We start from the raw sequence: 144,179 nt of genomic DNA, 5'->3' as shown, positions 1-144,179 counted from the left end.
GGAATCCAATTCCCTGGGGGCTGCCCATAGTTACACAATCACCACAGTACTCCACAGCTTAAATAGTGGGCAGCAGGTTAAGCAGGCCCATCAAAGCAATAGTCTGAAGACTGAACAGGCTTTGATGAGGGTTCGCACCCAAACGTAATGAGGCCCTGTAATCAGTGGAGAGTTGACCCATGCCGGTCTCTAGCACTGACCTTCCCTGTTACAGCTCTTTAACTTTTAAAGTAGACACAGGACTGCCAGCCGAGCTGAGTGTGTGTGACAGCATTAGCTAATCAGCCAGTAAGTAATCTATTATGATTAGACCCTGTCTCATATGTTTATGGCAGTAAAATGAGGTGAGCAATGCATCCTCGGACGATTCGCAAACTGCTAAATTGAGCTAGTTTATACTGTAATATAAGGGTCATTCTATAAAATGTCTGGCATTTGTTTTTCCAGGCGTGTCAACCTCGTTACCATAATATTTTTTTTTTTTCACAAAACACAACGCACTTATGAAAAGAACTGAACCCAGCATTTGAAATACTCTCCACACTATGTTTGAAGTCCATTATTATAATTTTTTTTTCAAAATTTAAAATAAAAAAAATTAATAAATTAACAATAAATGACAATAGAAATAATGAAGAAATAATGAAGAATTAGAAAAATAAAAAATATGGACTTAACTGAACCCAGCATTTGAAATACTTTTCACGCTACAGCTCTATCTATCATTTCAACCAGATGATCCAACAGTAGCTGCACGGCATGGATGAAAGAACAACCTCAACCTTTATCAAATTCTGTGGCGCAGATGGTAGAGCACAAAACTGTTGTTTTGGGGGAAGCTGTGGCCTAATGGTGAGAGATTTGGACTTGTAACCCGAAGGTCGCAGGTTCGAGTCTCGGTGCTGGCAGGAGGGTAGTTGTAGGTGGGAGGGAGTGAATGAACAACGCTCTCTCTTCCACCCTCAATACCCATGGCTGAAGTGCCCTTGAGCAAGGCACTGAACCCCCAGTTGCTCCCCGGGGCGTGGCTGAAGTGCCCTTGAGCAAGGCCGGGTGTGTGTTCATGGTGTGTTCACTTCTCACTGCTGTGTGTGTGCACTTGGATGGGTTAAATGCAGAGCACCAATTCCGAGTATGGGTTACCATACTTGGCAAATGTCACGACTTTCACTTTTTTTTTTTTTTCAAAGACTGAGCTTCTTGTCTTCCCTGCCACTCCAAATCTACAACATGATTTCACCATCCAGCTAGGTTCTTCAACAATTACCCCATCAACTTTGGTCAGAAATCTTGGTGTAATCTTTGATGACCAGCTGACCTTCAAAGACCACACTGCAAAGAATGCTCGATCTTACAGGTTTGCATTGGACAACATCAGAAAGCTCAGGCCCTATCTAACAGAGCATGCTACACAACTTCTTGTCCAGGCCCTTGTCATTTCTAGACTGGACTACTGCAATGCTCTTCTGGCAGGACTTCCATCAAGCACAATCAAACCTCTACAAATGATTCAGAATGCAGCGGCACGACTGGTCTTCAATGAGCCCGAAAGAGCCCATGATACACCTCTCTTTATCTCCTTGCACTGGCTACCGGTTACAGCTCAAAATTACTTTCCAGAACATTCTCGTTCACCATTCCTGGCTGGTGGAATGATATTCCCACCCCTATCCGGAATGCTGAATCCCTGACAGTTTTCAAGCGACAGCTGAAAACTTATCTCTTTCAATGCTACTTGACTTCATCCTAAATTAAATTAAATAAAAAAAACATTGTCTTTCTCTTTATTTATTCCTTCCCTTTTCTAGCTTGTAATTATTTGAACAAATGCCTGAAACTTGTTATGACAAGCACTTCCTGTGTCTGTTTGCCTCTTCAAGACGAATCGCTTTATGTATTTCCCCAATTGTAAGTCGCTTTGGATAACGTGTCTGCAAAACGACTAAATGTAAATGTAAAAGAGTGTATTAATATATTTTCTCCAAAACTGAATAGAAATTAATAAAAGAAAAATAAATTACAATAGAAATAATAAAAAATAAAATAATTAAATAAAATGTGGACTCAAACTGTATTTGGAATACTCTTCACGCTATGAATGAAGTGCATTACTACCATATTTTTTTCCAAAACTAAAACTATAAAATAAAATAAAGATAAATTACAATAGAAATAATTAAAAATGAAATTAAAAACATATGGACAGAACTGAACCCAGCATTTAAAATACTCTTCACGCTATGATATAAAGTCTATTAATATAACATTTTTTCCAAAATAAAAAAAAGGAATAAAGGAAAAATAACGACAATAGAAATAATGAAAAACAAAATAATAAAATACAATAAAATAAAATAAAATGTGGAGAGTGGACAGAACTGAACTCAGTATTTGAAATACTCTCCACATTATGTATGAATCCAAAATTAAAATATAAAATAATAAATTATAAAAATAAATAAAATTTAAAAATAAACATCATATATATATATATATATATAAAAAAATCTAATACTGAACCCAGCATTTGAAAACTCTCTCTTTTCTTTTCAATGTCTTCTGCTCACCAATCCAAGATGGGAGACAAAAAGCTCTCTGAGAATTATGCGCCTGTCAAACTCTATGGGGAACTCTGAGGGAGACGATTGGCAGAGCTCTAATGAATGCTGATTAGAGCATCTCAGTCAGTTGTTAAAACAACCTGCCAAAGTTACCATGGTGTATCTCTGTGTCAACTTTCTGGCTCCCACAATCCTTTCCACAAACCATTGTGAGTCATCAAAAGGCAGTGTAGCACTCGAATGCCAATGACCACACGAGGAAGGGGGGTCCAGACAAATGAACTATTTCATAAGACCCTTAGAGGAGGTAGTGAGCAGCGAGGGGTCTAAATGTGTATGGGGCCTCTGGATGAGGTACAGGGATGGAGGCTTGGACTGGATTTTATGCATGGTATTCTTTTTAAAAAAAATTAACAGGTGACCAGTACTAGTACAACTGTGGTATATTAAAGTATGACAAGTTATATCAGGTAGAAAACAACAAACTTTCAAAATATTGAAAGCAAAAATCAAGTTTTTTAATTAAAAGGACAGAAAGAAGCCAGTTCATTTTTATTTTAAAAAGTCTCTAGAAAATGATGCATAATTATTTGTTCAACTACACATTTAATCAAGAATAAAAATCATTACAATCACTTACAAAGAAAAAAAAAACAGATTTTAAAGTGCCTTTAAATTAGTTCAGTTTTCACAACTAAATCTAATAAAATTAAAAACTGTCAAGAACCAAGTATTGTTTCACCCCAAAATGAAAAGCAAAAAAAATTATAAATTGCATAAAGAAAAATTAAGTATTTAAATAGTCTATAGTGTTAAATTTTAATTATATTAATGCAGCATTACTTTTTAGTACAGGTTTAACTGCAATACAGTAAAAAATTATAATAAATTTCATAATTAAGAATAATGGCAATTACTGAAAGAAAAATATTATGATTTTGGGAATTTCTGTGGGGAAATGTTCATGCTTAAATGGTCATAAATATAAAGTAACAGTGCAAAAAAATACTAAATAAATAAAGTTCATGGTCTTAAATTAGGCTTCATTTTCTTATATATAAATGAGAATTTTAAATAGTTTTTTTCTCCTTTTGGTTTTAGGGGTGAAGTGAGATATGTTTTCCTGAGATTTCACTCTAGTATTATTATTCTTTAAATATAAGGTTCCCTGATTTCTTTTAAATCAAATAAAGTTTAAAATCATCTTTTTAGAGAGTTGATCAAGTTTGAAGTTAGTAATTCAAGTATATACTCTAGAACTGTAAGAGCTTACTCTATATGCCTGCTTTTGCAATACATTGGGTGTAGGTTTATTGATCCAAAAAGTGCACAGCACACACCTGAATTGTTTTGCCCATAAACCCTCACATGTGAGGCTGAAGTTGTAGCTCACCATAAAATGGGTTAAAATACTTGTCAAAGTCTTTGCTCTGTGGCTGCTCGAACATAAGAGCAAGTTCATGCAAGCTGTGGGGCTGAATGTCATCAATATCAAAAAGCTTCAGTCATAATGTATTCCAGCTTCCAGTCTGATTTTTTTTTGTTCCAGGGTTTGCTTCTGTGAGATTTAAATAGAACTGCCAAATATCCTTTTAAGGAAAAAAGAAAGAAAGAGAAAAAAGTGATTATTAGAAGAGAGATGCACATAAAACACATGTAATTAGAACTGACATTCAGAAAACAGGAATTGCACAACGGTGGTGAAGTTAATTAAGACAGACATTTAGTTTCAAACGACTCAAAATATTAGAATTTAAAGATGCATTTGAACACAAAACAATAATAATTGTAAGAAGAATGTGCTTAAAAGTAATTAACTCAGTGATTACTCAAATAAAATGTAATCAAATTAAAAAAAAAGTAATTGTGGGCAGAACTGAACTCAACATTTGAAATATTATCTTCCAGGCTGTCAATAAAATTAAAATTGTAAGGGGCATGTGCTAAAAGTAAATAAATCAGTGCTTGAACTTTCTAGTTGGTGCACACTTACCAGTAATCCATAATTCAAAATAAAATAAAAATAAATACCTAGCATTTGATATACTCTCCAGGCTATGTGTCAAGATCATTACCATATTGTTTCCAAAATAAAATTAAAAGTAATAACAAAACACAGTAATAATAATAATAATAATAATATAAATAATAATAATAATAATAATAATAATAAAATAAAATCCATAAAAAGTTAAAGCTGATAATTCTTTTGGGTCTTAATGGAAAAGTCGATATACATACTTTTGGTTTTAAAATTTCTCAATGGCAGTGTAAAACAACACACTTTTTACCTTTTCAAAAACAGATCCGTTTACAGAAAACCATTTCAGTGCATGTCCCTTTAAATGCTAATGAGCTCGGCTCACCCTGCCCCTCTCTTCCGTATAGGGTGATGAGCCCCCTTAGAGATTCTAAACTTTAGCCGCATTTAGCTACGGAACTTGCTAACTAGCACATTATTAGGAAAGGCGATTTGCAAAGATTCATAAAAAAAAAAAAAAAAAAACTTAGTCACTTTTCTTCTGTAGGTGAAGCTGGATCATGAATGATTTGCACAAACATAAACTCATTTAAGTAGATTGGGGGTGCATTTCCTTCAAAAGCAAAATAAATTCACTGAGTCTTCAAGCGGCTCTCAGATGTCGGCTGTAAATGACGACTGCTATGTCATTATTACATCCAACAACAAAACACCTCAATCGCTTAGGAGAAATCCTTTTCTACACCTGCTCTGGCATTGAAACAATGACTTTTGACAGCTCACTCAGGGCGGGTCTATGTTTTAAAACGGCCATGTCAGTCAATAGTCGTGGGATTGTAACGGTGGGATGTGCAGAACTACATCACTCTGCCAAGAATCTCAGAACAGCCTGATCTGAGAAAGGGATCATTATTATTTGGGATTAAAAAAAAAATTATAGGGTGGATGTGTACACAAACTGCCAGTACACATTTATGTTAAAAATGTTGCATCTGATGGCCCCTTTAAACTTGCTAGTTGGTTGGTGGACACTTACCAGTAAACCATAATTCTCGGGGTGGTACAAATACGCACGGACGCCAGGATTGTTCGAATATGGCTCCAAGACTTTTGATAGGTGTAACAGCAGGTGTGACAAATATAGAGTTCACAGGTTTCCCTTGAATAAAAGTATGAATGGGACATTAATTAGTAGGTTCAATGTTCTGTAACCATAGAAGAATTGCTATCTGATTTACCTACTACAATCTGAGCAACAAACTGTTTGTCAGAGCAAGTGGTTTCAAAGACTGCATCCCACAATGCAATGCATTCACCACTTCCATGTTCACAAATGAACCAAAATTATGTCAGTAATGAATTTTATCCATATTTTTCTTGAATCATGTTTCGTTTATGTGTGTGTACTGTGTATATTTATTTTGTATATATAAATACACACACACACACACACATCCATGTATATGTATATGTATATATATATACAGTACAGGTCAAAAGTCTGGAAACATTACTATTTTTAATGTTTTTTGAAAGAAGTCTCTTCTGCTCATCAAGCCTGCATTTATTTGATCAAAAAATACAGAAAAAACAAAAGTAAATATTGTGAAATATTATTACAACTTAAAATAATAGTTTTTTTCTATTTGAATATACTTAAAAAAAAATATTTATTCCTGTGATGCAAAGCTGAAATTTTCAGCATCATTACTCCAGCCTTCAGTGTCACATGTAACATCCAGTCCTATCACATGATCATTTAGAAATCATTCTAATATTCTGATTTATTATGAGTGTTGTGAAACAGTTCTGCTGTCTAATATATTTGATGAAATAAAAGGTTAAAAAGAACTGCATTTATTTATTTAAAAAAAAAAAAAAAATTCTAATAATAATATATTCTAAAAATATATTTTCTTTACTATCACTTTTTTTTTATCAATTTAACACATCCTTGCTGAATAAAAGTATTGATTTTATTTAAAAAAAAAAGAAATAAAAAAAATTACTGACCCCGAATTACTGACCAGTAGTGTATATTGTTATTACAAAATATTTATATTTTAAAAACATAGCTTCTTTTTTTTTTCTTTTTTTTTTTTTTTTACTTTTTATTCATCAAAGTATCCTAAAAAAGTATCACATGTTCTGAAAAAATATTAAGCAGCAGAACTGTTTCCAACTTTGATAATGAATCATCATATTAGAATGATTTCTAAAGGATCATGTGATAATGATCCTAAAAATTCAGCTTTGCATCACAGAAATAAATGATAATTTAAAGTATAATAAATTTAAAAACACAATTATTTTAAATTGTAATAATATATCACAATATTACATTTTTTTTTCTGTATTTTTGATCAAATAAATGAAGGCTTGATGAGCAGAAGAAACTTCTTTCAAAAAACATTAAAAAATAGTAATGTTTCCAAACTTTACTGTACTGTGTATGTATATATATATATATATATATATCTATATATATATATAGGAAAAATGTATTAGATAAATTATATACAAGTATAAACATATACCATTCAATTTTTTTTTTGATGTATGACATGTGGGTATTTATATACACACATTATAAATATATACACAGTAAACACACATAATGTAAACATAAACAGTTATTTTTTGAACGGCATTAATTTGTTTTGCAGCCCTAGTTCTGAGGTAAATTCTATTACCTTGTTGATCCAGCAGAACCATTATGCTGTCTCGATGAGTGTGACCATAGAACTGACCCTGAACGACATCACTGTAGTTGCGAAATATTTTGACCAGTTGTTCATTGTAGCTTTTCCCGGACGGGCTGTTGTATTTATAGCATAGGGTAGGGTAACCCGATGGGGACCGTGAGCAATTACATAGACCTCAGAGGAAAAGATGACAGTGAAATTAAGGTCAGGCTGTCACTTACATGGGCATACCAATATGCAAATGTGTTAATTTACAGTCTTTGTAATGAAATGGCCCTGCATGATCAGTGCAGCGGGTTCTTTCTAAAATTAAAATGGCCTCGTAAAAGCAAACAGAATATACTCACCTTCTCCACTTTTGTCTTGACAGCTCAAGTGTTTCCTGCAGGGCCACTGGAACTGCCCAGCAGGGTCAGTCATATTTACTGTCCACTTGATTAGGACTGTAGTACAAGTTGTGTGTTGAGACTCACCAGAACGGAGGCCAGGTTTGATCACAAGAGAGTAAAAGCCACCTTCACGCAAAGAGTGAAATACAAAGAGCATTAGCTTACTATATGGTCACAGCTAAAGTCCACTGTTAAGTGTGCATACCACAGTCACAAAGAGAAAAAAGAAGCAGGCTAATATTAATGAAAAATATTTGTGGGGAAAACATATGTAATTTTTTAGTTTTAGATTTAAATGATTACATTTTATATATATATTTTATATACTTATATGTTTCAGTATAGTTTTTGTATATTTATTTTTTCTCTGAAAAAAACAGTAGCTAGATGAACAAATGTTTTGCATTGCAGAACAAGTATTTTAGCATGGCTGTACTGAATAATCAGCATGTTCACACATGTAGTGGAACATCTTCCTTATCAGTTACCTTTTTGCAAAGTAGCTACAGCTTTCTGGGTTCACAACCACGGAGACCAGAGTTTGGCTACAGCAATCGGTAAATCGCATTTTGCAGATGTTGGCAACTGATCCTAAGAAGTTTTAAAGCAGGATTAAAAAATAAATAAATAAAAATAAATAAAATAAATAAAAAGATTCAACAGCATAAAAAAAATTGTGCATTTTCAGAATACTAGTTTTAACATTTCAGCAAAAGACAGAGCAAGAAGTTTCAAAAATGGGCATCCCATAAAAATATTAATCAGCAAAAAACAAAAAAATTTTTTTAATAATATATAATAGTAAAATATTTTGAGCACAAAAATCAGCACATTACAATGAAGGATCATGTGACACTGGAAGACTGGAGTAATGGCTACTGAAAATTCAGCTTTACTGTCACAGGAATAAATTAAATTTTAAAAAATATATTCAAATAAAAAGCAGTTTTTTAAATTGTAAAAATGTTTCAAAATATTACTAATCTTTACTGTTTTTTGATCAAATAAATGCAGCCACTCAGTGCCACAGATAAAGTGTGAATGTTTTTGAAATGTTTTTCATCATATAATTGTTTTTTTTCTTGTTTTGCGTTTTAATTTTACAACAAAAAAAAAAAATCTAAATAAATGATTTAACCAAATATTGATGATTTTATATATATATATATATCTATATATATATATATATATATATATATATATATATATATATATATATATATATATATATATATATATATAAAAACATGTTTTTTTTTTTCCAGTGTATACACAGCCGTATGCAAATTTTCCATTCAAACCAACCCAAAACATTGGGACTTTATTTGACCCCAGAACTGTGTCTTGTGATTGAATTCCTAGAACAAAAATTGTAGTTGCCCTTGGGATTGAAATACCTGTGGCCAGTAGTCGTGGTTGCCCAGGGCAGGATAAACTGGCAGCTGTGGGAAGAACTGACGTATGGTGGTGAGTCATATTGGCAATAACATCAATCACTACATCAGTGGACAGTTCTTCTTTTGGGACGTGAGGAAGGGCTGTCTCTGCAACGAGGGGCATAACATTTAAAGAATAAAGTTAATAGAAATATTAAAGAACAAAACCATGATGTGTTCATTGGCCCCCAAATACAGTTATCTCCCATTTTAATCTAAATTTAATGACCCAAGTAAAATCACAGAACAGCTGCAAGCCAGTTAATGAGACTGCTTTATACCCTGTCCATATAATGAACTCAGGCTGCAGGTCTGCTTGTTTCATGTAACTGAATGCTGAGAGAATGAGCCGGTACGGGGAATCACACAGGAAATCACCAAAAACTCCTGGGTCCAATGCAGGAATACCCTTGGAGGAAAAACAGACTTTGCTGTGGTCTTCTGTGATGGTGGTAGGTTGGATCCAAGTGCAGGTCTGAGATATGCCAGAATTTAGCTGCAATTTAAGATGCTTGTGTTACATTCATTTAACAAATATGTAAAATACTCTGCTTATACTGTACACTGATATGTCAGATATTGTGTCTCATTCAGGAACTGTGGATATATTTGACTGCAAACCAGGTACATGCTAAAGCATGTCATGCTTTCAAAGTGCACTGAATTTAAAATGACCTTTTTTTAATTAATCTTTAGATTGACTTCCTCATGGCATTTTTTTTTACTGTCCAGCATAAAAAAAAGCCACAAAACAGCATTATTCATAGCAACATTGGAAACCAGAAATCTTGTTTACTGTAATTGCTCATAAAATTGTGAAACATTGTGGAATATTTAGTGAAGGGTAATGAATACTTATGCAATGTACTTATTTCATATTTGTTTATATTTTTTGTTGTAAGTTGTTGACAATTATGTTTTTGCTTTGTCAATATGTTGTATGGAGTGTAGATTGATGTAAAAAAAAAAAAAAATATGTAAAAAAAAAAAGCAGTTTAACATAAGGCAGAAACATTACAAAAAAAAAACGTGAAAAAAATGAAGAGGTATGACATACTTTCGCAAGGCACTGTATATATAGGCTATACATATTCAGGTAAATATTACAATCTATCAATACTTGTACTTTGATGTTAAGAGATGGAAAGTTCCGCAAAACTCTACTGGTCACGACGAAACTTGCGACATTTGATTTTGGGAAACGGACCCCTTATCAACAAAAACAACAACAACAGGCCCGTAAGATGGACCACTGTAAATATATACAAATCTGACTCAATAAGAGAAACGACAAGGAATGTCTGTTAAAACATCAAAAAAAAAAAAAAACCAGCAAATGCACACGCATGCAAAGTGGTTGTGTGCGCCACAGAGCAAACTTATACATAAAGCCAACTTCAGGGGGACATGAAGTACCTGATGCGGTCTCTGAACACTTACGTGCGCTCTGCAGGTGTTTGAAGGCATTATTAACCGGCGCAGCAGAAACCTGGTAGGTCCCAAACATGACCAAGAAAACATAATAAAACAAGTAAAGCCATTCCCGCGAGTGTCTGTAATTGTTTAGCCGTGCTTGTTGTAAACCAAAACAGGAACAAGAAAAAACAACCGGCACTCACGTTGACGCTTTGTTTGCGCAACCTTCTGCAGTCATGCGCACTTATTGGACATCATACATATCTGAAGCCTGTTCATTGTGACATCATCGACACACCTTTGCTCTATACATAAATATAGCCCAGAAACATATAATTTAAATTACAAAAACAACTGGCTGGCCCCTCAACCTCAACAATCTTACTATAGAGAATAGCCTATTTTAATTTTTAAACAAGGAACACACAAGCCATCGTTTTTTTGTCTGGTTGTTTTATTACAAATGAATCGTAGTGACTTAAAAGTAGGCTACTTCCAAAATGGATCAAAAAACATTTGTAGTCCATGCTTTTATAGATCTGGAGGAATGAAGTGCAAAGTTTTTCTTTCTGTAAAGCATCAAAGCACACATCGTTATGTTGCTGCCTGGAGAAGGACAAATCCTCATGTTCCCAAAACTTATGCTTTTTCATAGTTCCGCACAGCCACCACGTCCTCCAAAGTCAGTTTCTAAAATAAAATTGAAATCAGCAAGTAATTAAAGTCATCAAGTACAACCACCATATGAACAGTGAAGAGGTTTTTTTTTTTGTAAACTACTGTAAAGAACCTTACAATCACCATCATCCCATCTTTGATCTCCCGGACATGGGTGGTCTCTCTTTCCATCCCACTTCTGCACATGAACAAGCTGGTCTCCATCCATCACCACAGTGGACTGGTAAAAAGAACACATCACTATGCATTCATTTCAGACAGAAAGCTTCAGATAGAACACGTCTCCTCTGAAATGGGAATGTGGTAACACTTCCCATTAATTCATGTTATGAAACATTTTTTCCAAACCCACTTTACAGTGTCGGTCATCTACGGTGGTCTCATCAAACTCCTCTCCCAGTTTGAATGAGATCTCAGTGTTATTGAAAGTACTCTGTGTTTTTTAGGCCCACTTTGTCTCCCTCTTTCGAGATGATGTGCGTCGGTTTAGTCACATTTTCCAACTTGTGTCTTGCTGCAAACCCCAACACCTTAGAAAAAATAAAATCAGATCCATTGAATTTCATGCAATGTTCACTAAAACTTTAATACCCTTGGGATGTGTCTGTAATTCAAATAAAAATACATGCCGAAAATAATAAACTGTATTAATAATTATTATTACTGATGTTATAAAACTTACCTAGAGCTTTCATATACTCATCAAAGTTGTCACTGCTGACCAGTTTCCATGTGCCCACAGAAAGCATCTACCATTTTTTTAATTAAGCTTTTTCTGATCAATAAACTAATAATAAACTTTATATTAAAGCGCTGTAGAAACCCAGCTGTATTTGTTTTCTCTTAAATAGTTTTTTCAGCTCCAAGACAATGATTAAACAGAGTGGGAGGAGTCAGCTTTCCCATTGGCTGTTAGTCAAAAACTGAAACATTTGATTTACTGCTGAGCTTGTAAAAAGTTTTTCATAAACTGTAATAAAACCAATTTGCGTTCCATTCTAACAAATGTTTTGTTTAGTTTCATTTAAAAGCAATGCTTTGTCTAGTTTCAAAACGTTACACCAAAAAAAAAAAAAAAAAAAAAAAAAATTCGTTACGTAAACAATTACTACATAAATTAATAGAACATATTTTGTGTTTGTAATAATATTTTTTTTGGTTTGTTTGTTTGTTTTTTTCCTAATTAATAAAATCTACTGGAATATTGTGATTTTTGTGCCCTTATATTATAAAAGATATCTTTGGTGTCCTCTGCGGGTTACATAAATAACCACCACTGGTCCACAGTTCAAAAAATTAAAACTACAGAAACTAAGCACAGGATTTATTGTAGTTTTTAAACATAGCATAATGGCATTTTACATGTAGGCTTACAACAACAAAATGACAAGATTTATGGCCAGGTAAAAAAATGAAATCAAATATGAAATCTAATTTTCTGATGGAAGCATGATGAAAAAGATGAAAGAGAGGAAGAACAACAAGTCTCCACAATCGTTTTTTTTTTTTTTTCAACTGCCATCGACACCAGCAAAGAAATATCTGAGACAAGCACTTAAGATGACATCCGAATGGACATGACCACGGATGTTTGCAGATACATCAGACAGCTAAACAATCCAATTTCAGCTCACGCAGGGCAAACACTGACAGCAGTTACGCACAAAACAAAAGGCTTTTAAACAAAACTAGCAAATATAATGTACAATTCTGTATTTACAAGAAGAAAATATCATATTACATGTTATTCAGCACTGTTTCTTATTCTCTGGCTAGAATGTTAACAATGCATATCTTTACAATACAAAACACAGAAGATGTGGTGTTTTACAAGGACAGACAAATATCGTAAGATAAAAAACTTTACTTACATCACCAAATGAATGTATTTACTTTTTTTGTGCAAAAAAAAAAAGAGACATTTTTGCCACTACGTCAGAAGGAAACATTCAGAGGAAAAAATGCTATTATGGAAAGTCTAAAACAAAATGTTCCTTTTTAAAATGGGAAAGCAGGTCAATCTGTTTTCATAAGACACACAAAACAGCTGGTTGTTAGGAAAATCATGGACAGCGGGGTCTTTGGGAAAAAAAAAAAGTCAAATTTGACAAAGTCCATCGAGGTATGAAAAGAACAATCGTTGGTATTTGAAAAAAACAATATTTCAGATGATTTCCTGTAATAGGAATGAGCTGTTTCCTGCTGGCCCTCGTCCGAATGCCAATCATAGGTGCTCTCGTGTTGCATAGCACAGATGTGTAAAACAGTTGTATGGTCAATGGGACAAGAGTAGAGGAGGGAGGGGTCAGGTTCATGGGTGAGTCTCTCATGGAGGGTCAGAGTCACTGCCGAGTTATGAGCCCCTCGTTCTTTGCCCCCTCTGTGGTTTCTTTAGGTGGGGTCGGACGAGGGATGAGCTCTCTCCGCCCTGTTCGCCATCATCTGTGTTGATGCCAAAAATATATTAAATGAATTAGTTCTTTAGCAGATATGTTCATCCAAAGCAATTCAAACCCAAGCAAAAATAATCAAACGAGCAGCATTAGCAGCACCACATTAGGCACATTAGTTAAATTTTTTTTTTTTTTTTGAAAGAAAATCGCACCAAGGAAAGTGGATGTTGATTTATTCTGTCAAGCCACAAAAAGAAAAAACAGGGGAAAAAAATATCATGGTTTATAGAATGGATGTAATAAATTTAGCTCAAGGGGTTTTAAAACTTTTTGATGACTGAGAATATTTCAGTGTTCTATTATTGGCTCTGTGATATAAAAGCACTTTTAGGAACAAATCTGAAGAGAGAAACACAAAATGTTGACTGTAAAAATAAAATAATTCTCATGATTTCTGATCAGTCTTTTTTAAGAGGAATAATGCCAAAAATTCTTTAGATTTTTACTTTTTTTATTTATTTACACTGCAGACCCCCTAGCAGTAGGACTTTATTATAGTTTTTATGGTGATTATTCATTATTTTTGGACCTTCACAGTATTAATCACCATCCAATTTTATTTCATATGAGAGGAAGATTTCACTCTTTGAAGGTGGCCCAAAAAAAAATCATTGTATTTTTTATTTATTTAATATTTTTGTGTACCTAAACAAGGACAATTCCATTTTGTAGGGCAATTATAAGAAAGGCCACTAGATGGCAGAAGAGGGTAGTTTATGATTTCAACAGGCCCACGTTACCGAATATTGCTTTCATGACAAAGACATTATGGAAAGATATAAAGGGTAAGTAAATGATTGTGACACGGATTTTCATTTTTGGGGTGAAAACTATCCCTTTAAGACACTAGCACAGAAAACAGTATTGTGTTTATTATGATTTTAAAACAGGAAAAAATAATATGTATGATGTGGAAAGGCAGCGCAGATTCAGCACTGCTGAGAAATCTCCAGCATCATCACAAATCACTCATGGAACATCATTTGCAGGAATCACATGCGATGCTTTTGAGGCTTAAGGGTAACAGAGCAGATCAAAAGTGTTTGACTGCAGGCAGTTATTGATGCACAGGAAGGTTCAGTCATGATCTGATCTCAAAAGAAAGCATTTTAAATTCATATTTATCAGAAGTGATATGTGTTTGAATCAAGGTCATTGCCTATGGGTTTAAATCGCTGATATCACTCTTTCTGAAGTTTTTTAGTTTAAAATTGATGATACACTGGACACATGTATCAAAAGTGTCTTTGAAAATCACAGGTTTTCACAAACTATCACAGAAAACCAGACTAAAGAATGGCTTTCTGACAGCATCTGGTGGCAGTCTAACTTCCAGCCGAACCCCTGATGACAGCTCGATCACACAAAAGCACTTAAGCGTTGAAGAAAGTGTATATGTGATGAGAGAGTGCTCTTTTCTCCATAGAAAAGAACCTTTTAGAGAGAGGTGCTTTTGTCAGTCACGCTTAGTCTCAACACAGGGCCGTGTTTAGATTCTGCCAACATCATGGCCCATTTTAGACATCAGAGGTCCACTGCATAGATTAAATTAGCCTTGTTACTTATGCACTGAACTAGTTTTATAAGCTCTGTTTAGTGCGTAATTCCCTTGCATAAGTTTGCAGGTTAATTACACTGGCAGTATTTCACTCAGGTTAATGTCCTTTTATGTATACTTTTAATTCAATTTTTTATTTATTTTCCTTTGTTTTATTATGTATTGCTTATTATTTGCTTATAATGCATTTTCATATTATTTTGCTTATGTATGCTTAAATAATTTTAAGATAGATATTCATTTTTCTCTCTTTATTATGCATTTGTAAAGCACCTTTTAGTTTTTTTAAAATTACGTCGTATTTGAAATGTGTGACTATAAAATAAAACTTGCCTTGCCCGCAATCACCAAAAAAGTCTATTATAGTATTATCCTATTTACATTCTACATAATGTTCCAAGATTCAGTCCATTATGCTCCACTCGGGACAGCACTGTTATTTGATCAAAAGCAGTAAAAGCAGTAATATTGTGAAATATTTATGAACTATTGAACTGTAAACGTTTCTATTTGAATATAAACAGCTGAAAATATATTTTTGTGGAGAACTGTGATATAATTTTTTGTATAACAACAAAATCTTTTGTAACATTATAAATGTCGTTAACAACTATCACACTTTGATCAGTTTTAATGCACACTTGCGGCATTGAAAGTATTAATTTCTGCTGCTGATATCAAGTGTAATCATATCCTTGTGAGCTACTAGTGCTTGTTTTCTTTTTCTTTTTTTTATTAATTTGCATTTATTTCACTATTTTTTCCAATGTTTTGCGCTAGTCATGATGCTGATCTCACAAGCACATTACTTTTTGATTATTAGCATGTTACATTGAGTCCTAATGGACATCAAACCCAAACCCAGCTGAACAAAAGACAACATACAGTACCTCCTACTGAAAGCTCAGCTAGTTTTATAAGGTAGGTCAGGGCAGCTCCAGGACCAGCTGTGGAACCTAGAATATCTGGCAATTGCGCATTTCCGCCGGCCAGTCCTGCCCGTGGCTTCAAAGTCAGAGAAACAGGTTCCACATCAGTCATCTCTGTGGTTCTGATCCTCTTCGGTGGACATCTGAGGGTTAACAGTTCTTTAGCAATTCTGCACACAGGATACAATACTGTAGTAATGTTAGTAGAGCCTCAAAAAAAATTATTCAATTTAAATAAACTCCAAGATTCAGTTTGTAGAATTTTAGATGTTGGTTTGTTTTACACAAGCAAACATATGATTGATAGATATGGTGGGGTTAGGTTTTGGTTTCCTTATCAAATTCTGTTGTGATTAATAAAAACAGAATACCCAAACCAGCTGGGTCACAACTAGAGTTTACATTTTCTCAAAGAAAAATGGGTGCTGCTTGCCAGTGCAGGAGGCGGTTCTGGGTAGAACTTTGAATATTGGTTTTGTTCTGGCCACAAAATATTGTGCTTACTTAAAAATATTGAGTAAGGGGTAAACCATTCAAAATTTAAAAGGATAGTTTGACCAAAAATGAAAATTCTGTCATTAATACTCACGCCTCATGTCGTTCCAAACATGTAAGACCTTCGCTCATCTTCGAAACGCAAAAATTATGATGTTTTTTGATAAAATCCAAGAGCTTTTTTTTGACCCTGTATCCACCTTTTTTCTCAACGCAGAAGTAAGCCTCATGGGTGAGACTTCCTGATGATTAACCGTTTTAGGTAAAATAACGATGAGAATAACAACGTGCAGTAAATAGGTAAAACTGTTTTGCATTACAAACCAGTGCGTTCATAATTAAGATTATACATTAAAATAATATAAGACACACCAATTTTCAATATCAAGCAGTAAAACGAACGGTTTTATACAGCTAAAAATAGCTGGACGCAGATGAGACCGGAAGCCAGACCCCTAGAATTTACAAATGGCCGCACCCATTTTTACGACAAGAAAAAGGTGGATAGACAGCAATGTTTGAAATGTAAGGCCCCAGAAGTGTAGTAAGGACATCGCTAAAATAGTCTGCCATTGTTTGCAAGCAGAAGGAAATGTTGAATAAAGTATTCACAAAAAAATATTCTCATAGCTTCATAAAAATTAAACTGATGTCACATGACTATTTTTAACGATGTGCTTACTACATCTTCTGTGCCTTGAATGTGGTAGTTGCGTTGCTTTCTATGTAGGGTCCAGAAAGCTCTCAGATTTCATCCCCCCCAAATCAAAAAAAAAAAAAATATCTTAAGTTGTGGTGTCCGAACATGATCAAAGGTCTTACAGGTTTTGGAACGACACGAGGGTGAGTAGTTAATGACAGAATTTAAATTTTTGGGTGGACTATCCCTTTAATTCGTAGATATGATTAGGTTAGTTTCAGTTTTATTTTCAAATTCTGTGGTGATTTAGTATTGCACAGAATAACATAACCAGCTCGATCACCACTAGAATTTTACACCTATAATGAAAAATGAAAGTGTTGCTTGCCATGCAAAACCGATGATTAGCTGTCCTCTATCATTGTTAATCACACAGGTCAAGAATACAAAAATAGTAGCAGCGTCAAAATAAGCGGAGCTTTTTCTCTACTGCATCTCTAATGAGACTGTCCTCCTCTCCAGGGAGTGACTGACACTCCTTATCTCCCCACAAACTGCTCACCCTGCTTACCTTCAGCCGCCATGTCCACATCCCTCATAATTTCCTCATGCATTGTCACTAAATGGCCTATTAGGGGGATTGTGTTTCATATTTACCTCTCTCTACGGCCTCATTCAGTCGAACAACACTATGCAAGGCAGGCAGAGTGGCTTTGAGGAATTTTGGCTAGCGTCCCTTCTGGGATGTACACTTTGTCAAGGCGGATTGCAAATAAACATTCAGTGTGCTGGGCAGTACACAAGACCAGAATTTCCAAACCGCTAGGGGCAATGCCTCCTTAAATCAGCAGAAAATGCTTGATTTAGCCTTTAGTTAAGGTGATTCTTTAGTCTGATCGTCACTTCGAATCAGATGAATCAGACTGTACACATTAGCACATCAGGGGGAAAATTTACTACTGGAAAGAGCAGATGGGAATGTGGGAACAGGACTGTATTGATAAACTGCACCGTCAGCCTAACCAAAAAACGCCACTTTTATTCTGTATCCAATTAAAATTTAAAAACAGATGGCTTTGCTATCAGATGTAAATATATGATTTTAAAAAAAAACAAGCAACGATAATATCTGGGTCAGTTAGTCCCATATCTTGATTCTATTCTATCGGCAAACATCCTAATAACTGATTTACATATACTAATACTTTATAAATTTAAAATAATTTCACTGCAGCTGACAGTGTTTTTCCTTTCTCAGAAAAATCCAATATCCTGCCCGGCTGAAACCATTATTACACAAAATTAGATGGCACCCCCTGCAGCTTATCATATAAAATTTCCAATCGATATTCATGCACGTGTGCTTCACCGGTGCTCAAATTTAATCAGAATCAAAACATCACTTTTGCTCCCATGAGAGCTTATTTAGTTGGATTCAAGCTTGGCGTTTTCTTTACATATTCAATCTGACCAGCAGGGAGGGCATATGCATTGCATCCATCAAAACTGAGTTTCACATTTAACAGGCTACTAAAAAATTGCTTTTTGTTTTAGATGCAAAGGCATTCTAAAGTCATGTACTAACAAAGCTTTTTTTGTACCCTTAAAAAGTGTAATGCCAGTTCAAATTCCCCCTCATCTGTTACTTCAAGTGAAATGCGTCCTTTCAAAATAAACAAAATAAATTGAAAATTAATCAATATTATTTAATAATATTGCAAATTATAGTATTAATTATTCATTTTTTATAATTTTATGTGATTTTGTCATTTTCATTCATTTTAGTTTTTTTTATTATGATTTTTATTTTATTTAGCTGTAATTTTATTTCATTTAGTTTGTCATTTTAGTACTTATTTCAGGTTAGTTGTCAAGGCAGTATTTCTCATTTTCATTCAAGTTTTTTACATTTAAGTGTTTCGTTTAGTATTTATATTTTAATTTTATTTCATCTTAATTTCATTTTTTAATCATACAGATGACAAAACTGAATTAAATTAAATAATTTTAGGTAGTAAAAACAACTGGTGGCAGACATCACAAATTCGTGTTTAAATTTTGTCAGTCAACGCTTAGCCATCATGTCCCTTTTTCCGGTGGGGGGAATAAAATGGATTAATCAAAATGTCAAAGCTGTTCTTGCATGTTAATCATTCACACATCATGGTTCCACTGTGATTTTCCTTGATATATTATTTAAAAAATATGCATCAGGTCAGGATTGGAACCTGAGGAAACTTGCACATTTAAATAAAAAAGCTCTAGACAAAACACATCTCACACTTCTGCACAGAACTTTATGATGTTTTAAAGCTGTTTTTCTCCTTTAGTCATGTCTTTTCCTTGCCCAAGGGCACCATGTGTGCCAGAAACTGCACTAGTGCCCTCTCAAAAATGAATATGTGCATGACGCCCCTGCATGCTGCCATCATAAAATAAATGTAACATCATCAAAAACTGTAATCTTTTTAGATTTTTCATATTTTCATCTGCCTCATTCTTATTCCACCCTCTTTTCTCTTTAAACCTGAACACAGCTTTTAAAAACAGGGGCTGACACTAGAATAATGGTCTATTTCTTATGTTACTCTTACAAAATGGAGCTATCGGTTTAAAATTTACAGTTACACGAAAAATAAAGAATGACTTTTTGAAATGGTAAATGTTTCCTGTGCTTTTGGTTGTCAGTAGTGGTAAAAGCCTTGGCCAGAGGTTTAGTAGATGAAGAACAAATTGTTGCTAAAAAATGAGACAGACTTGAATGACTTCAGTGCGTATTGTTTGGTCGGCGCTTGATGCAGAGAGGTATGTGGGACACCAAATCATCAGAGACATCTGCTGCAACTGCATCAGCCAATGTTACTAGACTACTGAAGCACCGACTTACAGAGTGTGAAAGTAATAAATGATCATTTGTACTAAATTAAAAGAAATCAATTAAAACTGATGTCAGCATGAAAATTCAAAATGACCATATGCTTCCATTAGATCAGAGTGTTTTATTCATCTTATCCAGGATACAAAATTTTAAAGATTTACTCAAGAAGCAAAATTGCATGATTGCACATGAAGACTTACCATTTTCCATATAATATATTTCTACTTTATTCGGCTTATTCTATAAGGCAAAACGTATTATGTAATGCGATTTATTCTTAAAACAAGGAAAAAAAACAACTACTTAATACATAAGCTCATATAAAAAAGTAATAAATATATACAAAATACATTTAGTACTCTTGAGTAATTTATGTTGTTTTAGGGATGTTCCAGATACATTGGCAGCACAAGAAGAAAACAAACAACATTTTTTTTTTGGTTGATGTGGTTACCCACCACCCCTTTTATTTTTTTCCCCTTCCAATAACAACCCGTGCTCATTCCAAATAAATCTATCACGTAAACACAAGAAAAACAAACATACTTGAAATATATATAAAACTATACAAAATGTATTATGGACTTACTGTATTATAAAAATGGAGTTGAGAAAAGTAAATTAATTCATGCTGTTTTAAGAATGTCCAGATTTTTTTCCTATACTGGAAAACCAGCCAAACAATTAAGAAATGTTATTCCGAAGGGGAGTAAAAAATATTATTATTATTATTTTTTGGCTGATGTCACCAAACCTTCCTTATACTTCCCATCGCTATCCCTCCAATAATTTTTCTCATTCCATTAAATCTTGTATATGTCTCAAATCATTTTTTTGATAAAAACAATCTACCATGTGAAAATTGTGCTTCATTCAGAAAGTATGTAAGAATGCATTTTTAAATACCATCTTAACATCAGCTTCAAGCATTTAAAACAAATCATGCAACAATAAGAGCTTTTATGTTTTAAGAGCAGTATGGCTGGCAGTAGATGCACAAATGCAAATATGCAAAAAAAAAAAAAAAAAAAAAAGATTTCCTGTTCAATTACGACATAACTGAACGAAACAGAATGGTGTCCCATCATGAGGGGCAAATATTCACAGCTGAATTAGAGATATTAAATCAATCCAAACACCCATTGGGTGCTGTTGATTTTTCAGACAGAGCGTTTCCATTATCTTATTTATAGAACTCACCTTGTTGTCGCCTGTGGACACTTAAGTCTGCTCTGCCTCACTCAATCCCGGATCCAGACGCCAGTAAAATCGATGCATACTGTGACTTATAATGACATAAAGTACAAAGGCTCCTCACACTGTGAGCACAATGCTCAGTGATAGACGCTAATTTACTCGTCGTGTCTGGGCCTGGAACGGACACTCTCGCACCAGGGACTCCAACAGTCAATGTAAATTGATCTGGTTCCACGCCAAATGATGCCCATATGGCTGGACCAGCCACTGCCTGAACCTAGGGACCAACCAAAAGATAACATCTCAGCATGCTGTTGATGGGTTTTTGGGCATGAATATCATGTTCATTTTTTCAGTTTTTTTGGTTGACAACAGTTTTTTTTGACAATATGTCCTCCTAAATTTACCGTCAATATACTGTCTTGTCTTTTTAGAGGAGGGGGGTCATTTTACTTTGACTTACAATGGTATTATATTAAGTTCCACAAAATGATGAAACTGTAATCTACAAACCAACCTTAATCATTTTTTTTTAAATGTTATGTAAAACATGTAAACATTTTGCTAAAATAAAACATGAGTTGTTATCAACATAAAATACGCCTGGCAAACTGAAAAACAAGAACACTACAAACCTGATATTGAACTAACATTAATGAGTAAACGTAACCCTCATTAATTTGTTCATGCTTTCGGAGATTTGATTTTATTTTTTTGTTTTGTTTTGTTTTGTTTTTAGAGACCATTTAGAATATTGTGTAACATGTAGTCGCATTAGTACAAAGGCTCAATTCAAAATCAAGTTGCGGTTATGTTGTGCAAATTTGTTGAGTTTTGTTGTGAGGCAAAAACATAGTTTCCACATGCAGCATTAAGCTTATGTGTGCAAGTTGTGTCACAAAGTTACCGACACTGAACCAACAAAAGCTGCTTTGTGATTGAATGTGACTTCTGTTTACGTAGTGTGCTTCCATACTGTAATAATTGCTACGCACTATTGTCAATGGATCCTTTTATGTGTGTGTAACTTTTGTTAAAAATATTTGCTAATGTGGACCAGTGTGACCATTGTATTACTGAAACGTTGCCAGCAAAATACCTGTAGTTAGGTCCACTGCCTATTGTTTATTAATGAAGTCACTCGCACACACAGAAATCCACTTTTAAAGCAGATTTCGATGAATACATGATGACCACCTGAACCCTATTGTGAGAATGGGGGGGGGGCACATTTCCTCATTCTGATGTGCGGTGCGTTCATTTAGTTCAAGATATATGTTGCATTCAGTTCATATCACCTGCCCACCATGCAAGGTATAATATTATGGTTATGGTGTTGGGATAGCACTCTTTCCACTCAAGCAGGTTCAATCGCCAACATTTCAAAAATAAATGAATCGTTTTTTGCAGATAAACCTCGATGCTAACTCTTCTTCTGCAAAAAAGGCAACCTGAAAGAATTTTCTTCACTTTAGCTTAAAGCCTGCTCTGCTATCAGGAAACATGTCTCTCAGCTGAGAGAGTAAGACCACTTAGCAACCAGCCGACCAGAATGATCAACAAGGGCGGCAGCTTGCTCTGAGTGCTTTAGCCCACTCGTCGGATGACCGCAACAGAGATTTGCGCCAAAGCTGCGCAGCTGCTACCACACACACCTGTGTCCATGGTCTCTATAGGGCATTGAACCATGTTTTTAACCAGGTAGTTGAGTCCCCCAGAGATGTTCTGTGTCTGGGTCAAACAAAAAATCCCAAACCCAATTTGTTTAGTCATGTACTGCAAAATACCAGCACGCACAAATGCTTGTATTACAGCATGTACCCCAGATGTGAAGTTCAGGCACAAAAATGTGCTAAATATAACAGGAAACTTTAAATGTCAGAAACAAACAAGGTTTATCCCGTCTTAATCCATGTCCAGCCCAAGTACAGCTTTAAAACAGCCCTAACAGAAGGGCTGAGGTTTTTTTTGTTTTTTCCATTTACTAACTACTTTCCTTTCTGCACACTTACAGCTAATTTTCTGCCTTTGATATCAAGTCTGTGCTTCAATTCCAAAAATATAATGACATTCCCTCTCATGGACAACAACCTCAAAGAGCATGAATGAAATGCAAAAAACGTGACTGAAATAAAAAGCAAAAATGTTAAACGTGCAGTCAAGTTAAATCTCCTTGTATTATTAGGCCTATTTTTAGCATGCATTTATATGGATAAGGTGGGCTGTTTTTTTACAAACATGAAACATGAGGGATTATACATATAAAAAAATGATAGATTTTTTTTTTACAGGAATAATTTACTTGTAAATTAAACACTTCCATTACTTTCTATCTCCTGTGGAACACGAAAGGTGAATTTGATAATCCTGGCACTATAAATTACAAAAAAAAGCATCATAAATATCATAAAAGTAGTCGATGTGACTCATGCACTATTTTCCCACACTTGTACAATCACACATAGCTTGTGTGTCTGACATTTTAAAAGATTATTCCACTGAAATTCTTAGGCATTTCATGAGAGAATTGACCGTCTCCGTTTAGGAACTCTTCATGAAGTCCTTTTTTAATCATTTCAATAAATCAATCTGATCCCTTCTCAAAGCCAAAATACCAGTCCATAACCATAACAAGCTTCCTCTTGGTAATAAAGTCCATCTCCAACATCAAAAATCCAACCACATATTTGTTTAGAACTGATTTGGACTTGTAAATGTTGTTTGCAAATCTGTGCATATTTTCTATCCTGCTTCAGACAGACAGCTTTTTTTTTTCTTTCACTTGGGAAGGCAATGCTAATGCATATAATATGATGTATTGTAGTTGTGTGGATAATTTGTGGATTATTGTGATGTATGTATCAGCTGTTTGGACTCTATTCTGATGGCACCCATTCACTGTAGAGGATCCATGGTGGTGAGCAAGTGATGTAATGCTAAATTTCTTTCGCCAAATCTGTTCTGAAGAAGAAACAACTCATCTACATCTTGGTTGCCCTGAGGCATGAGAGTAATGAGAATAGATCTTCAGCAAATTTCAATTTTTGTGAAAAACTATTCCTTTAATTTTGAGCAAACGAATCCTGTAACCAAACAGACTCTCGTTGTATTATTATACTTTATTCAAGCATGAATAAATCACAGCATTATCATAAATCAAGAGCACTCAATGGCAAATAAGTATTCAACATCTTTACTAATGAAGCACCACTTTAATTACTATGATGCTCATCAACAAGTTCAATTTAGTTCATATTTAACGAGGGTGCTCTATAACAAAGAACAATTACGAATCTACATCAATAATTAAAATTGGACAGATTAACACCTCGAATATAAACACATATATTTATTAGACCAAATTACCCCAGGGCCGTTGTCCCGGCAACAGAACAACGAGTGGGAAAACAGAAGCTGGATTTTTTCCAAAATAAATCTCCGCCTCTGAGGGACCAAGGACAGAGCCTGATCTCATCTTACACGCTCAGCTTCTGATTTGGCCTTTGAACGGTCTTGCAACAAAGAAACCCAACCTGGTAGAGCATGGACTTGACAAGAAGCAAAAGTAGCTCTCAGTGCCATTGTTTGTGCGGTGACGGCAAAGCGGAAAATAGAGCTAGCTTGGTTTGTGAATTGGCTCACACTAGGTTATGTAATAAAAGCATTGCTTTGACGGCTCATGAGGACTGAACAAAACTGAGTCAAGAGGAGCAGTTTGAGCAGGAGAGACGTCATGCATGTTATGCGCAGATCTCCCAGCACCTAACATTAAAGGTCTTTGTCTATTTACCGTCCACTCATCTGTTCAGCCTGGCTAATGATGCTAATGGGCACAGTATCTGCCAATCAATACTAGTGAAGAACAATGTGGCAGATGACCTACAACAGCATGGGCTTGTGCGATCAGCACTTGTCTTGATTTGATGGTTCTGCATCGTGCGGAGGTGTTTTATTTTAGTGCATTTTTTTCCATTTCTGGGAGTTTTATTGTCAAGGTCAAGCGATGGGAGGACAGCTAGCAATTTATCAAGCACAGTGACCTGCATAGATCTAGGAAGGAGGACTGTTAACATTTGCATTAGGAACACAATGCTTACTTATAAGTCATCAAAGTTGTAACAATCTACAGTAAAATGTTATGTATTAACAAAAATCCCTTGGGAACAACCATGGTTCTGTGTTTCTGCTTCACACTCAAAAATATTTAGGTCTGAATGCAAAGATTTATGTATCTGAATTGCACATAAAATTTTCCATCCAGTATAAATACACAGTTTTAATATAAACTAATAAAACTTAATGTGGGTGTATATTTTGTCATCTCAGATATCTGCACATTTCAACTTACGTCTTATGAACCAGTATTTTTTCCAAATGCATTAATCCAAATTACTTAGAATCAGCATAGATATGTTAATTGTGGAAAAATATTACATTTAGTCCATGAAAAATTATGTTTAAAATATGGCTAGCTGTGATACAGACGCACAGAAATATTCAATTAGTCTGCAGCACCCAGATTTTATGCACATTCAAATATGACATTTCAAAACGAGTCACACCAGGTTGGACACCCATGATGCTGAGTTGTGTCTGGTAACTGATCATGACATGCATATTTGGGCATTTAAATGCACACCAAAATAAAATTTTATTGCTATGGTGGAATAACAATTAAATTTTGGTTTAAAATTGATTTCATTAGAGACATGCATTTCGTTTTAAGGTGCCTTATCATGGCTTTTCATGTTTGGAGAGCTTGACATTAGCCATCAAGGGACAATTCAAACAATGTAATTTTTATTACAAAAGGTAAACAAAAATAAATCAAAGCCGTGACATGCATTAACATTTACTGTATAATACTCTAGTAATGGAAAACTGTGTCGGTAAATTTTGTTGGTTTCCACAGTGTCTGCAGCCACACAAAAAAATCCACGCTGGGGATTATATTAAGATTGTGTCGACATTTACATTAAATGCTTTTAGTAAATGTTTAGATTCAAAAAGAATCTTAACAGAGCATTCAAAGGTAATTATGGTTATTATGCATTCCTGGGGAGATAAACCCATGACCTGCTGTTGCTAGCAGCATCATTTTGGGCTATCGGAACGCAATCACTTTTATTTTCACTAGCATTTGTCTGACAAGGTGACAGACAAAAGTGTGGCTAAATACTTTTTTTTTTTTTTAGCTTTTTGTCTTTATTCTGTAATAGGAAATTGGAGTGTAGAGGAGAGCATGGGAGAGTGAGATCAGGGACATGACCTGACTCAAACCCAGGGTCCCCTGAGCCAAGAGCTCTTACATCTCTTTGACCATTGTCACAGTGCTGATAAAATACCAGTTTGATTTGACACACAGCCTTAACTACAAGCATTTTCTTTGCTTCCCATACGCCATTTTATTTTGTTGATTATGCATGATTCTACGACCCATTTTTGTAAGAATCACTTTCCTAGATGGTTAAAGTTACTGCGATGCGCTAGACTACAAAAAAATGTGCACATCCCATAATGAGAATGTTATAATAAAGCTGAAATGCTCAAAAGCTCTTAAATCCAAAAGAACGTTATCAATAAATGTCAAACCACTTTGAGACAACTGAAAATCCTACAATTTATCCTGAGTAAGGAATAAGCAAGCATGAACCAGCATTCCATCTATTAATACTCGCATTTACTGTATGCTACCATTCAAAAGTTTTTAGGGTTGGTAAGATTTTTTTTTAATGTCTTCTGTGAAAGAAGTCATACAGTATATTTGATCTAAAATACATTAATATTGTGAAATATTATTAAAATTCAAATTATCATTCTTAATATATAATTCATTTGTTATATTTAAAATGTAATTTATTCCTGCATTGGCAAAGCTGAACCATTCGTAATATGCTGAATTGGTCCTTAAGAAACATTTATTACTTTTATTTTTCAGTGTTAAAAATGAGGTGTGCAGCTCTTTTTTGTGGAAACAATAATTTTTGATGAATAAGAAGAACATTTTTATGAACTATAAATCTTTTGTAACATTATAAATGCCTTTACTGTCCCTTTTGATAAATGTAATGCATCCTTGCTTAATATTGGTTAATATTGGTTATAATAATATATATATATATATACATGGGGTAACCAGGTCCATGGTTTCAGTTCACAGACCTGGGGTCAAATTATATGGATGAAGCCTTCTTTATCACAGGTCCCAGGAGGAGGTTTGTGGTTGCCCTACTCCCAATGAAAGTTCCTGGTCATAACCATCACTCATACAACCTACTACCGCTAATAGTACATTGATTTAGGGCATTTTTTTGTTGTGTCAAACCCAGGATAAATCCAAGCAACCTCGGAACCACCCGATCCTTAAAAAAGCTGCCTGACCTCCGAACGAGCTTACTGCAGGACTGTCATGACTGTGCGTTTCCCGTTCTCAGGAGGCTTACATTGACACAGATAAGGTGGATGAGCAGTGAACAGGTCTGCAACACCACGGTCACTACAGAGACCTCACTATCCTTTTCCACCTTGATGATAAATGCCACATTCTGTAAGTTTCACACACTCCTGGTCTTCACTAGAGCTGGAAGGGCGGATGATGGTATATGGGTATTTCATGCCTGTACGACACACAGACTGTTTATCTTTTCAGTGCATGTTTATGGGGTTTCAAGCTCCAGAATTTTCATTATTAACGCTCAAAAGTGATCAAATACTAAAATGTTGACGCTGTAATCCAAACCTTCTGATGGTCAAATGCACAGCTTTATGTGAGGAAAACACCAAAATGTCAATTCTTTTAAGTTGCATCATCAGTGCTTTTTACTTGTTAGACCTTGACATTTCCTGACATTCACTTTTGAATTGTATTGGGAATATGAGTCACAAATATTACTTTTTGTAATTTTACTTTTATTGTTTTGATTTTTTTATGCAGTGATGCAATTAATGAATAATAAAAAACATAGTTTGTTTAATATTACACTACTGTTCAAAAGTTTGTGGGTTCAGCAATGTTTTTTTGTTGGTGGGGGGGGGGGGGGGGGATTTGGGGTGAATTAACAACTTTCATTCAGCAAGGGATGTTGCTCAAAAGTGGCAGTACAAAATTACATTTTAAATAATGCTGTTCTTTTGAACTTTCCAATTTCATCACACGAACCGGAAAAAAAACACTGATTATTTTCAATGAAAACCATTTTAAAGATTTACTAACCCCAAACATTTGAACAGTAGCAGATATTTTTTAATTCCAAGCCAAAAATAAATATATTTTTGATTGTATAATAATCTGCAGAAATGACTCCCACTTCACCAAAAGCTTTTGGTCATACCGCCCACCCGTAAGTTTCTTCTTACTGAATGACCAATATGTGACCGTGCAACATAAATGGACCTATTGAGATTAAGCTCTATGATTCTTGATGGGTTTAGGTCAAGACCTCATAACTTCATGGGGTGTGTTGTAAGGAATAAATCCTCCTGAACTGCACCTTCACTTGTCATCCCATAAACTGTCATGCAGCTGTGAAAAATATCAACACTCTGTGAAAAATAACATCTTTGAAAGCACATGATGTAATTCCTGTTTGCTGAACAGGATCTCATGATCTTTCTAAATAAATCTGAAAGCCTGAAAACTATTTCCTCTATTTGAGTTGTTCTCGGGTCGGGGATGTCCTCTTTTGAGTGATTCTAAGTAAAGGCCTCAATCACACTGTTTTGACATTGGCTCTGATTGTGCAGTTTCCATAAACTATATGATAAAGCGTTTGAACAGCTATTTCCCTGTGCAGATTCTAAGATCTCAGGTGAAAAGACATGGCAAGCCTCTGTTCCAAAAATCTGAGAGCTGCTATGCTCTACATAAAGTAGCTCCACCTTTTCAGGCAGTATCCTAAATGTCGCATGGAGCTGCTTCAATGCTTGCGCATAATAGAATTTTGCCAAACCAAGATGTTTTGATACAGCAGCATGATGTTTACTAAATCTCTTTTGTAACAGCTTACAATGCTTTAAAAATGTTTTCTCGATAGAGGCAGCTCCACTAGGTTTTAAAAACTATTGTGAATCTGCCTATGGACCAACTGAATATCTTCCCATCTTTGGACCATACCAGGGAAGTGACCCTAAAAAAAAGTACACATGAATTCACACACTGTGAAAATAACTCGGGTTTTGGAGCTTGCTGGTTGTCGTGAATAATTAACATGTTAGATTTTACACTGAATATCTGAATATTTATTAAAAAAGCCGGGTTCAAAAAAACACAATTAATTCATCATATACAACAGCAGGGGACATTTTTTTTAGACCACTCCTTATTACTTAACAGATTTATAAACACACATCTGAAAACTAATTGCTTACTTGGACTTCCTCGTATGACATGTACCTAATATTTGGCTGTTGGAGAGAGCTTTTAGATACATGAATCCACTAAACCCCTTTTGTATTTACAGGTATATAATATTCTCACAAAGTATTTCAAAGAATACCATAGGGTACTACACATGGTAATTCCTTGGTGATAATTTGTGGATGCCTCTCCCTGTGTGCATTCAGCACGCTGTGTCTTTTTGGTTAGGAAATATCATGCAGTACAAATCTGATGGACAGATCAGCAGATGACAGAGTTTAAGCTTTAACAACTTACAAACAATAAGAAACACAGGTTTTATTTAAATTGATTTGTAGCCTAAAAAACAAAAATATCTGAATCATCTAATGCGGTCTGTTTGAGAGAATTCTTTTGTAAAATTAGTCCATGTTATTAAAACGTGTGCTGTCCGAACTGAGCTTCAGGCTGATTCACTAGAGCAATAATTTCATGAACGTGTGAAAACGATTCATTAAAGGTATCGACTCAAAAAAGTGATTCATTTCTTAAATCCGGCATAAATAAATACACACGTGGGACTATAAAACACAGCGACTTTTGATATAAGATTAACTTCTGTCATCGCTAGCGTAATGAAAAAGCTGCATGGACTGTAAAACACTTCTCACAGAACCGAAAACTCTCACTAATGAGAAATGTATCTAGTTGCACATTTTTTTTTTACCTTCGTTTAAATTGTGTTGTGGATCGGCTTCTTCTCTGTAGGTGACATGGGAACTATGGTAGATATATGGTTATGTCGAGTATCACCAATCAAATCACCAAACCTGAACGGAAACACAGAACCGAATTAAGTCTTATTATTGTTAATTAAAATGTTGCATGTCTACAAATCTAATAGTGAAAAACAAAGGCAGTGAAGAAGAATGATTCATTCAAAATAACGCCACTGCTAGTGATGCATAGAAACAGTTAAACACCACTCTGGCAGGCCAGCTCACAACTAGCTAAGGGATGGTTTAAGTTTGCACTATCAACAGGGTTATTTCAAGCAAACATTTCTACAGAAGGAATCAAAGAGGATTTAATACCATTAATGCTTGAAGGAACTACCATCACACTACAACTATCAAAACAGCTCCAGCTGTGTCAGATAACAATGGCTCTGAGCTTTCCCCTTGTCACACATTTTTTATCTGCTGGCCTGTTATTCCACCTCAGACCTTTGAAAATGAGCGTTGGACTGCCAGCATCTCTACATCTCAAATGCATCGAATTACCTTCCATGTGATGTGGTTTTATTTTCACTTGTTTGAATAGTCCAAACACCTACACCGCCACATTGTGCATGGTGAACAAAGCTAATTAGCACTGCATTACAGCGACGTCTCCAGGTCATACCCATAGATATCAAAGCTGTTTACTGCATCACACATCACATGTATGGGCCAAAAAATAAACACAAGCCAAGTGCACATCCAATCATCTACAGGGGATCAGAAACAAACTTAGCAGCAGCAAATTGAAGATGAACTGTAGGTTTGCCGGACAACAAGGGTTTTAATCTCCACCTATTTATAGCAATGCCAGCCGCTTGAGGGCAAAGCCCATTTGTGTGGGGTAGAAGAAACAAAGCACAGATTAAACATGTGATTCATCTTCTCACGTTTGAAAAAGCAGACTTTAGTTTCCTGCACAGTGCATCCCCAGGGAATGATGTTCCCCATTGGCTATCTGCCTCCCCAAACAAAGATCATCTCAATGACGCAACACTGATGTGGCGCACCGGACGCTGCTGAAATACCAAAGAAAGGCAAAGTGGCATCAGTCAGACCTGACATTTTCCAAATCTATGTTTGGACTGACGATACAGAGCATCAAGCATTATATAAACAATATAAATCAATATAAAGCCATATTGGCTTATTATTTGCAACCAAATTAGTTGGCTCATCTGTAAAATTGTATCAGATATATCAGAAAGGGCAATGAGTTTTCCAATGTATTTCAATAAGGACTGATTGCATTGTTGATTGATGTGATTAGTGGTATTCCCAAGACAAAGAATTGCTATTAGTATTCCTCATACATTTCATTCAGCAACTATTTGTGTTTACAAACATGAATGGTATCTCAAAATGCACAGCTTGTGTGCTATTACTTTGATATGTGATCTAAAAATTTACATTATTCAACCAGGCAGACCGATAAAATGATCCAGAAATCATCATAGGAAGGATCTAGGAACCAGATCATAGAGATGGTGTGGCTCTTTTGTTTTAAAACTGTCTGAGACAGTTAGCAAACACACCACCTAGAAAGACCTAACAACCACGTCCAAACCACATAACAAGACTGTGGATTAGCATTATTGCAAAACCCAGACTACTAGCACCACTATAATTTTTTCTATACAAAAAGGTTTAAATCTAGTTGTACAAACAGTGCAGTACTTGTAAAGCATTAGAACAGATTCTCACAGGGGATGTTGCACTGTGATAAAAAAAATCTGTTTGTTCTTTGATTTTCTTTTGCAGAACAATTTTCATGCATGCATCTCGAGGGTTTGCTATAACCTCTTTGAACCAAACCATTTTCGCTGACTCCAACTTGTGCAATGTTTCCTACTGTATATGGGGTAACAAACCACAAGACAATAAGAGCAATAAAGTAAATGGGCTCTCTTTCTTTCAAAGAACATCTAAGCAAATCTGCATGGGAGACATTTTGCGAAAAGCGGCCTTCAATAAAATTAAATCAATTAGGGTCATTTATCTAAAGCTTTATTTAGCAAATCAATATATAATGCTACACTTAAATGCTCCTGCATTAAATTAGTCCATGCTAGCTATTTTTTAAAATGATTTTATCAGTCAGAGAGTTAAGAGGGCTCTCTGCTGTTACTTGGCACAAATTTTAATGCCAACTACTCCTATCCAGTACAAAAAACACTTTGAAAGATTTATGACAGGCTGTATAGAAAAACGGCATAAAAAGAGAGGACAGGCAAACTAACACTGATCAATAGCAATGCAGCCATAAGCAACTGAAGCCACAGAAGCTTGACCTTCATCTATAAAACCCCTAAAAGTGTTTCCGTTAGAGGGGAAACACTATCAAATATCCTCATGACTATACGCACATTTATGCTTATCAATATGCTACTGATATTTTAAATAATAGCCACATACAAATTATTAAGGTTGGGAACAGAGAACTGACTAATGCTTATATATATTGTTTATGTGTATGTTTATATATAGAATTATCCAAAGTGACTTACAAATGAGGACAATCGAAGCGATCAAAAATCAACAAAAGAGCAATGATATGCAAAGTGCTATAACAAGTCTCAGTTAGCTTAAACACTGTACACGTACCAAGGTTTTTTATGAAATTATATAATAAATAAAAAGAAAACAGATAGAATAGAAAAAGAATAGAGCAAGCTAGTGTTAACGGCCGTTTTTTTCTTTTTTGCCTTTGTTAATTGAATAATAGATAAAAAGAAAACAAATAGATAGAATACAAAAAGATTAGAAAAGCTAGTGTTTGTGTGTGTGTGTGTAAAAGTATTTACTGTATAAATATAGGCTATAATGACTAAGGGTCTAATTAGCCATAATTATTAATGACTAATAATGGGTTTTTTTTTTTTTTTTTTTTTTTAATGAATCAACGCAACGAGTGTAGTCAGTATGACTCTTATGAGCCATTTTTTTTCTTTTTTTTCTAATAAAAGTGTAGTACGATTTGCGAACAATTATTCTTATGAAAGGCTTTGTGTGTGAGTTTTTGTCAGTATTAATGCAGTGTAATCAACATGGTTTGTTTTGTTTAAATATATCAAACACATTTACTGGGCTGCATTTATGACACCTATAATAGACTGAAAAGTCTGCATAAAATCTTTTTGAATTATTTTAAATGTATTTTTAAAATTAATTTTGGTAATAAAATTTGCATTTCCTCAAGTCAGTGACGGATCAAATAAGTGATCTTATCTTAATCTTGAGATTAAGTAATCAAGTCCTATTATAATTATAATGGCATACGCCATTATATTCATTTTCCTATTTATTTATAATAGCATAGTGAAGTAAGGGGTAGGGATTTTTATTTATATAGCACATTTCGTACACAATGGTAATTCAAAGTGCTTTACATAAAAGAAGGTAAAATAATCATGAAGAAAAATAATAACAAAATTAAACAAGCAATTTTAAAAACATAAAACAAGCAATTTTAAAACATTGGAAATGATTTAAAATTGACTTATTTAAAATGAATTTAAAACAGTTAAAAATAGAAAATGATTTTACATAGAATATAGTGTGTATTTAAAATAGTTAAAAATAGAAAATGATTTTACATAGAATAAAATAGCAATAATTGCAGAATTATTGATGAGTTTTGAGTCTAGATTTAAATGTGGCTAATGTTTAAGCAACATCTGATCTCTTCTAGAAGCTGATTCCAACTGCGGGCGGCATAGTAACTAAAAGGCGGACTCCCCTTGTTTTGTGTGACCCTTGGTATTTCTAACTGACTCGATCCTAACGATCTGAGTGGTCTGTTAGGTTTATATTCCAGTGAACATATCTGCAATATATTTTGGTCCTAGGTCATTGAGTGATTTATAAACAAGTAAACGTACTTTAAAATCAATCCTAAACGTAACTGGAAGCCAGTGTAAGGGACCTGAGGACTGGGGTGTGATATGCTCAGATTTTCTGGTTCTAGTCAGAATCCTGGCTGCAGCGTTCTGGATGAGCTGCAGCTGTCTAATGGTCTTTTTGGGAAGGCCGGTGAGGAGACCATTACAGTAGTCCACCCTGCTGGTGATAAAGGCATGAACAAGTTTCTCTAAGTCTTGAATGGAACAACAAAACATCTAATTCTTGCAATGTTTTTTAGATGATAGTATGCTGATTTAGTTACTGCTTTGACATGACTACTGAAACTAAGGTCTGTCTCCAGAATCACACCAAGATTCCTGACTTGATTTTTAGTTGTTTGTCCCCTTGAGTCAAGGTATGCATTCACCTTGAAAACTTAATCTTTGTTTCCAAATGCAATAACTTTGGTTTTTTCCTTGTTTAACTGAAGAAAGTTCTGGCACATCCAACTATTAATTTCATCAATACATTGGCAGAGGGAGTCAATGGGGCTGTAGTCATTTGGAGATAAGGCTAGGTAAATCTGGGTATCATCAGCATAGCTGTGATAGGGCAATTTGGTTCTTTCTCATTATCTGACTTAGTGGGAGCATATACAGGCTAAACAAGAGCGGTGCCAGAATTGAGCCTTGTGGGACTCCGCATGTCATGGACGTCAACTTAGACTTATGCTCTCCTAGACTCACATAATAACCTCTCCCTTCTAAGTATGAACTGAACCATCTGAGTACCATACCAGAAAGCCGACCCATTTTTCCAGTCTCTCTAGTAGTATGCTATGATCGACAGTGTCAAACGCAGCACTGAGATCTAATAACAAAATGGTGATTCCCAGCAACAGCAATCATTCTGGTGACATAAATGACAACAAATCGCTGTCAGAATGGGAAAAGGGCTTAACACAAGCATCAAAGGGTTTATAAAACTCTCAGTATGCTGTACTTGGCCAAACATGAAATATCAGATGCAAGACAGGCCTTTTAAAACGGCATTGATTGTATTTAAAACAACACTTCTCCATGCACCTAAAGTCTAGGCTTATGACACACATAGTGTGCCATGCATGAAGACACTGTGCTTTCATAAATAATTCACATCTGCGAGGGTTCCAGTGTAAGATCGATAAGAGCTCCTTGTGAATGTGACTCCTTACTCTCCCGTCAACTGGCAATTTATCCAGTGCAAACACACAGACACAAGGCTTTATCTGACAGAAAGTGAGAGTTTTTAAAGCTTCACAACATGCAACAATCTTCTTTTTTTTACTTGACATAAGGTACAAACAGCTCAGAGCAGACAATAAAATAAGCTGCTGTCTGGTGCAAGACATTTTAACAGTCAAACTGAAAGCCAGGATACCTTGGTCTCTAGATTGCCGTGTGGTTTTTTAGGTCTAATATGATGATGTGCTTAAATCCGGCGATTTAAGATAAGAGATAACAGTAAGACCTCTGGCCTTTTATAACCCTTCGATGCCAGACTTTATACAAGCCCTGATACAGTATATTGTAGAGTCTAGGATTAGGCCTTATCGCGAGAACACTGTGTGGTCTTTAACTCCTAACTGAAAGATAAACACCACATGATGCACCCCATATGGTGAGCTGCATAAAAGCCAGTGTTGTTAGCAATGTGCACCCTCTGCAAACTACCGCTAGTGTCACCTCTAGAAAACAAACTATTCAGAGTTATAATAAAGGGTACTTCAAAAAAAAATCTTCATATAGGTCTAAATGTAAATTCTTTATTTGACCAACAAGTCAGCTTGTAATTTACTGTGAAAAACCTGATTTGACATGTCCAGAATTATGTGACACTTCAAAATTTATATATAACTCATCTTTTTGACCACTAGATGGCCACAAAATACAAAAAGATTTGTTTAATTTGAAGTTGTTAATTTAATTTTTTTGTGCCACTAGCAGGTATCTAGCTAATTTGCAAAAAACAATGATTGTTCTCAAACAATCCATCTTTGCTTGGATAAATGAAGTCCAAAAAGGCTACACAAAACATCTGTAGTTGTTTAAGTATTACATATACAGTAAATGTCGGAAAAACTGTGCAGTAGTTCTACTTCAAGTTGCATTGGGCAAACAAAAAACTTACTGTTAAGTTATAACTATCAATGACTGTTTGCGTTGAGTGCTGCAATGCTTTTTATTGTTCGTTAACGGGAGAATATTTATGTAATGCATGGACCAATTGGTGGAATGAATGGAGAGTTGAGCTCTCTTGGGGTCTCGCCAGTAAAACACTAGAACAGAAGCTGTCATGCTTTCACTAGAGCCTTGATGATACTCTGAGGGAGGCTGAAAACAGAATGAATATCAGCAGTTTAAAGAGAGAGAGAGAGAGCGAGAGCGGATAGCGAGAGAGAGTTTTTTGGGGTGGGGGGGGGGGGGGGGGGAGAGGGGTATAGTGTGAGGTTTATGTTGTGTAGAATATTGTGTGGTTTATGTTATGTCACAGATTGTGTGATGTAGTCGGTTTAAATTATTTTTTTTTTTTATGTGGCTTGTTTAGAAGGATAGAAAGGACTTTGGGTTACAAATAAGCACCTGAAAACCCAGTGCTTTGTCGTAATAACATGTTTCAATTTACTCATTACAGTAATCTGTTTAGAATGTGTGTCACTTTAAAATGTATTGACTATAATCCTCCTCAAACTTTGAGGCAAATGTTTTGAAATGACAAACAAAATGCAGTTATATTAATTATAAGGAAGCTTATTTTTCACAAGGGGTTAAAAAAGAAAAACGGTAACTGTGACTTTTTATCTTACAATTCAGTATTTTTTCACATGGTTTATAATTTGCAATTCTAAAAAAAATAAAATTGTGGGACTGTGAGATAAACGCTTCGCACTTTACCTTTTTTTATCCGTGGTGGAAACAAAAAATAGAATTGTTAGATATAAAGTCAGAATTCAGATAAATTTTTTTTTTCAGAATTGTGTATGGGTTTTATGTTTTGTGTTGTGTGAAATTGAGTTTGTGTGAATTGAAGTTAATTTTGTGTTTTAAATTGGTTATTTTGTGGAAATGAGTTTGGATGTATTTACAATAATGAGGTTTTCAAACATAGAGCAACAATTTGACTTTATGGCCAGACTCAACATATTGATGGCCTAAAATGCTTTTCAATTAATCCAAATATGCCGCAGAAACATTATTCTAATGTTAAACATTACATCAAAGAATCTTGGAGCTGCATTTTTACAGCTATTGCATAACGACTCAGTTTTATCACTTGGGATTTATATAATTAAAACTATTTCTGGCTTATGATTTTCTAACTGCAGCATTTCGTTAAAAACCACAAACTCTGCATGTTAAAATAGCCTAAAGAAAATAAAACAACAAGTCTGCTTTTTTTGTCTAATTGCCGGTCTTGTGTCATATGTGTGAAAGAAGACGAGCAAGTGTGAACATGCAGCACCAGCGGTAATGGAGAAAATAAACTGTGCCAAACGATACTGTCTAGTCCCATGAGCACAATTAACTTTATGAACAGGCAGACACCACTGCAAAGTTTCTGTTATCATCAACAAGGCCAATTAAAAATAGATTCTCCATGGGCGGCACTCAGCAGGGCGCTCTGTACCACAGCACACCGTTCACACACCTCTTTGTGACCGAGACACATTCTCCCATTGAGATTAATAGATGCACAAGGGCCGCTACTATATCACAACAGTTTATCTTGAATTTCGATGTATGCTCTATAAAGAAGTGTCTATCTGCAGTTAGAAATCTAGAAAACAAAAGATAGCCTTAATATTTTATCATGCATGTTAGTATTATTATCAGTAAGTGTGCTGATAATAAAATCACAGCTTTTGAAAACTAGATCCTGCCCTCTATCAGTAAATCTTGTGAGGGTCATTGAGCTGTTCTGGGAAAAAAGATGGGACGTATCAATGTGTAATTTCATGTGTGATTTAACCCTGCTGGAGGCTCATCCATTATCACACCACAGCAAAATGACAATCTTTTGTTACCAGTAACACCAATGTAGTTTACAAAAATAGATGCATCCATAACAACGGACAAACCGAAGGCTGTAAATGCAGGACTCATTATAATAAGATAGGACATGGGGCCCCTTGAGGTAATGCCTCTAGATGAGAAGATAATGAAACTGCTGTGTCTCCTAGCAACTTTCACCACCTTTAACTTAGTATGTGCAATTAAATGATCACAAATGTAACAGTATCTGTTCTGCTCATCCTACCCAGGGAATGGCAAATTAATTAAAAATGGGGGGGGGGGGGGTTAACTTTTTACAAAACATTTTTAATTATTATTTTTTATTATAGTATATTATTATTATTCTTTTTAAATGTAGTCTATTTGTGTGGAACTAATTACTTTGAAAAGGAAGTGTGCTGCTTAGCCTACTGTAACATTACATTAGATTTTTTATGTGCATTATTTTACAACCATGAAGCAGCATTACTGGAGACATGAATAATTTACGTACAAATTCATAAAGTGCAACTGCAATAAATCCCTGTTGGAAAATCCATTTTAAGCTGTTTTGAAAACTGGTTTCCAGCTGGTCTAAGCTGGTCATTAGCTGGCTGACAAGCTATCATGTTCTAAAAACCAATTTGATTGACTTAACCCAGTATGAAAAACCCCCAACTGGTAGCCGGTTTGTTGGTGCATAAGTCTAATCTGGTGCATGGAACCACCTAATGACCACCTTGGACGCAGTTAGAAGCCAGCTATAATAGAAACGATTTTTAATTTTACTAGATCAAATCCAAGGTCATAGTAATTTCAGACGATTATAGGCTACACCACGAAATAAATAATGAAGACAAATAATTAAAAGTACTACAGTTCAGTTCTAGCATAATCTTATATCTAAACCTCGTTGTAAAGAATGCAACGCCTCTTCTCAACATGTAAACCAGCCACATGCAATAATCATTCATATTCAATACGTGAACTTTAAATAAAAACAAGGAATTTCTGTTTATATAGTTCATTTCTTCATGTGTCAGACGCGTAGGGAATATTGCATGCTCAAAGTGCACAATGAACTGGCAGATGACACTCGAATAGGCACAATAGATTTTCCCTACGACAACTGGGATTTGGTTAAACTACCATTCCATACTCATTCGAAGCACGTGGTTCATTCATTTAGTTATTGTGCTGTCGTTTAAGCGGCATGTAAATGAACGGACAGCTGTAATGCATCAGTGATGCATCTGGGCATCTAGCAGCAGCGCACATAGAGAAGTTCAAAGCGCGCAGTGATGCTCTCCACAGACGCGTCTGACACATCTCTAACCTTCAGTATTTCTTGAGACAGTCTGCAGACAGAGCTTTTACTCACTCCGAACATGAAGCAACTCCTCGAAGCCAGAGTTATCCGGGAGAACACTCCGAATCAGTACCAACACAGGCTATCCGCGAGGGGGAACTCGCGTAGTGAGACCATCTTCGTCGTGATTCTCCTTCTCTCTGTCTCTCTGACACTGAGTCCAGCCAGCGCGAGCCAGCCTCACTACCCTCGCGCGCCGCTGACATCACACGAGAGCGGCACAGCCAAACGCAACCCGTCATAGTTATACTTTAGACACAGAAAAGTCTTTATTTATAGTTGCACTTTAGACACAGAAAAAGTAATGTCTTATTTCTTTATTCCCGTGTTTGTGTGTGTGTATGATATATTATATATAAAATTTTAAATATGTAACATATGTGCAAAAAATATAACCTCATATATTATATTAATTATATTATATAAAATTATATGTCTCTTGTATATATATATATATATATATTATCTATATCTATATATATAATATATCTATATATATATATATATATAGAATTGTATGTGCAAAATTTTATATAATAAACGTCTTCTTTAAGCTAAAATAATGATTCATCTTTTAAGTTAAGTCGTTTCGCTTCTAATTTTGTTTTATATATTATGGGAATAATATAATAATAATTGTGATTTTTTTATTATATAATTTCATATTAATATATATGTTTTTTATAATATACCATAATATAATATAATAATATAATATACCATAATATTCCCATAAACAAATTAAATGCCTTCAATGTATATATTATACATTTATCATTTTGCAGCCATTGCAATATAATATAATATAATATAAATAATATAATATAATATAATATAATATAATATAATATATATAATATAATATAAATATAATATACTATAATAATTATGTATATATTCCCGTTGCATATGTCAAATTGGTCTTTCTATAATCAAAGTTGACACCTCATGTTCTATTTTTACCGGATAACTCACCGTGACCCACCGCCCTCCGGGTCCACTGTAATCTGTTTTTACAACTACCTTAGACACCTTATGCAAACCACAATCCTCCCTTTAACAAAACAAAACTGTAACCCCCTGAACTGGCTGAGGATAATTACTTCTGTACAACCTACTCCACTTGACCACACAGCAGCCCCTTCATCCCATTTGTCAATTCCAAAAATAAAATGAACTCTGGTGGCCCCCAAGGGCATGTGTTTAATTATGAAATAAAAGAGGATGTCTGTAGACCAAAAGAGTATTGATCTAAAAGAGTGACTAAAAGAGATTTTTTTTCCTGAAAAATTTATGAAGAACGTGATTTTAACTATGAAAGAGGCAACCCAGCTCTCTTGAGGAAAGGCAAGATGGTGCAGGAACCAGCGGGAGAAATTGCAGATACCAAAATGAATAAACTGTTTGTTAATTTGAATATTAAAGCAATAGGAATGAATCACATGTCCTATTGCTGTTGCATAATTTGTTGGTTTGTGTTTCGAAAATTACCTGTTATCAGATAAACTGTACAAGATGAAACCAAAAAGCCTTCAAGTCAACGGTTGTTTAAACCAAATGATTAGATTCATGGATTAAAACTGGTAGTAGATAGTTTAAACTATCCCTGGATTCTGATGTGATGCTCACAGTGACTTGATAGAATTAGAATACAGTGTCCTAATCGTCTCTGCGATCCATTAATATAATTAGCATTGTTTAGTTGGAATACAGAAAGACATGAAAACTTTGTACATAAGGAATCTTAACTTTAAAATGGGAAACGTTTCTAGAGTTCACAGTTGCCATTTGTCACTTCCCCTGGTTTGGAGACATTCTGAACCAAGTGTTATCACAGACCGGTGGCCCTTCATAAGACTTTCTGTGCCAATTTACAGCTCTTATGGAAAAGTATCACTTCTGTTTTTCCTCATCTCACAAATAAACCTAGAGATAGAAGTCATTTTTTAAATTGGCTGTGGAACTGGAAAATATAAATTTGTTTAATCCTCACAAAGAACTAGCTACGGAAAGAGGCGAAACTTGCAAGATTAAGACTTCATGTTAAGAAACAGCATCTCGGTGGATGAATATTACTGCCATTTTAAGATGATATGCTGCTTCTAAAAATAGTGCATGCAAATCCGACATTCACATCAGACTTTTGACCGATAACATTTCCCGGAGCGACTTTCTCAGAACACAGAATATTCTAGTGCTCCACTTTATTTAATCATATGCCTCAGTGCCAATTAGTACCTGGACTTAGCAACAGCTTGACTTCCATGATGGCACATCTGTCTACATTAAAACTGACTCCAGATTTTCTTGGTTTCTATTTCATTACTGCATAATTTTTCATGCATTAATTATGTAGACATCTGATTTCACACTAATGTGAATATAAATGCTCTGTCTTTTCTCCCACGTGTGTACAATAGCTGCTCACTTTTCTGAACACCTTGTTGTTGGGGTTTATTGTATGATGATGGCTCATTTTCATCATCATCATCACTCTCTAATGTAAAATTACTGTAAATTTGTAAAACATTGCAATAAACAGATGTTACAAAAATAACAATTTATTTTGTTTAAGAATGTAGATTTTTTTTAATTAGCACTTACTTGGAATGGTAATTGTTTGTTACTTAAACTTTTATTCTGTATTTAGAAAGATTCTATTCTATTCTATTCATTCTATTCTACTTATGTAATCCTGTTTCTGTGGAGATTTCTGTGGAAACTATATATATATATATATATATATATATATATATATATATATATATAGATATATATATATATATCATATATATATATATAAACGTGGCACAATAAAAAAAAACAAAAAAAACATGGACATCAATCCTAGATTATTAAGCAGCCTACAAATATATATATATATATATATATATATATATATCTATATATATATATATATATATAGAAGAAAGAAAGAAACAATTAATATGGAGCAAGGAACAATACTGAACCCTGTAAATATAAAGCTGGAACACTTTCAATTCTTATGGGGCCATAAAAACCAGATTTGTGAAAGGAGCTGTTCAGTTTGTTGTCCTTAAAACTTTGAAAAGAATTAGCATATTTGAGCGTTTATGAAAGGATAACTGTGCTAACAATTTAAAACAAAAATATGCAACAGGGCTGATATACCTACAAATTGGCGTCAAACATCAACAAACATCAACAAAAAACATTTTTTTTTTTTAGATTGAGACTTAAAAAGTAAAACATTTTTTGACTTTTTCAGAGCGCCTTCTTTGTAACTTGTCTGCGTAAAAAGCCCGACGTTTTAGTTTGAAATGTTGAATGTGGCAGTAACCTGTGGTTTCCGGCTTCATCCAGACGGCGGAGCTACATTGTAAAACACACAGCGTCCATTTTCAAACCCGTCCGCAGAGCCATCGCCACATCACCGCTGAACATGGGGGCCGTACTTGGGCTTTGTTCCATGGCCAGGGTTGGGTAAGATTACATATTAATATACTGATGAAATATAAATAGAATCGTATAGATGTGCGAAGGAAAATAACTATTTGGTTTTTAGCGAGTTTATCTTGTGATGATGACATCTTCATCGGGGAAAAAACGAAAGAGAAAACGGTGTCTGGCCCTTCACGATGATCTTCATTCATAAAACCCACTGAATCTTTTTAATATTGACAAAGAATGACACACCACGGAATATTAAGTAATTGCATCACGTTGTGGTTTGATTTAAATCAGCTTGTTTTGCTTTTCTAGATGTACAAATTTCATGTTGGGTTGGTTCCCATGCTGTGATGAAGCACAAAATGTTTTTATATTAATAACGTTACATAGGCAATTGTGTTGTTATATTTTGCATAGTTTTTATCACCAAATGACAATATTACTACCTTTTACTCGTAATTGCAGCCAATAACCTTACTCGTAGATAAACCAGTATTTTATCGGCAATTGTGATCATGACAGCAACTCCATTGTGTGATGTTTTTGGGGGGTTTAAAATGGGACACACAATAGATGATCTTCTACCATAACACGAGGTTTTCAAAGAAGGTCACATGTTTGTTAGGATTTCAAGTGTTGCGACATCAAAAACACCGATTAGATGCAGTTCACGACACAAAACCCACACACAGGAGAGGATGATGAGGATAACAACTGGGCCCTGAGGCTATGTAGCAGGGATTACTTTTCAATAACACTTAGTTAAAAAAAAAATTATATAATAATCTAGTATATATATATATATATCAGATATTTATACTAATCTATATAATAATAGAAGCTATGCCATCACGAAAAAAAAAAAAATCAGCTTTGCCATCACTGGAATAAATTACATTTTAAAATATTAATATTACATATCTAAAATATTTATTATATTAAATGTATTAAAAAAGAAAACTATTATTTCAAATTTTTTTAAATAATGTTTGAGAATACTACTGTTTTTTACTGTATATTTTTGAACAAATAAGTGTAGCCCTGTTGAGCTTGTTATATAAGAGACTTGACAAAATAAATAAATAAATGAAAATCTTAATGTTCATAAGGACTCCCATATTTAGTAGTGTGAATATTTTTAAAAGATGTTTAACCAGACCTTTATTTTAGGAGGGATTTAATGTCCTCTTTAATCACATTCTATCTAAACTCTTTTGTTACGTAAAGGCCAGACAAATTTAGCCACAAGCCTAGTGTTTTTCACCCGGAGTACAAATGAAGTATGAGGCCTCTTTAATTAGACTGTTTTTTAAACACTGATGTGAGCTCACTTTGAAGTCATGTTTATGCGTCACCTTCGTCCTGCTCATTTTGAAGAATTAAGCTGTTTTATGTCTAGGGATGATAAATCAGCATCATATTGGTAATTGAAAAACTGAGATGTTTCAATTGCACTTTTCAAAAGCATTAATTGCCCATGCTTTCATATGGTACATTATGCTGTTGTAATGGCAAAATTAACTTATATATAATATTCTGCTTCTATTTGTTACAGATGGTGTCATTTATTAATTAATAGCCAAAAAAAAAACCAACGAAAAAAAAAGTCATAATGATTTTATAATTATCAGTCACAATATCTTGCACAATGCTTGCCTAATTATAAACTCATCTGGTGCTTAATATATTATATTGGTGGGGTACTATCTGACAGGTTTGACAGAAATATGCATGCTGAGATAAAAAGAAAACTACGACAGCACCCTAGGGTCTGAAAAAACAAAAAAAACAAAAATCTTGTGATCTGAAGATGGAGCGGTGTGTGGCTGAAGTTCACTAAATATCTGAAATTTGCTTACATCAGATTTAATGTAATTTTTTTTTATCTTTGCAGATTCCTTGCCTTTGTGGCAGTGCTCCCTGGCCTGCTGTGCAGATGCTGCCCGAGTGGAAACAACTCCACAGTCACTCGGCGATGATCTATGCCTTCTTTATGCTGCTGGGTGTGGCCATCGCCTGCATCAGCTGCTCATGCCGGCGGCATGGAGGGGCATCTGAAGAAGGTGACCCAGCATTCCCTGAGCGTTTCATTTAAATTAAAGTTTTGCATTTATTTTATAGGGTTGCAGCTGAAGCAATCTGATCCTTTATTCTTAACGTCACTGCAGATTCCAGGCTTTTGTGAAGGAGGAATGGGGTCGTCCATCCCGGGAGTCCAAGGTCATGTGAACTGCGATGTGCTGGTGGGCTATAAGGCTGTGTATCGTGTGTGCTTTGGAATGGCTATGTTTTTCCTGCTCTTCTCTCTCATCATGGTAAAGGTCAAGAGCAGCCAGGACCCAAGAGCTGCTGTGCATAACGGGTATGTATGCGTTGGTGTGACCTAATGCTTCAAGTCTTGACCTGTAACTCTAAGGTTGAAGATTGGAATCCTTAAGAGCAAGACTAAAATAATTTCAGAAATGTCTCGTTGAGCTTCCTCTAAATATAATATCTTCTACAGGTTTTGGTTTTTCGAAATTTTGCGGCTGCCACTGCTATTACAGTTGGAGCTTTCTTCATTCCTGAAGGCCCTTTTACTACTGGTAAAGTTTTATTTTATTACCTTAAATATGAAATATGCATGCAAATATGCATAACAACTATCATTAAAAAATAACTGTTGAATGTGAAACATAGTTTTACATTAAGTATACATTATACAGTGGAATTTATCATAAAAGATAGCAAAAACAGCACAGTGTTTAGTCAGCTTAAGTGATGAGAGAGTGAGATTAGGCAGACTTGAGTTGTTTCTCAGATTTATTTGTGAGGATCTAATGATGAGCTTCTGTTGGGTCTCTTCCAGTCTGGTTTTACATAGGCATGGCTGCAGCGTTCTGTTTCATCCTCATCCAGCTGGTGCTCTTGATCGACTTTGCTCATTCTTGGAACGAGTCCTGGGTGGAGAAAATGGAGGAGGGGAAACTCTCGCTGCTGGTATGCAGGTATGCAGTAAGAGAACTTGATTTGTTCAGTCCCACATAAGAATCAAAAAAACTTTTTCCAACAAGCAGCAGTGCAGCACAACAACAAATATAAATGTATAATCGACTAGTAGACTTCAATGCTCTGCCATGACGCTTTAAGCTTGACATCAACTATTCGCCATTCCTATAGAGGGCGCAACAGGATAAGAAATCTTTGAAGGACTTCCACATTTACGCTCCATTTCCAAACAGTTAAAATGATAAATAAATGCATACTCTGACACAAGACATGTGTGATTATATTACTGGATGCTCGAAATTGGGGATAATGCATGTCTTAAACAGCTTATTGTACAGGTAAGTTAATCGGCGTTCTAATCTAATGCACTGCTGGACTGTAACGCACACACATAGGCTACAGACAGTAGCTCGTACATCACGTGCAAATCGTGCGTGCACAGAATCATTCAGCGCAGAAATGTATTGTCAACACTATTCTGTGATTTCTCAGTAAAATGAAGAGTTGAAGCATATATTTCTTAATAACTAAATCCCACAGCTTCACTACTAGTAGAGTAGAATGAATTCACACACGCAATCGCTCTCACTAATGCATTCATATAAATGCAATTTTTACTGTGCTGCTTTATCTTTATCTGATTTAGAACGAGCAGAAATCTGTGGGAAATATAAGGCCCAAAGACAAAATAACTGATAAAAATGAGCTGTTATAGGAGCTATAGCCATGTGAGCAGCACTGTGTCATGTGCCATAGCTGTGCACGAGGTGAGCTCCGGACTTATTGGTTCATTAATGATGTCATCAGTGACTAGTTGATTTCGACTTTAGAAAAATTGTTCAGAAGTCGTTCAAACCCTAACTACTGTTCAAAAGTTTGAACAATTTTTTTTTATATATATATTTTTGAAAGAAGTCTCTCATGCTAAGCAAGGCTTTTTTTTTTTTGCTTAAAAATATAGTAAAAACAGGAAAATTGTGAAATATTATTCCAATTTAAGTTTTCTAGCATAATATATTTTAAAATGTCATTGATTCTTATTATCAATGTTGAAAACCATGTTGCTGCTTAAAATTTTTGTGGAAACTTAAATGTACATTTTTGTATGGATTGTTTATTTTTTTTATTTTTTTATTATTATTTTTTTTTTTTGATGAAAAGGAAATTTAAAGAAACAGAAAGTTTATGTCACTTTTGATTTTTTGAATTGGTTGCATCCTTACTCGATAGAAGTTTCTTTCGAAGAAAATCTTGCCAATGGTAGTTAGTAGTGCATATCTTCAACATAAATAATGTCATAAATAGAACACATTATTTTTATATTTTACAGTGTATGCAGTCATGAAGACTGATTGTATTGTTCTAATGTAATTTATTTTTTCTCCCATCCAATAGCTCTTCTGTCTGCCACAGCCATCAACTACGCTCTGTCGCTGATGTCTCTGGTCTTGTTCTACGTGTATTACACTCACTCTGATGGCTGCACTGAGAACAAAGTCTTCATCAGCATCAACATGCTGCTGTGCGTTGGTGTATCTGTCATGTCCATCTTGCCTAAAATCCAGGTAATAAATACAAAAAGTCTGTTTGTTTGACTAGTATTGAAACTGTGATCATCTCCTATACTTCAGTATTGCTTTAAATTTTGGATATGTGTCATATCAGGTGAGCATCAAGTTGTCTAATAATAATTTCTTTATGTCCATTTTTCTTTCCGCTGCTTCTCCAGGAGTCCCAGCCCAGATCTGGTCTCTTGCAGTCTTCCATTGTTACTCTGTACACCATGTATCTGACCTGGTCTGCCCATGACCAATGAGCCTGGTAAGGACTGTGAGAGATTTGTTTACAGGAACATTCTGCTTTTCATGATATCGGTCTAAAATAATGATATTCTTGCCCTTCAAGACCGCAGATGCAACCCTAGCTTGCTTGGCATTATTGGCCTCAACAGCACCACCCCTGCTGGTCAGGACCGTGTTGTTCAGTGGTGGGATGCCCAGGGTATTGTGGGCTTGATCTTGTTCCTGATGTGTGTGCTGTACTCCAGGTAAGAGAGTTTGCATGTGTTAAAATATAGGGTCTGTTTTAGAAGCTATTTTTCAACACAGCAGTCAAATTTGGCTTTTTATTTCCTCAGCATCCGGAACTCCAGCAATGCCCAAGTGAACAAACTGACCCTCACCAGCGACGAGTCTGCTTTGATTGAGGATGGTCCCGCTCCAGACAACTTTGAAATGGGTGATGGCTGCCAAACGTGCCGTTGACAATGAGAAGGATGGAGTCACCTACAGCTACTCTTTCTTCCACTTCATGCTTTTCTTGGCTTCCCTGTATATCATGATGACACTGACAAACTGGTACAGGTATGTGCCCATGTGACGATGTATTTATCAGTTTCATTTCATAATATATTAGTGATCATATTTTAGTTTGATTAGGCCAATTTTGTAAGCAGCTCAAGAGCTTATTTTCAGAAATTCAAAAGGCATTTTTCTGGTTTACAAAAAGTGCATTAATATGCATAAAATTCTGTACATAAATGTATATATACTGAATTGCCAATACACCCTTAAAAATAAAGGTTCTTATGGGCATCAATGGTTCCATAAAGAACCTTTACCATCCATGGAACCTTTTCATTCCACAAAAGGTTCTTTAGGTGAATAGAAATAGAAATTTACCACCAAGCGTGTGTGTGTGTCTTTTTTTTGTTTTAATATATTTAATTATTATTCATTTTAGATCTTTATAGTCTTTTAATAATAACTGTCCTTTCCTAACTTTTATAAATGTATGACTTTTATAGATGAATATAAGCATGTATATATATTAGTGCTGTCAAACAATTAACCGCAATTAATCCCATCCAAAATAAAAGCTTTGTTTTAGATAATGTGTACACTGTGTCTATTTATTATGTATAAAAAAAAACAAATGCATGCATGTAAATATTTAAGAAAAATGTTTATATATTAAATATATTTATATATAATATAAATGTTTATACAAGTAAATTAATTTTCAAAATACATATTGTATGTGTGTGTATTTATATATACATAATAAATATAGACAGTACACATTATGTAAACAAAAATGTTATTTTGGATGCTTTTATTAGCGATTAATCGTTTGACAACACTAATATATATTCATATATTCAGCAAGGATACATTAAAGTGTATCTGGGGAGATATTTTTAATGTTATAAAAAAAAATTATATTTCAAATAAATGCTGTTCTTTTGGACCTTTCTATTCACCAAAGAATCCAGAAAAAAAAAAAAAACATTTCAACCAGCACAAGCATTTTTAATATTTATTCTAAGAAATGGTGCTGCCCCCAAACTTTTTAACGGTGATGTATGTATATTTTAACAATAATTTTTATTAATTCTTTTTTCACAAAAGTCTTAAATCTGCTCTTAATAAAAACAATATACAAATATAGTATATACAATATCATCTAGCATTTTGTTGTCATTTAAATGTTTTATGGTCAACAAGGTAAAACAGATTTATCCTTAAACTCTGAATGAATTTTTTTTTTCTTGTCAATTTTATAGCCCTGACTCCAGCTATGAGACTCATGACCAGCAAGTGGCCCTCTGTGTGGGTGAAGATCACCTCCAGCTGGATCTGCATCTCTCTGTATGTGTGGACCCTGGTGCGCTCCACTGGTCCTCATCCACCGTTGACTTCGACTGAGAGGACGGGACTATCCACATGTATAGGGATAGGAGGGTCTAAATGTAAAATACTTGTGAGTGTTTTGTTTGTTCAGCTGACCTACAATGTCTACATGTTAACCTTGCATGCTTTTATGTAGTGTTTTTGTTCATATATGAGCTGAAATAAATGAAGAACATGGCTTGGGTTTCCTGTAATGTGAAGTTAATATTTCCTTCAAGAATTTGTTCTTCAAAATTAAGGATAATATAACCTTGATTAATAACCTCTGTATGTTTAATAAATAAATAAAACGTATTTTAAGTTATTTGTGGAGAGTAGTTGAAAATGCAGGTCATGTTCAGTTCCCAACTAAATCGTGCCATCCATAGTTTCCTATAGAAAGCACATATACAGTAGTGAATAAGCATGTGGAAAATTTACAGGGCAACTTAATTCATAGGAGATTTTGTCATGCTTTTCGCCCCTTGATGATTTGCACCATGAACATGACTAATTTTGACTTAACAGTGCTAAGCCTTTTGCAACTTGCACATGTTAGTTGTTTTTGCGCACTATTTATTTTATGCTTGTAGCCAATGTGTGTGTTTGAACAATGTTTTTGCACTGATTATATTATCCTTTGCTGATAAAACCTTAATAGATGACTTGTTTTGCTTTAACATTTATTGTAGCCTATTAAAGGCACACCGGTGGATTTCTTGATGGCAGTTCTCACTTTTTTTTGTGTGTCCGTGTTATTTTTTGCCCTTTGACAAGTGCATTGTCAATCACCAAATATCTCATCTTATTAAAGGTTAAAAACCCAGATTATGTTTTTTTTTTTAAAGTGAAAGTGGACATGACCTTCAGCCAAGTATGGTGACCCATACTCAGAATTCGTGCTCTGCATTTAACCCATCCGAAGTGCACACACACAGAGCAGTGAACACACACACACACTGTGAACACACACCCGGAGCAGTGGGCAGCCACAGAGCAGTGAACACACACACACACTGTGAACACACACGTTTGATGCCTTGCTCAAGGGCACCTAAGTCATGGTATTGAAGGTGGAGTGGAGAGAACTGTACATGCACTCCCCCCACCCACAATTCCTGCCGGCCCGAGACTCGAACTCACAACCCCTTCGATTGGGAGTCCGACTCTCTAACCATTAGGCCACGACTTCCCCATTGGAGTTCTCATTGGAGTGTCAAAATATTACCAGTTATTGGTACAGATTTCAGGATTTTCAATCATGATTACGGTTCAGGTTTCCGATATCGATTTACCTGAAAATATTCCGGTATATGTATTTTTCTAAATGGAAAAACAACAAAAACTAATACTGTAAATTAAACCTTGAACCCTCTCGGTACATTTTTGGTAGATTTTTTACATACAGTAGTCAACATTTGAAGTGGATCAAAAAAAAGTTCATCAAAGTTGTCCAAAGATGAACGCATTTTGGTTTTAGGATTTAGGACAACTTAGATGAAAGGTTTTGATCCACTTCAAATGTTACTATGTTTATAGGCCTACAGTTCTAATTATCTTCTCAATTTAGTCGTTAGAATATAAATAGATAGTATAGTATAGTAGTGAATGTGCCTCTTTTACTTTTTCGTTTGTGACATAGTCACAACATAAACTGATTTACTGACGTCCTTCCACGGTTCAAAAACAGATATTTTATAGTTTTAGTTGTACGTATTTAAAAGTGGAAGAGATTATCCATTCATGTGGACTCGCAATCCTTTCTCACTACAACCCAGAAGCTACAAATCTGTATTTATTTCTTTAAATTTCATGATGAAATTGTCAGAATAATTTCTTAAGTAATTTTTCAAACTAACAAGCGCGTATAGACTATATGCATGATTGCTTTGCGTTTGGTCTCAGCCAGCTCTGTTACATCCGATGCAGTTCTGGAAGCCATTTTCGCTATTGGTGATAACTGTGTGAAAAATGGTTAGGGAGGATGACACATATTACACTCGCTGTTTACAAGAGCTTCCCCGGATTACCGTGGATGACGTTAATCGTATCGCGAGGCAATCAGCTGTTACACCCAACAGTAAGAAAGAGAAGGGACTTCAAAGTATTGTATGCAAAAAACTATTTGGTAAGTTTTACTTACGAATCAGGGACTACGACGGAAAATGAGATTTAATTTAAAAAGTGTTTTTTTTTTTTCTTTTTTTGGTTTGTTATTCAAATCATAAATAAAACTTTTCAACCGCCAGCCCTATTTCGAAAACCAAAAAAAACCCCCACCAGAATCAACGTTTAGATTCCTTTAATGCTACTGCAAAGCTTTGTATAATAATGAAAAGCTCACGGTAACAAGAATCACTGTGTATTGTCCAACATTATAGAACTAACCATCTTCACGTCTATTTACAGTGACTTTAGGACATCAGGCAGGCACTTCTATACCATATACATAAATGATCGTTGTAACATTTTCTATATGGCTCAATAATAAAATGGGGAAAACACGTGCGTCACGAAAACAGCTGCAATGTAAACCAAGGCACAAGCAACATAACAGCAGCCTAATCTCCCTTGGTAGAGATTGTGGAAAAGGACACTAGCTAGTGGAAACAGTAACCTAGAAGTATCTGTGAAAGGGAAGGAAATGTCATGGACAGACGGTACCAAAAAAAAATTCTGGCAAATAAAGGTCATCATTTTGATGAATATTTACAAAAAAATGAAAAGGTCTGTTTTCTAGGCTGATTAGCTTTCAGATATCAAGCTGTGGCGTGTCAGAGTTCAGTTCGCACAGGTAGAAGAGCGTGGTCTCGCTCGCCTCCGCCTCTGTGAGGGGCTCCAGACGGATCAGAGAGCTGCGAGGCGTCTCCATCTCCAGGGCCTTGTCCAGCAGGTCTGTGGGTGTTTCAGGGCTCTGGGGCAGGATAGGCTGGCTCAGGTTTTCAGTTGGAGAATCTGGTGGGGCCAGAGGGGTGCATCCATCCAGGAAGGCCAGCAGAGGGCAGGTTGTATACATACTGGATCAGCTGCTTATCTGAATTGATGTAACCAACATGCTAGTAAACAAAGCACAGGTGAGGGCACACAAATGACACGCGATTTATAAACGAACATGCAACAATTACCTGTGTTGTCAGGCTCAGGATTCCCTTTGTTGATGCTATCCTTTGTTTCCGAGACCGCTTCCTGCCAACAGCAAAAAAAAAAAAAAAAAAACAGCTTTATATCAAAATATGAAAATGCAGAATAAAATTAAACAAGTCATCATGGTGAATTATAGCAGCTGAGCGATGCATCATTGGAAATTATTTTAAAACTTTTCACCAAAAAAAAAAAAAAAAAAAAAAAAAAAAGGGAAGTAAACCATATTATGGGCTCATGGAATCTCCAAACAAACCTGTATGATATCTGGGTCAATGCTGAACTGTTTTCCATACAGCATGGCCTGGAAGTCTTCCAGACTGCAGTCAATGCTGGTCCAGATAGTCCATCAGCTCAACTCTGCAGTGATTTCATTTACAATGAAATGTTCATTAAATATTCTTAAAGCAGAAATGTGTAATTTTTGCACGACTACAAGACTCACCAATAAAAAGATAAATCACAATAAATAAAAAATCAAAGAGAAATGCAAAGCCTGAATTTTGTTGAATCAGTTATTTAGTAGAATGGAAGCCTATTTCAACCCACATGAAAAAAAACACAAAAAAAAACTCACTTTTGACAGACTTCATAAAAGTGAGATACTACGTGTGGTAAAAAAAGGTCACAATTGATAGAGAGAAAAAGTCAGAATTATGTGACAAAAATGATTTGAGATGTCATAAGTTAGGAGATAAAATCAATTATGAAAAAAATATAGAATCTTTTTTTTTAAAACACTGAAAATTAATTAGATTAAAAATCTAAATTATGAGATTATGAGATAAAATCAAAATTATGGATTATGATTTACCCAAAACATTTTTTTCTCTTATGTGGTAGAAAACTGGCTTTCATAAGTTCTCAGAGTTTTTGAATAATTATTGTTTACTCAATAGTAAAGGAAACTTTTTTTTTCTCTCTTGGCAAGTGAGAAGCTCAATAGGATTGATATTAAATCTCAACAGCCGTGTATTTGTATATTGGCAACACTGGCCTACTTACTTGGACCAAGAAGGTTTATGTATTTTGTGAAATGGCTCCATTTTCGCTGGAGAATGGAGTCCATCAGCTTGACTGGATCCTCTGAACCGTTAGAGCTGAGGGTTTGTTCAACTGCAGGGCGCTTTGATGAAAATGTCAGAGATGAATTTGGGTACTGCTTCTTGTTGAGTGGTTGATTTTGTTCCAGTTTCGTTTGTGCTGTCGTTTCTTATAGTCGGGCTGCTTTCACAAGCAACTTTCCACAATTTCAGCATCTCTGTAAGAAATCAAGAAAAACACAGATCTCATTTCTAATTTGCTGTCAAAACGTTATGCAAAGGAGGTGCAATGGGTTTGAATCTAAAACCACAAATGCTTACCCTTGGTCAGCTGGTACCGATACGCCATCTGTAAATTCTGCATCTTCCTCTGTGATGTCCAGATGACGACGTCTTCAGAAATGTCGGAACTGTTCTTCAATCCATTGAGTCCATTCACTGAGGACTAACAGAGACGGCAAGAGATAAGTCTCTGACAAACAGAGCTTCAAGTTCCAATATTAATGAGGAATATCATGTTATATAAATAAATTCGGTCCCCCACCAACGTGTGCGTGATTTAACTGACGGTGATTCTCACAATTTAAGGGTTCATATCCAGGGGCAGGACACTTTCACACAAAGTGAACCCTGCCTCAAATCTCATTAAGACGAGAAAAAACGCAAGATAATGAATGAGCAACAATTACATTTACAATATAACTGACAAGAGCACATTTCCTCCTAGTAGCAAGGACAGACAAAGTGCATGGAGCCGAATCATCCCTGGATGGTTTTACACCTACTTTGCTGTGGTCCATAGATTCCTCGAAGATCTGGTGGATGAATTTCGACTTCTTTCCGTTGCTGTTCAGTGTAAGTGGCCTGAAATTAGATAGCAAGTACATATTAATCATTAAAGGTATACATAAAGGTATACATAAGCTACATATTAATAATAGTGTAAAATATATTAATATTTGTTTTTCATTTCTAATAATGAAATACAATTTTATTTAAAAAAAATATGAAATTCTTTTCTCTCAAAATTACTGAAAGAATTAATTATTAATCAGAATTGGGACCATATATATATATATATATATATATATAATATATGGTCCCAATTCTGATTAATAATTAATTTTGAATTTATATTTTTTTTAAATAAAATTGTATTTCAGTATTAGAAATTAAAAACAATATTAATATATTTGTACAATATTATTAATATGTAGCTTATGTATACCTTTATGTATACCTTATTAGTGCTGTCAAAAAAATTAACTCACATCCAAAATAAAAAACCTTTGTTGGTTACAAATATATGTGTGTGTACTGTGTATATTTATTATGAATATATAAATACACACACATACAGCATATATTTTGAATATATTTACATGTAATATATTTTATCTTAAAATAAATTATATCAAATATAAATATATTTAATACATTAAAAGTAACATTTTTCTTAAAATATATAGAAGCATGTGTTTTGTATTTACACATTACATAATAAATACACAGTACACACAACTAGATTATGTAAACATTTTTTTTAAATTTTGGATTAATCGTTAATTGCAATTAATCTCTTGAACGCATTTTTGCATATATATTAGGGCTGCACGATTAATCGCATGCATTTGTCATGCGTGTCTCATCAGTAAAGCCGGTTCCGTGCTTAGCGGTAAATGTCTGTCACCTGTTTTCAAACTGGGAGCGGCAGTTAATACACAGAGCCATAGTTCACTGACAAGCTACGCAATATTCTGGTTCATAATATTGAGATTAATCGCATTCGATTATGAACACGATATTGCGTAGCTTGTCAGTGAACTACGGCTCTGTGTATATGAACTAACCCCGGTGCATTTGAAAACAGGTGAGGATATTTACCGCTAATCACGGGAACCGGCTTTACTGATGAGACAGCGCATGACAAATCTGCATGCGAGTAATCGTGCAGCCCTAATTATATATATATATATACGATGTTATATACATATATATATATATATATATATATATAATATTAATAATATATAATATATCTATACTATATTCATCTATATATATATATATATTTTTTTTTTTTTTTTTTTTGTTGTTTTTTACAGTACTCATCTTTATTTAAAATAAGAGTCTGTTAAATATATTTTAAAATCTATTTCATTTCTGTGATGGCAAATTTCAACAGCTTTTATTAGATGCATACACATACTTTTTAGTCTTACCTTTTGCGTTTTAAATTTAGCATACGGTTGTTCTGAACCAATGTGAAGATGAACTGCACCAGCTGCAGGGAAAAATACAAAACGTGGCAATTAACATTCAAACCCGTGCATTAGATCCTGCTCTTTTTATGCTGAAATACAATTGAAATGTCTGCAAAACTGCTATGTGTAAGTAGAACGTACCTCCTTTATGACCTGCGGCGCTGCTGTGCATGTTTTCTGTCTGAGGTCTGAAATCTCTGTCCAAAGAGCTTCATTCTCTCTGAAGAAAAGACAACAGAAAAGAGAATGAGAGTTAGACATTTTTCTGCTGTTGCTAAGATATTCGGAGTGGTGGTTTAACCAGGTTTGATACTTGCTGAACAGGGAAGTATTAGGTACAACTAGCGATTAGACTGTCTGTTTCCTTAACTTCGGGTAAATGCACACAGACGAGATTAATGATACAGGGATAATGCAAGGCACAAGTATAAATTAAGCTTCTAACAGAATATTTCACTTACCTTTTCAATGTAGCAAGTCTAGCATCCATGTCTTCTTGCTGCTCATGTACGTTCTGAACGCTTGTCAGAATTTTAGAAAGATCATCTTGCCTTATTTTGCTCTCTTCAGGGCGAGCATTTGACACCTATATCAAGAATAATGACAATCTAATGACAATATTTTACAATTTTAAAATATATGTTCTCTAAATATTTTCATTTGCATTTTATTTTCAGGTCTCTATTTTCTAATTTCGTCATTTTTTAACAGAGATTTACCTTTCTTTTGATGTTCTCTAGCAGGTCATCTTGCCCATGTTTGAAATATGGATGCTGGAATTCAACTGGTCCATCTCGCTCTTGCTTCACTACGCCCGTGTCAATGTGCATCACCTTGCGAAAAACCATCTGTTTGGAAAGGAAAGGAACAAAGAGACAAAGAAACGAACATTGATCTCTAATTACAGCTGAACAATGAGGAAGGAGGAGAATTTCGGTGAAGCTGTAGCAGTAGGAAACCACTTACACATGTTGAGATGTCGGACCAAAACTGGCCATGTTGTTGTGCTTGAAAAACTTTGGGAGAATCTCTTTTGCAAAACCTTTGTTCATTCAAGTACAAGGAAACTGTTCCCTTCCTATTAAAACAAATTAAGAGCCTTGTTAACAAAATAAAATGGACCTGACTTTTTGTATGTTGTTTCCTTATTCTGTAGAACACATTCTGTGGGTGTGTTTTTTTTTTTTTTTTTTAGCTTTACAGACATGGTCAATATAAATACTTGATTGAATAGAAGAGAGTTTTACATTCAAAACAATAATAATAAAAAAAAAAAATCAAAATGCTATTTTTGTATTTCACAGAGAAATGACAATAAAAATAACAATAAAAAGAATACTATGAAGGTATGGAACAACATTAAGGTGAGAAAATAATAAAAATGTGAGTTTACTATTTCCTGATTACAATATTATAATACAAGATCTATTTATAGATACACATTACATACACAAACACACGTACATGTGCAAATCCTCCAAAGAACTAAATAATAATAAAACTGTTAAATAAGAAAATAAAAATGGGAAAATCTTAATACTTATATCATAGCACGACATCTATAATCTGACACACATCCATCATAACAAACATCTAATCTCATAGGACCCGGATCACAAATATCTGTGTCATTGTAAATTAAGCTAGAATGCTAACATGAAAATGCTTTTCATTTAACGTTACCTGGCTCCAGCAAATAAATTCATTTGTATCCGAATCCTCGACGAGGGTCCAAAGCTTGGTGAGAAATGCGGGTACGTTGGAGTTGTGTTTCATTTTTCTGGAGCGAAAATGCAAAGAATAAATAATATGAATCCGATTATTTTCTTGGGTTAGACAAAACACGAGAACCAGTGGAAAAAAGCGACGCAACTACACAACTTCCTGTAGGATTTGAGAGCTCTGATTGGTCCGTGGCGGCCTTACGTAAGAGTGCTCACGTGTATTGTCAGGCGTATGTTGGTGGTAGCCAATGAAAACTCTTCGTTGAAGAGCGAGGGACTTGATTGGTCACTCTTTCACCCCCCAAGAGAAATAAAACGACACCAGCGCTCAAAAATGAATTGCGCGTTCTCCACTGTTAGTTTTTTTTGGATGAATGTCTGTTGCACAAATCGCAACATCAAATCTCACTAAATATAGCGTTTTAAAACAAAAATTATAATTGATTAAAAAGTGTAAATTAGAATATTTTTCCGTGAATTATGTCCTCTAAAGAGAATATTATTGCATCATATTTATGCTATAGCACGTAAATAAACTTAATAAATCTACACTAGCAACAGTAGATCCACTGGTGTTGGTGTTGATTGTTTGAGGTCTGCGTGGAGCGGGAATGGAAAACACGGAGTGGAGTTTTATCCGAGTCAGGCTGTGAGCGCTTGAGGGAACTCTGTGTCGCTCCGTTCCACTCATTCGTGATGCTCCGTGGCGGTCTTTGTGTTTCCTTGTCACCATCAAAGCTTGATGGCTTAGCTTGTTTTGAAACTATTAAATTCGTTAATGGAGAAGAAACATATCAGCTAACTGGCCAAATCAAGTCTAAAATGTAAGTTATTTTTTATTATGTACTTGTGTTTGGAACTGTTGTGTAAAAATATACAGTTTACTGAACACGTTTGCTTCGGCCTGCAGACCTTTGCCAACTGAATCACACCTGTGAAGATATTCATAGCAGCAGCACTCTAGCTGTGTGATATTGCTCAGTGTTACCTTTTACATTGTTGTGTACAGCTGTTGTAAAAAAGAAAAAAAAAGAAAAAGAAAAAAAAAAATCAATAAATAGACTATTTGTGACATCTTAATGGCAGGTGCCATATATTGTGACAACATGGCCCATAAAATATTTACATATTAAATGTTATTATTATTATTATTATTATTATTTATTATTTCTGTAGCCTTTTTGACAATATCTCAAATGATCATTCATCAATTTAACTTTACAAGCTTTACAAATCAAAATTTAAATGATAAATAAATAGATTGTTTGTGACAACATTCTTCACAAAACAGTTTTATATTTATATTCTGTAAACTGTATATTCTGTAAAAAATTTTGATACAAATATTCAATATATTTTATTTTTATTTTTTGTAAAAAATTGGTAGTGTATAAATTTATTTTACATGGAGCAGGTTGCCTCACACTGGCAAGTTCAAACTACTTGCTTTATCTTTGTTAACCCTCCTGGTATTGGACACTTTTGCTTGTGAAATAAATGAATTATATATTGTATTGCAACAATGTTCTATAAATCTGAATCCTTTTGCAAAATGCTGAATCAATGCAGACGAATGTCATGGCCTAATGGTTAGACAGTCTGACTCGTAACCCAAAGGTTGTGGGTTCGAGTCTCGTACCAGCAGGGATTGTAGGTGGGGGTGTGAATGTACAGCGCTCTCTCCCACATTAAATACCCACGACCGAGAAGGGGTGCCCCTGAGCAAAGCACTGAACCCCCAACTGCTCCCCGGGCGCTGCAGCAAAAAAAAAAAAAACAACAAAAAAAAAAAACAATTAAAAAAAAAACGCTCCTGGTGTGTGTGTTCACTGCTGTGTGTGTGTGTGTGTGTGCGCGCACTTTGGATGGGTTAAATGCAGAGCGCCCATTCCGAGTATGGGTCACTATACTTGCCACATGTCACTTCACTTTAAAGTGTCTTGAGCAAATGAGCATATTAGAATGATTTTTGAATGGACATCAGGTGACACTAAAAACTGGAGTCATGGTTACTGAAGTTAATTAAAAATTAAGTTACTGAAATTAAATGTCTTTTGGAGTAAAAGTGTGATACAGCAGATCCAATTTGCACGTCATTACAGTTGGAGTTCATACAGTTTGCACAAGTGAGTATTATTAATCTTAAGTATTTTAATATTTCACTTTACAGTTATTGCATCTTTGTCATTGGGTTACATATTGCAGATATAATGCTGCTACATTAATATAGTCAAAACATTTGGCAGCGACATGTGTAATTGTGGCGTGAAGGAAAACATTTTTTGAATAACTAATAGGGAATTGAGGATTGAATGAAATGTATGATGCATGCATGTAGTCTTTTTGGCCCACATTTATTTCTTGTTAGAACTAGCACTGTCATATTCTAACACTAGAGGTCAGCATTGCACAGCAAATAATAGTAGTGAACTCGATCTGATCTGAACAGTTCATATATAGATGATAGCTTGATCATTACACTTGTCGATGACATTCAGATTGTTCTTGAACAGTACATTAAATAAAATGCATGCTAAAATGTGGTTTGCATAGAGCAGAATGCAAGGCATTGTCGTAAGCAAGGGGTTATAAGGGCAGCGTTTTTAACAAACCTAATCACCTGCGAGGGAAAACATGGCGAGATTAAACTTTTGTCCTCCTCAATGCCCTTGAATCTGTTGTGAAGAGGATTTTACCCATGCAGCTGCAAAAAAGAGCCTTTTTATGCTGCTCAGCTCTCTCTCCCACACGTACACACATGTGATAGTAATTTCAGGTTTAGCTGATGTTATAAATAACTGATTATTGTGCTTTTTAAATGCTTAGCACTTGATTTAATTTGTTAAGCCAGCTGCAAAACAAATTGCCTTCTGAGAGAAATAAAAGGCTGTATTTAATTAACCAGACCTGATGTTGGACAGAGTAACTGTAAGAGGACTAACAACACTGAGACGAACATTAAGGTGAGCGTAACAGAGAATGAACTTGACAGGCCTGACTAATGAGAGCAGACAGTAATATTCACATCAAACGATTACATCAAAGGGTCTTTCCTAATAGCCGTAATTAGAACATTCTTTGATTCTTGGTAAAGAGAGATTATGGAGATGGCAAAAATCAGTGTGAATTATAGTTAGACAAGTGATAGGAAAGTCACTACTGCCTAGTATATAGAATATTTGCAATGAACACTCTTTCTTTCTTTCTTTCAATTTTTTTTATATAATGCCAATCAGATTATATCATAAGGGCCTTATGTGAAGTGTTATCGAAAAAAAAGGAAGATATATGGATAAATGGGTTTTGGATTTGATCTGATAATAAGTATGTATTTTATAAGTATTTTAGATAATAAATGTTTTAGTAGATTCGAAACCACTAGATCGGTGCAATTTACTTTATAGGAGTCATATGATGCGATTTCAAATGTTCCTTTCTCTTTGGAGTGTTACAAGCTCTTGGTGAATAAAGAAGATCTGTGAAGTTGCAAAGACTAAAGTCTCAAATCCAAAGAGATATTCTTTATAAAATTTGAGACTTGTCCATGCCCCCCTGAAACGGCTCATCCTAACACAGCCCCACATCTCTACATCACTATGTGGGAAGATTTGCATAACGCCGCCCAAATGTTCATGCAGAGAAAGAAGGCGTAACTTTTATTCTGGTTGTAGTATTGTTGTTGCTGCCACCGCCATGACATATAGATGTTGTGTGTTTCACTGTGAAAGCGAAACTACTTTGTTTGGCCTTCCAAAAGAGGACGATATACGCTTCGTCATGCCTGGGGCTGATCTGTGCCGGTCGCTGAGGAAATACATCCACTTTGCACTGTGGATTGTCGAATCGGCTTTCATGGGGATGAAGTGGCGTCCAGCCCGGGGTCGTCACATGTGGTTGCTGCAAGCACAAGGTATCCTCCGTCGTAGAATCCGCCTGCAGCACTGTTCTCAAGCAGCCCGCCTCTGCTCACTCAAGGCCGCGGTGTGTGATGTTCTTCCGTTGAGAAAGCAAAACTACTTTGTTTTTGCCTTCCAAAAGAAGACACGACTAGAAATCATGTTTATATCATGTTTATAATTGGGTTTTATGTTTTTGTCTCGTCGCTCCGACCGGACAAGGCTTCACAATATGTTAAGAAGCATAACATTTCGGTCTCACGCTTGAGGCATTCGGCCAATCACAAGGATAGCTGGCCAATCAAAGCACACCTCGCTTTTCAGAGAGATGAGCCTCGTGAAAACCGTTTCAGAAGGTGGGGCATAGAGGAGAAACAGTAATGTACAGTATGTGGAAAATAATGTGTTTTTTATCCTTAAACCGCATAAACACATTTCATTACACCATATACACAAAATAATGTTCTTTTTAGCAACATGATATGACCCCTTTAAAGTTTAAGCTATAAGAGAGTAACCAAAAAGAAAAAAAAAATGGTTATTTATAAAACAATTATTATTATTATTATTATTATTTATTATTATTATTATTTTGTGCACAATCCTGCTATTGGTTGAGCCACTGTTGTTGTATCAGTCTGGTCGGGATACTCAAACATAACAATGTTTTTATAGCACCAGAAGGGTTTATTAATAATCATACATCAATGGTAATCTTCGATAGGTGATAATGTTACAGCATTCAAAGTGATGCCTTTTAAAAACATTGGAAATGGCACATTATGTTAGATATTTTGTCGTGTGCAAAAACATAGCATGCACAATTGCAAAATTATGCAGAACTGCACGAACGTAAGGTTCATGGCACGCTCATAATGTAAACAAACAAACAATCAAAAACAAAAAAAAACAGATGTAGGAGTCACCCGAGGTTGACTGACACACTTTTTCATTGAACCCATTTGCTTGGACAGGCTTGATGTCTTCAGGTAGGTACTGGTTGGGAAACAGTGCACTCACTCTCCCTTGCCCTCTCTTTTTGTCTTTCATTTTCTTTTGTGTTTTTTTTTTTCCAGCAGAGTTGGACCAAAAAAGCCTGGAAGGAATTGATATTTTCCATTGGATGTAGAACTTGGACCTCTGTTTTATAGTTGTTGTTCCCTCTCATTATTTGATTAATCCTGAAGTCTAAGAGAACCAAAATGAAACAGAGAAAAATATATTAGTGCTGAGCTCAGCAGATTTATTTTTACCTAATGAATAGATAAGTTTGGATTATGCCACACAGAACTGCCAAGGAGACCAATTTTTATTGCTGTTCGAAACATCTTTGATTAAGTGAAGCTGAATGGTTATGCCTCTCTGTATTAATTGGTGCAGTATTTCCATATTCCACCACACAAATTGAAATCAAATGATCTCATCATGCAACTAGTTGCTGTTTTAGAGCCAATGTTTTAAACTGCAACAATAAAACACACCTTACCAGTTGGATGTCAGGGAGAAAAACTTTTTCTTCACTTTGAGGAAGTGCTTTTTAAAGAGAATATAAAATCCATTTCTTTTCTTTCAGCTCGGTGAGACTTGGAAATGCTTATAGACGATATGCTAGCCAGAGGCAGTGAAAGGTACGTTTTCAAATTTAGCCTCAACATCAAGGAGTCTTAGGTTTGAGAGGAGACGTCGCCACATATGACCTCACGAAGCTCAGAATCAAAGGTTAAATTAGGTGAAGAAATAGTTTTTCTCCATTTTACAAATAAGAGAGGTTTTAATGACACAAGCATTTTCATTATCATACACTCTGCTATGTGTAATTGTTGATTGATTCGATAAATAATTCAATAATTCAAAAGGGCTACATGCATTCATTTTTTAGTGTTATAAAATGGAATATGGAAATATATTGACAATGAGTGGTGCTTTTTGTAAAGTATTTGTTGCGTTATTCTGATAAGCCATTTATTTTGAATCATTTGACAGTATTATTCAAAATACATTGAACACCAAAAGGTGTGATATTTCACGATAAATATGATGTTAGTCTTTTTCCAGTGCATTCAGCTCTCCCGCCACCTCATTAAAGCATTAGTCACTATCGAAGAGGGGAAGACGACGTTCACATCTGGTCTTTGTTTCTTCAGTTTTGTAGGCTCATTACATAACTTGAAGCCTTTCAGGCCTTTGTTTGAAATCCCTAAACTTTTACAATTTGTACGCCTGACAATCCTGGTTTCCATTTAAATAGCTTCACTTCTCTCGAAATTTCTTTCCTGATTCACCTCCATGATAATGAAGCAATTTAGTCAGCATGTATTCTGTTTTCACTCCATCGGGGGTTATCATAGCATGCCAAGTGTCATAAAAGTAAAGAGATAAATAATGCAGCCAAGCTCTCAGAACCACCTGGCATGTTCATTTATATGTTTCAGTATTAACATTTTTTTTGTGCTTTATTGCTCAGAAAATGCTTAGCGCTGTGTCATTAGGCCATGGGGATGTGATTGCCTGTATTCTGCAGTTTCACATGACCCAGGTGGAATTCCATTGTGAGCAGAAATTAGGATATCGTCACGGGTATTACAATTTAAGGGCTAGTTGTTCAGATAAGCAAAATCTTTGTTCCAAAACCTTGTGAGTTGTATGCAAGACAAGCTTTTTAAAGCTTTTAATTTTAATGCACTCCTGATCAGTTCACGTTAATTTTGTTGCCTTCTAAAATGCATTGGCTGCATCTGAAATCACATACTTCCCTATGAGATGAAGGTGAAGTGGTGAAAAACAGTGAACAGAGTAGTATGTCTGAGGATTCATTAAACAGGAGGCAAAAAAGTCCCTGGATAAACTACTATTTCTGGCATAATTCTGAAGTGTGCTTCTGGTGGACACTTTACTGTTCCATTAGGGCACAGGAGAGGATTTGTGAATGTCAGTGTAGTGATGAAACTGATGCTGGTAGGTCGCATGAAAATGACAAATGTATTACTTACTCATTCATACTACCTATTGTACCTATGATTTTTGGACACCGCCTTTGTTTCAGACACATTCTGAAGCAGAATTACGCGGATTCTGTACAGAGAAGGCAATCCCTTAATGCACTGTGACATGCTACCTATGTTCCACAGTTTTTAGAATGCTGCCTTAGAAGGCAGCAAGTCAGCTCACTAGGCCTAGATGTTGGACAGATGGAGTGCTAACTACTCTTAAGAAAGCACATTATGAAGCTTTACCTTGCCAGGTGTTTCTCATTTTGGTTATAGTGAAGTAACGTGAATCCCTTTTCATTGAAAAACCTAGTACAAAGAGTGGATTCAGAGGGAGGTATTTGATGATGCCAGGTTTAAGACTCCCGTTGTGTCTCATATGCATATTCAGCACTTCCCCATAAACACAGAGGCTGTAAATGCAGAGGAACAGCTAACTGTGTACAAGTTGTAACCACTAAAATATCCCTGGCAGACCGCAAACCAGGAGGTTCGACGAGCTGTGTGTGCTGAGAATGACTTTACATGGGAATTACAATTTAAAACGATCTGCCTGAGGGTGTGAGATTTCTGAGGCTTCAAACCTCTCATGCCTTTCAGAAAATCCATTTAATAATGCGCACTGCATGTAATAGGATAGTAGTTTACTGATTCCCTGAACGGCAAAAGAAAGAAAGAAAGAAAAATATAATTCTCAGCATTTTTGTCTTGGTTTCCAGTACAAATATCTATACTTTCTGAAATCAAGTACATATTTGAGAAGCAAAATGACTTAAGATATTGTTAATATCTGAAATCAGAAGAAATTTCAGATCGAATAAATTATTAAAATTAAGTTGTTATGATGTTTTTGGTTAAAACATAGTATTATATTAGCAATATAGTAAGTAAACATAAGATCACAAGACAATTTGATCTAAGTTTTTATTTATTTTTTATTTTTTTTTATGTGCCATTACAACTAATCAGATCTTTGGTAGCAAACTGTTGAAATTAGACATGTAAATTTTTGTTTTAGTCACAATACATAGCATTTTTTAATAGGAATCCCTGGAGAAAGATGTTTTTTTTTTTTGAGTGTGTAATTACAGCACCTGCCACAAGGGGCAAAATAGGCTGAACCCCGACTGCTTGGTTGCATCTCACTGTAACAAAAAAGTAAGGACAGACAGTATTTCTTGTGTATGAAAGGAGTGCAATAATGATTAGACAGCAACGTGTAGAAAACTGTGAAGACAATTGTGGATTGCTCTTGCAAGTTAATGCAGAACTCCTTGCTTTATCACATCCTTGTTGCCTTAGTCTTAATTGCTTTAGAACCAAAACTGGATTGCTTTGCTGTTGTAAATAACAATTACATTGTATGACATTTAGCTAAAATGAACTAACAACTGTTCCACTGAGAAAGGAATTCAACAATCTGGGGCCTAAAATGGAATTGGAAACTAAATAGCTGCCTGTTTGATCTTCACATTGCATTTTTGGATACTAGATACAGTTTCAGCTGGCAAGGGCTGGTTAGTGTGCAAATGTGTACAGTCACCTTGCTAACATGTTAACCATCTTTTGGAGTTTACATTATCATATCCAGCATGAAGAACTACACACGTTTTTCAAGCTTTTGAAGGTTTTATGCTTTTCGTTCAGGAATGAGTTGTTAAGCTCCAGCCACTTGCTCTGGGCAAGTCTGGTCCTCCACCCACTGTCTGGATTTTCTTTCTAAGCAAAGCTGTTTTTAATACAGGGTATTTGACATCCAACTCTATCCCCTGTGCATGGTCCACGACTTGTTTTGGCATATGACATGGAGTGTGACCATTTTAGAGACATCGACTTGGGTGTCCTCTAGGTTTAGAAGAAATACAGCCACTGCTGAACATGAAGATATAAGTCTTGTCATATGTTATGTGTTGATTTTTAGATTTGTTAACTCTTTCAGACCCAGTATCTATTTTAGTGAACAATTTTTTGGTGTTCTTTGTTTTTGTCATTTGAGGTCATCCATATCATGGTCCTTTGGTTTTATGATGCTAAATTAGTCCATATGTGACCCTGGCCCACAAAACCAGTCATAAGTAGCAGGGGAACATTTGTAGCAATAGCCAACAATACATTGTATAGGTCAAAATGATAGATTTTTATTTTATGCCAAAAATCATTAGGATATTAAGTAAAGGGCATGTTCCATGAAGATATTTCGTAAATTTCCTACCATAAATATATCAAAATTATTTTTTTTTCTCAATATTTAGATTTTTTTTTTTTTTTGCACTCTCAGATTCGAGATTTTCAAATAGTTGTATCCCAGACAAATATTGTCCTATCCTAACAAACCATACATTAAAGGAAAGCTTATTTATTCATGAATAAATCTCAATTTCAAAAAACCTTTCCCTTTACCTTTATGACTGGTTTTGTGGTCAAGGGTCACATATATGTATATATATATATATATGTATATAATATATATATATATATATATATATATATATATATATATATATATATACTCAAACACACAGACACACTGTAAAAAAATCTTTACAAATAGGGCACAATGTACCATATTTGACAGAATTTTCTTTTTTTTATTTGAATTTTTTTTTTTTTTACAATTGTTTTAAGTGTATTTTGAATTTTACACTGCATTTTTTTTTTCTCTCCTCAGGTTTCTTAGTTTTCTTTACTGTAACTTGTGATCAATTTAATATGTCCTTGCTGCATTAATTAAGACATAAAAAATATGATTGACTCCAAATCTTTGATGCTGTTTTATTTGGCAGCAAAACTTATATTTAAATGATAAGTAATTTGTTCCAAATAAAGTTGGGATTCTGTAAAAGTTGTGAGTCTAAAAATTGTTGGTATAATTTGGAATGGAATAATTTACAAATCTCATAAACTTATATTTTGTTCACATATCAAATGTTGAAAGTGAGACAATTTGAAATGTCATGCCAAATATTGGCTCATTTTGGATTTCATGAGAGCTACACATTCCAAAAAGTTGGGACAGGTAACAATAAGAGGCCGGAAAAGTTAAATGTACATATAAGAAACAGCTGGAGGACCAATTTGCAACATGATTAGGTCAATTGGCAACATGATTGGGTATAAAAAGAGCCTCTCAGAGTGGCAGTGTCTCTCAGAAGTCAAGATGGGCAGAGGATCACCAATTCCCCCAATGCTGCGGCCTAAAATAGAGGAGCAATATCAGAAAGGAGTTTCTCAGAGAAAAATTGCAAAGAGTTTGAAGTTATCATCATCAACAGTGCATAATATCATCCAAAGATTCAGAGAATCTGGAACAATCTCTGTGCGTAAGGGTCAAGGCCGGAAAACGATACTGGATGCCCGTGATCTTCGGGCCCTTAGACGGCACTGCATCACATACAGGAATGCTACTGTAATGGAAATCACAACATGGGCTCAGGAATACTTCCAGAAAACATTGTCGTGAACACAATCCACCGTTGCTGGCTAAAACTCTATAGGTCAAAAAAGAAGCCATATCTAAACATGATCCAGAAGCGCAGGCGTTTTCTCAGGGCCAAGGCTCATTTAAAATGGACTGTGGCAAAGTGGAAAACTGTTCTGTGGTCAGACAAATCAAAATTTGAAGTTCTTTTTGGAAAACTGGGATGCCATGTCATCCGGATTAAAGAGGACAAGGACAACCCAAGTTGTTATCAGTGCTCAGTTCAGAAGCCTGCATCTCTGATGGTATGGGGTTGCATGAGTGCATGTGGCATGGGCAGCTTACACATCTGGAAAGCACATCAGTGCTGAAAGGTATATCCAAGTTCTAGAACAACATATGCTCCCATCCAGACCGTCGTCTCTTTCAGGGAAGACCTTGCATTTTCCAACATGACAATGCCAGACCACATACTGCATCAATTACAACATCATGGCTGCTGCGTAGAAGAAGGATCCGGGTACTGAAATGGCCAGCCTGCAGTCCAGATCTTTCACCCATAGAAAACATTTGGTGCATTGCATCATAAAGAGGAAGATGCGACAAAGAAGACCTAAGACAGTTGAGCAACTAGAAGCCTGTATTAGACAAGAATGGGACAACATTCCTATTCCTAAACTTGAGCAACTTGTCTCCTCAGTCCCCAGACGTTTGCAGACTGTTATAAAAAGAAGAGGGGATGCCACACAGTGGTAAACATGGCCTTGTGTCCCAACTTTTTTGAGATGTATTGATGCCATGAAATTTAAAATCAACTTATTTTTTACCTTAAAATGATACATTTTCTCAGTTTAAACATTTGATATGTCATCTATGTTGTATTCTGAATAAAATATTGAAATTTTAAACTTCCACATCATTGCATTCTGTTTTTATTCACAATTTGTTCAGTGTCCCAACTTTTTTGGAATCGGGTTTGTATATAAAAAAAGCATATTTCTGCACCTATCCAGAAGTAACTGTATTCTGACCATCACAAATGTTTTTATTATATTGAAGCAGATTTTTGATGGCTTACGATTGGCAGTAGTGAACGATTTGGTAATGTACATGTTTCATGGTACTGTCAGACAGTCAGCAATTTCTTCTTCTTTTTCATAATATCATTATCATTTTCAGCTGGTCTTCTCATGACACTATAGCTCAGGTAATTGCCAATAAATAAGTACAATAGATCAATTTTTTGATTGAATGTCATCAGAAGAGTTTCATTGTTGTGCAATGACACAAATTGGAAAAAAAGTCAAAAACAAATTAATTATTGTTAAAGATCATGTTGACAGTGTCAGTTTATAATTAATTTCTCACACTCATATTTGCTGTCGCAGCCTTGCAGGTGAGCCTGCAATAATTAGATATGAATATTTCAATAACGATGTTCTTTGTTCCTTCATTATCTGCTTTGTTGCTGTTTGCTATTATCTTAGAAAAAGTGTGACAGTCGGATACAGCTGAAGTTGTTCTTCATGGCTTCTTTGTTTGATTACAGATAGAAAGACAGAGGCCTTTTCATTACATAGCCTTGAGCTCATCACTTTTTCTTCTGCAATAAATTACTGCTGAAACTTGTTGACCCTTTAATTTCCCTCTAATTTAAATTTTTGACTTCCCCTCTTTGTTTGAAATAGTGGAAATAAAATAGGTTAGAGGCCTACGAACACCTTTTAAATTCAGTACTTCCTCTTCTTGCCAAAATTAAACATTCATCTTAAAGGAATAAACAAGAAAGGAAAGTTTAGCAGAACGTTGATGTTGCACTTCTCATGTAAGATTATTAGTAAGCAACAACTTTTATTTTCAATTATTATATGCAGTGCTGTATTAATATATCATTGATATACTTTTATAGTTCATAGTATTTTGAAGATTTCATTTTTGTATTTAGTTTAATTTTAAAGTTTTAGTTAATTGCTGTTCTGTATTTTTTTTTTTTTTTACAGTGATTATGTTTGTTATACAGTAATTCATTTAGTTTGAACTAATTTATTACTTAAACTAAATGAAAATGAGAAATGTTGCCTTGCAACCTGCTGAAATAAAATATGTATTTTTAATATTCAGTTTCATTAAATGTTTATTTTATTTTATAAGTAATGATTTATGGTTTTAGTAGTTTAAGTAAACAATTATAACCCTGATTATATGCCTTCAGAAGACTTAAATATAGTGCATGAGTTATGTGGATTACTTTCATGCTGCTTTTTGCAGTTTGAAAGCTGATAATGACACGGAAAAGAGCGATGTCAACATTATGCTAAACATCTCCTTTTGTATTTTAAGTCATAAGTTGTCTATAAGGTGCTTAATTCTTGAAAAAGAAATCAATGAATGGGAGTGAAATACTGATTTTAGCTGAAATCATTTTATTGTCCAGGAAGAAAGAGGCTGCAGGGTGATACAATAGACATACAACCAGCACAGCTATGTTGGAAACAATAACAATTACACTGTTTATCATCATTATACAAAAATATCTGACCACAGAATGATGCAATTGACCAATCAGAATCAAGTGTTCCAGAGAGCTGTGTAATTAAAGTAATTCAGTAAAGCCAATAATTATCATGACTTCCCAATTGCACAGGAGCAACTGGCAATGCAAATAAGCTCATACTGTTTATAGTAACACATCAGCATGTCCTTCTGATATCTTGTATAAACTCACAGGTGGTCTTATCCAGCTACTCCCTGTGTTGTCAGCTTTTCCTGAGTGTTTCTCTGGCAAGTGTGACCTTGATCTCTGGTGCACTGAGGTTTAAGAAGCAAATACGCTGTGTGCTCTAATCTCTCAATGTTCTTTCCCATGTTCTCCCCTTGTGAAGATACTTAAACGTTCAACACACTTAACTTGCTGAAGTGGAGGTTATGAGTCAATAGCTATGATTCACCCTGACTTGATGACTTGTTTTTGCCCTTTTGGAGAAATGTAAAAAATGCTTGACAATTATCTGGTATTTGTCAGAAGAGCCGGCTGATGTCAAACAATGCTCTTTTAAACGAAAAGAAAATTGGTCCCAAATTCAAAGATATGTGCTTTGGAGCCAAGCGCTTATTCAAATCACAGGGTGTCAAGAATTTCAAAGCATGTGGTATTGAGTAGTGAGTTGTATGCTGAAACTGAAACGTCTTTCATTCTTCATGATCTTTATTAGATGACTGTTGACAAATTAGAAATGGTGTTATATGTTTGACTGGTTATCCCATAAAATGCTTGAATCAATGACCTACTTATGATGAAGAATTAGTTTCACACAGCCAGATGTCTGCATGGTCCTTTGCAGCTTTTTCTGTCCAAGAACTGCCCACTTAAACAGGAAATATTTGCCTGATTGACATATAATGTGGCCAACCACAGTTTTAGCATGCCATTTGGAAAAATACAGTATGAAATAGTTTCAGGAATACTTGATTCTGAATGGGCAGTCTCTGCATCCAGTGATCAGATATTGTAGTATTTTACTAGCTTTAAAGAATTAGTTCAACCAAAAAATGTGAATTTTATGTGAATGTGTACTCGCGCTCAGCCATCCAAAATGTAGATGAGTTTGTTTCTTCATCGGACCAGATTTGGAGAAACTTAGCTTTACATCAGCTGCTCAGGAGTGATTGGGTGCCGTCAGAATGAGAGTACAACTGATAAAACCATCATAATAATCCACATGACTCCAGTCCATTAATAACTGTCTTGTGAAGTAAACATCATTAATAACATCATTAAATTAGTCAAAACTTCAGACCAAAAATATGACTCGTCTGAATCAGGAGAGAAATATGCACAAGCACCGGTTACAAGTGAAAACAGCCTTAAAGAGTTGTAAATAAATATGTAGTTGGATTTTAATGAGAGAGAACAACTTTACCACTGGTGGAAGCGTTATTATGGATTGTAGACTCCCATTCTGACGGCATTCATTGACTGCAGTGGTGTGCAAATGGTGTAATGCTAAACTTCTTAAAATCTGTTTTGATGAAGAAACAAACATCTACATTTTGATGGCCAGATAATATTCAGTTATGCATTAGGTAGTCTGTCAAGAGGTCTGAAGGTAATGAAATGGACTGAGAGATTTAATTTTCTGGATTAAATTAGTGGATGTCAGAAACAGCAAGTAAGCTCTATACATGTCACATGCATGATATGTTTTTTTTTTTAATTCACACTCAAGTCTTTCATCCACCATAAGTGGGGAAATTATATAATTCATGATGAACTCAATGGCTTCCATCAGTCCTGCTGCATTTTTACTTTGTTGGTCGTATCAAAAGCACAGTGTTTGCCAGATGGCAAAAATAAACCGTGTCTGTTCTCCAAGTGTGATTTCACATAAATGGCTTTGATTCCATGGCATCTGAAACCAAGCTTGTGTTAATTACAACCTTCTTCTGTGAACTTGTTGACACTTTGAAATGTCATTGATGCACATCAAATAATTGTGATTTGTTGTTTAAACATCCTTAAAAGGGGTCAAAGGGAATCAAAATCCTTTGTACATATTATAAGTGAGAGCAGTTGGTGTATACATATGATCTAGTCTATTATGAGCTTGTTATTAAGTTGTCCCTATGTGGCTTCACAACAATGGGACTCTTTTTTTCCGTTACTGCATTGGTTATGAATAAAACTTATCCATCTCCCCTCATTAATAAAAAGATCACATTCAAAAAAATAGGGACTTTCTCATCTCAGTTGGCTAGAATCTTAGTTGGTTAGTTGTTGCTTGCCCATGAAAAGCTTACTTTTGGGTTGCTAGGGTGTTCTGGGTGGTTGTAGCACATTGGAGTGGGGTTGCTAGGGTGCTTTAAGATGTTTTAGTATGTTGCTATGGGGTTGCTAGGATGTTTTGGTTGTTTCCTTACTGTTACGGGTTTTAAAATCTTTTAAAACAGGAATACTATTACATTATTATTACAGTTTCAAATTGCTGTTTTGTAAATGTATTTAATTTATTCATATTCATCAATTTTCAGCATCGATACTCCAGTCTTCAGTGTCACATGATGCTTCAGAAATCATTCTAAAATGCTGATTTGCTGCTGAATAAACATTTTGTATTATTAAATATCAATGTTGAAAAGAAACATTGTCATGTTGATTAATATTTTGGTGGAAAACGTGACATTTTCTCAGGATGATGAATTGAAAGTTTATTTTTTATTTGAAATTTGAAAAGTTTTATTTGTAACATTTTGTATCATGTCTTTGCTGTCACTTTTGATCAATTTAATGCATCCTTGCTTAAAAAAAGTACGAATTTCTCAAAATTACTCTTACAAAACCTTTGTTTTGACCAGTAAATATATTAATAGTAATAAAATAATAAGTGTGACAAATAATAATAGTAATAAAATAGTAATAAAAATAGGTGATTTGAATAGAATAGAAAGTATTGAAGTGGCTCTGGATGGTTTTTGTTACACTGGTTTATAGTGTCCAAGACTCCTGGTTCAGAAGTCCACACAACATGTACTGTACCTCTTAAAGAAAACTGACACTGATCCTTATGGCTTTTGTGTATAACAACCATACAATCCCAGAGGAATTTTAATGGTTCATCCGCTGTGTTCCCATCACCACATTTGAGACACTTCCAGTGCAACGTGGTTATTCCTCCAAATGGGATTCTCAAAGAGGGAAAAAAAAAATGTGTAAAAAAGGGAAGTGCTTGGATCTGAAAACTACAAGTAATTGCATGTTCCTGGCAAAAAGTAGCACTATGTGCCTGTTTAGTTTTGTGTGTGGTTTACTTGTTTTATACCAACAAGCAGATATGTGCAAAACCCTTTAACTTGTGTGCACTTATCGAATTGTAAACACTGGCAAGCAAGCCTGTATATTCATGTGGCAAGACTGTGGGGAGAGCAAACATGAGACTACAAGTTACTAAGCTTAAGATTTCTGTATCTGGATGTGATAATGTTTTGACATATAGACACTTAAACCAAACTGTAAACAGTCTTTATGTGAGGCCAGATAGGTGTTAGGATGCTCTATGTATGTATGTATGTGTCTGTCTGTCTGTCTTTTCTGTCTTGTCTTGTTTTTTCTTTTCTTGTCTTGTCTTGTCTTGTCTTGTCTTGTCTGTCTGTCTGTCTGTCTGTCTATCTATCTCATTTTATAGGGTAATGTTTGTCCTCATTTAATTTTCCATAATTGATACCAAACTCCGGATGAACTCATTTTTGAGATGCAACATAATGTCTTTTTCATGTTGTGTTACAGTTCCAATGATCAGTTTAGCTTCACTTCACTAAGCTGAATGTGAAGATGGTGCTGATTTTTTGGGCTCCGTCTTAATCACTGGTTCCTCTCCACCAAATCTCTCTGATATGAGCCTTGAATTTCAAAGGGATTTCTTTATTAGTAGTCGAGCAGCAGCATAATCACCAGCTCCCAGGGAAAACCACTGAGTTAAATAATCAACTGTAAACAGCCAGGGAATGTTAATTATGCACTGGCTGCATCCTTAGAGGACAAAACCTATTTAACTTGCAATTTCGAACAGTGGAGAAACCCCACACATGGTTGTGGGACCACACTAAATTCCACGTTTTCATTGCATCCCAATGACAGGTCTACACTTTAAAGTGATATTTTGGACAAGGGCATAAGACTCTGATCCACCTCACTGTTGTGCCTGTTGACAAAGGTGTAATTTTAGTCTGCATTCAGAGAGAGAATTGTCTCCTTATGCAGTTTAGATCTCTTGAGATTATAATCAAGGAAGTTTTGCTTAAATACAGTTGCAGCTTTGACCATATTTGTCTCTGAAGGTCCACATTTCTACCACTCTCGCACATCGATTGTATTAACCAAACTGCTGACAAAAGCAAAATAGCTTGTGCGCAGAACCGAGACAAAACAGCTCTGCAAATTAATGAAAAATAAAACAGCACTGTTAGAAGATTGTCACTCAGAGACAAAGACATCTGGCTCCTCCATAGTGTTTGGAGGTCTTGAACAATTTTAACAGTAAAACATCACCCTGTGATAGCCAGAGGGATAAATAGGACCTAAAATGGCATTTAGGACTCTTTCAAGGGTTGAAGGCAAAGGTTGTGTTAATATGCATATGCTAAACATCACTATGCTAAATATCATCTATTCTCAAATTTAAATAAGCTGTTACTGGAAAGTCATTTGATTTCCAAAACTTGTCGTGTATTGCTAACTTTTTGATCTCATATGAGAACAGTTAAGTTAGAACTGGCACAAAGTAAAATGTGAGATCTCGCAAACATCACGATAGACAGTGTCACGTGTTTTCCATTTGTCACATGCTATTTGTGATGTCCAAGTCAAGAATGTCCTGAAGCAACTCCCTGTTTCCTTGTTGTAAAGGTCTGTCAAGATGTGGACAAAAATGTGGAGCTTCCAGCAGAGGTCCTTCTTTTATCAGTTTTATTGTGACAGGTTGCCATGTGTTGGGACAAACTGCTTCAGTGCTTTATTGTGGACTTGGGCACAACGCTTTATACCACATGAGAAGGCACAAACAGATGTTCTATCCATCTGCCCTTCATAAGATCTTTGTGTGTTGAATGAATGTGTGTATTTTTCCGCAGCAGATGAGAGCCGACACTAATAGAAGACACTATCAGATTTTGGCCATAAAGGACCAATGGTGCATGCATGGAGACAAGGACTGTGAGGTTCAGAGACTTAATGGCTACTTATTATGCATGCATTCATTAAAGAATGTTTCAGCAGCATCCACCAAATATTTAGCAAATTTTTAATCCTGTCCTAATATTTTGACAATCCTAATGCAGACTAATGCAAAAGTGTTCACTGTGATGGAGTATGTTACAACTTAAAATGCTAGAGAAATAATGCAGTGGCCAAATATAGCAATGCAGTCTCCATTTAATACTATATTTTATGCAACATTTCAGAAAAAGCCTATAAAAAAGGCCAATTTGAATTATTTAAAAATCATGAACACAAAATAGGTGCATTTGCTCTAAAAACAGCCATAGTGAAAAGGTAAGTAAGGTAACATATGATTTACCATTGTAATTATTATAAACTGTTCTCATAAATATATAGCCAATATAGCCAGTCTGTTTTATTGTATTTGTAATTAAAAAGGCATTTTTCATTTGTTTTCATAAACGATTTCCTGAACACAGTAAACGGAAAACAGTATTATTGTCTTTAACCGTGACAGGAAAACTCATAAATGGATGATCCATTCTGATGTTCTTCTGTTAAGTTGCCATGTTCTACAAAATTCTTTGAGCCCATAGATTCCTGTGGGTACCTGCTTTTTAATTTCCTGTTGAGGACCATGCAGGGATTCCTCACAAATTTAATAACAGCAAAATAACCCTGCGTGACAAACATAAAACCTGCCTCATTCAGAAAGAAAGGATGCTCAAACCAGAGGGTAGATTTGCATTCCTCAACAACAGAAAGAGCATTTTTTGTTGTACATTTATTTGATGACTATATGAAGCAGATAGATATTGACTTCCACTCCCGAGGTTGCACAGATGGCCAGCAAATGATGTTTTTCTCTCAAATGTATATTATGTAATAAATAATTTGTAGATCTGTTGTATAAAAATAGTATCACACACACAAAGATGTGCATTTGAGTAAAATTTGTGTTCCAGACAACGTATTTATTAATGTCTAGGTGTGCTGTTTATCTGTCCTATGTGATATTACCAAGGTAACCGATTTTTTCAGGGTCTTTACTTTTTCCAGAGCCCCTGGCAGAATTTCAGCTTCATTAGAGTGCATTTTTGTCTAAGGTTATATAACACAGCATCAGTAAATAATGTTTGGATATTTCTAGCGCCTTGTGTTCCACATGTTTAATTCATGAAAAAGTTTCTTACTGGTAGATTTTTTTGCAGAGGACAAAGCTGTTGCTAAGCTCAGGCCTTCACCCACACAGAAATGCGCTAACTTTTCTCCGGCCCTCCACTGGAGACTCTCTCAACATGCAAGAGCGTACCTCTGGTCTGCCTTGCTTTATAACACTGTTTTGGCCTGTTGCTAGAAACCCATCATTATGTGTGGTGAGGACTATAGCCTCTGTGGACCATGCATAAAGAAGCAGAAAAGGGGAGCTGGATCCAAACTCTGCGTGGAACGGTCATGTGATCATGTTTTGACCCTTCTCTTTAATCAAGGTGGTCTGAGTTGGCAAAGATGGATCAAAGTGTCACTAAGACAAAAGGAGCATTTACAGGAACCTTCTTCAGTCTCAGGCAAGCACATGTTTTGTACAGTGACAGATGGCGTTTAATGTTGGTGTTTAAAACATGCTCAAGCAATGAGCTTTTGATGCTAGCATAGTTGCTAGCTTACACCACACCACAACTTTCTGATTTGGGGAAGTGTTAATCGAGATTCATTACAGAAGTGGCATTGATCACTTTAGGTTGTATTTGTAAATTCTGACAGCATAGTTTAGTTTGCATGCATTTTGTTGATAAAGAAAAGAAATATTAGCTATTTAGCCAGTTAATGAGCTTACAGGCTTGCGTGATATAACTACACTTGCCGTAATTCACTGTGGTGGCATGAGAATGATAAAGTACACAGGCTAGCAATTAAATACACACCCACTGTCCATCTTTTACTGTTGATTTTATTGCAGTAGCACCAAAAAGCTTCTGTTTTCTGTGCCTGGTTAAATTAACCAAAATCACATTGTTTTCATGCAACTTCTGAACTTTAAAATAGGGACTTTCCAGAAGGACTTGAAGGGAGTATTACTTGTTACTTTTTTTGTAAATTTTACCCAGACTTCCTATCCCCCATCCCCCCCCATCGTTTCTAATAATTTTTGTCACAAATCGGCAAATCATTTCACCTTGTTTTATCACATGTATTAATATTTGTCTCATGTGAATCAATCCATACTATAATGCAAGGAAATACAGAAGTTTGGGGTCACTAAGATTTTATTTTAAATAAATTAATAGTTTGATTACACTGGAATTTATTCAAATGCATTTAACAAGACAAAAAATATTTCTATTTCAAATGAAGGCAAAACTTTGGAACTTTCTATTCATCAAAAAATCCAGAAACAATCAGTATTCATAAAAATACTAGGCGACACAACTGTTCTCAACATCGATAATAATAATAAATGTTTCTTGAGCACCAAATCAACATTTGAAGGATTATGTGACACTGAAAAGTCAGCTTTTCCATCACAGGAAGAAATTACATTTTAAAATATATAAAACCAGAAAACAATTGTAGTAATAAATTGCTGTTTTACTGTATTTTCAATCAAATCAATACAGCCTTTGGGACAAAAAATAAAAATATCCCTCCCTCAAACTTTTGAACAGTAGTGTATCTGTGACTTATTTTATAGCAAGGGCTAACTGGACCATGTTAACTAGTCCAGCCTTTACCTCTTGCTTACTACCAGGTGTAAACCATGATCTTGTCTGATCATTTGTGAATTTATCACCTGAGATTGATGTTAATTTCACGTATAAATAGAGCCAGAAGCAACTGGCTGTTTTTCAGACAAAATCCACTTAAAATCCCCCCAAATAATCATCACCTGGCCTTCATCTGCTGTACCTCATGTGGATCATGAGTCATGTGGAAATTGCTTACCTGATGAATTGAGATTACTGAGAATTGGGGCAAAACCACAGGAATAGTGTTAAACGTCTCCCAGGGCATTAAATCCAGCCATTAGTTTGAAGTTATATGGGTGATGCATGTCTAATGAAGGACTTCATTGTGCTTTGAAGCATATACAAATGTCTAAATGAACTAAATGATGATGATGTCAGACACGTGTGTATTTATTCTGTAATCAAGTGTAAACCTCTGCAGCACACAGGACACAAATCAAGCAATGATGTTACTTGGAGGAGACAGCTGGTTACTTCATAAAAATAATCTTGATTAGGATAGAAAGCACATGATAAACATGAGTCTAAACCAACAGAATATCAAACTTTTATTTAAAGTAAACGTTGCTAAACTGATTACTGCTCCTCTATTAATCAGTAATCGTACTAAATCATGCAGACATTAAGTCATTGTTGGGCTGTTTTACATCAGTTTATATACAGAGACCTCTTTGGTGACCTTTTTTTCCGCTTTTGTTCAGATCCGATAAGACCAGACACCTGGACTACATTGTGTTTGTTATGTTTTGTCATGTGAAAAGGTCTTTAACAAAGGAACGTAGTGAACTTTCAGGAGTAAAGGGTACAGGAACAGCTTCACACCCTTGGTCTGACAACAGAAGAGGTCTTTAAGGAGCTTTTTGAACTTATTTGTTCATGTCTTGTGCATTTGTGAAGCAAGATATCCAGTTACTTTGGTGAAAATCTGACAACAACAATCCCTGTGAAGTCAGTCCAAGGGTCTCAGAATTTCTCAATAGTTGGCAATAATACCTTAGCTTACTTTGGCAGTGGCTGGTGGAATGTATTGCCATAGGGATAAAGATGATTACCTGATATGAATAGGTATATGTGTTATTCCGTTTTGGGTTTTGGTGTGGTTAAGGGTGTTGTCTCTTATGCTTTCCAAGCCTGCATTTATTTGATACCAAATACAGTAATATTGTTAAATTATTATTACAATTTAAAATGACTGTTTTCTATAAACCCGATTCCAAAAAGTTGGGACACTGTACAAATTGTGAGTAAAAAAGGAATGGAATAATTTACATTACATAAACTTATATTTTTATTCACAATAGAATATAGATAACATATCAAATGTTGAAAGTGAGACATTTTGAAATGTCATGCCAAATATTGGCTCATTTTGGATTTCATGAGAGCTAGGAAGAAGCGGGAGCACATTACTCCAGTGCTCTCATCGCTTCACTGGCTTCCAGTAAAGTATCGGATTGATTTTAAGGTTATTTTTATTTGTTTTTAAATGTCTCAATGGGCTAGCCCCAGAGTATCTTACAGACCTTGTCAGGTTGCATAGGCCCTCCAGAGACCTCTGTTCAGCCAGCCTGATGGTCCTGGAGGTTCCTAGATCGAAATTGAGATCCCAGTGGTGATCGAGCCTTCTCAGTGGCAGCTCCCACTCTCTGGAACTCACTGCCCGTAGCTGTGCAGACTGCTAGTAGCCTGTCCACTTTTAAATCATTGCTGAAGACTCATTTGTTTGAAGTAGCTTTTGGCACAGGGGAGCCGCCTTGATGAATGTATTGTATTCTATGTGTATATGTTTTTTTTCCTTAGTATTTTGTTATTTTATTGTTCTTTTTTGTGTATTTTACTGTGAAGTACTTTGGTAGGCCCTGGCCTTGGAAATGTTGCTATATAAATAAATGTGACATTGACATTGACATTGAATGTGCTATATAAATAAATGTGACATTGACATTGACATAGAGGCCGGAAAAGTTAAATGTACATATAAGAAACAGCTGGAGGACCAATTTGCAACATGATTAGGTCAATTGGCAACATGATTGGGTATAAAAAGAGCCTCTCAGAGTGGCAGTGTCTCACAGAAGTCAAGATGGGCAGAGGATCACCAATTCCCCCAATGCTGCGGCGAAAAATAGTGGAGCAATATCAGAAAGGAGTTTCTCAGAGAAAAATAGCAAAGAGTTTGAAGTTATCATCCTCTACAGTGCATAATATCATCCAAAGATTCAGAGAATCTGGAACAATCTCTGTGCGTAAGGGTCAAGGCTGGAAAACCATACTGGATGCCCGTGATCTTCGGGCCCTTAGACGGCACTGCATTACATACAGGAATGCTACTGTAATGGAAATCACAACATGGGCTCAGGAATACTTCCAGAAAACATTGTTGGTGAACACAATCCACCGTTGCCGGCTAAAACTCTATAGGTCAAAAAGAAGCCATATCTAAACCATGATCCAGAAGCACAGGCATTTTCTCTGGGCCAAGGCTCATTTAAAATGGACTGTGGCAAAGTGGAAAAACTGTTCTGTGGTCAGACGAATCAAAAATTTGAAAGTTCTTTTTGGAAAACTGGGACACCATGTCATCCGGACTAAAGAGGACAAGGACAAGCTGTTATCAGCGCTCAGATCAGAAGCCTGCATCTCTGATGGTATGGGGTTGCGTGAGTGCGTGTGGAATGGGCAGCTTACACATCTGGAAATGCACCATCAATGCTGAAAGGTATATCCAAGTTCTAGAACAACATATGCTCCCATCCAGACGTCGTCTCTTTCAGGGAAGACCTTGCATTTTCCAACATGACAATGCCAGACCACATACTGCAATAAATTACAACATCATGGCTGCGTAGAAGAAGGATCCGGGTACTGAAATGGCCAGCGTGCAGTCCAGATCTTTCACCCATAGAAAACATTTGGTGCATCATAAAGAGGAAGATGCGACAAAGAAGACCTAAGACAGTTGAGCAACTAGAAGCCTGTATTAGACAAGAATGGGACAACATTCCTATTCCTAAAATTTGAGCAACTTGTCTCCTCAGTCACCGGACGTTTGCAGACTGTTATAAAAAGAAGAGGGGATGCCACACAGTGGTAAACATGGCCTTGTCCCAACTTTTTGAGATGTGATGTGTTTGATGCCATGAAATTTAAAATCAACTTATTTTTCCCTTAAAATGATACATTTTTCTCAGTTTTAAACATTTGATATGTCATCTATGTATGTTGTATTCTGAATAAATATTGAAATCTGAAACTTCCACATCATTGCATTCTGTTTTTATTCACAATTTGTACAGTGTCCCAACTTTTTTGGAATGGGGTTTGTATTTTAATAAATGTAATTTATTCCTGTGATGCAAAGCTGAATTTTCAGCAGCCATTACTCCAGTCTGCTGTGTCACATGATCCTTCAGAAATAATTCCAGGGTTCCTATGCAGTATGGAAAAGTATAGAATTTTATTTTTCATTTCCATGTATGGAGAAGTATTAAAAAAAAAACAGAGCATGGAAAAAGTTTGTGCCTCTATTTTGTTTTCTAAGATATTAAATTGAGAATTTCTAAAAAAATAAATTGATAATATAAGCAGAGTTTTTTTTCATGGAAATGTAAAAGCTTAATAAACATATTCCCATATTTTCAGCTGAAATGAAAAATGAATATTATTATTCAGATGTCTCCATTGCCCTGGGCTTGGCCAGATTTTAAGTCTCACTCCATTCCTGATGGATCACTTTGCAGTAAGTACTTTTTTTTATAATGAAAGCAACAAAGTTGTATGTCTTTTAATTTATGAAAACAAACATTCAAATTTAACTGATCTTTATTCAGCCTTTGTATAGCCTTTGTATGTAGCCTTTGTTTTGTAGTAGTGTCAAAAGTCCCTTTGCTACCAAGTCATTAGTGAAATTTTTTAAATATAACAATACCAGATTACCAGGTCAGTCCGGTACCCAGTGGCTGCTTTCAAACATTCCTATATTTGTGTGAGCTCTCTGTGAAGGGCTTCCATAGAAATCAGACCTGAGATATATTGTAGCATTACAATTCCCTGTCAAGTATAGATTAGGGGTGACCCCAAATAGTCGTCGATTCGATGCTTCGTTTCGAAGAGCCTGATTCCACTACCAATCTCACAGTCGTATTTTGCCCCGCCCCCAAACATATGATTCGACTATCAGTCAAATATCGGCAAGATTCGAAAATTCCGATTCGACTATGAAAATCCTTAGTCTGGGACACCCCTAGTATAGATTGTAAAAGTTTTATAGTGGTGTAGACAAGGTGTTTTTGGACAGCTGTCTTCTTAATCGTTATGCATCCAAAATTTTCCGCTTTCGTTTCACTCAATGAGCTAAACCTCAGTGATCAGATATTGCATCTTTGATTCATAATCTGGAAACATTACGTGTAAATGCATATAAACGATTCTTTCATCTGCCTTTGCAAATTGTTTTTGTAGCCTCTGAGATGATGGACAATGATGATGTGTAATAGCATTAGTCATGTGTGAGTTCAGTAAATTGCTTCCAGAGCAATATTCAGCTCAGACCCACATTGATCCTAGTAAAACTGGAACAGAAAACAATGGATGTGGTTATGACCTGGTAGAGTTTGTCTGAATGCTCAGGTGGTCCATCAGATTTTAGTGGTCTCGTGTTATTCCCTAATGGGAGTTTCTGATTAGGAAAAATTCACATAAATGTGGCAAGAAACGGCAGCAAAACGCCTCCTGCAGAGTGATGCCGTCAACTCTTGGGAAAAGCAAGGTTTATCTCTTTTTATTGAGGGTATCATTGGAATTGTATCAGGCCACACAAACAGAGCCCTTCATGTCTTTGGACAGGCCCTAGCAAACATAAGGCATTTATTAGTATGGATTCCAAATGATTAACAGGGCAGTACTGAAGAAGGAGGTCTGGGTTTAGTTGGGAGCTGGAGGAGGGAACGGGCATCAATCCGCTCCTTGAGAACAGACGTATCCCTTCTCTCCCCCCCGAAGGCTCTGTGGCAGGTGGTTCACATTTTATACAGCATATAATTGAATAATAATAATAATGAACAACAACACAAATTCAGTATATAAATGGAAAAAAGTTTCATCCAACACTTCCATCCTTGACTGAACCTCATGACACTTGTGTACGTCAGGTGAGAGCTGGAATGAAAGGGCTCATGGGTAATAAATCCCAACACTGTTTTTATAGCTGATATGGAATTCACATCCCTGTTTTAGGACAGCGCTTAAATATAATGTAAGTGTTGCACTGTTTTTTTCAGGGGTTTAATTGGTGTTTTGGAAGTCAGGGAACATGGTGGTGTTTCTGGTGGCCTTGACAAGATACAACATGTTTTGGTCTGTTATTAGTCCACCAGGGTCTGGCACTGACTAGAGTTTAGTATTATACTTTACCATTAAAGCAAATGCCCAAAAAATGCCAAAAACTGGACTGGAGCATAGAGGAAAGGGGATGGATTGACAAATGAAACTGCCTATGATTGCATATGTTTTTTAGACCCAGTTTTAGCAAACCCGGCAAAAGTAAAATCTGGGGAATTTGAATATAGATCTGATTGGTTGTGAAACATTGTGAGGTAATTCAAATGTCTCTTTAGTCTAGTTTTTTACATTTTATCACTTCTCTGTCTATTCATGGCAATATTGCTTCTTTTAAACTTTGCAGTAGTATCCATCAAGTTTCCATCATTTGCATTTCTTCTGGTAATGTTGTTGTTAGTACATGTCAAAACTCATTTAAAAAGAAAGTCTAAGAATAGCACAGTTTTACTAGTTCCCATCATGTGTACAAAATTCTTATATGAAATAATGTATTATTCAGAGTGCAAATGTGGGTATTTTTGGCCTTGCATGAAATAAGCAAGGGCTCAATAAAAGAACCTGGTGTTCTCTTGTAAAATTGTGAATAGCTCAATAATTAATCATTGAATCAATTTTATTATGCCCACTGCATTTTACAGCTCAGAGTTTGGATGTATTTGCAGTTACTGGAATCAAAGTTTTATTACAGAGCAAACATACTGTTCCGGTTGTTTAAAAAAAAAAAAATGCCTTGGTACCTTGTAGGCATTATACAACAACAGATTAACAGTAATAGTGAGACAATTAAAAGCCCATGTGCTCATTATTTCAAAAGAACAGCATTTATTTTGTAATATTATCTTTACTGTCACTTTTGATAAATCTGTTGCATCCTTGTTGTATAAAAATAATAAAATTCTATATATATATATATATATATATATAATATATATATATATATATATAATATATATTAATAGGTTTTAATCTTGTTTCCAGTAAAAATCTCAAAATATTTTATTATTATTATATATACTTTTTAATATATATATATATATATATATATATTATATATATATATATATATATATATATATAATTAAAAAACACACTTAGTGACACTAAACTTTTGACCAGTCTGTGTGCCCTTTGATGTCAAAGCAAAGCCTAATTGCTAGTGAAGTGTTTTGTGACCTTGTTTTTGTGGTGCCACCAACAAATCAGGGTTAGTGTCCTCATGTTATTGGTTATATTTTGTTTTTTTTACAGCTCCAGAATGATTAGTCTCACACATTCACAGCTCAGCTGATTGGTTCAAAAACCTGGAATGAAGTACTCATGGCAAACCAACTGCCTTAGGATGAATGGGAATTCTTAAAGATTGCATTCTGCAGGTATTCTACAACCATTTACAAGACACTAGTGCTCTACATTACATGTGTAGCAGCAGTTTGTGTTGAAAGCCCCCCCTTTTCTGCAGCATCACATATTTCTGAAGTTCCCTTTTTTCATTTTCAAAACAACAAAGCTCGGCACTCACTTTTCACTTTGATTTAAATAAGCGTTTAATTTGAGAGGCCCTCTGTGGTTTGGCCGCCTGCTCCTGTTTGTGCAGCATAGTGGAGATGCTTTACGATGATAAGGCATGAGAGAAGCTTTAGTGCACTGCATCACCAAATGACTGGTGTTCTAGAGTCAGCCAAGAAATACTATAAAATCGATGTGGTCACCGGTGAAGCTGTGCGGCAGAGAGCTGAGGGTTTGGCTCTTTGCAAAAAGGCAGGCATAAAAGAAAATACTGAGTGATTCAATGTGGCTCGTTCACAGAGTGAAAGCTGTGTGTCAACCGGTGACCTCTTAAAACTCTACTCCATGTGCCACTCACATCCGACCTCAACACAGTGAGAAAAACGCTGCAGCTGGGGGCTATTTAGCGGGTGGTCTCTCGCTCTCGGCCCATTCATAGGAGAGGAAAGCTCATGTAACAATTAGAACAACATGTCCCGTTACACTGCAATTTTTTTTATGCAGGGTTTTTAATCTTGTTTTCCAGTAAAAATATCAAAATATTTTATTAATATTATTATTTTTTGTACTTTTATTTTATTTTATTTTATTTATTAAATAAAAATTGTGTTTAATTTGCAAAAAAAAAAAACTAAACAAAAAAAAAAGCTTATGGGATAGGAAAAACATGTTGAAGTTTTTTATTGTTTATATATATATATATATATATATATATATATTATATATATATATATAAATATATATATATATATATATATATAATTTATTTGTTTATTTATTTTGCAAAGATAAAGAGTTCAGTTCTTGCCGTCTCTTGAGAACAGGGACCATGGTTTACAAGCTTTGGCAGTGTGTTTATGTGTTATGGATCATCCAGAAAAGGCCTAAAGGGAGCTCGAAAAAACTGTGATTGTGACTCTTAGTCATTTTATAAGGACTCGGTGGTGTTGCATGCGTGCCACTTGTGAACCTGACCCTGAACCAGAAATAGCTATGAGAGACATAATAAAAAATGCTCCATTTCAGCCATATGAAATTTTTATTCAAATAACAACAAAAACCTGATACACACGGAGAAAAAAAAAGCCCCGACTTTTTCCATGACAGAGGAACACATTTTCTGCCGCACATGCACATAGTTATGCTAATTTGAAAAAGAAAAAGCTGTGTTTGTTAGTTAATTTTAAGGTTTTGTTGCAGACCATGATGGGGGGGGGGCCTTGATGGACAGTCCTTGGAGCGTAATAGAATTGAATGATTTAGGGATGAATTCTTCTTACACCTGCGCTACAAGTTTTCAATAAAATCTGCTTTGGGAACTGGGATCACTAGGACCAATATTACTATTGTTTAGAAAAAGGATACACCTGAATGGCAAAAAACTAAAATAAGCAAATCATCATAGTGTTAAATAAAACACATTACCTCTTGTGACTAATCACATGGTGGATTTCCAGAGGTATGTGTCTGCGGGTTGAAAAATGTTAAGCAGTCTCACATGGTTCAGAAGATAAATGGAGGGCATGAAGGTCTCTGGAAAGTGTGAACTGGGATAAATTAGTATTGGTTCTTAACTGCCAGTTAGGTGGCATGGCAGCACTTTCACTCAATTTCTTTTCATCTAGACCTTTGGGGCTTAAAGCCTGTGTAGGTTTTTTCAGTGTTAACAGACTACCGTTCAAAACTCTGTCCTGCTTGTTTAAGCATCCCAACCAGCCTGACACAGCAACATTGAGTCAACCTCTGACGTAAATTGGAGCTAGTCTGACAGCTTTCCCAGTGTTTGCTAAGATTCTGAGTGATTGCCAGGTGATGTTGTAAAGTGTTCAAAGTAGTTACAAGGCCAACTGTTAGGCTGTGCTAATTGCCCCAAGTTCAAATTATTACTATTATAATAACAATAAAATCATGCATAATTACATGCATGTAACCCTAAGCCAAACCCTAATCTAACCCAACCATATAGTAAGTACATGTAGTTAATTAATATTACTCAGTACTTAAATGTATAATTATAATGTAAACAAGGACATCTTAAATAAAGTGTAACTAAACAATGTCACTGAGGTACACCCTTTCAAAGTTGCTAATATGTACCATTTAGGTACTAATATGTACCTTTTAAGGTACTGATATGTATCGTTTAGGTGTAAATAAGGTACTAATTGAAAAGGTACCATCTCAGTGACTTTTGTGCCTTTTTTTCTGAGAGTGTAGGCCAACAGGATGTTCTTGCCCCAAACTTATGCTATTGGTTGGATTGTTGGATGCTCACACAAACAGAGTAATGTTCAAAGTGTTTACACTCTGTGAGCAGTCATCATCAAGCTAAGCAGATGTCAGTAAAACGTGATATTCTTGTGGTATATGCACATTAATACAAGCCTCTGAAAGTAGCTCAGTTTCTCTATAAATATCTAAATGGCTAAAGTCTAATCTCACTGTAATCAGCACAAACTAGCGCTATAATAATATGTGAGCAGCATGTATGTACATGATTGTGTTTTTTTGAGAAAAAAAAATGTTACGCTGGTTAGTGAAAAACTAAAAATGTTAAATCACTTGAATAAGGCAATAAACACATAAACAGAAAATTGGTTCCCAGATATTTTTAGAACTGGAGCTTGTAGACTAGAATTTTTTTTTTCTAAATGATGTGAAAAATCATCTTGTTTACTCACTTACAGAAAACAATAATGATATTCGATTTAAATTTTCTAAGTACACTTTTTGTTGATAAAAGTCATATGCGAGTAGGCGTCAACTATCATGAATTCACACCTGAGAAGACAAAGGCCTGCATAATGAGCTGCATAATGAGCCATTCAGTCAGCTGTGTCCACTGAGAGGGATGAGTTACAGAAAGAATGTGAGGACAACATAAATCTATATAATTTTTATGTTTGTAGTTTATTTAGAATATATTTAATTATCCCACAACATTATTTAAATATTCACTTGTGAGTGCAGTTAAACAGTTTATTAGGAAAAAATCAAAGCTGACTTTCAAACTGAATTTTTTGCATCATTACTCATGTTTGTTTTTTTTGCAGAAATCCTTTTAACAATAACCTTTTTTTTTCACCTTTTTCCCAAACAAAAATTTATCATCATCATCATTATTATTATTGTTATTATTATCATTATTATTTATTAATGTTGAAAAGAGCTGAGAGAATTTTTTATTTTATTTTTTAGGTTTTTTAGGGGGGATAAATTTGAAAAGAACAGCAATGATTGTTACATTTGTTACAGTTACATTTATTGGTACATTTATATTATTTACATCAAGCTTTTGAATGGTATAGTAGTGTATATTGTTATTGAAACTTCATAATATTTCACTTGATTATACATTTAGTCAGAATTATAGTTTGGAAAAAGTCTTTGGAAAAAGTCTAACTAGTAAAATGTTTACACGTTATGTGAAAACTAGTACAAGTATATAAATAAATAAAAAAAGAGACTTACTCATGTTTATGATCTCTGCTGAATACAAAGTGCTTCATATTCTTTTTCTGAGGGAAATCCCAAATCTCAATCCTCAACCACATCACATCTTTTTGGGTGAATTATGTCTTATTCCTCTCATCGCGAAGCAAACAGTAAAATAATAAAAACTTGAAGAACAGTCTCACTGCGTGGGGGGTCTTCTGTGTTGTGTGGGCGTATTCCAAAAGCCGCGCGCTTCAGTGAAACATTTGAAATCTCACAAAGCGCGCTCGGCGCGGGGCGTGGTCGCATTAGAAGATAATGAAGGAGAGACGTGAAAAACGGACATCGCGTTGTGTTTTCATATGGATTACTTTATCACAGAATATTTGTGCTCAGCAGTACTTGTTTAGTTTAAAAGTAGACATGTCAGGCTTGCTATCTATAGATATCTCTCTCTCATGTCTCTTCGTTGAGTATTCACTGAGTTACAGTTCATTTTAATGACGCATTTGTATCTGAAGATCAGCGCAGACCAAAGGCTGCAGACAGCACTCCTTGTTTGTTATCTTTATTTTATAAGTGCACAAAGTTTTGTTGTTATTATGTCTGTATACAAAAAAAAGTAGACCCTTTACAGGATCGATTGATGTATTGCACTTATCTGTACAATCAAAACTGAAAGTGTAATTTAAGTTCTTTTCGGGGTTATCATGAGAAAATACCCCCAAAACGCGTATACGCGTTTTAATCGACTCCAGAGGGTTAATGGCTTACTCGTAGTTGTCCTCTCCATATTAAGCTGAGATATAGGAGAATTATTTAACGTTGCAAAAAATACACACTTCATCATTAAGTGCTGCATGCACATTGACAGGCCTTCAGAAGTTATGCACCTGTTCCTAAACATTACAGTTGCGGCTTTTTGAATGTTATATAAGCTATTATATGATTCAGAATAGATCCAGCGTTGCAGTTCAAAGACAAAGTTTCAGGCAGGCAGGGTTGGTTTAACTTTGAGACTAACACAGCGGAGCGAGAAGGAGGGAGAGAGAGTTTTGTTTGCTGGGAGTTTGATGGCATTTCAGCCACAATTTTTTATATGCACCTCAGCAGCACCATAGAAAAGGAAGAAGAAAGTCATCATTGTCAGTCCAGGCATGTTTTGTTTCCTTCTCACATCTGTTTCAATAAATGTCCCTGTCCCATCCAGCCGAAAGAACCTTAGCAACAGCAGGAGAGTTGACTGCAGACGCAGGCTCTGCGCATACAAATGACCGTTGCGCTTCTTTTCGGACGAGTTCAGGGACAGTTTGTGAATTCCTCAGTGAACTGACATCAAGGCTAATATTTGTCCCCCACACAAGTATCTGAGGACAGTCTCTTGTTTTTTTCCAAGTTCTCTGTGGTTCTGGGCTCTGATGGTAATTTCTCCCAGACAGCTGAGCCTGTGGACCATCTGTCCTTTGTTCCACCTCTCCTTTAATCAGATAAATTTGCCTGTGTGGCATGTCCTTCCTTTTTAATATGCAGCCTGTGTGCACAAACACAGGCCTCAGTGTATCCCGCATCCCATTTTCACTTACCACGCTGCATTGCACGATGGTTTATTCTTAGTGGAGGGATGCAACCCAAGACGCCACTCATTAATTTTAGAGCACATCCCTTTTGCCCATTACATGAGGTTTAGTAAGTGGATAAGTAGATAATGAACCAGCCTTTAATGCCTTGTCTTTTCTTAGACCTCTCTGCCTTAAGGAAATGTGAATGTGCTTTTAGTAATTTTAGAAAAACACAGTTTGGCGGCCTGCTTTTCATTATATGGACTATAATTAGGATACACTTTCGACATGCTTTGTCAAATCCCACTGAGATCTTCACTAATGATTTGAGCAATGCTTATTAAGTTATAGGAAAAGTGTACTGTTGTATTGAATTGAATAGGAAGTAGATTCCTTTTTTGCAAAAACTCAGGAATGAGTAAAATAAAATGTACAGAACAACTTAAAAATTGTGATATTCACCAGCGCTCTTATTGCATGTATTCTCAGTGGTGCAAATTAAAACAAATTTCAAATGCATTGGCAGATCATATTCCAAACTTGAAATAAATTGGGTAAAACAAGTTTACATTTTGTGCTTTGTTTAAACTGTTTATCAGTTCTTGTAGATTAGTTTGTTAAAAGAATGAACCATTCACCCAAAAATATACTGACTTCACTTACTAATCTTCATATCGTTCCAAACCCACATTACTTTCTTTTTTCCATGAAACATAACCAGAGAAATTCTGAGGACTGTTTGCTATTTTTGGTGCAATTAAAATGAATGGGCACAGAGGCTTTGTTGGGCTCAAAAAGGATGCACAAGCATCAAAAAGTCAATATGACTTGTGCACTATATGAAATGAAGTGAAATGACATACAGCCAAGTATGGTGACCCATACTCAGAATTCGTGCTCTGCATTTAACCCATCCAAAGTGCACACACACAGCAGTGAACACACACACACCGTGAACACACACCAGAGCAGTGGGCTGCCATTTATGCTGCGGGCGCCCGGGGACCAGTTGGGGGTTCAGTGCCTTGCTCAAGGGCACCTCAGTCGTGGTATTGACGGCCTGAGACTTGAACCCACAACCTTAGGGTTAGGGTTAGGGTTAACCCCTTTTTTATATTTTAATGTTTTTTTTTTTAAAGTTCCAAATCTTTATATTAATATTTTCAAATATTTTTAAGACAAGCAATAGTTTTCTGTGAGAAACAGACCGAAACAGTTGTAGCGCACTAATTAGCAGTTGTGAACGAATCATTCTTTAATGAGACAGTTCACAAAAATATAAAGTTGTAGCACACTTTGTGCTCATGACAAAAGTAGCAATGCCTGATATGTGAACAAACCATTTGAGTCAGAACTTTTCAGTGAAACACTTGATTCAGTACACAAAAGAATGATTCATTTGCAAGTGATCTGGTTCTTGAGTTGGAATCATTGAGTCAGCTCTCTGGAGGGGAAGATTAATAACAAACAGCAACTTACATTTTGATTTGTTCCCCTCTCAAAGCTTTGGTATGACTTGAAAACACAAAGAATGTAGCATTTGGTCATATACTTTCAATATCCTTTATGAAACCTCAATCCCCATTCTTTATAACTGCATGGAGCTACAAGTATTCTTCAAAAGTTCTTTTGGGTTCCACGAAAGAATGAAAGTCATACGGGTTGGAACAACATGACAGTGAGTAAAGAATGCCTCTTTTTGTATTCTGTTTGATTCAGCCCTTGATGCACGAATGCAATAGAGTGTGGAGTGCATTCCTCCAGGGTTCACTTCTCCATGGCACATAACTGCACATCACACCAAGGGCCAAGCATCTCTCACCTTCGTGCTAAGCATAGCTAAGCTAAGTTTAGATGCAGTCTATGTAAATCAAGCCTGAATGAATATTCACTCACTTACAAAGTTTGGCTTTTAGTGAGATGAAAGTCCTGGTAAAAATTAAAGAAAGGGGGAGGGAATGCACTTTGCAACCCCTCTAGACATGCTAAATATTTTGGGACACTGCTCTCAGATATTTTTTTTCTCTCCAAACAAATTTTCAGAGTGTGTTTTCTCCCGCCTTTTAAGAGAAGTGATCTTGGAGGTGTTGAAATACCTCGCATTATCATGTGTTGTACAGATGTTGGGTGAAGCAGACAGAACACGGAGCCTAGCTGAGGAATTGAATCTGACATGCATTTATCCCATCTACCTTTTTTCCCCGTCGAGACAAGCGTTCAAATAATAATGCAAGAGTTTTAAGTGAGTTTAGAGTTGATGTCCATCTGTAATCACTTTCGACAACATAATATTGCTTTTGATGATGTTGGCTGAATTAGTTTGCATTAGCACCTTTTACAATTTCTCACACGCACCTTTGCTTTGTTCCATTTGGTCTCTGAGTGTTTTCAATGATGTGTGTAGGTTCCGAGCCATAAAACTCGAAATAATTCAAAACAAAGAGGATAAGATGCTTTCCAGGGGGACATACCACTGATATGGATTTGCACAGAGAGCACTGAAAATAGATCGCTTCGCTATGGTCGACTGGGCGCAGCCAGTACAAGATGCAGTTCACCCACGAAGCCAACAGGGACAAATTGACACCAGAGCCAAGGTGCAATGTTCTGAAAAGGCCAATCGTCTTGTTTATTTCCTAGCCCGTGTTTTGCACAGACAGATATGTAAATGTTTACACGTGTAGAAGACCGTAGGGGTGGGGGAGACGAGTGAGTTGAGCCCCTCAACTCTGACCCTGGGCGGGTCACCTCCCATTTGGATGGTACTGTATGAACTCTGGGCCCTTTCTGCCTGGTTTCAAGCACAGATGTTCCTGGGACATCGCCTGAGAGCGATAGATCAGGTCCATTTGTCATTTTCTTAATCATTATGTTACGCCCCTAGATTTTGTCCCTGAGGAAGCATCACCATGGAACACACACAAACAGAGGCTGCGGCCCAATCTCGAATGTGGTGACAAGCGAGCCGGCCTCTTTGTGGAGCTCCAGACTAGAGGTGTTGCATATTCCACATGCCCGAATGCTCTCTGGATTACCGATGGGGCAAATAATGAGTTTTTGGCCCCGCGATGACAGGCTATTTGAATAGCGATGTCATGCATCAGTCTTTTTCAAACAACTCTGTGCTCCCAGCGTTAATGTTTATGGATCGTTCGCTGGTGTTTCCTCCTCCCGGCAACAGAATTTTCAATGAAAACTCTGCTTCTGGCCCCGTGCTAGTGTGTATGATTAAACATCTGTCCCTTTGAAACTCAAGTCTGCGAGACGAATTATTCGATACTGGAGGTCGAGGAAGGAGGGGGGAGCGGAATCTAGCACGGCTGGATGTAAACACTCAGCTCAAATGCCCGGCTGTCCTTCTCAGGCGATAATTATTCTAGTGATAGATTGATCGAGTGATGTGTTGTTGTTAAGAGCACAGGTCGGAACTGCGTGACGTGAGTTGGAGTGGGAATGACAGATTGTTGGACCACTGCGCTGTCCTGTTCGCAACATGTGTTTTTTAATATCTGCATTCTCCAGATGACTAACCGCTTTTGGGGTGGTCAGGGTTCGCATCGCACGGCAGCACGATTCAGATCATGTGTGAGTGAAATCGGTTACGTCCAAACAGACGTGGGAGAGAGAAATATGATAGGCATTGATATGCTACAGATGCCCTGTATTTAAATTCAGTGAAAGTGCAAGCACGCTTCTGTACGTAAATTAGGTTTTGCTTTGTTCACAACAGCACATTTAACAATTGCACTACAGATGCACTTGTTTAAATTAGATTATGTAAATAGTGTAAATTTGAAAATTTTGCTATATAAATTAGATTTGGTTTGCTAATTGTGATACATTGTGATGCGCTACTTTAATTTGGTAAAAAAAAAAAAAGTGCAAAAATGCTTCCATTATAGGATATTTAAATCAGGATAATTATTTGTGTAAATTAAATTTTGCTTTGTTTGCAAAGAGTGAAATGTGGTTGAGAATATTTGTTAAAAAACTGCTTCTGTTATACAATATATAAATTTGGCAAATTTAAATCTGGTTTTGTTTTGTTTGCAAAAACACTATTTGGCCACCACAAATACACTACAGATGCAAAAGATGCGTGCAAACATGCTTCTGCTGTACAGTATGTAAATTAGGCTAAATTTGTGAATTTGATTTAGCTTTTTTTTTAGCAAAAGCACTATTTGGCCGCAACAATTAATATTTACAATAGGCTACAGATGCACTGTTTTCAAAATTGCATTTTGCTTTGCTGCAAAAGCAATATTTGGCAACCAAAATTCAATTCAATTACACTACAGATGCATTGTGTTTATATTTGGTGAACAAAGTACAAACACGCTTCCATTCTACAATATGTAAATCAGACTAATTTTTATAAATTAAATTTTGCAAAAGCACAATAACAATACCAATAAGCACTATAATAATACAATTAATCTTACTCCGTTACTGTCTGCGCAAAGTGGGTGAAAATTTGATTCTTGAACATGGTTCAGTATAATTTTCATTTGATCGTGGTTCATTGACTGATGATCAAATGATTACTAACTAACACTAAAAAACGTGAACACATCACTCCATCCTTGGTCCATTTACATTGGTTCCCAGTACAATATGGAATTGATTTTAAACTCCTTTTATTAGTGTATAAATCTCTTCACGGCCTTGCACCGACTTATTTATCAGATTTGTTAATAGGGTACAAGACAGGTAGAACCTTGAGATCATCAACTCAAAACCTGTTAAAAGTTCCGAGGACTAAGCTAAGCCAGAAAGGGGATTGTGCTTTTGGGGTAGTTGCTCCAAAACTTTGGAATAGCTTACCACCACATGTTAGGGACGCTGATTCTGTACATGTTTTTAAAGTACAACTTAAGACACACTTGTTTGAAATGGCTTATTCATCTTTTTGATGATAATGATTATTATTATTTACATATTTTAATTACTTTTTAATCACTGTATTTTTTTATTGAGATGGTGTAAAGCACATTGGTCAACATGTGTTGTTTGAATGGTGCTATATAAATAAAAGTGACATTGACATTGACATTGACAAATGTTGGAAAAGAGTAAAAAAAAATGCATGAAACAAAACAGCACTTTTAGTGGGAACAATTCATTCTTGCTGATTTCCGCTCCTGAATGTTTCAGTTGCATTTATTTCTTTAAATATTATTTTTATAATTATATTATTTTGCGTAGTGCCCCCTTAGTGTTATCAGGTTCAAACATGCTGCATTGATATCACATGCAAATGCAACTAGTTATGTGGGCAGCAAGTTCCCCCCACCAAACAATTTGGCTAATAGAGGTCTATTAGTGGTGGGTCCCTACAAAGTCATAGAGTGTGGAATAGGAAGTGTTAACATCTGGGCAGCTGGCGTTGGCGTGGCAGTGAACTGCGGCACTGAACTCTCTCTCTTCCTCTCATGCTGAGTGAAAACAAACACAGCTCTCATGTTTTTGCCTGCTGTATCGGGGTCGAAGAGGTTTGTCTGGCTGCTCAGTGAGCGACCTGCAACACACTTTCCTCTCTGATGTCCCACTCTGGTTATTGGGGGTCAGGAATGCACCATGTTTGTTTGATTTGCATCACGTTGTGTTCCCCCAACATGAAACGGAACTCATTAGGAGACTAATGTGCCGGAGAACTGTCATGCAATTCGACTTGACTGGAAATTCATCTAGGTTGAACTAGACATGGTCCAAGTAGATTCTCATAAAAAGATTGTGTTTATTATCATGATGATGATGATGAACAGATTTATCTGAGCTAAATCGACCAGGACTGCTATTTCTGTTGGTATAATGTAGAGTAAGTGTCCTTCTGTGTCACTTTATTGTGTAAAATACATTTGTTTTTACTAATATGCTCGATTTAGTTTGTTTGGTGTTCCCCAAAAAGATTTGGACACTTTAGGGCACTTAAGCATCACTTGAAAGTTTAAGAATGCCATTGCATAAAATATCAAACCAAATAGCAACTGCAAACAAATGATGCCAGGCCTTTTCTCAGAATTTCAGTTTTTTTGGCCCAAAGTGTGGCAAGAAATATCTCCCACACCATTACACAACCATCAGCTCCACCAGAATCTATACCCTGCCATCTAAATGCTGAAATCAAGATTAACCAGACCAAGCAAATGGTTGTGCATAAAAAAATCTGTGTAGATCAGCAATTTCTGAAATATTCAAACCAGCCTGTCTGGCACCACAACTATTGCCATGTTCAAAGTCACATAAAATTACCTTTCTATTCCGATGCTTGGTTTGAACTTGACCATGTCTACATCGATAATGAATTGAGTTGCTGTCATGTGATTGATTGATTATATATTTGTATTACCTTGCAGTTTTTATTTTATTTTATGTATTTTCTTTGTTTAAATCATGCTCATGTTTGCCCCCCTTTTTTGTGTGTGTGACTCTAGTAGCCAAGTACTTTTTGGAGCTGCTAAACATCTGACTTGACATCTGATATGCTGCAGTTGACCTCAACACAGGTAGGCTAAATTTCTGTGTTGTTTTATGAAAGTAGATTATGACTAGAGCTACCCTGGAATTGCTATTTGTCAAGTTCAGCTTCGGTTTAGTGAAAGTATTTGACATTATGAAGCAAATGGGAAAAGATTCCATTGCAAGCATTTAAATGATTCTAATAATTCAATTTAATGTGGTCAACCACAGTGTTTCTTTTAGAGAAATTTTGAGTATTTTTATATCCCTACATTCCTTAACATAAAATCATCTTGGTGTTGATTGCTTTTGACTTGGGTACTTTAAAAAGTGGCCTGTTGAAATCACTTAAAAAGTGCAGTTTTCTTTGCTGTTTTGGCATATTTCATATTGAAACAGGAATATGGGTTTTTCTATTAATTAAGGTTGTATTTTATGCATAGTTTTGTAGAAATGTCAAGGTTGTTCAAAAAAGCTTTTTTTTTTTTTTTTTTTTAATAAATTTATTTGTATAAAGTGTGTGATGTAACCGTATGTTTGAAATGCTTAGCAACCTACCCACAAAAGTTGTTATCATGGTACACAATCAGAGTAACTGCCAACAGACGTTAGATTTAGCCTAAGATGTAGCCTTACAAAAAAAGTATTTAGCTCAATTCCTGTAAATCCTTGCCAGTTTGATGATTAGCGTTGCAAGGGTGGGACAGCTTTTTGTCTGACCTTTTTAAGCAAATAACAAAAGCATGACACTGATTAGATGCCATTACCGTGATGATTTTGTCAGTGGTGAGCGTTTAATGTGTTTTTATCCCTGATGTTTGCTGTGCACAGAAACTCAATGCACTTATTTTATTAGTAAGATATGAAATTATTGCCGTTTCACAGCTGCTTATTTGATACAAGGGACATTTTTGAAATAGTAACTAGAATATATTTTCATATATGCATATAAAGAGCTGTCAGAAAATAGCTACCAAGGTTCATAAACATAAACAGATACTTTTATCTGGTTACAACACATTTGTGGTAATGTAACTGTGGAAGATTTATAGGTCACAATGGGTTTGTCTTGCCCTCATGGACACCCTGATCTGAAACGTGTGATTTAGAACAGAATGAAAGGAATTATGGGTGTTATTGGGCCTGCATGCATCTAAACAAGGTAGTCATCCTAACTAACATTCACTGGCCAAAATTTACAACATTAGTCAAGATTTGATTTCAGACATCACATGATCACTTGTAATAAGCATGAGATGCTGCTGCTGGTGCAAAAAAAAAAAAAAAAAAAGGTCAGACGAGACATTTTGAGGTTTATCTGATGCTTGTATTTGTACAGCTGTGTTGACATTGTAGAGATGCTTTATGGACTTGTGATTTTCATCACAAATGAGTGTCATTTTGCATGAATTGTGGTCACGGTCAGCCTCTTTCAGTGTAAGAGCACATATATGCAATGCCCTCCGATGATTGCCTCAGATTTTTGTTCTACTGTATCATTGCAGCTTGCAATTTTTGTCACAGGCGGTAGAGGGCAGTGTGACGTGAGACCTTCAGATTCTCTTGTTTTGAGTCCCTGAAAGTGTTGAAGTATCTGCACAGTTCATCTTTGGAGTAAAGAAGCATAAATTTAATAGGTTATTGCTTTTATTATTTTCTGAGAATATTAAGAGTCTATTTACAGCTATTTTTTAGGGACAGATTTGCAAGCAAGATTGTTCATTCATGTCTCATACTAGCAGATTTGTTTGCAGTCCCCCTAGGGTACTGAAGGAAATACTACGGAAATCAAGTGTCCCTCAGGGAATCTGTCTTTTTTTTCTTTTCTTTTTTTTTTGCCCTGCCCTTTTGAACACTGCTTGCCCATGTATACCATTGAAACTGGCCCTCCACACATTGGCCCATTCTGTGTTTTCTTACCAGAATCAGAAAAATAAACACTGCACTGGCTCCACTGTAATCAGCCGGTTATGTACACAAGTAATTTAGTTATTTCATGGAGTGTTTAAAGGGATTTTGCATTCTTGACAGCTGAGTAATACGAACAGAGTCCGAACACCTTATGTTTTGGAATATAACGATTCAAAATTTGATAAGTAAAATCTGGCCATTATATTTTCATCATAGTCATGATATTTGATTTGATTTGATTTTATCCTAGAATTATAGATTAAAATTTTATAATATTTTTACATTTAATGTCTTTTATTTTAGAATTATGAATCCTAATGATATCTATGATGAATTATAGATTCCATTTATTCATAGTTGTATTTTCTATTTTATTGTGGAATTCTAGAATTTAATTTAATTCTATATTATCATATTTTATATTCAATTAATTTTATTTTACAATTATGAGATCTCGTTATTTTTATTACAGAATTATACATTTAATTAGTTTATTGTTGTATTTCATATTATGAAATTATAGGGTTTTTGTTTTATTTAATTTTATGCTTTAATATATTTTATAAGTAAAGCCAGCCATTATATTTTCATCATGGTCATCATATTTGATTTGATTTGATTTCTATTATAGAATTATAGATTAATTTTTTTTTTATCATTTGTTGTATTTTGTGTTTTATTTCATTTTTATTGTAGTATCGTAGAATTGTATTTTATTGTATATTATCATATATCAAATTTATTTTTATTTTAGAATTATGAGATCTTAATGAGAACTATAATGAATTATAGATTCCATTAGTTGTATTTTCTATTTTATTATGAAATTGTAGAAGTTTTATATTATCATATTTTATATGTCATTTATTTTATTTTATAATTGAGATCTCATTATTTTATTACAGAATTATATGTTTCATTAGTTTATTGTTGTATTTTATATTATGAAATATAGAATTTTGTTTTCTTTAATTTTGTTTTAACTTTGTTCTTGTTGTTTTATTGTAGAATTATGTTTCATGTTTTATTTACTTTTATTGTATTTTAAATGATGGAATTTTATTTCATTTGATATTTGATCCTTTGGTTGTGTATTTTGTGTATTGTAGAATGACAGAATTTGATTTCATTTTATGTTTTATTAATTATATTTATTAATTATATTATTAAAAATGTATGCATTTTTTATGTTATTATTGTATTTTATATTTAAGACTGTTACAGAATATCTTATTACAAATGTTGAGTTCCAGCAATTGTGGTTTTAAACATGGGAAATGAATAGTTTCCTGTAATTCAGAGACCACGTTTCAATGACGGCGTGAGTGTGCATAACCTGAGTAAGAATATGTGGTCAACTCCCTGGTGACTTGAGCCTAGAGTGGTGGGAAGGGAGGGACGGCCGCGTGTCTTTACGAAAAGAAAGACACCCCCTCCCATCCTTAGTCACTCGCTTCTCTTCCTGTCTAAAGAAAGGGAGGATGAGAGAAACGAGGGTTAAAGCATGTATACTAAACTGTTGCTTTTTTTCTAGCTCACCCGAATAAAAGGTGTGATAACCGAGACGGGTCCAGTTCTGACTGAGGTTCATATGAAGGGACCCCATGGCTTCCAGATGTCACATGATGGCAAACAAAGAGTAAGTGAACAGCTTGAAAGACCCCTTCTCAGAATTGCTGATCATGTATTTTTAGGCTAACAGGAAAACATGCTAACAGGATATCCATTATAATCATCGTACATATGCGACTCAAAACGAAAGCTGTCAGAGTGAGACCATTGTCTCCGTAAGCACCAAAGGAAGGTTTTAAATGGGTGCCCACTCCAGAAGATTGTTTGTTGAAGCTTATCCTGTTCAAAACGCCCACTTATTCAACCTCATCCTGTTCATCATGGAGAAACAGGCCACGCTTGTTTTAATAGGTTTATGATTCACTAGTTGGAAGAACAAATTCCCTGCCAGTTGACCTTCAAAAAACTCCATCTACGTGGTGATTGAATACCAACATCACAATAACAGAATGAATCACTTCCCACTCAAGAGTTTTCTGTTGGCATTAGGCAAATGCAGACTCTCTGAAAGTTACTGAGACGTATGCTAAACGTTAACCCGCCCGGGGGGGATGCCTTGGTACGTAAGCCCTGATAGCGTCTGCAGGCAATTATGAGATGTTCTTTAGAGATTGTAGCGTAGCTGCTGCCTCGCAGCTCAAGGAACTGATGACAGATTTATTTGACTTCAGCTCGGCAACTCCGAGGCCCAGACAGCTGGAAATGCCTAACGTGGGAGAGAGTGGCAGTGTGCGCGGATTTCCTGCCATGCTCTTGCCTCCTGGAGAACGTTCTCCCCAGGAGGGGAATGAAAGGTGACTTGGGCTGAGTGCTTCCTCCGTGCGAGGCTGCAGCTGCTTGACTACAGGCCTTTTTCTTCGACAAGTGCTTTGTAAGCATGCCACTGCGGCCCGAGACAATGGAAGTCTGACTTGGGCCAGAGAGCGAATAACACTTGAGCATTCTCCAAACGTAAAATCCTAACATGTCCTCAACCTAAAGAGGTTGTACAGTGACACAATAGAACAAATGAGTGCCCAATACTAAGAAAAGTTGGTTAAACTCAGCTTTTTACTGAAGGATGGAATATTAAATGAAAGTTTTTGACATTGTATGTGGTCTTCGATTGCCATTGCGTCTTTTGTATTGCGGTTTGATGGTATTGAGTATGCCTCAATAAAAGGCTGAGGGCTCAAACTTCCCATGGGAAATGAGCTGGTGGAGGTTTTGAGCTACATTGATTCACAAATCACAAACAACCACAAATCACGGAATAAATCGGCATCATCTGGGACACATGCATGTCTTCTAACCAGACTTATTGGAAACCCTGACCTAAAATGATACCCTTCATTAAATGCAGGGTTGCAGTTTGCTTTGAAATGTTGTATGTCAGCTCTTTAGTTCTTTTTTTTTTTTTTTTGGGCAAGATGTTCTTTCGGTTCAGTCAGTTAAAAAAAAAAAAGTGTTACTGTTCAATGCATATGCAAGAACCAGTGCTTGAAAAAAATCTTTTCAAATCACATTATATATGTATAGTATGTATAGTACTTAGGCTATTATACTGTACAACACAGTTTAGGTAACTCAATACATTTTAAAGTCGAATGATTAAAGTGTACTAAGATGTCCTTACATTTACCAGACAATCTAATCAGGCAAAAGAATGCATTTTTTTTCAACATGTTTGCTTGTGTATGCCTCATTTAGTTCTGCAAAGGTCCAGATACAGGTTACGTTTCTGAACCCTATATGGACTTTTTGCATATGTAGATCCAGCAGGGGTGATATAATTGTAAAAACAACAGCCCATTTTTCGATGACTATGTCATCAACACTTCGAGAACACCAGCACCAGCAGAATTTTCTCCACCTGAGCTAAGAGTGCTGATTTGAACATTTTCAAACCCTACAACCTTTAACAGGAAATACATTTATTCCACAGCTATAAAACTGGTTCCCATGTGTCAAATGATAGAATTAATGGGTAAAGAAAAGCATTACAACTCCCCAGCACCATCATTGTGGATGCACTGAGGGATGTTGGAGGAATGCAATGGTTTTAAACACTGAACAGTTGAGCGACAACATGTGTTTGTGTGTGATGATATGAAATTTAAACTGCAGCCCCCAGATGAAAGAAAAAATGTTTATTGTAAACCTAAAAATGCTACCTTTATAAACAAGTGAAAATTGGATTAGTTTGTTCGTTGAAAGAGGCAAACAAACCAAACTAAACTTGGAGCAGCACAACGGAACATTTGAATAATCACATACAGTATGGCTCAGTGTTTACCTGTTTATGTTTTCAGATAATCTCAAAGTTGTTTAGATCAGTAGTTCTCAAACTGTTTGCACCATGTGTGATGCATTCAGATATTCCAAGTATTAGACACTACACTGCTGGCATAAGAACTCTTTTGGCTTTCATTATGGATCATTAGTTGCACAAATGTATATTAAACAAATCAGATATGTAAATAAAATGTACATTTTTAAATATGTTAAGTATTTTAAATTAAATCAAGTGGCATGCCATTAGTATAGTTGTATATCGATTATGACATGCATGCAGTTTAGAGGTAAGACTCTGTTATAACTCAAAGTGATTACAAAACAGGCCATAAAATGAAATGAAATGAGAGAATTTGCAGAAATGGGTGGATGCCATGTATGCATGACAAATTTCTAAAAAGGCCCCTTAAGGTATTTACAAAGATTATTTTATATAGCATCATTATTTCACAGGCACCAGGGAGGTTGTCGTAATTGCTTTTGTAATATGCACTGCATTGCTGGAATGAAGAGTAATGTTTGGGGGGGTTTTTCGGAAATTGAATTCTAGTGTCACTTTCCAGTTTGGATGGGCAAAAAGCTGCAATGTGCTGGCAGACCTCAGCGGCATTTAAATGAGCAACAAATAATCAGACTGTTAAAAGAAATGGGATTCTGCCAAATACGTTCTGCATTCATTCCCTCTATCTGTCACATACAATAGACTTTAATGGAATACTGTAAGGTTGGGGAATTCACCAAGGTTCTATATATTAAAATTCTTAATTGGATATAAAGTACAAGTTTACTGCATACAGTACCTAACAATGCTATTCTCAGGCTGTTAACGTATTACAGCATGTGCTGTGGGAGTTCTGGAGGGGGCTAAAATCTAGGAACCGGAGAATGGTGCTGTTTTCAATTAGCATGCCAGTCTAAATGGCATGTCCGGCTGACAGGGCTTTACAAGCGGCTAAACAGGGGCCTATGGGAGTTGTGCATGCCGGCCATTATCGGCACCCCTGCAACCTGTTCTGAAAAAGAGACAGTAGCTCTGCTCTGATTTGCAAGGGTCCCTTTAGTGTTCATTTCTACAGAGAGAGACAGTGTGTGAGTGTGTGTGTATTCATATATATTAGTGTTAACATAAAAATGGTTTAAATGTATTTACAATATTTATATATTTTTATTATAAATGTGTCTTTAATATATTAGAAAAATGTATTATACATTCTATTTATATTATTATTTATATATGTTTTATTTATATTTTATTAATATTTTTTGTGTCTCACAACCAACAATTTTTAAATTCATAAAGTGTGCATGCAAAGAGCCGAAGAGCATGCTTGAGATAAAAAAACAAAGGTAAAAAAAATTCTCAGTTTAGCTGTAATTTTGAATAAATTTTATGTATATAGGAAACATAAAAGCCATGTGGAACCTTTCAGTAGGCTGAAACAACCAGGATTTTTTTTCTGAGAGTTCAGAGTGTGCTTGTGGTAACTGACAGGTCAATGTCAGTCTAATATCTGTCTAGTCTTTTGTAGCTCTTTTACGAAGCCAGACATCTCGCTTCAGCAGAGATGAATTCCAGGAAAACAAATAAGGCAGGTCATACAGTTCAGTACCAATTAGACCACTTTATTATGCCCCTTTAAACCCAGATTATTTATTCTATAGATGAGTTCCACTGAACATGAGCAAATAAAACTGAATTGAAAACAGCCAGACAAGGTCAGTGTCCAGCTGTGATAAATTATTAAAATTTGAGCATGAAGATACAATGGCACTTTAACTGCGTAATTTACTCTGAAGTTGCCATGAAAAGCTTTTACAACATGAAGTATAGTTTTTTGTAATTTCATTCAGTTCTTTCTTATTGTCAAAGCCTGTTTATTTATTTGAATGTGGAAGAGATTGTTGCGTTGTATTGTAGATAGTATGTTTTATATTGATATTCATTCGGCTTTTCAGAAATATTCATTCAGTTGCAGTATGGCTAGGTGTTACTGCAAATTCAACTATAAAAACATGCTAAATTGCTCACATTTTTACATGCCCAAGCTCTTCTTGAAGGGAATTTACTTACCAGCACATTAGTCTGGTTAATAACTTTAACCATCATCCCCGGAGCCAAACACTCTGATGCCTTTTCATAAAGCGAAATACTTTGATTTGCCAGGCTTTAAAGGGGCTCTGAGGACAGAGGAGGCCCTCCATGGTTGTTTGTGAGAGGCAGAATGAGCTTTTTATTCCAGTTTTTTGGCAGCAGCACAGCCAGCAGTAGAGGCCCTCAAAAGAGTCTGTATAAAAGCCCGAGAGCTCAGTGAGCTCTTCACATTTTCCCAGGCGAAAAATCCTGTGCTACTTTTGTTCCGTTCATTTGCGCAACCCGGGTAGGACGAGCAAACTTCTCTCTGGATACAGTGTTCATCGCTGATGACAGAACCAGGGCTCTGAAACGGTTCAAGGAACGAATACAAAAACCGGAAACTAACGAAATTTTGACAGGAACAGTCCCAGAAACAGAAATGAAATAAAATTTTATAGTTCCGAACAGAATCGAAAATTTGAAATGGCCATTAACCGTTTAATAACGTTATTTTATTGTTCCATTTAATATTTGAAATTTGCTGTCAACCAATCATGAATTCCAGTAGTACGGCCTATGCAAATGTGACGCTAAAGCCTATGAGTGAAATGTCCGCTCAGCTGTGAACTTATCATAGGTAAGTTGCAATAGCAATGCACCGCCCTTAGAGTTTATCTGAGGATAGTGTAAGATGAATTCAACAGATCACACGCACCTGCAGCACTTCTGTGAATGGAGAAAACAGAAAAACTATAGGCTTACATAAAAAGGAATTTAGGCATATACACTAAATATATTTCCTTAAATCATATTGACAGATTAACGAAACGAAAGAAAATATGTGCTAAATTACGGTTCATTGTGACACGTTCCAAGGTTTTTGGAAAGGAAAACGAAACAGCGGAGAGTAGTTTTCTTTATTTTGCAAAAGCTTTGCAGTTTTAATTTTTTTGCAAAAGCTTGGCAGCTTTGAATAATGTCTTGCTTCTGTATAACCAACCAGCATTGGTATGACCATCACGCCGACATCTTACGCGCCACCACAACATAATTTTGCTATATTGAAGCCTGTACATTATCAAAATAAAATAAAATAAAATACAGTTAAAGAAGTTACACTGCTCCATTGTACAAAATTTGTTGCGTTCAACGTGACCGCACCTCACTGTGCTGATATAGCTGATGTGAAGGTTGATGTTTTATGTCGATGAAAGTACAAACATATAATATAATAAATAATATTTTAGCATCCAGATATGTCGGGAACATGGAAACATTTGGATTTGTGTCGAATGAGAGAAGTAGGCATCAGCTTCACATTAAATTAATTTGTTTTTGGATTGACGTTTTTATAGCCTGAACTTTAGAGGATTTGTTTCAGAGAGAAACTAATAACTGTTTTTATAATGTTTGTAAACATTTTGCTTTAGCCTACAGGCATTTTAGCCTTCATTATTTCATAAAGTAATAGGGCTAATAAAATGCGACGTGAGCCGCAACTTAAGTTTATATTTCACTCTAAAAACGCAATCTTATACAAGTGTTTGTTTTTATTTTAACAATGCAGCAAACATTTTTAAATACCTTAAAAATACTTTGATGTCTTTAAAGTGTTGATAAATTTTTTTTTTTTTTTTTTTTTTTTTTTGTAGCCTAGCCTACATTTGGCCGAAATCTAGAAAAGTTGGTTGTGTGTTGTCTTTGATTATTTTAAGGTGTTTAAAGTATATTTTTTTTTTATCTCTCTTGTTTCCTTTTCTTTTTAAGTAAAGAAAACGCTGTACTTTATTATTATTATTATTATTATTATTATTATTGTTAGGGAAATTATAGGCAAAGAAAATTGTTTTTTTTTAATAAATTTATTTTATTAACCGGTATTTCTTCTAATAGAAGTTTGGGAAAGGTAATAATTTATGAGGAGTGATGGAGGAGAAAGATTCATTTATCGATTCTGCTCGGAGTGAACCGATTACATTTTTTTTTTCCATTTTCAAGCCCTGGGCAGAACACACATGATTGACCATAATGATCCAGATTAGTTGAAGCAACTCAAACATGGGCAAATAACTTGGAAATGGCTTGATCAAACAGTGCTTCTTTCATCTCCATGTTATAGGTCATTAAGCCTGGCAACAAACTAGTTGTTTTCATCAGTGAGATGTCCAACAGAGGCCTGAAAACTGGTTTGTCTGATTTTATTTTTGATGCTAATGTGTCTTATCTCACCCAAGTATTGAACTAGTGTAGCCAGAGATTGTTTAGAGAATGTGTGTTGGTAATCCTTTGTCAAGTGCATAGCAACAAAAAATGGTCCATCGGTGCTATTGAATCTCTTGCTTGTTAGGCTAATGCTGAATGTATTAATCCAGAAATCAGATTATGAATAATTTGAATGGTGAAATGCCTGGGTTAAAGGGATAGTTCCCCCAAAAATTAAAATTGCCCCATGATTTACTCAGGTGTATACGACTTGCTTCTTTCAGATGAATACAATTGGACTTGTATTAAAATATCCAGGCTCTTCAGAGTTTTATAAAGGAAGTGAATAGTGGTGAAGATTTTGAAACATAAATCCATTAAAAAAGTACTCCACATGGCTCGAGGGGGTTAATAAAGGCCTTGTGAAATGAATCGATGCATTTGTGAAAAAAATCTCTACATTTAGAACTTTATAAACCGTAATCTCTAACATTCACTAGCTGTCGTATGTGTGTTAACAAGGCTTTTTGTAGGACTTACAAACACTGTTCACGAATTCTAAGTACAAAACAAGGATTTGTAAAGAAAAATGCACAAGGATTTCAATATGTAAGCCAAGTGGAGACTGGTTTTCCTTTGCCTGAAACAAAACTTGGTTTTCATAAGACTAGCATATTCTCATTGGAGCTTGTGCTATGCCTACATCCTACAATCTACGTTATCTGCTGGAATGCCACTCTCTCGTTAGCAGCAGTAAGCGGAAGCTAGAGATTATGGTTTATCAAGTTTTAAATATGGATATCAAATGTATTAATTCACTTCAGGAGGCCTTTACTCCCCCCCGGAGTATCGGAAGCTGATAATTAAAAAAAAAAGATGTCTCCAATCATTTTGACTGCATAAACCCCTCCCCTTTCTACAACTGACTGTAAACTCGAATTCAGATCTGCCACCCAATCAACAACCACTGGATAGGCCCAATTCCCATCCTTGCAAGCCATTTAATCTTCATTACTTAAACCAGCTTGCAGAAGTTCAGGTCCTTCAAAATTGTTGGCAATGAACAGACACAGATTTGGAAGTCTGTGATCCAGGTAGAACTTAATTTGCTCATCCATAATTCTTCAATGTGTATTCTATGCTTAGAAATGGCTTAAAAGCAAAACCAAGCAAGACATACATGACTACTAATGCATGACCTCTCTTTTGTGTCACTGTCCTGCTGTTCCCGTTTCTCGTAAATTGTTGTTTGTCAAAAGAGATTATAGGTTAACTCAAATGATAATTTATCTCTTACTGGAACTCATTTACACTGATGTAATCTTTAGGTCACCTTCCAGGTCAACTTAAAACACAGTCTTCAGGCCTCTCATGCTCTGCCCGGCAAGGTCTAAGCTTGAGGACAGTAGTAAATCTGACACTTGTTCAAGTTGTTAAAGAAATTACTTAATCTCCAGGCAGGGGTGACTCAGTCATCTATGAAAGAGTAACATGGTGCACAAAACAAAAGGTTCGGGCAGGATTAAGCTGTCAGTCTCTCATGCTATGGAGCTGGCTGCCGATCCAGACTAATGACCTGTAACTGGGACTCAGAGGAGAGCTCTTCCTCTATCCCGGGAAAACAGCCAGGGCAACCCTGCAAGCAGAACTGTCTCAATTAGACAAAGGCCTCCTCTCCGGAAACTCGTAGGACGGAGTTTACCAAAACATTAACTTCATTCTAAGTTGGATCCTCTTCCTCTACTTTACAACTTATTTACAAAGATTTTCAGTACATGATGATCTTTATAATTTTTTAATTATTGTGGCATAAGGCCGTTGAGTGTAGTTTTGACCCCATTTGATCTTTCAAGCAAATGGCAAAGCACAAGATAAACCGAATGACATAAATGCTCTCTAATGCAATTGTCTCTTTGGTTTGGAACGAAAGCTTGAAGAATTCTGCAGTCTAGCAATTTTATTTGATCATATTCCTGGTCAGGCCATTATTTAAATTTCCGACCAACAAACAATTACGAGTTATCAACCCGGCAAACAACAAACTGATGATGTCAGTGGAAAAGCTGTGGGCAAAAGCCATAACACTGTGGAATATCGGTCAGCTCTTGGATTGTCACTGTTGAAAAAGACTTCTTCATGCCTGCACGAAAGCTACTATATTATCACAAACAGATGGAGAACAGATGATGCTGAACAAATGCTGCAATACAAGTATCTGTCTGTATCTATCTGTTTATATCAGTCTAAACCTTTCTGACTTGAATGTACCCCATTATCTGTTTGTCTATCTGTTTATCCATCCATCCATCTATCCATCCATCCATCCTATCGTTCTATATTTCTATCTGTCTATCATTATATCTGTCCTTCTATCTATCATTTTGTTGTTCTATCTTTCCATATTTTGTTTGGTCTGTCATTTTTATCTGTTGTTCTGTTTCTATTTATCTATCTGTCTGTCTGTCTGTCCGTCCATCCGTCCGTCCGTCCGTCCGTCTTTCCGTCCATCCATCCATCCATCCATCCATCCATCAGTCGTTCTATATTTCTATCATTATATCTGTCCTTCTATCTATCATTTTGTTGTTCTATCATTCCATATTTTTTTGGTCTCTCGTTTTATCTGTTGTTCTGTTTCCATCCATCCATCATTCTACAAACCCGATTCCAAAAAAGTTGGGACGCTGTACAAATTGTGAATAAAAACAGAATGCAATGATGTGGAAGTTTAAAATTTCAATATTTTATTCAGAATACAACATAGATGACATATCAAATGTTTTAAACTGAGAAAATGTATCATTTTAAGGGGAAAAATACGTTGATTTTAAATTTCATGGCATCAAAACATCTCAAAAAAGTTTGGTTCATGGCATCAACACATCTCAAAAAAGTCCAGGCCATGTCCAGTCCAGGCCAGGCCAAAATCTGGGGACTGAGGAGACAAGTTGCTTAAGTTTAGGAATAAAAATGTTGTCCCATTCTTGTCTAAAACAGGCTTCTAGTTGCTCAACTGTCTTAGGTCTTTTTTGTCGCATCTTCCTCTTTATGATGCGCCAAATGTTTCTCTATGGGTGAAAGATCTGGACTGCAGGCTGGCCATTTCAGTACCCGGATCCTTCTTCTACGCAGCCATGATGTTGTAATTGATGCAGTATGTGGTCTGGCATGGTCATGTTGGAAAATGCAAGGTCTTCCCTAAAAGAGACGATGTCTGGATGGGAGCATATGTTGGTTCTAGAACTTGGATATATACCTTTCAGCATTAATGGTGCCTTTCCAGATGTGTAAGCTGCCCATGCCACACGCACTCATGCAACCCCATACCATCCGAGATGCAGGCTTTCTGAACTGAGCACTGATAACAACTTGGGTTGTCCTTGTTCTCTTTAGTCCGGATGACATGGCATTCCAGTTTTTTTTCCAAAAAGAACTTCAAATTTTGATTTGTCTGACCACAGAACAGTTTTCCACTTTGCCACAGTCCATTTTAAATGGGCCTTGGCCCTGAGAAAACGCCTGCGCTTCTGGATCATGTTTAGATATGGCTTCTTTTTTGACCTATAGAGATTTAGCCGGCAACGGCGAATGGCACTGTGGACTGTGTTCACCGACAGTGTTTTCTGGAAGTATTCCTGAGCCCATGTTGTGATTTCCATTACAGTAGCATTCCTGTATGTGATGCAGTGCCGTCTAAGGGGCCGAAGATCATGGGCATCCAGTATGGTTTTTCCCGGCCTTGTCCCTGACCCTTTGGATGATATTATGAACTGTAGATGATGATAACTTCAAAACTCTTTGCTATTTTTTCTCTGAGAAACTCCTTTCTGATATTGCTTCACTAGTTTTTTCGCCGCATCATTGGGGGAATTGGTGATCCTCTGCCCATCTTGACTTCTGAGGACACTGCCACTCTGAGAGGCTCTTTTATACCCAATCATGTTGCCAATTGACCTAATAAGTTGCAAATTGGTCCTCCAGCTGTTCCTTATATGTACATTTAACTTTTCCGGCCTCTTAGTGCTACCTGTACCAACCTTTTGTGGAATGTGTAGCTCTCATGAAATCCAAAATGAGCCAATATTTGGCATGACATTTCAAAATGTCTCACTTTCAACATTTGAATATGTTATCTATATTCTATTGTGAATAAAATATAAGTTTATGAGATTTGTAAATTATTCCATTCCTTTTTTTACTCACAATTCGTACAGTGTCCCAACTTTTTTGGAATCGGGTTTGTATAAGCCTATCATTCTATCTGTCCTCTATCTATCTATCATTTGTTGTTCTATCATTCTGTCATTCCGTATTATATTTGGTCTCTCATTTTATCTGTTGTTCTGTTTCCATCCATCCATCCATCTGTCCGTCCTGTCCATCCATCTTGTCTGTCTATCTGTCTGTCTATCATTCTATCGTTCTATCTATCATTCTATTCTATCTAACGTTTTTTCGTTCTGTCTGGTCTGTCTGTCCGGTCCCCGGTCTGTCTGTCTATCTTTGGCTATCAAATTATCTATCTGTCTGGCTGTATAAGAACTTGCATTAAATTGGAAAAAAACAACCATGTCATGCTACAGTAGGGAGCTACATTAATTGATATAAGAGAAAGTGATAAGCAATGAATCTGGACATCTGGAATATGGACATTTGTTTCTTATGTTACTCCACAATGTGGAGCCTCTTGTCGAGTTCTGGGTGACTGCACTGACTTAAAACAAGGCCAGCGCCTTAATCTGTGTTTCTGAAAGTCTACAAGTATCCCATATGAGAAAGTGTGTGAAAAATATCAGCTACAACTACTGGATTGACTCCAAAGAACGTTAGTTGCCAGAAAGACAAACATGTCACCTTGAAATATCAAGCGTACAGTAATTAATGAGATTGGGAATGTTGTAGTATCTGAATTTTATGGACTACTGTGCATGTAGTGCATGTCTTGAGTCTGCATTGTAAATTCCATGGCCCTGTTTAAAGTATGTATGCAGTAATAGCCAGATGGATTTGTGATCAAGACTATTAAAAAAGAACATAAGAAGCCAAACATTTGTGCTGTAAAACAAAGACAGAAAGGGGGGAACAGATGTATGGCAGATACTTGGTGGTGAAGTGTTTTTTAAATTAGAGCCGTTTCTTTGTGATCTTAGCACTAATTATCATCCTAGCATCAGTTTCACGTCTGCAACCAACTCCTTCATGTAACATGTTGAAATGGCTTAAATATAAACACATATTTGGCTGATTGTTCAATTGGGTAACTTTTCTGGTTTTAAAGAAATGTTTGCTAAAAAGAAGACTTTTTTTTATTTTTAAATTTATTATTTTCTTCAGGTTAGAAGTAAACAAAGTGCCTCTAACTGAAGAATCACCCACATCTGCAGATTACTGTTCATAATATGATTTACCATTAATTTAAAAGACTTTACTGTGTTTATCTTCTATTTGAAAAACTTTGCTAGCTGAAGTTTGCATGGTCTTTAGCAAGACCTGTTAACGGATTTAATCCTTCTTAGTGTCAGGGCAATTTCTAGGGCACAGTGGGAGAACAAAACTATATCTTTAGAACATTTTCTCCTTCACAAATCACATTAATGAATCCTTGCCATTATAATTCAAGACAGAGGAAGAAATGCTGCTGAAATAACTGCAGCATATATAATACATTTGCCCTTATGCTAGTTGGAATATGTAGTATGCATACTTTGCATGCCTTGGGAATTGTGTACATATAACATCTGGATGAGTGGCTGCATTTTCCAAAATGTGTGGAATAATGTACATTTATGCATTTGATATGAAATGTATCCAAAACATCTTCCATTTTTTTATCAGATGACTTAGCTCAGCTATAAAACAGCTATCATACTGTGATAATGTTTTTAAATCATCAGCACTGAGCGGATTGTTTCCAGATTCTTAAGATATATTGCAGCAAATCAACCAGTAAATTTCTCTAGAATCAACTGAAGGAAAATGAAACTCTTAAAATAAACAAAGTAAAATAAAATGGCGGTTTACTAATTTCCCTGTTATTATAGTGAAAACGGTGCGAACGTCTCTGCCTCTCTCTGTTTTTAAAGTCTACCATTAGTTGAGAATATTAAAAAGATTTATTATGTTCCTTCCTCTGCGTCACCTTTCCTCACCTCTTCTCACCCAAAGCGTTTGTTCTTACGTCCAGTGTCACTGCATGACAAAAAAACATGTGCTAAAAAGAACTGAGAATCTGGGGTAATGGGAGATATTATTAAAATATTATTGTCCAGGGTGCAGATATATTCATACTGAAGTAATTTATGTTTTTCAGGAAAGTCCCGTGATACATCTGTGGGAAATGTACTTCACAAGAGTTCAACCATGAGTAAGCAAAAGTATATTTTTACTCTTTAAATATATTAAATATATATCTTTAAACATAATATATCTTAAAAAAATATATATATATATTAAGCAGCACAACTGTTTTCTAACATTGATAATAATCAGCATATTAGAATGTGGTTTTTTTGAAGGATCACGTGACACTTACAACTGGAGTAATGATGCTTAAAAATTCACATTTGCATTTGGCATGAATAAATTCTATTTAAAATAGAAAGCTGTTATTTTTTAAATTGCCGTAATATTTTAAAATATTACTGTTTTAAATTATTTATGTATTTGTTGATCAAGTTAATGCAGCCTTAAAAATCTTACTGATCCCAAATACTTTTGAATTTTAGGTTATTTTATTCTATTAATGTACATACATTTTCTGTATGAACAATTCAGGACATACAGAAAAGTGGTTTCATCACTGCAAAGTCTGAATCATGGCAACGTGATGAGACATTTCTGCTCTACATCCAGGCCTGTGTTTGATAGCCCACCCATCCGACGGCTGCCAGCTCTTTGTAAACATTTACTCATGCTATTAACACAGACCCACTGAATTCAGCACTGTCTTGACCACATATTACATAGCAGCAGCTATAGTTAGAATATAATGTCTGACTTGTACCACTGCTGGGAAGCATTGTAACATACACAACCAGTTCATGACTCATTGTAAACAACACAGAAACAAATATACAACAGGGACGGGACATATTAAGGCCCTTTGATATGTGAACCCGGGCTCCATGTCAAATAAAACCTCCGTTTACAGATCCAAGAACTGAAAACACATTGGCCGCTGTCCCATTCCCATGTGTTGAGCACAAAATAAGCTGTGAGATATGTTTAGGATGTGGAATTATAATGCCGTGATAATTTACAGGAATCCGCAGGCGAATGACGGCACAACTCAGTCACTTCATAGTTTGCTTCTATGTCTAAATTAAGATCTGATGAGTCGGATAGACTGGTAGAGGGGAGCTGTTAACAACAACATTACATTGACATCGAAAGGTATTTGGACACTAATTCATGCATAAAAATGTATGCATGTTATTTCATTACAAAATATTATAAGTAAGATTAGTTTTTTTAAGATTTAATACTTTTATGCAATGATACAAAGATTTTTACATGATTACAAAGAATTACATTTTTGTTCTTTTAAACTTTCTTTATTTATCAAACAATCTTGAAAAAAAAAAATGGTTTCATGTTTCCACAAAGATATTAAGCAGCACAAACTGTTTTTCCAACATTGATAATACTAGGAGATGTTTCTTGAGCACCACAACATTGATAAGAAATGTTTTCAGAACATTATCATGTGACACTGAAGCCAAGTGATTATGCTAAAATATTATAATAATATTTAAACTTAAAATAACAGTTTTTAAAATGTAATGCAATACAACATTTATTTTAGAGTGTGATCTAAGTTGCTGCTGTAGTGTTACTTTTTTGAGTAATGAAATCACTTCTTTTTACTATAAAAGGCCCTGTGCATTGTAGAGGCAATGATGTTGTTTCAAGACAGAGAACATCAAACTTCTGAGATAAAGATGGCACGAAAAGGTTTATTCTAGAGATATGAGAAATTTTTTTTTTTTTGCAGTGACCAAATCTGTGTTTGTTTAAAAAGGGTGACACAAATACAGATGTCATCAGTTTCATGGATGTGATAATATCTCATATTCTAAGTAAGCCTTCAGCTCTGGATTGTCTTAAAAGGGAAGGTAACAACATCAACTCTGGTATTTGGAGGTGAAACTTTGTTTTTTCATTTAAAATCCATCAAAAAAGAGCTTTTTTGATGAGCAACAAAACTCAGCTGTGAAGCAAACCTGTGATCAGATGTGATCTCTTGTCATAGAAATGAAACAATAAAATTCACTAGGTTTCAATACATTAACTAGCATGCTAGAATTTGACATATTTTAAAGAAAATGAGTTTCATTGCAAACTTAACCATCTAGCTGGTTGCTCTGGGGGTTTGCCAGGCTATTTCTATATTTCTAGGGTGCTATGAGTAGTTGTTAGTGTGTTGCCCAAGTGGTTTCTCTTGTAATCTGAGTGGTTTCTAGGGGTGTAAATGTCTAACCCTAAGTGAGCACAATAGTAAAAAGTGATTCGTGTCCTTAACAAGCACCACTAATTAGCAAAAAAGCCTCCCTTCTGCTTGCACGATACTGTCAAATGCATTTAATGAGAGAGGAAAAGAAACAATAAGCACATGCTACTCATTACAGGTCTGTTGTGTTGGAGGACTTCTCATTTGTGAGTTCTCAGAAATTAGTCTTTCTGTCCCACCCGCCTCCTCTTAAGTTTTAAACACAGAAGCACTTGTCTGTTCCCTAACTAGTTTCTTTTTTTCCCCCATGTAGTGTCAGTCTTGTGCTGGTTTAGAGGCTGTCCTGAACTTCACCTGTGGTTTACATGCTTCACAATCAGTCTAAACTGTGCTGTCTCCTCTAGTCGTGGCCTTATTTGGTTGCGTTGAATTGATGGTGAGAATGAAACACAAGATGTGAGATTAACGGTGAGGGGTTTTATGAAGTACATGACATCTAATAACTGTTCAAATCAGCAATTGCCAGTCGCACTGTCATGAGAAACAAAGCAATTAGATCTCACCAACTGCATAATGTGTGAGACCATTATTGTTGCCATGAATTTAATGTATTAATTTATTGCAGTTCATTATTTTAAAAATAATATGCAGTTATATTAAGGAATAATCATTCTGTATTATGTATTAATTAATTCGATTTTTATTTATTAAAAAAAGTTTGGCATGCGTGTTTAAAAAAGATTATTATATATCTATATCTATATTATTATATATTATTATATAATCTTATATTCATCAATGCTGTAAACCGAGTATTATTGCAAAATATTTTTACAATTTAAAATAACTGTTTTCTATGGAAGCTTGTTTTCACCACTGAATTGTGAGATATAAATTCGTTATTGTGAGTTATAAAAGTTCTGAGACATGAAGTCAGAATTGCGAGATATAAGCTTGCAGTTGAGTTTTTTCTTAGAATTGCATGATACAAACTCACAGTTGGTGGTTATAAAGTCAGTATTGCGTGCTATAACCTATAAACACAATTGCGAGAAAAATTTCAGAATTGCAAGCGAAAAAAGTCGATATAAACTCGTGTTTGTGAGAAAAATATATTTTTTGCAATTCTGACTTTATTGTGCATTTTTATTTCACAATTCTGAGGAAAAAGTCACAATTGTGAGGTAAAAACTCGCAATTACCTTTTAAAAAATTTTTCAAATGGTTTTTTTTTTTTTTTTTCAGTGGTAGAAACAGGTTTCCATAGTTTTCTGTTTTTATGGAAATTAAATGCTATTTATTTCTGCAACGTAAAGCTGATTTTCGTCAACCATTACTCCAGTCTTCAGGGACATATAAATCCTTCTAATATGCTGATTCATTGCTCAAGAAACATTTTGGACTTTCTGGTGTGTATATAAATGCAACATTTTTCTAGAATTCTGCACACAAAATGTTTTATTTACAAATTTGGTAAATCAGCAATTTTTACAGCAAATTCAAACCAGTCAGTCACTCGGCAACTCTGAGTCAATCAAAGCTTCTTGTACCAGACGGTGAGCTTAAGAGCCAGTTGCTTGATTTTGATGTGGCAACGCAGAATGTTTCAAATTGCCGTGAATCAGATCATTGCAGAAACATCTTTTACCACTGCATTCGTACATTTCCAGGAGAGGGATTAAGGGAAAGTGATTTTTGTCCTAATCAGATTCAGGCAGGATTTGAGGGGCTTTAGCAGCCCTCCGAAGAGTAATTCTCTCCGTGACGTGAGCAGACGTTAAAGCATGTTTTGCAATTTCGCATTCTGACAAATTATGTTTAAATCTCAGTGATACTAAATATTTTGTGGCTGACTGTGTGTGTCTTTGGCAAGGTGCTTAAAGCTGGTTTACAGTGAGCACGTGTGTTTGTTTATTTCTGGGAAGAGGGTCAGAGCGGGCAATCGTGAGGATCTCAGATCTGCCAGTGTCGCCCTGGCCGACTCTGTCGAGAAACATTATGCTTGGAGCTCGGCCCTGTTCGGAGAGGCAGAGGGAGTAACAATCCTTCATGCGACAAAACTCCCAGAGAAGGCCCTATGATGAGTCATAACCGCAAAAAAAAAGCATGATATTTATTTAAAGGTGCACTCAGACTTCCTCGTCACAGTTGATTTAGTCCTCATACTGACACCTACTGGTGTGGAAGCATGAAATTGCTTACTAACTTCTGCTGTGACGGTCGTGAGCTTGCACTCTGGTTTGTAAGCTGCGTCGCAACTTTTTCCAGCGTTCCAGTGGGAAAACTTTTTGTTTAGACATTTTATTTTTCCACTGGACTGTCTGGTCACGCACATGCCAATCCATCACTCCAGACTATGCTGTTGACTCAGGCTCCATTGTCATGTTGTGTCGTGTGCTTTGTATATTGTATATGTTGTTATATTGTTTGATTTGCTTGTTCTGTTTAGATGTACTTAGATGTTTATGCTTTTTAAAAGTGCCTTGAGCTCTGAAAGCGCTATATAAAGCAAACATGTTGTTGTTGTTATAACAAGCAGGTCATGTGATCTCAACATGGCGGTGGGCATCACTTTAAGGTACTATTGATTAAAACTTTTGCACAAAAAATGACTGAGCGCACCTTTATTCTTTAGTTTAAAGGAATAATAGAACATTTTTCAAAAATGAAAATTCTGTCATAGTTTACTCACCCTCACGTCATTCCAAAACTCTGAAACATTACAGAAGCTATTTTAAAACAAAACTTTTCCGTTCATTGAGTTCAGTTGAATTTTTTTACCCATGGAAGTCAACTGAAATGAAACCATTTGTTTATCAACATTCTTAGCATTCTTAGTGAGTGAATGATGACAGTGTTTTCATTTTTTGGTCGACTGTCTCTTCAATAATAGTTTATTTCAGTTTACAAGCACAAAGAGAGTGATGTGCTTATTTAATCGGAGTTGTACATCTCAAAGCACTTTTGTAAGGACATTTAAGGAGCTAATATAAGATGTGAAAACACTGACTGTTCAGCTTTAGAAGGCAGACTTAAGGTCTCGAAGTGATTAACAGCTGTGTTTAGAAATCACAAAGCAAACACTTCACTTCATGTGCCTCATAACCGAAGATGAATTCTATTCAAAGTATCTACAGCATGGTGATGTTTTGTAATTATTCATGTTTATCCTCGGGCGACATTCAACCATTTGTTTTAATACAGCTGCTTCAAATGCAAACAAGAACATTGATTTAATATGTTAAGCACTAACATAACTTGCACCCAAAGCAAACACACTTCTCTTATTCATTCTATGAAATGACGGCCATATTACCGCTATGGTAGCCTAGAAATGTATGAACTATAAAGGAAGACTTAAAGGTATAGGTGAGAATTCTGTATTTCTACTATGCTATACTATAATATATACTTTAGTATACTATTCTACCTTCTACTCCTAAATATAACGAAAGTTATTGAGGACTGAGACACTCAGAAATGACGAAAAAGTGCCATAAAAATGGTTATTTAAAATCAATTTAGCTCAAAGTGAAAAATATACTATTCATTAAAATCATGAAAGAGTTTATGCGAGATGTAGAGAGTGTTTCCAAGTGATTTCATTTAGTTTAATGTGTGTTGCAGAGAGGAAAACATGTCTTCAAATGATCTCATTGTGTTCATAAAGAACCACATAAAGGTTTGGAATGACATAAGGGTGAGTAAATGATGATATAATTTTAATTTTGGGTGAACTATTCCTTTAAAACTGAGAAAATCTTTCTTGCAACAGCGTTTTAGCTCTGTTTTAGGCTTTAATGCTGGCAATAATAAAGTATATGCATGTGAGATCTCACTTGAGCTTTGCAGATGTTTTGTGGATACAGTGTAAGGTGTTAACACAGAGCCAGCACACAGGTGTTGGCCAAGACCTTGGTATTTAAAAACTCCTCAAAAATGGAACCGAAAGTCTAAAATATCAGGCACTGTTTTCATTTTGTAAACCTGTAAAAGCAGGATAGAGACCTAACCCACCGAGCTCAGTCCAGTATTTCACCCTGAACAAACTGAGGTCAGCTCAGCATGATAACATGCCTACCACTTTCCCAGAGTTCCTACACTGACTTCTGAGCAGCTGCCACGTGGCAGGCAAATCTGTCTTTAGTAGGTTAGGATAAAAGAAAGCTACATAAACAATGAGAATGCCAGGCACATATCACGTATAGTGGGGCCCAAAAGCATGAGTGAACATGGTTCTGTTCTAATTTAATACTTAAAAAATCTAAATTAATATTTGTCATATGAATTTCAGTGAGATACATAATAATTAAAATTAAAATTCAGCTTTGCATCACAGAAATTAATTATATTTTGAAGTATGTTAAAATAGAAAATCATTATTTTAAATGATAATAATATTTCACAATATTACTGTTTTTTTTTGTTGTTGTTGTTGTTGTTGTTTTGTACATGTATTTTGGTCAAATAAATGCCTTCACGAGCATCTTTCTATCAATCACTCTATCCTTCCTTGAGAATGGCTTTGGGAAATCAAATCATGTTATTCAGCTACACATAAGAAAAAGGGCTTAATTAAGTGTATTGTGTGGGTTTCACATTTAATTGGGTTATAATCATGGTCATTTCCAGTCAATCAACAGCTGTTTAAAATGTGCAAGTGTTCCCCTCTGTCTTATGGCGCCCTGGCTAGTTAAGTCCTTTGACTGAGCTAAAGCCTATATTGACCCACATACTGTGTATGGCTGTCATGTGAGTGTAAATAAGGCCTAACTGCAGGGCCAGGTCAGTATATTGTCTCACATTTCTCCAGCTCTAGATCATTAAAGTGACGTGACATTCAGCCAAGTATGGTGACCCATACTCAGAATTCGTGCTCTGCATTTAAACCCATCCGAAGTGCACACACACACACAGAGCAGTGAACACACACACACTGTGAACACACACCCGGAGCAGTGGGCAGCCATTTTATGCTGCGGTTGGGGGTTCGATGCTCAAGGGCACCTAAGTCATGGTATTGAAGGTGGAGAGAGAACTGTACATGCACTCCCCCCACCCACAATTCCTGCCGGCCCGAGACTCGAACTCACAACCCTTCGATTCGGAGTCCGACTCTCTAACCATTAGGCCACGACTTCCCATTGAAGCATCCTTAAGCCAGATAGGCAATGCTAGGAAGGACTTCACTAGGGCTGGCCCCTGGGCTCTCTCCAGCAACCTGACAGCCCTACTCCACTCTCTCTAATATGTGCTAATTGCATTCCCTCTTACTCAGATGGGAAGAATGCACATGTTATTTCTTCATTAGGGCCCATCAGCAGATTCCAGCTTTGAAAGTAAAAACATGGCTGGTTGAGTCAGAAAGAAGCAGATAAGGTGCACTATGAAGCAATATCTTTTATGGTTTAAAAAAATTATATGGAAGTCGATGAGGAACACCAACTGGTTACTCATATTCTTCAGAATATCTCATTTTGTGTTCTGTAGAAGAAATGAGTAAATGATGACCATTTTCATTTTCAGGTGAACTATCCATTTAAGGTTTCATTAGAGAAATACTGAATGGTATTATTGTATTATTATTCATGGCTTCATTCATGGCATGGTTCAACCTTTTTAAAAGCATTTGAGTGTGACATAATCATCTTTACATGAAATGATAATATGACTTAAGGAGTAGTTCACCCAAATAAATAAATAGATAAATAATATTTATCTGATGAAAAACAAGCAATACATTATGAACTTATCATATCCAAGTTGCTATGAATTGATTTCCAGTTCATATAGACTTTGGTTTCAGTGCTGTCTCTCTCTCTCTCTCTCTCTCTCTCTCTCTCTCTCTCTCTCTCTCTCTCACAGACACACACACACTCACACACACACAAATAAATATGAGTTCGGAAGTCTTTTATGTTACTTTTTTGTTCATTTTTCATTATAAAAAATATTTTACTAAATTTATCTTGTTTTCCACGTATAAAAGGTGTATTTATTTATTTATTTATTTATTTATTTATTCATTCATTCTTATAAACTGTTTATTATAGTGTTCAAATCCACATCTTTACAAAAGATTGTTTTAATATACTGTTTGTATTTCTAAATTGGACTGCTTGAGAAGTGTGCAAATAATATATATCAAATTGCGATTTATGTATTCTTATTACTATAACTTTTTTAAATTGATTTTTCTATGATTTTTTTCTAAATCACAGAATTGGAATTGACTTTCAGTGCATAATGACTTTAAATCAAGTTTGTTGAACCAGGGCAATTGAGCTTCACAGCAGAGGGATTTTCCAGTTATTTAACACATCTGGCTTACCTGACTCCTCTGTGCTTTTTTTCAGAGGCTGGATTTACAGTAAAAGGTTTAAAGATCAAATTTAGATCAAGGGGTAATTACCCAAAATCATGCCTTTGTTGAAGGTAGGCTTATCTGGCGAAGAAAAGTATAATCACAAGCTTTTGTAGTTAAGGTTTACCAACCTTACAATGTTATCATGGCTCTACAGAGAAATAACAGTTGACAAAGGAGAAACATTTATTTCTAAGGCTTTTGCTATTAGACTGAATCCCACTGGAGAACCAGGGATTTTACAATAGGATGTTGAGAATGAGGTCAGTCAGTTATGTGGTCTTCACTAGCTCCATGTTCACAGGACGGATCAGAGATCAATCAGAGATGATTGATGTAGTCTTGCTATTTTGATGACTTATGGCTGATGCGAACTTGAGTTGATGACTTTTCTTGGAGATTTAATGTAGTAATCTCTTCCTAGTGTAATGTTCAGTGATTTATGTGGGGGAGAATCGATTTTTACATATCTTTACATATTCTCCACTGTCACTTTAGAGTGTATTTGTAATATGCAAGTAAACAACTTAAGTCAAGTCAAATCAAGTCTGCTTTATTGTCAATTCTTCCACATGTATAGTACATACATACAGATAATCGGAATTGCGTTACTCTCAGACCCCCGGTGCATACAGATAACACTAACAGAAGAGCCTAAAAATCTAGATCAAATATAAAATATAAGATAAAACTATACAATAAGGCAATGTAAAAAACACATAAATGAAAAAATAAAATAAAAATAAGGTTAAATAAAAGCAGCGCAAGGCACATGGCAGATAGAGTGCAAACCAGTGAACAAACAGTGCAGATAAAAAGATTTTTAGTGCATAAAAAAAACTTAATCATATTAAGACCAGTGTGACAGTAAAAGCTAAAGCTGCCACACTCTTCACATACTTAACTGCAGCTCCCAGTTGTATTATTTACAATTCTGTTGTTAGCTAGATAGCTACATAGCTATATTTAATGTTTAATTAATTTACACACCCACTGTCACAAATGGACATCATGAATCAGTTTATTATGAACTGTTGATGTTTCTATTTGGCCAAACACAAGTCAGAACTGCTAATCTTTGAGGGACCTTGTAGGATGTTTGCTTTTTCATTTACTATTACTTTCCCCACTAATGTGTATCTCCCCAAATACCTCTCTGAATGTTGCAAAATAATATTTTTGTGCTTCAGTCTTTAGGAAAGATTTTTTTTTATAATTTTTTTTTTAAGAAGTCTGATGTTTACCAAGGCTGTATTTATTTGATCAAAGATACAGTAAAAACAGCAATTGTGCAACAAAATTGTGAAATATTATTACAATTTAAAATAACTGCTTTTTGATTGTAATATTTTTAAAATGTAATTTATTCCTGTGATGACAAAGCTGAATTTTCAGCATCATACTCCAGTCTTCAGTGTCACACGATCCTTCAGAAATCATTCTTATATGCTGATTTGGTGCTGAAGCCACATTTCTTATAATTATCAATGGTGAAAAAAAGTACTGCTTGATATTTATGTGAAAACCCTGATATATATCTTTTTTTTCAGGATTCTTTGATGAACAGGAAGTTCAAATAAACAGTGTTTATTTGAATTTTTGTGTAACAATGTAAAAACCAAGCCAGTATAAATATGCCATTGGCTAGGCAACCTAAAAATTGCTATGCTGTGTTAGCATTAAAGATATGTCATACTTCACTGATGCCTAAATTTTTAAAGCTAATTTTAATGAAATTAGTTGCCAAATATTTTTAAAAAATTGAAGGGTGGTCCCCACCAGTGACGCCTTTGTTTCCTAACAACCGAAGTAAATGTTAACCCTCATTCTGGCCATTTTAACATAATTACTGTATTTTGGTTTCTTAATTAAGTTTCTTGTTTCTAATTATTTCTTATTTTGTCTACCATGGTTTGGCTTTCATCTTCTGCTGATTTGTCAACAGGATGTGGGAGGCTTGTCATGTAAAAACAAACAAACATATTTGCCAACTTTGTCTTTCATAAATGTCCAGATGAGCACATAGCATTGTCGTAAACTCAGAGAATAAAAGGATTTGTAGTAATAAATGTCAAATACAGCCACTTGACATTTAAACAGACTCCCACAGTAAAACAGTATTGCGTCTTTCACCAGCATGGTGCCGTATTTTGTACTTAGTGGTCCAGTGCACAAACTTTCCTCAATAGCAATTTGTCCAAATGAAACACAAGTTTCATATTTTATTTTAGGCGAGGCTCGCTAAATTACAGACTGGTCACTGGTGCCGAAACAAAAATGCTGCTTTTTGTGTGGTAGCTGCTTTTCTCAAACCTCTTGTTGAAATGCATTGCTGTTTATCTAATCTCAGATCTCTGCGTGCTTTCTCCAATCATCTAAGTGAGTGATTTGTACATTCGCCAGTTCATTCAACTTCCCATGAAAATGTTTACTGAGCCATTGCTAATCTTTGTAAGGTGAGTGAGCTTTATTTAAAACTTAGAAAAAGTCCTAATACTTCTGAAGGAATGTATTTGTGGATGTATTGTCCATGGATGATTTATATTTTGTATGATAATCTTCTGCACTCATAGTTTTCCCATTATCGAGTGAGAAAGTACGCAATTTTCATACATTGTGACTGCAATAATCATCCATTATGTTTCTCAAAAGTGAAATCCAAACAAAACCATTGTCTGAACGCCTGCTTAAACATCCCTGAATGCTGAGTGTATTGTTTTCATAGCATGGATTTGCAGGAATCACAGAGCTGAAGCTCTTCTTAGGAGAGAGGATTAGAGGAAGAATTCGATGGCATTCCAGAGGTGTTGCTGTAGAAACCGAGGACTTGGCCAATGTAACGGGTCGGTAGCTTCTGGACAGGTGAAGTGCTCACACAGCAGCGAGGGCCATAGAGACTCTGAATCCCAAAGCACACCTAGCTCTAACAATGGCCCAGAAATTCACGCTTTTACCACAAGATACTTCCCCCCCGGGGTGAAGGACGCAGCATCATAGGGAAATATAATAATGCAATGCGGCGTTTGATTTGACGGTTGTACCTCCTATTGTTCTTTGTTTCTTCTTCACTATGGGTGCTTTTATGTCCCAGGGGTTAATTTATATTAAAAAAAATTTCTTTGTCATATGATCTTGGAAAGGTTTTACCATGCCTTCATTTTTTTTTTTAAATGCCTTTTATTTTTTGTCTTACTTTCTTTCTTTCTTTCTTTCTTTTCTTTCTTTCTTTCTTTCTTTCTTTTTCTTTGTTCTTATTATTTTAACTTTTTCATTTTTAGATTATTTTATCAGTCACAAATCAGACTTTCTGTCTTAAAATATGAATTTTTATATTTTTATAAAATTTAAATTATTAAATTTTTTTGTACTCTGATAATCTAAACTAAAATATTTATATTGTAATTTATATTATTTGTTTGTTTGCTTTTTTCTGCAGTGTCAGCATGCTGAAATATGAGACATTGTATAAAGAAAGCAGAAAAATCCAGGTAAATTTGACATAAAAACAGAATATTTTTGTTGTGCATTATTTCAAATCATTCAGTCATTTTTGTCAAATGATGAAAAAGTGTGAAAATATTATTTAAATGTGTGAGAAATGATGCCTTGGCAACTAGGTGAAATAAAAAAGTTTATAGTATGTTTTATTTCTTTTAATTTTTATTTAATTTCAGGTTACAGAAATGTTTTTTAAATGGTTTTAATTTTAGTTTAAGTTTTAATTGTAGTTAACTATAATAATATAATATAATTTCCACTGCATATCATATGTAGTAAATAGTTTGAGATGTATTGGAATGACATTTGCTAATTTAGAAAAATTATCAAAAAAAAGAATAAAATAAAATAAAATTGTGATAAAATGTGGTGGTTTATTTCCATACAAATTAAATAAACTAATAAGAGAGTGTAAAAAAACATTTCTGAAAGTCCACATTGCCAGTAGTGCCCACAGTTGAGGGAACACCCAGCCACTTTTCACTGAACAACAGAAAACGTCAAAGAGAATAATCTGGGAAGGGCGTAGGAGGGTGAGGATGAAGGTGGGGGCAAAAGTTTGGAGTTGTGCACAGTCTGTCCGTCCTGGGAATTAATATGGATTGGTGATTCCCAGTATTGTGCTCCCCTCCGGAGCTGCAAGATTAAAAGTGTCCTGCTCTTTCAGCTACCGCTCAGGAATCAAGAATAAACAGAGTAACACACAGCTGAGTCAAGAAGAGCGAGGAGAAAGAGTGATTACACTTTTATGGGAACTCGACTCTTCAACCTTTTGTTCTCACAATGAAACTCTGCCTCCTAAGGTCTGTACCTGGGGGCCCGGGAGAGACGGAGGGAGGTACCTGGAAAAAAAGACAGTGTATCTTGGCTAGCAAAACAATAATGGGAAATCCAGTGTGGTTGACCCTGTTAAGGGGTCTTTTTCACAGTACCAAAGACAAGGGCAAATAACAGAGGAAGTCAGTTAACTTTCGCATCCTTCCTGGTGGCAGTTTCATATACATTCTTGATTGATTTGACTGCGAATACGATTCTTCACAGTGAGAGCTAAAGAAACAATGCTCATTTATTGGAATTTGCAGAAGGGCCGACAGCTCACCGGAAGCCATTGAGAATGTTTCGACAGCCACTAGAGTCTGATTCACCATTCCCACGCGGTTCAATTGCTTAGGTGGGAATGAAGAACGCATAAATTTATGTTTCCTAAGTACCCTGACATCAGCATTAATGGCCCTTGGTGTATTGCATATACTAAATCGATATACTTGAAGATCAAAGGTTGACTAGAGGTGTAACACTTACGCTGTGTTTACGAAAAGTGTTTTTTTTTGCAGAGACTCGTCGCTAATGTGACAGTGACGTCCGGACTGGAGCTCAGGGGAGCACGGGTGCGGTCAGGCCTGCTTATGTTTAGCTTCCTCCCGAGTTGTCTCGATTCATGTGTACTCATAAACATGTGCTGACAAATAGTCTTGGCTCTGGACACATTTATGGGCGGTTTGTAGCATTTTATTATAAACAGATTGAAGACGTTTCTGTTAGATCAGGCTGAAAGAATTAGAAGAGATGCACATAAATAAGGTTTAACAGTTGTTGGATTTATTAAGCAGTGGCCCCAAATGTATTTGGAAATTAAAGTCACACTTAAATCACACGCACACAGCTTGAGTTTTTCGAGACTTTTTTTTTTTTTATCAAATGATTTAATATTTTATGTAATGCAATCAAACACTACCATTTAAACATTTAGAGTCAGTAATATTTTTGAAAAAAAGACTGCATTTATTTCACAAAAAAAGAAAAAACTCTGATATTGTAAAATACTATTAGAATTTTAAATAGCCAATTTTCTTTGTAATTTATTCCTGTAATGGCAAAGTTGTATTCTCAGCATCATTACTCCAGTCTTCAGTGTCACATGATCCTTCAGAAATCATTCTAATATGCTGATTTGCTGCTTGAGAAATATTCCTTATTATTATCAATGTTGAAAACAGTTTGTGCTGCATAACATTTCTGTTGAAAGATTTTTTAAAGAATATAAAGTTTATCATTATCTCTTTTGATAATTTTAATGCATCAAAGATTTAATTTCTTTCTTTCTTTCTTTCTTTCTTTCTTTCTTTCTTTCTTTCTTTCTTTCTTTCTTTTTCTTTCTTTCTTAAAATGTAACATATGATGTTTAATAATCTAAATGCTTTCAGTAGTGGCTTCTGTTGATGTACTTTTGTACCTAGCATCTGAAAGATCATCTTGTGCTTTTTTGTGTGCCAGGGTTGACTGCAGTGGCCTTCAGAGTGGGCACAGGGTTTTTTGAAGGGATTTCCAGTGAACTGCAGGTGTCGTGGCGCTGTGGGCTGTATGGTACTATTGTGAGAGGAACAATGGCGCAGAAAGCTTGGGAACCACTGCTTTGCTTTGTTCTCGTCTATTGTCTGTTCCCAGGATGTCCTTCAGGAAAATGACAAAAAGGTCAAGCAACTGACACTCTACATTACCTTCACAAGACGATTAAATGATTGGCAAGGGAAGACAAAGTAATATCTTGATTGTTTAATCTCACACCGTCAAGATTTATGAATCCAAGTTTTATTTCTGAGAAAGATATACTGAAAAAATTAGGCGTTGAACAATTTTCACACATAAATTGCTAGTAAACTTCACAAATAATCACAAAGAAACAGCAAGTAACACGTTGAAAAATATATAAACTTTTTTTTTTTTCAAAAAGAAAGACTAAAAGTTTCTTGTAAAATGTACTTCAGTAATCTTTGTTTTGTTTAAAACTTTGGAAAGTCTTTTTTACAGTGATTCTCCAACGTTAAAAATGCACTGACTTTCAATGGAAATGTGAGTGCTATTTGCTGTGATGCTGCATGTTTTGCGGAAGGTTGCCAGGGTGTTGCAATATGGTTGCTTAGGTGTTGTCTAAACTCAAGAACCCAGTCTGTCAGATTGAACCAATACAAGCCTTCACTGATGTAGAAGATGTGATTGAACCTGCCAATCATTACTTAAGCTACATTAGGTTGCTAGGATGTTATTTCTGTGCTTTTAAGGGGCAGACAGACATTGCAAACACATGCCAAAGCTATATATATGAAGAGTTTATTTGCAAAAAAAAAAAAAAAAAAAAATGTAAAATATTATTTTTTACATTGACAATAATAAGAAATCAGCATATTAGAATGTATATGTGTGCATGTTATTAGACAAATGCAGTGTCTCTTAGTGTGACACTGAGAAAACCCTCAGTGTTCATGCTTTTGGAAGTACTGAGCATTGTTAGAAGACCTTTATTTATGGGTACTGTTCTTCCATTTTTTCCAAGGGAAATGATGCTTTTGACTCGTCAAAGCTATTTATAATTAGGAGTGACTGTTGCATGTTGGGAAGGCAATTACAACAGGATGTGACCCGTGTCCACGTTTACAGTTCTCAAAGCAGGGCAGAGAGAAGCTCAAATGAATCAAAACAGTCCTCCTCAGTAACAAGTGCCTGAAACCAAAGCGCAGAGACTGGGATTGGGGTCAGAGGTTAGATGTTACAGTAAACAAATTTGAGAAGCTCATTATGAAAGAAAATGATGAAACATCAACTTCTGTTAACAGCTGACGGCACACATTTCTCAGCATTTTAGTATGGGATATGTTACTGGCCGTTTTTTGACCCATTTAATCAGTTCATTAAATTTATAAATTCATTTGCTAAAAATGAATTTTTCTTAATTAGTGTACACTATGATATTTTTGTCCGAATATCTAAACCAAATGTCTATAAAAGAAGATACATTTTGAAGCTTAAATTAAATTAAAAACTATATATACACACACACACACACTCACCAGCCACTTTATTAGGTACACTTATTCAATTGATTGGTAACACAAATTGCTAATCATCCAATCAGATGGCAGCAACTCAATGCATTTAGGCATCTAGATGTGGTGAAGATGACTTGCTGAACTTCAAACCAAGCATCAGAATGGGGAAGAAAGGGTATTTAAGTGACTTTGAACGTGGAATGGTTGTTGGTGCCAGACAGGGTGGTCTGAGTATTTCAAAAACTGCTGATCTACTGGGATTTTCACACACAACCATCTCTAGGGCTTACAGAGAATCGTCCGAAAAAGAGAAAATATCCAGTGAGCGGCAGTTGTGTGGACGAAAATGCCTTGTTGATGTCAGAGGTCAGAGGAGAATGGGCAGACTGGTTAGAAATGATAGAAAGGCAACAGTAACTCAAATAACCACTCGTTACAACCAAGGTATGCAGAGTACTGTCTCTGAACGCACAACACCTCGAACCCTGAAGCAGATGGGCTACAGCAGCAGAAGACCACACCGGGTGCCACTCCTGTCAGCTAAGAACAGGAAACGGAGGCTACAATTCACATAGGCTCATCAAAATTGGACAATAGAAGATTGGAAAAACGTTGCCTGGTCTGATGAGTCTCAATTTCTGCTGGTAGGATCAGAATTTGGTAGGGTCAGAATTTGGCGTAAAGAACATGAAAGCCTGGATCCATCCTACCTTGTCTCAACGGTTGGGCTGGTGGTGTAATGGTGTGAGAGATATTTTCTTGCCACACTTTGGGTCCCTTAGTACCAATTGAGCATCGTTTAAATGCCACAGCCTTCCTGAGTATTGTTGCTGACCATGTCCATCCCTTTATGACTACAGTGTACCCATCTTCTGATGGCTACTTCCAGCAGGATAATGCACCATGTCACAAAGCTCAGATCATCTCAGACTGGTTTCTTGAACATGACAATGAGTTCACTTTACTCAAATGGCATCCACAGTCACCAGATCTTAATCCAATAGGGCAGCTTTGGGATGTGGTGGAATGGGAGATTTGCATCATGGATAACACAAATTGCTAATCATCCAATCACATGGCAGCAACTCAATGCATTTAGGCAGGTGGTGAAGATGATTTGCTGAACCAAGTGAAGGAAGGGTACCATCTCTGAACGCACAACACCTCGAACCCTGAAGCAGATGGGCTACAGCAGCAAAAGACCACACCGGGTGCCGCTCCTTTCAGCTAAGAACAGGAAACGGAGGCTACAATTCACACAGGCTCATCATAATGGGACAATAGAAGATTGGAAAAACGTTGCCTGGTCTGATGAGTCTCGATTTCTGATATATATATATATATATATATATATATATATATATATATATATATATATATATATATATATATATATATATATATATATATATATATACAGTACTGTGCAAAATTCTTAGGCCATTAGTATTTTCAACAACATATATATATACAGTACTGTGCAAATTTTTTATGTATTTTGCTTTAGTGTGTCATTAGGAAATAACAGTTTACATTTCCAAACATTCCTTTTGCCATTAAAGGAGCCATATGTAGGATTGTGGCCTAAACTGGTACTGCAATCACTATAAAAATACTGTAGAGCGGTGTATCCCCTCCCCCTACCCCCTGACTCGAGGTTGCCAGATGAGCTGCAGGATTCAGCAGAAAAGTAGGCTGCTTCAATTAGCTTCCAATGGCAAGTGACGAACAGACGTACACAGTAAGTTTTTTTTTTTTTTTTATTTTTGTTTTTTTTTTGTTTGATGTGTTTTGTTTTGTTATTATTACGAAAAAAAAAAATCGATTTACAAGTACTAAAGTTTTTGTAATTTGTTTGTTTTTAAATAACCAAAACATTTGCCACAGCAATTATAACGCGGGACAAATTCAATATCACCAATGGCTATCACAGGGTTGTTTTCAGTTCCAGCAGAAAATATTGTTAGAGTAACTAAATTACATTAGCAATGGTCATACAGGTCAACTTGCAGCATGTGTAACTTAGTCCACGATATACGTGAAGAACAAATGACGAATCATTTTTACTGAGGTAACATTAGGCTACTGTCTCGATTACGTTTCAAATTGCCATAATGGGCGTGCTAATGTTGTTTTCCTCAGCGTCTCAGCATAATGACAGAGAAACGGGCTCCTGTAATGCATTGCTAATGTTAGCATACGTCCATGTGAGCTAACGTTATGTTACTTTGCACAAACATGCATAACTTTGTTCGACTGTCATGAATATATGAAATGTCCATTGACATCAAGTACAAGTTAGCCAAGCATAGATGAATCTTACCTGTCCAGGAGAAAATTAGCAACGCTGGCGTCTGTGTTCAAATTCTTCTCCGTTTTCAGCCGTCTCCATCTTTCAAAAGCATCTCCAATACAAATTCTGGTTTTATTTCGGACTTTGTCACAACGAATTTCTGAATTATAACGAGGTCTTTTTGATTTAGTTACATTAGACATTTTTATCCGACTGGAGTTAGGGTAGGTTACAGCAAAGCTGGCAACACGGATCCCGAAACACTACTGACTTCGTGATTGGTAGATAGGTGGAGGGAGGCGCGTCAGGCCAAAACACAAAATGACAACATCATCAGTTGAGGGCTGCAAGTCCACTTTTTAAATGACAATATCCTGGCCGGACTACTGTTGTCAGTGATATAAGTATTTGAAATGAACATGATTTCTTAATGTCTAGTGACACATCAGGGCCATTTTATGATTAATTGAAATAGATTTCTTACATACAGCTCCTTTAATTATAATAATCCAGTGAGATTTTTGTATGCACAAGGGGTCTGACAACAGCCAGTGCTCCACAGAGATCTGATCTCATCATCATCCAGTCTGTCTGGGATTACAAGAAGAAACAGGAAAAAATGGAGACAGACTAAATTCAGAGGAACTGTGGCAACGTCTCAAATACAGAGGAACTGCGGCAACGTCTCAAAGATGCTACAAGAAGCCCACCTACAAAGCTACAGTACTGTGAAAAGTTTTAGGCACTTATGTAAAAAAGCTGTAAAGTGAGGGTGCTTTCAAAAATAATGTCATAAATAGATTTTATTTATCAGTTAACTAAATCAAAACAACATTTGGTGCAACCACGTTTTGCATTTAAAATTGCTTTTGTCCTAGATGCACTTGTGCATAGTTTTCCAGGTAGCTTCACAGAAAGGTTTCTTGTAGCATCTTGGAGATGTTGCCGCAGTTCCTCTGTATTTGAGACGTTGCCACAGTTCCTCTGAATTTAGTCTGTCTCAGTTTTTCCTGTTTCTTCATGCAATCCCAGACAGACTGGATGATGATGAGATCAGATCTCTGGGTGGAGCACTGGTTGCTGTCAGACTCCTTGTGTATACAAAAATTTCACTGTATTATTACAGTTAATGGCAAAAGGAATGTTTGGAAAAGTAAACTGTTATTTCCTACTGACACACTAAAGCAAAATATAAAAATAACTGTCTTAAAACCATTTTTTGTTGGTGAAAATACAACTTTTTCACAGTACTGTGTATGTATGTGTGTTTGTGTATATATATACACACACACACACACACACACACTCACGCACACACACACATTGTATGTATTATAAATAGTTTATTAAATTAAATTAAGGGCTTGTTTCAGAGAATACCTATTTAAAATATTTGTTTGATATGAATATGAAATTGAATCAGTGTCTGTTTTGTTTGATCCCCCTACAACAATTTAAAAACAGTCATCCAGAATGCTATGTGTGTATGTTTTATAAAGAAAGCTTGTGTAATTTTATTTTATTTTTTTAATTATACAGCTCTATGACCTTTAGCCCATTTGCACATTGCTGTAGACCAAAAGATGGCCTCTCCTTATTCAAGCACAAGACATAAAACTGAAAGACAAAACAAACATGAAAAGTTGTGGGCGACTGACCTTGCCAAACTTTTAGGGAAAGACAGCTGGAACATTACTTGATGTCGTTTCAACAAAACCCCTTTAATTAGAAAATAGCAGCCTAAGAAACTGGATGGGGACATGGAAAGTGAACTTTGTTTGTTAAACATTTCCTCATTGTTTATTTATGTTTGTATATTAAGTAGCGCTAGTTATCCTTTCATAATTGTAAGGAACCCTAACACGACAAAAGCATAATTCCCTAGAGAAAATTGATGCTTCGGCACCAAAGGGTGATGGGAATGCTGGGATACGCACCTTCGTCTAAGCTCTTGTTTGTGTCTGGCTATCATCAGTATCATTACAGTGCTAATCTGGGTGTGGTTGGCAGGAAGAGACTCAGCCCAGTGTACCCAAAACAAAGACTGGAGCAGCGAACCCAGAGCTTCAGCAACTTCAAAGCAGAAATCTTTGCGGTTGATGAGTTTACTGTGAGTGTTTCCAAAACATTTTCTTCTGCATGTTTAAAAATGCAGAAGAATAAAATAAAGGTTCTTAAGGAGAGGTTTCACAGTCATGCTGTAGAAGAGCCATTTTGTGTTCTCCAAAGAACCTTTCACATAATAGATCTTAAAAGAACCATTTCTTCTTAATGTGAAGAACACTTCAGAACCTTTTTCCACTTTAAAGAACCTTTAGTTTAATGGAAAGTTTCCATGGATGTTAAAAGGTCTTCATGGAACTACCAAGCAGGCACAGGACATCAATATAACGTCAGGGCGACGTTGCATTTTGGTTAAGAATGAAAATCGTGTTGGTGTCAGTATTTAACGCCAATTTGACGTTGACTTAACGATGGATTTTGGTTACACAACCTAAAAACAACAATTATCAATGTCAGCTGACATCGTTATTGAACATCAAATTATCATTGACAATAGACGTTGAATTGACATTGAATTTTGGTCTTATGACGTTGTGTGCATTCTTGGTATAAATCAGCGGTTCTCAATTCCAGTCCTCGCATCCCCAGCTCTGCATATTTTGCATGTCTCTCCTTACCAACACACCTGATTCAGATAAGCAGCTCGTTGGACGAGCATGAACTCCGTGCATGAACTGTGTTCCCATTGACATGGTCCATAAACAGTGTTCATTGCTCCCTACTCCCTGGGCAGGGGACATCTGTTGAAGTGTACTTCACTTCAGAACATTCATTCTTGGATTTGCGCTGTGCAACGTCTTCACACACGGACAAGTGTGACATCATATACCTCTGTAAATAAATACAATTTAAATTCACATCTCGCAAACTTCAATGCACTTTGAATGGAACATACACGTTCGTTTTGAAGTGGAATCATGGCGGAATATCCTGTGGTGTCCACTTCGCAGGGCACTTACGTTCAAATAGAACAAACGTCTGAAGAGATAAGAGAAACATACAAAATGTGCAGAGCAGTGGGGTGCGAGGACCGGAATTGAGAACAACTGGTATAAATGCCATAACCAGAACCATAAATTAAGGACCTTTATTTTCAAGAGTGTAATGAACTAGGAATAAAGATGCTAGCCTCAGTGAATTTAGAGCATAGACACAGTTGCACACAGTTGACCATATTATAAGATAAAATTATGGTAAACCAGTATAAATGAAAAGAGGAGTCTATTGCAGATGTGAGATAAATGCCATGGGATTAAACGAGAGACATTTCTGGTCTGATGGCAGAGCCAAACCCTCAGAGACAAACAGCAAACCAAAGAAAATCTGGAGCCTGTTGCACTTCCTCTCAGTCTTTGCAGTCAGAGGATGAAGTGAAATTATGAATTGAATTTATGCATGTTGTACTTTTCAACCTCATAAATCTAAAGTGTGTTCTTTCTGACATTACACGTCTTTTATATCCTATTTTCTCATCTTTGACCTTCCTTTTCCTGTTTTTTCAGTTATTCATGTCACTTCAATGATGTATGAAGGCTTGGTTCCACAAAAACAAGGTAACTGTGACTTTATTTCGTTTTATCACATGGAATTATATTTCAGGATTGCGACTTAATTTTTTTTAAAGAAAATTAATACTTTTAGTACTTTGAAGTTAGTAAGCGACAAAAAATATTTTAAATGGATGCTGTTATTTTGAACATCAAGGAAGTATCAGTTTCCACAAAAATATTAAGCGGCACATCTATTTTCAAAATATCATAATAAGAAATGTTTTTGAGCAGCAAATCAGGATATTAGAATGATTTCTGAAGTATCATGTGACTCTGAATACTGGAGTAACGATGCTGACAATTCAGATTTGCTATCAGAGAAATACATTTTTCAAACAACTCACCTATCAACTTCATATCCTGACAATGTGATAGCTAATGATATACCAGCTGTGAGCACCTCTTTCCTTACCTCTTTGTGATTGTTTTCAGTATGATACTACTAGAGGATAAAATATATTTCCCTCTGCTTTCATTAAAATAACAGTGATAACACTGTATCAACATGATAACATTGACATATTGGATGTTGTGTCACCCCAGGGAGGCATGAATCAGACATCGTAACATCCAGCTACATGAGTCGTCTACCTTGGAAACCTGCCCTGATGTATCGCAAATCATCGGTCATGGCGTTCACTTTCATTTGTCTTCATGAAAATAGTTTAGACATGAGTTCGCCAAACGGTTATGAGGGCTTTAGAATCATCTAAAAGATTTAGCACCACACAGAGAGAAAATACCTTGAAAGAACAATTTCAGTTTTTACCGATCTACTAAAATGACTTTTGGCAAACAGGGGTGTGCTGTTTTGCTGTGAGTTGTGAAAACAGTGTGTCACTGGTGGGGTCTGGCCATGATCTGACACGCTGGGGAACAACACAAGCCTCTGAACGTCATAATGGCATTAGCTCTTAATGGGTTGAATTTTGCAAATTACTTATGGAACAAACGACAAAATAAACAACGCAAGGTTCTTGGTGGTAATATTAGCGCAGTTAAGACGTCATGTTATTGTGCTATAAACAAATTGAAAAATAATTGAATTTAGATTTTATCAGTGAGTAAAACTTGTTGTCACCCTACTATCTCATTCCCAACATTGTTCTGACTTTCCATTGTGATTTTCATGCGGCCAGGAAGGATTAAAATGAGTAATTCTTCAGCAATAGCCCTGTTTATTTTATTTAAGTGTATTCAGAATATGAAATATGAATGAGATTGGGGCTATTTTGTCATGGAAATTTAGCTCAGCACGCAACTGTAAGCTCTTCCGATTGGTTCCTGTAAGGAATGCAGAGCAGACAGTCACCTCTTATTGAATCTCAGTACATTTCTGTGTAATTTGGAATTGGGACAAGCAAAATTTGATTAAAGTACATGATTGAAAATTAAATCATACAGCATTTCTTGGCTCCGTGGTTTACGTAACTCTTCATACAATGCTACGGGAAGTATCCTGTACAAACATTGTATAATAATCATTTAAATTAAATAATTTAATCATTTGGAGTTTAACACTGAGTGGTTTTCTTATTTGTTCAGTGAAATCAAGATAAACTATCATAGATAGATAGATAGATAGATAGAACGATGGATAGATAGATAGATAGATAGATAGATAGATAGATAGATAGAACGATGGATAGATAGAACGATGGAAAGAGAGAACAATAGAATGATAGAACGATAGTGAGGATGGATGGATCGATGGATTGATGGATAGAAAGAACAATAGAAGGATAGAACAATAGAGAAAATGATGGGCAATGGATGGATGCATGGATGAAACGATGATGGACGGATGGAAAGAACAATAAAATGATAGATAGAACAATAGAAAACGATAGACTGAACAAAAGAACAAATAATGTTTGGCAAGATGGATGGATGGATTGAAAGAACAATACAACGATAGAGAGAACGATGGATGGATGGATAGTTAGAAATTATGATGGATGAATAGAAGGATGGATGGAAGGAACCATGGGTGGATAGATGGATAGACAGATGTATAGAATGATGGATAGATTGATGAATGAATAGAATGATGGATGGATCAATGGATGGATGGATGGAAAGAACAATAGAATGATAGAACAAAAGAGAGAGTGATGGACAATGGATGAATGCATGGATAGAACGATGATGGATGGATGGAAAGAACAATAGAATGACAGATAGAACAACAGAAAATTATAAACTGAACAAAAGAACGAATGATGTTTGGCTAGATGGATGGATGGATGGATGGAAAGAACAATAGAACGATAGAGAGAATGGAATGGATGGATGGCTAGATGAATGGCTAGAATTATGATGGATGAATAGAACGATGGATGGATGAATAGATAGATCGAAAGAATGACAGAACAATGGAAAAATGATATAACGTGATGGATGGTTGAGTAGATACACAGATAGAAATAATGATAAAATGATAGAATGATAGAACAAAGGCTGCATGGATGGACAGAAAAATATATATATATATAGAGAGAGAGAGAAATGTTAAGACATAACAAGGACACAAGTTCATTTTTCATTTACAGAGTATTGTTCTCACTGCTAGGGGTTTAAAAAGAACAAACTAATAACATGTAATTAAAAATAACGTGATACAACATCAACATTATTTTGGCAATTTTCACATGCAAACACTAATTTAATTTTGCTCAGTTACAGTAACATGCCATGAGAGTTTTCCTAGTACGTCAAATCTCAGAGTTTAATGAGTTTATTCCTCCCCCACTTTCTCTTTCTTTCTCTGTTTATGATCTCCGGTCAGTGCCGTGGAGCTGTGTACATACAGTACAAACGGTTAATGTGTGGTGTCTCCCACTCACACACACACACACACACACACACACCAAACATAGCAGAGTGTGTGTGTTTGATGTGGCGAGGGAGCGCTGACGTGTGTGGCACTAGTGTGTGAAGGCCGGTGGGCTGAGTGTGGCCGTTCCAGTCAAGTGCGTATGAATCTGGGAAGGCAATGATGTGTCTGATTGGTGTGTGTGTGTGTGTGTGTGTGTGTTGTGTGTGTGTGTGTGTGTGTGTGTGTGTGTGTGTGTGTGTGTGTGTGTGTGTGTGTGTGTGTGTGTGTGTGTGTGTGTGTGTGTGTGTGTGTGTGTGCAGTCCAGCACGTTTAATGTACATTGTCCCAAGTGCACTCTTCTGCACAAGTAGTTCAACTTCCTGTGGCTGGTCCTCTGTGGGAAGAAAAATAAAACCCCACTTCAGAAAAGGCCATGGGAGATGTCGGGGTTAAAGACAGACCTTCGGGTTTGTAGGAAAGGTTGTTTACACATGCACAAGCATCAAGGCCAAAAGAAAGCAAATGCTAAACATTTGAAACTGTTCTTTGCCAATTCAATCCCCCAGTTCAAGTATTTGTTCCTCTTTTGGTGTTTTTTTACAAGCTTTCAGAAGAGCAATTAAAATATTTGTTTAGCCACTCACAATATAATTTAAAGATACTAACTTTCTTGTAGTGGTATTTTTGCACAGCAGAGTTTGAGGTTACAACTAATTGTTTGTCTTGAATTAATTTTGCTCAAAGAAAATAAAGCCTGTTTTTTGGCCTTTTTTGTTTTCTTTTTTTGTTTTGACATTTTCATGACATGCAAGTATTTTTGCATTATGGTACTAATTGATTTTCTGCCCTTAATTTATATTTTATTTTAATATATTGTTGAAGATGAATGAATGAATGAATAAATAAATAAAAATGTATTGTATTGTTTGGTTACACTTTACAATAAGGTCTCATTTGTTAACATTAACTGTTATGCATTAACTAACATTAACTAACATTGAGCAATGTATGCTTGAGAGCATTTATTAATCTTTGTTAGTTAATAAAGATACAATTCTTCATTGATTTTTCATATTAGTTCACAATGCATTATGTTAACAGATACAACTTTTGATTTTTAAAATGCATTATTAAATGTTGAAACTAACATTATTAGCAATATAAACATGGCTAGACAAATATGGCTGGATAATTGCACTGAAAATAAATGAATGAAATTTTGCACAGCAAAGAAAAGGCCTATCTTAGAATATTTTCTGAAGTGTGACATTTTGATTATTTGATTTAATTATTTTGCATTACGGTTCAGTTTTTTTTTGTCTTTTATGTCTACAAATTGGTATTATAATAATATTTGATCTGATACAAGAAGAAAATATAAATAAGATTATATAGATAGATTATTACATTTTAAATCATTGCAGTAAAATGAGAATAATGGGAGTTGAAAAACAAGTATAAAATTCATATGCATAACAGTAATAACAATTTAGTTATATTTAGGTGGGAAATAATATAAAAAAAATATCTAAATTGACATGAAAATTAATAAATTAATTATGAATTAGTATAACAGTTGGCAATTAAAGGACAGAATTATTCACTAATATGTTTATCTGTGTTTGTGAATGCAGGGCCTTTGTTGGAGAATGTTATCCCGGGACCTGTGAGGAATGGGGTGCTCTAGTTGTGTCTTTCTGGCCCCCATGAATTTAAGTGACATCTCTAGTGAAAGGCCATTTCAGTGCACAACTGTTTTGCAGATTTCTTCAGCACAAGAAAATGAAAACCACACTGAACAGACACCGAAATAGAACTCAAAGTGCAGGCGAAAGAAGCACTGTCATTTGAAAACCCTGACAAAGCACGCCTTTAAACCTCTTTCCTGAAGCAGTCCAGTAACATTTACACAGACATCCCAAAAACAGTCATTCCTGGTGAAAAAATATGGAGGCTTATTTTGGCCACCAGACCTTCTTGTCAAACAGTGAGCATGTGCACATCCTCTCTCTTGAGAAGTGCTGACGTAACAACACGTTGACACTTCTCGTTCCAGCGACTGTCAGGCATCGAAATTGGCTAAGTCGCCTTCCCATTACTCAGAAACCTGATCCCAGGTCAGGTGTTGGAAGGGCGGACGTCAACCAGGGAATTTAACATGCTGAGGAGATCTTGGCAGGACAAAAGTGTGTTTTCGGGATGCTAAAGCATCGACACTGTCACCCTTCTGCCTTGCAACTTTTATATGGGACGCGAAATTGGGCCACGTATGTGTTGACAAGCTGTAAAGTGAGATCCAAAAGCCTTTTCCCCAGTGTGGCTGTAGCTTTATTAACATTCCAGTTGCATTCTGGGAAAGCACAGTTATTAAAGGCTACCCATTAGTCGTGGAGGCAGGAGCCGTGGACTTTGCCAGTCATGGCTGTTGCCTGGAGACGGCGTCTCCCGAGCAGCGGAAGCAGATATCATGCGTACTGGGGTTCGGTGTTGGACATGAGAGGGAGAACCAACACTAATCCTCTTCCTGTTGATTCCACTTTGGATCCCCAAGCTGCCTCTTCCCACGTTGACACAAATACTTGGGCTCATGTGACATCCTGTATGGAAGAGGCGAACAATGACGGACCTCACGTCAAGGCCTGGGAACTGCGCTGTGAGAGACGTACCATCACACCTCAAACACATCAAGCCAGTTCCGCTCTCGGCTCTTAAGTGTTTAGTGTCTCGTCACCAAGGTTCATTTCCCGCAATACTGGAAAGGAATGTGTCAGCACTGATTTTTTTATTTTTTTTCTCTGTGAATACATAAAATAGAATACATACATAGTATAAAAAAAATAAAAAAAATAAAAAAAAAAACTTTATACAAATAAGATTTTTTTTGTTTGTTTTTACTTTGTATATTTGTTCACATAAAAAAATGTTTTCCTTACAATTTACTTACCCACATTTTTTTCTAGAATGGCTAAAAATATTAAAATAAAATTAATAAAATAATTAAACATATTAAACAAATTCTAAGTAATTAAAAAAGATACAACAAAAAATAAAAGATAATATAAATAAGAATTATAATATAAATAAAACATTTAATATAATGTCATATTTCTTTTGCCTTCTGGTAACATGGGAATAAGGTTGAATGTCAGAGCTCAACAAATGCAACACTACGATTTGTTTAAGAAATAAGAAAATGCAGTGAGATTAACTTGTCTTCACATCATTTTGCATAAATGGTCCAAATGATATTATTTCTTGAATGTCACAATTTGAAAGAAACATTACACTCTTGATAATGGTAGAAAATCATGTGTTAACAGGATTGCGTGCAACATTCAGGCAAATAAATACTGAATATTAAACATGTTATGTGAAATCCTTTTACAGCTTGTATTTCTGGTATTACAGAAAGAATAACATTTCTAAAAAAAAAAAAAAAAAAAAAGTATAATAAATTGAAATAACATTATTTGAAATATTATAGAAACTTTCGTCATTAAAAAATAAAAACAAGAAAATTCGGTAGATATTGTTAAAATGATGGTATGACTTTAATTGCATAATACAGAGACAGGGCAGGCCAAAATCACCATTTTAACCAGATACTTTTAGGTTAATTTTATTTCAAAGAATAATATATCTAGCATATTTAATTGGTCTTGTGGCAAACAAAAATAAAATAAATAGAAAATAAAATAATGCTTTAAAAAAAATAATGGGACACAGTATACCATATTAATAAAAAAACACCCAGGTACATTATAATCACTGTAAGCTGTATGGATAAAAAAGAACACATTTTATGCCTTAGTGATTGCTGAAAGTGGTAAATGGTGAAAGCCACAGACCTTAACTACCCCTCATTTGTTTGTACATTGCTTAATGCTCTAAAAACATGTTAAATAACAGTGCTGGAGCCAGAGTACTTATGCAGTAGATTTTCTCAGGAGAAATTAGCTTTTTATGCTAGATTTGCCAAGATAAACAACCTAGCGCTTCATTTGTTTACAGTAGTGGCAGGTTTCTTTCAGTGCATTTCTCTTTGTCTTGGATTCTCACTTTCTCTGTTTTGTTCTTGGTGTGTAGATGGAGTGGAAATAATAGCGCTAATGATTCTGGTGTATTTAGTGAGACTGACTTCACCTTTGACCTCTGATGTCACCCACAATAATGTCAAAACTCAGGTGGTCACGCCGTGTTAAAGGAATAGTTTACTGAAAAGATTCTGTCATCATTCACTCACTCGTGTCGTTCCAAACCTGACTTCAGTTTTTCTGGAAAAATTTAACATAATGTTCTTGCTGTTTTTTCCAGTGAGAGCAATGCCGAACATTCATAACATTGTGAACATTTTTATTTAATTTTTTCATGGAACAAAGTCATTCAGGTTTGAAATGACTTCCTTGCAAAACAGCACATTTTGGCTTAATCTTATATTCCATTCATTTTAACTGCACTCCCATATTATACAAAAGGTAAGATTTATTTACTTAAAGACTTGTCCAAATAATTAGATCAGTAAAAATGCTAACAATTTTATTTTATTTTTTCACCCTAGAGTCTTTTTCATCATCACAGCATGTCACATCTGAAGAACATATTAGCATCAAACAGCTCTACCCAGATCTGTTATCCAGATTTGAGTTGGCCTGAAAGAAGCTGCTTTGCGTTTTTGTCTTCAGTATTGGAACATGATAAGTGGAAGCACATCTCTTTCCCATTCACGTTGTTGCAAAGTGAAGATGTGGCTTTTGGCTGTGATTTAAACCTCTGGCAGATGCAGCTGACGTCATTTTAACATGTAAGTGCTTCATTTCTGCATACCGGTATCATTTAGTAAAAATATGCTCTATATAACAACGCAGTGGTGCCAGAAATTAGATGCTTTTGGCCATGTTTGTAAAGACGATTAAAGTTTAATTCCTTAGGATCTCGTGTTTAGCATAACTTCACTGAATGCAGTTCATTATGTTATGATATAATATACTAGAACATGTAATTAATGCTGAGGGAGGCGTCACTGTTTCTATTGCTTATACTTAGGTTTAGAAATTTCAACAAACCCCTAATTCTAAGTAATAAACTTTAGTGCATTATTTGTGGTGTGGACATTAAATCAGGTGGCTTATTGGCGAGAAGTATGTTGTTACTTAAGTGAAAACTGCTGATCGATAACACAGTAAAAGATCCATTAGACTTACTTTGATGGAGAGACTTGAAGCATATTTAGTGATTACAATATTATAAGCAGAGTTGCCAAGTGTTATGCTAATTTTGCATTAAAAAAATGAGTAGAAACACCAAGATTTAATTTAATTTTTTCTTTTTTTTGGAGGGAGGGAGGATTGGGTTGGGGGGGGGGGGGGGGTCGAATTAAATAAACGCAAGTAAAAAAAACAAAACAATAATAAAATTAGAATTCCATTTTCACCAAGTTTACCACTATGTTGCAATTAGTTTGAACAGTTTAATCTAATTTTATGCTATTAAATAAAGCTCCTCTGTGCAAATTATGTTCCTCTAAATCAATAAAGTTTGTTGGTTAAACGTAATTTCATTTGCTTCTATTGCAAAAAGATTAATGCAATGTTGAATTTATTTATGTATTCATGCTATTTATTTTAGACCCAAATGTCAGTGTATATACTTTTTACAGTAATTGCTAGAAATACATTCATTTACATATGCACCTTGAAAGTGTATATATTTTTAGTGCTGTCAAATGATTAATTGCATCCAAAATCAAAGTTTTTGTACTGTGTGTATTTATTATGTTTATGTAGATACACACACATGCATGGATATATTTAAGAAAAATATGTTGTTTATGTATTAAAAATAATTATATATAATACCAATTATATGAATATAGATATACACATGTTAATACATGTAAATATTTTCAAAATGTATACTGTATGTGTGTGTATTTATATATACATAATAAATATACACAGTATACACAGTGTGCAAACAACAACTTTTATTTTGGATGTGATTAATCGTTTGACAGCAATAATATTTTTAAATTGCTAGAAATGCATTATTTACATGAATTTAAATAGGCGTCTTGAATGGAAACATAGCAAATTAGCAAATGCACTGAAAATAATTTAGTGTATAAAGAATTTTTACCCCTGGAAACCATATAGCAATGCTCTTTTTCTTCAAAAAATGTCAAATCTACTTGTCATTTATTGTTAAGTCTTGCATATGATAGTTCCTCATGACTGACACAAGTTTTTTTTGCAGTAGTAGGTCAAGTACTTCCAGTATACTTCCCTCCATA

At 35.5% G+C, this 144,179-nt stretch overlaps 2 long non-coding RNA genes and 5 pseudogenes across 4 annotated transcripts; 3 read left to right on the top strand and 4 right to left on the bottom strand.

Annotated features, from left to right (window-relative positions):
* Window positions 1-3,395: 3,395 nt before the first annotated feature.
* Window positions 3,396-10,613, bottom strand: LOC122141100 (annotated as a pseudogene).
* A 466-nt stretch (window positions 10,614-11,079) lies between these two features.
* LOC122140999 lies at window positions 11,080-11,915 on the bottom strand (annotated as a pseudogene).
* A 1,593-nt stretch (window positions 11,916-13,508) lies between these two features.
* LOC122140983 lies at window positions 13,509-16,218 on the bottom strand (annotated as a pseudogene).
* A 23,474-nt stretch (window positions 16,219-39,692) lies between these two features.
* Window positions 39,693-49,880, top strand: LOC122140982 (annotated as a pseudogene).
* A 2,581-nt stretch (window positions 49,881-52,461) lies between these two features.
* On the bottom strand, window positions 52,462-58,120 carry LOC122140981 (annotated as a pseudogene).
* A 449-nt stretch (window positions 58,121-58,569) lies between these two features.
* LOC122141133 lies at window positions 58,570-63,667 on the top strand. The gene is made up of 3 exons (XR_006157565.1): window positions 58,570-58,760; window positions 60,013-60,062; window positions 63,406-63,667. It is a non-coding gene; the product is annotated as an uncharacterized LOC122141133 (long non-coding RNA).
* Window positions 63,668-85,279: 21,612 nt separating this feature from the next.
* LOC109110717 lies at window positions 85,280-140,720 on the top strand. Of its 3 annotated transcripts, XR_006157517.1 has the most exons (11): window positions 85,280-85,408; window positions 96,973-97,044; window positions 100,443-100,547; window positions 113,341-113,394; window positions 124,194-124,299; window positions 124,569-124,686; window positions 125,280-125,331; window positions 127,616-127,813; window positions 133,469-133,568; window positions 135,025-135,075; window positions 139,525-140,720. It is a non-coding gene; the product is annotated as an uncharacterized LOC109110717 (long non-coding RNA). The 3 variants fall into 3 exon arrangements; XR_006157518.1 differs by lacking the exons at window positions 113,341-113,394; window positions 124,194-124,299; window positions 124,569-124,686; XR_006157519.1 differs by lacking the exons at window positions 124,194-124,299; window positions 124,569-124,686; window positions 125,280-125,331.
* The last annotated feature ends 3,459 nt before the right edge of the window (window positions 140,721-144,179 follow it).

This window comes from Cyprinus carpio, chromosome B20 (assembly GCF_018340385.1).
Source record: "Cyprinus carpio isolate SPL01 chromosome B20, ASM1834038v1, whole genome shotgun sequence".
Classification (NCBI taxonomy): Eukaryota; Metazoa; Chordata; class Actinopteri; order Cypriniformes; family Cyprinidae; genus Cyprinus; species Cyprinus carpio.
This window is presented reverse-complemented; position numbering and strand designations above follow the sequence as displayed.